The sequence below is a fragment of the Varroa jacobsoni genome, unplaced genomic scaffold, assembly GCF_002532875.2.
Source record: "Varroa jacobsoni isolate VJ856 unplaced genomic scaffold, vjacob_1.0 scaffold_693, whole genome shotgun sequence".
Taxonomy (NCBI): domain Eukaryota; kingdom Metazoa; phylum Arthropoda; class Arachnida; order Mesostigmata; family Varroidae; genus Varroa; species Varroa jacobsoni.
In genome coordinates, this window is record NW_019213595.1 from 111895 (window position 1) to 224591 (window position 112697).

General features: G+C 40.3%; 6 protein-coding genes across 20 annotated transcripts in view; 2 read left to right on the forward strand and 4 right to left on the reverse strand.

Moving 5' to 3' along the window:
• Positions 1–998, reverse strand: part of Fnta (farnesyl transferase alpha) — a 4330-nt gene extending 3332 nt beyond the window's left edge. The window contains exons 1-2 of one of the 4 annotated variants that reach the window (XM_022837104.2): positions 854–997; positions 1–90 (exon numbers count right to left, since the gene is read on the reverse strand). The exon at positions 1–90 is cut by the window's left edge and continues 170 nt beyond it. In XM_022837104.2, coding sequence (XP_022692839.1) covers positions 1–43 — 43 coding nt within the window. In that variant the 5' untranslated portion in view covers positions 44–90; positions 854–997. Of the gene's footprint in view, positions 91–853 lie in introns of all 4 variants that reach the window. The other 3 variants (XM_022837105.2, XM_022837106.2, XM_086969286.1) reach the window with 3 other exon arrangements.
• A 1074-nt stretch (positions 999–2072) lies between these two features.
• On the reverse strand, positions 2073–22388 carry LOC111262684 (bromodomain adjacent to zinc finger domain protein 1A). Of its 7 annotated transcripts, XM_022837103.2 has the most exons (17): positions 21874–22388; positions 21221–21598; positions 12274–12812; positions 11256–12034; positions 10654–10952; positions 10321–10474; positions 10036–10200; positions 9530–9788; positions 9192–9389; positions 8358–8814; positions 7585–8113; positions 6817–7023; positions 6323–6538; positions 5679–6167; positions 5222–5458; positions 4867–5037; positions 2073–4641 (listed from the first exon to the last, which is right to left on the reverse strand). In XM_022837103.2, the coding sequence occupies exons 1-17, from the start codon at positions 21885–21887 to the stop codon at positions 4240–4242; spliced, it is 5493 nt and encodes a 1830-aa protein (XP_022692838.1). In that variant the 5' UTR covers positions 21888–22388; the 3' UTR covers positions 2073–4239. The 7 variants fall into 7 exon arrangements, with proteins under 7 accessions (XP_022692838.1, XP_086825408.1, XP_086825409.1 ...); XM_086969282.1 differs by lacking the exons at positions 21221–21598; positions 21874–22388 and adding an exon at positions 19989–20323; XM_086969283.1 differs by lacking the exons at positions 21221–21598; positions 21874–22388 and adding an exon at positions 18906–19292.
• A 145-nt stretch (positions 22389–22533) lies between these two features.
• On the forward strand, positions 22534–29009 carry LOC111262689 (uncharacterized). Of its 2 annotated transcripts, none has more exons than XM_022837120.2 (6): positions 22534–22810; positions 25388–25647; positions 25763–25897; positions 26266–26687; positions 27109–27281; positions 27784–29009. In XM_022837120.2, the coding sequence occupies exons 1-6, from the start codon at positions 22759–22761 to the stop codon at positions 28236–28238; spliced, it is 1497 nt and encodes a 498-aa protein (XP_022692855.1). In that variant the 5' UTR covers positions 22534–22758; the 3' UTR covers positions 28239–29009. The 2 variants fall into 2 exon arrangements, with proteins under 2 accessions (XP_022692855.1, XP_022692856.1); XM_022837121.2 differs by having other exon boundaries at positions 22535–22840.
• A 4828-nt stretch (positions 29010–33837) lies between these two features.
• On the reverse strand, positions 33838–42406 carry TfIIS (RNA polymerase II elongation factor). 4 transcript variants are annotated; one of them, XR_002681793.2, is made up of 8 exons: positions 41922–42406; positions 41338–41475; positions 37162–37230; positions 36779–36887; positions 36179–36414; positions 35844–36007; positions 35148–35607; positions 33838–34384 (listed from the first exon to the last, which is right to left on the reverse strand). XR_002681793.2 is itself a non-coding variant. In XM_022837116.2 (7 exons), the coding sequence occupies exons 1-7, from the start codon at positions 42036–42038 to the stop codon at positions 35322–35324; spliced, it is 1119 nt and encodes a 372-aa protein (XP_022692851.1). In that variant the 5' UTR covers positions 42039–42406; the 3' UTR covers positions 33838–35321. The 4 variants fall into 4 exon arrangements, 2 of the variants coding, with proteins under 2 accessions (XP_022692851.1, XP_022692854.1); XR_002681794.2 differs by having other exon boundaries at positions 35225–35607; positions 41922–42405; XM_022837116.2 differs by having other exon boundaries at positions 33838–35607.
• Positions 42407–42910: 504 nt separating this feature from the next.
• On the forward strand, positions 42911–80414 carry hiw (MYC binding protein highwire). The gene is made up of 46 exons (XM_022837123.2): positions 42911–43424; positions 44619–44670; positions 45902–46120; positions 46438–46621; positions 47058–47245; positions 47458–47727; positions 47899–48133; positions 48241–48624; positions 48754–49069; positions 49339–49492; positions 49674–49812; positions 50261–50546; positions 50984–51248; positions 51433–51690; positions 51947–52262; positions 52917–53122; positions 53292–53473; positions 53665–53932; positions 54356–54633; positions 54800–55050; positions 55487–55798; positions 56030–56343; positions 56569–56730; positions 57020–57165; positions 57730–58286; positions 58634–58812; positions 59803–60051; positions 60225–60811; positions 61103–61438; positions 61629–62343; positions 62554–64020; positions 64412–64556; positions 64792–65097; positions 65379–65599; positions 65926–66217; positions 66586–67422; positions 67867–68102; positions 68506–68772; positions 68883–69084; positions 69347–70426; positions 70641–70835; positions 73058–73359; positions 73790–73978; positions 74677–74868; positions 75929–76217; positions 76781–80414. Exons 1-46 carry the CDS (start codon positions 43360–43362, stop codon positions 76894–76896), a joined length of 14409 nt encoding a protein of 4802 aa, XP_022692858.1. The 5' UTR covers positions 42911–43359; the 3' UTR covers positions 76897–80414.
• Positions 80415–91905: 11491 nt separating this feature from the next.
• LOC111262687 (uncharacterized) lies at positions 91906–96611 on the reverse strand. Of its 2 annotated transcripts, none has more exons than XM_086969287.1 (5): positions 96409–96611; positions 95818–96020; positions 93084–93356; positions 92657–92780; positions 91906–92128 (listed from the first exon to the last, which is right to left on the reverse strand). In XM_086969287.1, exons 1-5 carry the CDS (start codon positions 96427–96429, stop codon positions 92036–92038), a joined length of 714 nt encoding a protein of 237 aa, XP_086825413.1. In that variant the 5' UTR covers positions 96430–96611; the 3' UTR covers positions 91906–92035. The 2 variants fall into 2 exon arrangements, with proteins under 2 accessions (XP_086825413.1, XP_022692850.1); XM_022837115.2 differs by having other exon boundaries at positions 93084–93371.
• Between the last annotated feature and the right edge of the window lie 16086 nt (positions 96612–112697).

Below are 112697 nucleotides of genomic sequence, written 5' to 3' on the forward strand. Positions count from 1 at the left end.
CGGAAGTTTCCGTTGAAACTGAACTTTCCGATCTTTCAGACATGTTGACCCAACCATCAACTGTGATTGTTCTTCAGTTAGAATCGCTATCTAGCGAGGGAAAAGGCAGAACTTAAAAACTTGTTCCAATAGATGAATTTTATTGTAATATTAGGTATGTGTTCTTAAAGAATAGGTAGCCTCCGTTTCCGAAGCATCCCAAAACCGACATATCAACGCGTCAATATAATAAAAGTTCACCAGTAAATGATACATTAGAATCTTTATGAATTTCTGCATATTAAATATTTTAGTACAATTTTTTTTAGTGTGGTTATCGAAGACCAAATATTTTAGATCTGGAAATTGTTGCAGTAAACGAAGTCTATAAATTTGTAATGGATGCTATAGACACATATATTGCTGTTGTGTTTTTCCAAAATATTGCCGAACAGTTTTCGAAAGAAAAGAGGGCAATTTACTACGCAGGTTTCTTTCGTTGAGACATTTCACACTTCTGGTGTAAACAATTATTCAGAAAGGTTTGTATATTCTCTCTTTAACATAACAACCGGATAAGATTTATAATATAATAATAATATAAGCATCAATATAAATGAATCCGTTGGGCAAATTATTTTAAATTGTTGTCAATATCTATAGCACACATTGGAAGAACTGACGTAAGAGAATAATAAATTTATCAGGCTACCATGATTCATTTTCACTCGAATAAAATTAGTAAAAATATTTTTTTGTCGGTGACCGGTACATAATAACTCGGTCTTTAAGATAAACCGCTATACAATCTCGATTGATAAAAAATAACCATGTACTCTCACATACAAGCAGCTACTTCGTTGTTGAAATTTACCTTTACTCGCTAGTAAGAAAGTCGGTAATTTAGATTTCAACTAATTTCCACTTCCTCTGTTGTTTACGTCATTCGTGCGCAATGTGAGGCGGGTCTGTTGCACAGTCGCTCGCTTGTTCTAAAGTCGAATACCAGACAGTGCATAAATCACAGAAGTGTCGATATAGGTGGTGGCAGCAGTTAAGGCAAACTTACTTAACACCAAGAACGTGCGGCCACTTTTTTCACTGTAGTAACAGAGGAAATATTGACGCGTGAAAATACAATATTATTGTTATGCCTAAAACGTGAGAAGTGCATTACTGCGAAATGGTGTCCAGGCTAAATGCAAACCCAGGCATCTTGAAACTTTTTCTAAATGAATTGTTACGATTATTTTAAATGATATAGTTCTCAATCGATTAGATGCAATTTTGGCTTAATAATAAACTAAGCAGACTCTCAACTATTTCAGGATTTCAACTGTAAGCCTATTTTTCGTAAGGGTGTAGCTTCTTTTGTCTTCTCCGTTTTCTTCTACATTATACCCTGAATTCTAATCTAAATGTAAACTGTTTTCCTTAGAAAAAATCAGTTGAAAAATATTTCAGACAATTTACGGATTCAACGTACTGTTTCGAGGTTAAAATTCGCCGCTTCGATTTTAATGTTTTTATTACCAATTACTTCTAAAAAGCTTGTCGTGACCATTTCTTTACGAACTGTGTATTATTCATAAAATTGATTACCTAAGAATATTATACACGTCTAACTTTGCACTCTCGTTAACAAAATGGAGCTGGTTTAGTTCAATTATTCGAAAACCTTTCTTTATAAGAACGGGTTCTACCCAAGGTGATTACTGTGAAGCTCTTATGCTTAATGCAATGCAATATTTAGAATGCTTAAGAAATGCAATATTTAGAAAAAGGATGTAAATTGTCTGAGGCAAACGAAATACTATTGAAAAACTTGGGGTTATTCTATTGATCCAAACTTCTTTGAACTACTTGCTTGATATCCACGTTTGTTTCCCAGATATTTAACATGGCAGAAAGTTTTGCTTCAAAGTCCCATTAATTGTTCCTATTTGGAACAGTTCGCTATGACGCTAACTCTATGTCAATCCAAATAATTTCTATGCTTGTGCCGTAATGAGGCGCGCAGTGGCTAACGTGGAACCTACGCACCTACAACTATGCAACTAGTGAAGACAAATAACAATGCAAAACACGCCATGTTGCTTTATAATATTAACCAATGATAAATACATGTTTATTAAGTAGCCTAGATATCGTGGTTGTTTCTTCCTGTTGTCAATATACAGTTACATAGTGATAATATTGTTAATACTATTACTTATAATATGTTATTGGTTGTAGTTTTATTTTCATTCATATATATATATATATATATATATATATATATATATATATATATATATATAGTTTTCGGGGCAGCGAAGAGCTGAAATAAATGGGTGAAGTTGTTGAGTTTCATCCTTCGTCTCCACTGAGAGTAGCGATATGATATATTTTGTGTTGTTCTAGAAAATAGAAAGAAGCTTTGGATGTTTTTATGATGGTTAGCGTCATTATCATTATTAACATAGTCATTATAGGACAATCAGTTTTCAATAGTTCCTACCGTTGTTGCGGGTACGCATTCTGCATTCGTTATTTATTTTTCATATTATAATGTTTTTATTGTCATCGTCGTGTTTATTCGTACATTCGCACAAACAGAAAACGGCACCCGCTTTGTGGAGATCCCAGGTATCCTCGGAATTATCCGGTTTATGGTCATTTGCTGCTCACGTTCACTTTATCATGATCACCATTATTATTATCGTCTAACTTAATAAACTTAATTAATTACACGTCATGCGTCCTTTCTTGTTCCCGTAACCGTAGCCGGTATTATGACTACTTGGGAAGAGCCGCTTGTATAATCAAATACAAACAATCATTTAGGGCATAATAAGAAATGTCGAATAGAGCTCGTTTACGACAGATAAATCGAGCCGATACAACAGGGGAGTCCCCTGAAATATGCTTAGATGCAGTACTGTTTGACAATCCAATTTGTTACCTCTGAATATATAAATTCTTGCTTGGTTGCGAGTTAAATCTCTAAAAAAGCGATCAGGAACCTTGTGTCGTGAACTACGATTCCTCACAAGAGGTGATTTTCTCAATCAACGTAAATGTTGCATTTGTTCTCTGGTCAAATTCGTTTTAAATTTTGACCACACAATATGCAAAGTGCACCATATTGCGTGCTAGCATTGCTCTCTTACGCTCGGTCTTACTATATTAGTTGTAATTATTAGTTTGTTAACTGTGACCATATAGACAGCGTTTACATTGTATAGCCAATTACATGTTGTCAGGCCGAACTTCGGGGAAGACCACAGTTAACCAATAAGATACAATAAAACAAACGTATCAAGATTTGCCTCCGTAACATAATCAAAATTCTAATAGCGACTACACTTCAATAATTGTATAGGTAATTGTGATAGCAATAGTAGTATTAGTCAAAAAGTATTCTCAGTTCGCATTCAGCAATGATTCGCATTCATTCGCGATTATTATTACTACTATTATTGTTAGCCATTATATTATCCTATATATCCTATATATTTATATACAGGGCGGGCCAAAAGTAGGCTTACAGCAGGGTATGTCGTAAGTTGACAATTGAGGAAAAATGGGCTTCCAATTATGAAAAAGTAGCTTTTTCGCTTTAATTAGATACTACTTCAATTGCAAGCAGCATACTTTTTTCACTATTAAAAACCTATTTTTTCTTAACTTTAACCTCACGTCGTGCCCAACTTTAAGTCAACCTTTACCCCACTCTGTAAATATACGATTAGTACTATTGTTTCCTTTTCTTCAGCTACCGCACAGGTCATTCTGTTCTCATCTATTTCTGTTCACGCACGGTTGCTACTGCTACAGTCCGTTAATTTCATAAAATTCGTCCGTATGCGAAGGATTCAAGTATTAGTATCGTTATCATCACCACGATTACTTCATTATTGTTGCTGTCGCCATCATTAATAATAATAATAATAATAATAATAATAATAATAATAGTAATAATTCTCATTGTCGATAATAATGTCATTGTGTGCGCATAATTGTAAAATTCTAAGCGGCACCCCGTCGTTTGTGTCCGTTTTTGTCGAGTTTTGTTTGTTGTTGCTTGTTGCTTTCTTTTCTGCTGCTAATTTTTTCTATTCTTATTGCCCAGAATTCGATTCCTATTCGTCACAGAGTTTTTTTCCAAACTCCATTTCTGAAGCCGGACTAGCAAGCAGATTACGTTCCAGTAGGCTGTTTTCATCAATAAGAATAACCAAGAAGATAAGGAGTTTTAGTAATAGTATCGAAAATGATTTAACTGTTAGATTTCGATCGACGGGCCCCCTTGGTGATCTTCCAATCGGGCGTTTTTTCCAGGAGAACCTCTAGCCCTCGTCGCGTCAACCACCGCAGTAACTTCTCCCAGAGGGCATATGCATCGGCGTATATATCGCTTGCCTCATGATTATAGCGTTCACAGTTATCGAACATAAGGACAATGTCGAAGATAACATCTCGATTCGACTTGTAGCCCATGTTGTTTAGGGAGTTCTGTATCGTCGACAGGTCCATCGGCTGAGCGATTATTTCAAAGTAATCGGGCGCGTCTTTCTTTGTCACCGGCTTGCGGAACGCAAAAGAGAGGCTATCCTTTAAAAGGTAGTTGAGCAGATCCGTGCACGCCTTATAGTCAAACCCGTGTACGTCAATGGGTTCCTGAAATGCGCCAGGAAAATGGGAAATTGAGCAATACGTTAAGCAAGCATGTGATTAAAACAATTAATCTAATAAATAATATTCCTTCAAAAAGTGATCGTTATTCGAACCACCCGGCGGAGGCTACTTGAACACTTGAAATATAATAAAAATGGGCCGCAGTTATTTGTAGATTAAATTTAGTTAGACGTTTATAATGTTATCGATCGTGCCAATTGAGCCTACCGGGTTGTCTTCCTCCATTTGCTGCTCATCCTCTTCACAGACTGTCTTTTCGGCAGGTTCCTCTTCATTTTCAACCATTTGTGTACAATTAGAGCATGTCCACTTTGCCGTGCTTCCTTTCACGCCCGCACATTTAGGATGGAAAGTCGACGAACACCCTTTGCAAGTGACCTACATGAGAACCAGCAGAGGATACATTTCTGTTGTCAAAAAAACGAATCAGCGACATACACCGGATTATATTAACGGATTCAGTATGGTTAGGTACATAAAAACTTGAATAAATTCTCTTATAGTCCTCATGAATTTTTAAGCAAATGCTATTCTAAGTTATGCTCTTATTCTAGATTCGTACCGTCTTAGCTCCATCAGCGAATTCTTGTTGACACTTGGGGCATCGATTGTTGATGTAATCATCCAACCATTTAAATTGTTGTGTGTCGAGCAAAGGTGCCATGGAGTAATTATCGAGTAGGTCGACAAAGAGTTCAAGTAGCTGTTTACCTTCTCGATAAACCTCTGCTTCCTCCATATTGTACTGTTCGCAGTTGATGAATACTTGCATAACGTCGGATACAAACTCCGAGTTACGCTGCAAAAACATACAACAATAAGAGTGTAAATTTCATTGACACTAGGCGAGCGCAGTATTCTCAACACATTTTGATGCCGAGAGATCTTAGTGTATACTATCTCTTATAAATAGTACAACAAAAAAATGAAGCTGGCAGAATGCGAGATTCCTTTTTTATTGGATATAGATGTGTGTGTATATATATTCGTTCGAACTGGCGACTGTCTCGTTAACCTACCGTATACTTAGAGTCGTTCAGCTTGGTCTGGACTGTGCCAAAGTCCATGGGTTTCTTAATAATCCTGTGATAGTCGGGTGCATCCTTCTTGGTCACAGGCGTGAGAAATGGCCAGGCGTGATCTGACTTCTTGAGAACATCAAGGATATCGGAGCACGCCTTGTAGTCGTACGCGTCAGCTTCGGCGAATGATTTCTCCGCGTCTACGACTTCTTCCTCCTCCATCGCCTCGACCACTTCCTCTTCCTCAGCAACGCTTTCCTTTTCGTCCATCGATTCGTCATCGAGAAGTAGTATTTGACTCAGTGATTCATTCGGCACATATCCTGGTTCACATTTCTTGCGGCAGTACCAATCACCTTTAGGCCGTTTCGGTAGATCAGCACAAATCAGGTGGAATTTACGAGCGCATCCTTTGCAATCAATATGACCTCGACTTAGTAGTTCACCGCACTTCGCGCACTGATTTAGGTCAAGCTGTACATCAACCTGGTAGGAATACAAAAAAAATAAAGTAAGGAGGTTAAAAAACAAAGGTATATGTTGCATTTATCATATCGTACTATCATATCGTATAATTATCGATAAATTATAGTAAATATTTCTTCTCTGGGAATATTTTCGGAAGGCTCAATAAGATGTACCTCAGCTGCTTCTTTGTCCAGTACTCGCTTACGGAGTTCTTTGAGTTCTTGGCGGTATTTTTTCGGCTCAAGGCAACAGGCAATGCAACGCCAGTCTCCTCTCGGTGCACGTTTTATATCGAGACACTCCAGGTGGAAAGACCGTGGACAAAAATCGCACAATAATAACTTCTCGTCTCTTCGGCAAACGTCGCAGTATTCATTATTCTCAATGACCTGTTGAATAAACAATATTATTATAATAAAGAGTGCAGATCGTATTTAAGAGTTCACTGGGGCAACCTTCTACTTAAATTACTAATAAATAACAAAACTTAGCCGATTACAAAGAAAGCATTGCTGTGTATGACGTGCACCAATAACTTAATGAACTGCTACCATATTATTGCAGACATGATTATCCCCTTATTATAAAATATGTCAAATCCCATGTTCTTATTCGAGCACGAGATTGCGGACATTGTGATATGGGCTGTACTGTGGTTGTAACTTACCGGTTTTTCAGCCGGGGGTGCGGCCTCCGGCTCGGCAGATGCCGCCGTTCCGTTGGTGCGCTGTTTTTTAAGAGGGGACTCAAGCACGGTATCTGGCTCGCAATTCTTGCAAAACCAGGTTTCTTCAGGCACATCACGCAGAGCTGGTTTTAAGCATGATAGATGGAAAATTTGATCGCAACGATCGCAGCGTACCATTCGCTCAGGCTGAAAAATTATAAATTAAGGATTTAGAACTTATATATATAAGTTCTAAATCCTTAATTTATGAACGAAACTTATATATATAAGTTTCGTTCATAAATCCTCCATATATATATATATATATATATATAACCATATATATATATATATAAATCCATATATATATAACTTATATAACACACAGTAAACTACTGTCTTACAAAAAAAAAGAAACATTTTGTAACCAAAATTATATAGATAACTAACATATAATATTGGAAGTATTTAGTGGGTGATCATTGTTATGACTGCGTGCAGTTTTTGCATATCTTTGGCTAAACAATACGTGATATTTTTTTCTACTAAGAACAATATTTCTCAACGGTAATAATTACGCAAAACAAATTGTTTTCAACGGTGTGAGGAAAAATTAAAAAAATAACTTACAGAGAGCACAAATATATTTACACTGAGTGCAGAAAATCAAATTGATTGCTAAAAGTTTCAGTATCATAATAGATAGCTTATTCATTATAAAAACACTCTACTTGAAAACATAAGATATTTAAATTATCATTTACTCACTGTGGGCTTTCCTCGACAAACTTTACATCTCGCTTGAATAAGACCCTTCTGCCATTGAATCGATGCTTCGAGCGCCGAATAGAAGAGGAACAGCTGGGAAAAGTTGGTGCAGTTGGGTAATGCTGCTTTCCAGTTTTCCATTTTAGCAGGTGTATTTTCGTCAACTTGTTCTCCAAGTGGGCCATTCAGAAATCTCGCTGGTACTGTTTCAGCAAACTCCAGCAACCGTTCGGCCATCCTCTTCACTTCGTGCTCATCTACTTTCATAATTTTGTTGGTTTGTTCTGGTGTCAGTTTCTGCATCCGGATCAGTGGCTCATCTAGTTCTGCCCGCCAGGACTGGCGACGACCACTTTCGGCCTTGAATCCACCAAGCGATGCTTGAACGGCCTTATCTTCAATATCCAACAGCAGTTCGCGAAACGTAAGATCCAGAGCCACATTGGCTTCAAGACCCAAAACATTCGAAGATTTCAGAGCTTCAGAGGGATATTTGCGACGATAGGTGTCGCGCATTGTGCGGTTCAATCTGAAATTAACAAACATTTGAGTCATTGTTATCAAGAATCAAGTTGGGGATCTACAATCACACCAGCAGCGCCAGGAATATAAACAAGGAACAAAATGTGAACATAAACACGTTTACATTACTAGACCTCATCATGTACACGGTAGACTAACTGTTTTATACAAGAAAAGTAAATCTTTATTCAGCATATCTATCTACTTTCGAACCTCTATCAACTACCGTACCCTCTTTGTAGATAACTTACTTGGATATGGGTGTTCTTTTAATAACATTTCGGAGATAGTCCATTTCGTTGGTGATCGTTTCCTTAAGGACGGTCTCGCGTAAGCCTTTCGGAGCGAGAGCATTAACTAGAGCCTCTAATTGTTGGTGATTCTGGATGAAATAATAGCGAGGTTGCTGATCTGCGTGCACTCGACAAGTTTCCATGTTCCCACTGCAGACTAGGGTATCATCGACTGGTACCTCAATCTTCTTCTCTTCGGCATCTGCACCGCTTTCTGTCTTGACAGTGGATTTTTGTGGTGAACCAGAAACAGATTTTGTTGGTGAGGAGGACGCACTACCTTTAATCTCATTGATCTCTGGTTTTGCGTTTACACTCTTCGCAATCCCGTTCTCCGTTGGATGCGAACCATGGGCCGCAGACGTTGGTCCGTTCTCAACTACAGACTCTTTTGATGAGGGTGCTGGCGTTCCTCCTAAAATAGGATGAAATCAATGCTTCCTATCAGTGAGGTTTTTGTTTCTAACAGCAAAAATACTACTTTCAAAAAAACTGCTGCAGCGTATTTGAAAAAGAGGTATCTGACTGTTTGGAACTTCACATCCTACACCTTTTATTGACCTTCTTAATTGTGAATTTACAGCATTTCAGATTTTTGAGAGGTTGCCAAAGTGCTTAAGTTAGTCTCTCAAAAACTTGTTCATTAGTAACTTTGGACAAGTATCCTATAAGGAATGTCACTGTTACAGGAGCCATTCGTTTCTTTAATATGTTGGCGTATTACCGCGAATCTAAACAATGTACTCACTCTTAATAGTTTATCACACACATTATGACTACTGCGCCACTTACCTTCTATGCAGGGGGCTTCAACACAAGCGAGCGTCTCGACTACGATAGCAGGCACCGAGTGCATCACATTATAGATTCGATGAGCACGATCCTCCCCAAGACACGATAAGCCAAACCGATACCACACTTTGTTGATTTGAGTTTCCGTTGTAGTGATCCTCTGTTCCAGCTCGCGCCGTGGCATCTCCGGGAGATCATCTATAATATAGTACACACAATTACATTCACTTGTATCATAATATTTGTTTGCACATATACAGAATAAAGAAAAACTATCTCTGTCTATGCTTTATCAAGTCATTCGAAACAAAAGAGGGCGTTTCAAAAAGAAAACTTACATCTCCAGTTTTTCCGTTTCTTCTCATCCTCATTTGTTTTTCGCACCTCTTCGGTATTTTTACTGTCTTCTCCCTCTTCGGTGGGGTTATTCCCCCCCTTTTCTTTCTTGATGCCCTTTTCTTCGTCCTCCAACAATTTCTTTCTCCATAAAAGCTTCTTCAGTTGGACTTTGAGTTCGACACAGCGATCGAGGCCATCCTCGATTGTCTCTCGGAATAACTCTAATGTGAGTAGCTGGTCTACAAGACACCGTACAACCTGCAATGAAGTAAACAAGTTTTTGTGACCCTGTTACTACAAGTTTTTACGTGAAGATATTATGTCGCCTAATTTACCAGTTTGGTTGTTACATTCAAATTGTTGCATGAATCAGTAATTAAAGAAAAAAAAAGAGTATTTCCAGTAAAAGCTTGTTGTTTCAGAAGTTTATGTGTAGTAAAAAGGTGTGAAAGATATGAAAATAAGTACACACGTTGATATCTGTAAAAAGTAACTTGGTACAAACCTTGATTTTTTCAAGAACATTGAGACCTGCAATTGAGCCCCGCTCTAACTTCTCCATCACGTCGGGGTTTTCGCAAACAAATTTGAAGCCCGGATCTTCTTTGGGTGTGAATCCTTGATGACAATGTATCCGGTCCCGAAGGTCCACTCCTGGAGCTCCGCTTGCCTGCACATGCAGCAACGTACGCCAATATTAGACCTACTGTATTAAAGTTAAGCAACTCTATTCCGCGTTGTAAATGAATCTTCATTGAAGTTTAAATTTTGGCCTTTGAAACTCTTCTACCTTAAGATGCCATCGAAGCATATCACTGTACGTGAAGGAATCCAGAGGAGCTGTATGGAACATGAACCCAAATGTGTCTCTAAACTCCCTCCCGGCTGCAGCTGCTTTTTCTTGAGCCTGAATGACCGATTTATCGCTCTCATCGTTGTCATGCCTGAAAAAAAGACAAATCCGAACCCGTTGAGCGAACCCCCTAAATCACTCATTACGCACTGGAATTAAATACTTCGTATGAATATGAAGCTATGTTTGGCTATAATTATGTGTGAAAACCGTGCTGCTTTAAAATAGCGTAATACTTGATCAAAATACAGGGATGTGTGTTTGACTTACTTAACATTGTAGTCAATGGTCCAATCCTTATCTTGCAACCGTACGATGCACCCGAGAAGGATCTGAACAACATTGACAAGCAGGCCCATTGGGTCATTTTCTGTAAAGGCCCGTTCAAGGATGTCGAAGGAAACACCTTGTGGAAAGTAGTCTTTCACACCTAACTCCGAGGAATAGGCACTCATAAATTCGAGGATGCACATAAGATCACCCAAACCCTCGGATGGGATCTTGCAGTTGAATTCGGGTAGCGTGGGCAGTGCCTTTAGGTTAGGAATTGAAAGATCATCATGCAAAGCCTATAAACAGAAAATAACCGACGTGAATACGTAATCTCTGCATACAAGTCAAGTGAATAGATTTTACTGTTTAAAATGTGCTCTGTTAAACATTGCTGAAACCCTCCAGAAATGATAAGCCCTACACGACATTAGCTATATAGGCCAGTTCACGTGGCACGCAGTGTAAACCGTTTCGAATATATTAAGGATCGGTTTATAATGGTATTCACCTCACGGTTGCCTAAATGTTCAATATTAATAGAAATTCACAAACAAAAAAAACCTCTTCTTCTGTAAGTCATTTTACAGACATATTTTTACCTTGGCCTGTTCTTTAGCTTCGCGTTCGAGTCGCCGCTTTTCTTTGAGCTTCTCCGCGAGTTTTCGCTTGTATGCCTGTTTGCGGGCCTCTCGTTCCTCTTCGGTCAATATGACCGGCTTCCGTCCTCGCCGTTTAGGAGTAAGACCAGCTCCGGGTTGCAAACCATCGCCAATTCTTGGTGCTTGTGGGCCACTTGGTGGTACCAAATGACTAACTGCGTTGGTCGGAAAAAGCGATGCAAACGGATTCGCTTGAAAGAAGGGATGATTTGCTGCAGGAATAAATTGATGCGGTGGTAAGGGGTTGTGGTTTGATGAAGTAGGATTGCTTGGCACTACGCTAATACTTAGTGCGCTAGCAATCGAAGGGGGTAACGAGATACCAAGGGCAGCGGCAAGTCCATTTTGTTGCAGCTGAAAGAGACTGTTGAGCTGCTCCATAGAAGGACGGGGATATTTGGGTTTTGGTCCCCTTTTCTTCGGTTCTCTCGGTGGCTTTGGCTCTTTCGGTTCTTTTGGCTGCTTTGGTTCCTTTGCTGGCTTTGCTTCTTTTTGTGGTCTAGGAAGTACTTCGACAGCATCAGGTTTCGTCTTGGAGCGTTCAGCAGCAGCCTTGAAAAACTCTTTGAATTTTTCGAGGCTCCGATTTTTAGCTGTTTTAGGCCTGCGCTCCTCATAGAGACTGGAATCAACCTCTTTGTATGACTTCGCAGGCGTACTGCGAGCCGACTTTCGGGGCGAACGCCCCGATGATGCAGGATCCACAATAATCACGTCATCTGAAGTAAGAAAAGCGTTGTTATATTTGAATTTCTATTTAAGGACCGCATCATTCCCAAAAAACAGGTATAAATAGGACTGACGTCTCAATGTATGAGATATGTTTCCGTCAAGTGTTAAGCTGATGGCTTTGATTTTAATATAGAAAACGTTATTACAAAGTCAGTATTTACTCTCTGCAAACAAATTTTTACACGATTCTTTCTCTTTAACACCAAACCAATGAATTATTAATTACCATCGTTGTCATCATCGAGAACTACGACTCCATCATCCATTCGCATTTTTTTGCTGTCAATGAGTTCCGTAACGGCCGGTTCTATATTGTTGTCTAGCGCCGCCCGCTTCTTGAGCTCGTTATTAATGAGTTTTTCTTCGCGTTTCGTCTGGTTGAGTCGAACTGCCGTATTGTTTGCGGCACTCTTTCGTTGTGGTTTGACAGCCTTGATGACGGGTGGATCCTGCACTTCGCGGGCCTTCACTGTCGGCGGTGGTTCGTAGTCGTCTTCGCCGTCATTGCTATCATTGACTAAGCTAATTGTCACCTTGTCTGTGCCATTGGTAATGATCGCGCATTCGGAACCCCCGCCGTTCATGTGCTTCACCGGTGGCTCGTTGACGTTAGTCCCGTTGTCTCGATTGTACGCCACGGTTGGTGTCGTTGATAGCCCGTTGTTCGTACGGTCAGAACAGGGTGACTTACTGCTGCAAAGCGGCTGAACTGGTAAATTTTCCTCGTCAGAATCCTTTCGAGCCGATGATGATGTGGGAGATTTCCTATAGATCGTGTTTATCGGCGCGGAAAGTCAAAAAAAGAGTAGAATATGAAGGCCCAGGTTCATTATTACTTCTGTACACTTTAAGCTTCAGGTTTGCATGCACTTAAAAATATAGAATAATAGGTCACAAGGCTACTTAACTAGTGAAAGAGACTGAGGCAGCAAAAAATGAATATTCGGCTTACGTTGAACCTACGACGTGGCCTAAATGTGGCTTGAAATGGGTCTAAAAATATATTAATCTAGTACTCCATTCGTTATTTTGAATTTTTTGGAGTTGGAAGCACAACCCACACTGAAAAATATATTTTTGTGATCAAGCTCTTGTTTACTAACTTTATATTCTCTAGAACGGCTCTTTTTTATAATGTCTCTAAAGCCGGTAGATTCATGCCGGCTATGGAGTCATTATACGAAAAACCGAGAGTTATCTAGAAAAAAAAAATATAATTATTTCTCATCAATTATCCTTTCTCATAGAGCTAAAAATAGATTGATGTAAGTAACTCATTAAAACTGTATTGCCAAAACGTACACGTAAGCTAAAAAATGGTAACTATTTTGATAAATACTATTTTTGTTTACGATTTAATTTTTTGAAAACTCCCGAGCATGAATTATTTTGGTGCCATATTTGCTTTAGCATAACAAATGATACCGACATCACCTCAGAAATATAAGCATTTTTTTTATTACTGCTAGTCTCGGGTAATCGTATTACCGTTTCAATGCATCGAAAGTTATAACTTGGTTTTGATATCCTGAAGTCATTTTTTTGCTGTACGGTCGTTGATTACCTTTGATTTGGTTTTTAGAAGTGGGTTATTACAGATATAGCTAACTTGAAGCGAAGCTCGCTTCCAATCGTTATCGATTTATCGATCATGCGTATGCATAGCTGGTATTTCCCTTTTTAGGATAACGGTTTCCCACCTTAACAAACTCTGACACATGCCGATAGACAACACAGAGTTAATTTAGTCTGACACCCACTAAAATTTGAAGGGCAACAAACCGGAGATTACTGTGCTCACCATTAAAGTAGTCACATTCCAACCGCATCGATAATTATTATATCATATATTATCAAACATTGAAAAAGTCTCCCCTTTAGAATTAACTCTGCTGTGCACATGTATATAATCACTATGCAGCTAATAGAATCCCACTTCAACCAAACTTCGATCGTACCTAAATCCTTCATCGTCAACTGCTGCACAACGCAGAGTCAAAGTTTCAGTCGTTGTTAGTATGGCCACAACCAGCGACTCAAAGGCAGAGCGCACGCCAGTTGGGGGATAATATGTTCAACAGACATAACCAGATTTTTTTGTGTGTGTATATGCTTTTCTCTGTAACGATTGTCTGTCTGTTTGGCGATGTGTGCCGGTCTGTATGTCTGACTCAGAGCAAAACAAGAACGCTGAAGCATCGAAATGCCAGCTGGCTCCGCCTGCTATCAAAGAGTCCCTAGCGCAAAAGCGATGACTGACTACCAGCACAGTGCTTGTGGTAAAGTCCTGATGCACCATAAACGCAGCCGTTACCGCCCTCGCTGCCGCTGGCAACAAGTCGGCGGGTTTAAAAGGACGCCAGCATTTGCCAACCATTAAAAGTAGATAGATTGAAAGGAAGGGCGAGGAGCCGCTATAGGCGCACCTTCACACATACACTCTGACATAGAGTCTACAGAGACCGGCAAAGACAAACCCATCGCATACTACAGACAATAAATAGCATTGCGAAGTTCAGCAAGAGAAGAAACTGCCAAGAGTTGTTGTAGGAAAGCTGTGCACGGAGATTCGGGAATAATCCATCCACTTTGAACTAACCTATGGAAGAGGCGGGAAAGGGGATAGAATTGAGTACCAGTCACGACTCCCAGTACCGACCATGCACAGACACTGTAGATATTTTTAGTAGAAGAAGAAAGACAATGCTTTTATTATAAAAAGCGTTTTTTAGCTCAAACGCGAAATAACTAAGCGAAACGGCGTGTCTGTATATATTTAAGCCTGGTTACATGTCAATAAAAAACGACTGCTATGTAAACTGGGACTAAGTCCCAGTTTACATGGTGACTAGACCAAATAGTGACTTTGGGAAGCACAAACAGGCTCAGATGAGTCCATGGAATACATCTATCTAGCAATTCTCTAAATGCTAAATAACGTCAACAGACATGCGTCCTGTTACACACTAGATGATTGCTTCGTCCATATAAAGGCAACCAGCTATTACTTTATAATGCGGTCTAAATGTTCTAACACCGGTTAGGTATACCCCCTCATCTTGTTTTGCAAATATATAAGATTATTGCAAATAGCTAACGAGAGTCGTCTAGAAGATATTGAAATGAATGTGTGAAGAACTAGGTAAAACGATCGGGCAACCCGAACATATTAACACTCTTCGTTACCAACGAACCATTCCGGTGTCTTTTGGCAGTTTCGACCGCCGATATGTGCACCATATGTGAATTCCGTCAGACAATTATGATCCGTAAAATACATATCGTTTATTGAACCGAACGTTAACCATCAATTGGTTATTTCCTTGCTGCGTGCCATTTACACAAATCAGACTGAAAGTCACACACAGTAGGACAAGCCGAGTTGCGTCTCCTTGTGTTGTGCGAAACCACAGTACAACGCGCGAGTGTCCGCGATGCCTCAATCACATTGGGGGATGCTCTTGTTTCTCTATATGTTTGTGTGAACATTGCCCTATTCTTGTCTGACCCAGCACACGATTTTCCCATTTATATCAAATGCTTTACATCATGGCATTTGATATTTAGCATGATTTTATCATGCTTCTATTCTTTTTCTTCATCACAGCCTATACAGCCACACATACACATACTAAAGTGTTATTTTAACTCCGCAATTACGCACTTTCCTGAGAGAAAGCTCAGCGTTGCTAGCATAAACAACTTATGAACCAAACCTCAGCGAACGAAGATGGGAATTCAGTGGATCAATGGCTGCTCGAATGAATCAACGGGCGTCATTTTCCTCCGTAATCAGGATTTCCCGATAAGTATAGAGGGTACACGAATCCGTGAGAATTCACAGCTACAGCAAGAGACACCGATAAAAATAAACAAACCAACTAATAAACACACTTATACACAAAGCACTTCTGCTATTACTAGTAGCAGTAGTTGAAGTAATAATCAGAGTTTTTTGCGAGTGTTGTCATGTGGACGACAACCACCTCTTGATCAACTATAAACACTACGTCATTTTTCTACTAATGCTATCATTTCTAGTATGCGCTCCATGAATCGTACTGTGCTCCTGTTTCCGTCGTTTTGGTAGTATAATAAGGGTAGTGTAACAATACACTGACGACGCTCCGAAAACGCTACTGTTTCGCTGGTTGCCGCCACTCAGTTGATCTTAGCAGTGGTGGCTAGCGACGTCTGCGTTAGCGCGATGCTTAGAGCAGTCGTGGCTAAAGCGCGTTGCCCACGGCAGCAGCACAAGCATCAATGATGACGGCGGCCACAGCAGCAGCAACAAAAATAGCAAAAGCAAAATCGGCTCTTCGTTTGCGGCTGCTCGTGCTACTGCTGCAACTGCCGCAAACACAACAACAGCTCTTCACCGTTGCGTCCATACAGACACATTAAGCAAGCGTCAACAGCGTCGTCGGCGTTGTCGTACCCTCGACGGTGCGGCGTTTCTCTATTCCATTTGCTCTACCAGCTGCTGGCTTGTCGCCTGCTGCGCCGTTGTTTTCTCCTTTAGCGAAACAAAGGAGGCAACAACATTAACAATAACAAAGATAACAGCATCAAGAATTGTGTGTTTGGTCTTCTCTCTTTCGTTCACTCGCTGCATTCATACAAACAAAGGCGCAGTACAGACATATACGCATAACGATACACATAGAAACGACCGAACAGACATCCACGGACGCAGCAAACACATGACGGCCAAGCGTACTTACATACTCTCGTTTGCCCACGAACACACACACACACACAAACACACATACGCACACATACATACACAGGCACTTGCACACACAAACACACGCAGCCACAAGAATACCGAGACAGACAAGTCTTATATATGGCTAGAGATAGATACACAGAATACGCTCAACGCTCACTATTGCTGCCCTGAATGGTAAAGCTGCCCAGAAAAGTAGTAAGACCATCAGCTATTATAAATAGAAGATCAATATGAACGCCTACCGACCTTCCCAGAGCACACCTTACTAATGATAGCAATCATATGGACTAACTACAATACAGAACAAGTTAATACAGCATAAGTTCTATATTTTGCGAGGATATAACGACGACAATGAACGGCAAAAACAACGAATTCAGCAGCAGCAGCAGCAGCAGCAGCAGCAGCAGCAACAACAACAACAACAACAACAACAACAACAACAACAACAAGCAGCGACAACGAATTTAGCTCGTACTGCCCCCACCCCACCCCCCTTTGCTCTTACAATTGCAGACTTCACTCAACTCAAGCACATGAGGTATGATGACACGCTATATCTAACTCGCATATACACGAGCACAGGAATACACAATACACAGGAGAGGACTTACTGAAGGTGAATGTCGTGGTGGCGATAATATGCCGCAATCAGAAAACCCACGGTGCCTTATTTGATATACTGTTGGCTCAGAACGGCTAATACTGCTAAACGTTTACCGATCTAATAAAAACAGACGCATTCAAATCGTTTACGCATAATAATAATAATAGCAGCAATAGCAATAACAAACGAACTGCAGTGATCTGTTCTTGCTGCTTCTGCTCAGGCATAAGCCGTATAGACACGGACCTATGTACGAGAACTGCGTGTGTGAGGCGTTCGACGTCAACCGCTCGATGCTCATACATTTACAAATGGCGATTACACAACAGTTCATGCACGATGTATATACGCGATTATGCAACGATAGCTATAGGCAACCGCGACGCTTGTCGTGAGCTTATTTGAACTATAAATGTTGTTGTTGTTGTCGTTTCTTCCTGATGTTTCCACTGTTTTTAGAACTACTGTTGTAACAGCTGTCGTCGGCGTTGCGATTTTTTTAGGCCTTCTGTTTTCACTTTTGTTACCGTTATAGTTGTCATTGTTAATGAGCGAGCTTTACTTTAACATATAGAAGGATCGACACCGGATCAGACTCCTAACTCTGCGTCCTGGGCAGTCGCTGACGAAGAGACAATCCGTACTTTTAAATTCCCTAATTTTTTTAAAGCTTTAACGACTGGAGTATCCCTATCCGATTGGTTGGGTGTCATTACAACTCATATAAAGCACGAGTACGTCACAACTTACTGGCTAAACCCAACAAAATTTTAATGAGCTGAGTGTTATGCTCGCGATATTCTTCCCCGTCAAACACTTTGAAGTTTCTGCTGGCACCACGTATCACCTCAGCAGTCCTTAAAATGTTTGCGTACGTTATTAGACCTAAGCGTTTTATAATGTAAGACAGACAGGGTCCACGATGCGCCAAAACACCGTGATGCCTCCACCGTCGACTGTCCCAACGCGTGCAGTAGTGCAGCCGTCGCAGAAATAGCCGCCCGGGTGTCGTTCGGCAGTTTGCCAGTGATCGGCAGCTGCCGTACTGGAACTAGTCGCTGTCTCGGGCAGTAACGTGCGTCCTCTTCGGTCGCCGCGAGCGTTGCCGCCGCTACTCCATCCGACGAATAGATGAGTAACTGCTTCTTGACTCTTCCCCACGCTGTTCTAGTCTGCTGCAGCTGCTGTTGCTGCCACAGCGATTGATGCTATAGACAGAGACAGTAGCGACAACAGTCTGCAAACGACAGCTATAGCGCTGACGGCGGAACTAACGAAACGATGGTAACAGTAGTAGTCGGCACATCACGGCTGTGAAGCAGCCGACTGAGAGTTTACTGCACCCCACCAAAGCCTCAGAAGTAAGTATATAGTAACGAATGAACGAATGACCGAAAAAAATGAACCTTCACGCACTCAAACATACACACAGGCAACAGCTAGAACTGATCGAAGATGTGTCCACACTTCTGTGCCTTCAAAACAGACTATAATCAAGGAAGATCAAACGAAAACTAACCCTTACTAGAAACTTCGGTCGAACAACTGCTTCCACCGAAATCTCTAGTACTAGTGAATAGTCTGCTGCAATCGTCGCTGGCAAAGCAGCACCTAAAGTACAGTCACTACAACATTGTACGATAGCTTGATAATCGGTTTAGATACGATATATACAGGCAACGCGCACCCTATTGCGATACGATTAGTCGCTAGTTTGAGGTGACGCTCACAGAGGGACTCGCTTGCTCGTTCGCTCATTCACTCACAACGACATCGTCGGAGACACACTGCGGCGGCTAGAAACGACGCACGCGTTCATTCATAACGACTGCTCTGGCCGCTTACGGCCTCATATATATCTATACGACGAAACAGAAAATGGCGTGTGTATATCTCGATGTCTGGCTTTCTATGTGTATGGGTGTACGCATGTACAAACAGAACCTCCCCGCCGAATCGTTGACCCGGCGAGCAAACGAAGGAACTAAACACCAGAGTACGCTACAGCACAAACGTCCTGCGCTGCCTATTCAATTAGGGTAAAATCACGAATGTAGAGAGATAGCACACTGCAGCTGTCTAACTTTAGATGCAGGGATACACACATCTCTATATACGGTTGATTATTTGCTAACAGATTAATGTACACGTTTAACAAACGCAGGAGATTTACGAAAAGCAATCTTTTTTTTGCCTGATTTACTACCCCTACTAGGGAATATCTGCAGCACAACAACAAGGCGCTGCGAAGACGACAGAAACTGCTGCGCAAAGAGATGAACGGTGACAAATGATGCGTTAGGGGAGACAGAGACAATACAGTATTATTAGTGGGAGAGATCGAAAGTTTCGATCGATGCGGGATGAGTAAACGCTTCGCTCAGGTTCGCTCGGGAAAAGTTACACTTAGTTCTTCCACTCAGTTACTGATCACACGAAAACCTATTCCACATGCACCAATACTATAACTATCACTAGTCGACCGCACAGATTAAATCTAGCGAAGAGCCTATCCAACGAAGCGACGGCCTCGTTGTCAATAATGGCGTTAGCCATTGCTATCCTACGGCAAAACCCATTGACTTAACATGTATGTATGTACCAAAGGCGAAGCGCGGTAGAGCAGAAGCGTATCAAAATGCCGCCGCAACACGACTGTTGTCTAGACTACGCTGGGACCAGTTACCGACTAGCAACAGTCAGGAGCAGTAGCAGCAGCATCCGAGTTTTAGCTGCTGGACCAGGTTGCTGTTCGTAAAACCACGAAACAATGAACAGCAGCAGCCCAAGTAGCAACGAGAGCCCGACGAACGACCCACTCACAAGTCACCAGACCACTGCCTCACTATTGCATAGGTTCAGTGTGCAATTACGAGATGGATAGGGACTAAAGGCAGGCCGTCTGGCCGTTTACTGGTTGGCTACTTGTACGTTTCACTGCTGTTGCTGCTGCTGCTCGCTATTGAGAGTTGACGGCAGCGGAGCTAGCGCCACTCCGCGAGTAAAGAGAACGCCGGGCCAGGACAGAGAAACGAAGCTGAGAGGTGGTGGGCCAGCGAGCAGAGCGGGCTAAACTGCCTCATCTTCGATCATCGCCAAAACTCCGGCCATTGCTACCGCTCACAGCAGTAGAGGGAGAAGGTAAATCGTCGTATTGTCACGAGCTTCGGCCGGGCAATGGCAGCTGGTGATGGTGATGATCATAATGATGAATGCAGAGTTTATTAATTGCAATCTGTATCTGTTTTAAATAGCGACAGAACAGAACTACGAAGGTTCTAATGGAGTTTGAGTCACCGATCTGGTTATGTCTTAATAGCTACTATTATTGTAGCTCGTTAGAATAGATCAGTTTCTAAGACTTCTGATACCGAAATTCTGGGAGAAACAGATGCGTAAAGGAGCTGTGCTCTATTTTTTTCTGATCAAAGTACGTGGATAGTTCTTTGCGGATGTCATTAGAAATTTAAATTAAAAAAATTAAAAAGTACCGTTTTTTCCTTTTTGGGTTCTTTCTTAATCATCGTGGGCCTACGGCGATCAATTGTCATTGAAGGGCTCTTATAGCTTTCCAATACGGGATATTATCCAGATTGAACTTCAATTGAGCATGCATATTTTGGACAGACACAGGTTACGACGATGGAGGTCGTAATAACGGTTTAGTAACGGTTTCAATGCGCGCGCTTTCGTCTATGTCATCTGCATAAATTAAAAAGCAATGAATAAGGAATGATATATATATCAACCCTGAAAAATACAGACACCGATAGCCCTGGTATCCATAGATAAATGTGTAACCAACGTTTGCGCTGTTAATCCAATTTTACTTACCAAAAGTCTGTAATTTTGGCACATCCTTTCACTGCCGAACTGGACGATAGCCCGTTCGATCTTCGTTTTGGGGTGGTTGTTGCCTTGGGATTAGCACCAGCTGTAGTAATTCCACTACTTGCACTTTCGGAAACAATTGTGCTAGAAGAAATCAGCTCCAGACCGAGACACTCGTCCTCCATGATAATATATATATAATATATGTCTGTTGCAATTTGTTTCGAGTTGAATCGACAATCAACTCTTTCGCCGAGTTGCCCGAGGACACGCAAACATTCGCCCCCCAAAATCTTCCTGTCTAGTGTCGCGCTCAGTTGTTCCGCGATAAGCACGAACCACAAACAGGAGCTTTCACAAGCACAATACACTGCTGTGCGTCTGTAACACAAAAACGATATACACCAGAATTGAACTTAACTGTCAAACGACTATGCACGCTTTCAACTATTGCGAACGGCGCAGCAGCCGCAGTCAGCCGGTCAATATAGTTCATCTATAATACATAATCTAGAACACGTAAACATTCGTCGTCTGGAACAATTTTGTTGGATTTCGTCGTCATTTATTTGAGAGGTTACAGACCACACCAAAGCAACACAAATGTTGCCGCACTATTAAAGCAATAAAGAATATACAAACATACAGTTACATACAGGTCAACGCGCATTCGTTTCTTGAGCCGATTTACCGTTCATAAAGTTCGCTGCTCCCACTTTAGCGCGCCAGTCTCAAGTAGGCTATAACGACAACTAACAGAGATTTCCGCACTGCCATGGACAATCAGAAATGAGGCGATTGGCTTTTTCAGTTGTAGAATTTTGCAGATTCCGGCCGAGCTTTTGTTGCAGAGTTGCGTCTGAGAACACTGACTCACACACACATACACACGCGAGTAGAAGCCAAACTTTAGAAGTCTACAAATTAAACGTGAAGAGTAACAGCAGCAACTGTAGCGAAAAGTGGTGTTATTTGCGACCACTTATGTTGTATTAACGGGGTACCACCGTACATTAAGTTGTAAACGTAGCCTAAAACACTGCATCTATTGATCCATTTCACCGGCGTTTTATGATATACGTGGTAATATCGTTGAAATGAATGGGTTTTGGTAGCGTTTTTTCACTGTACGGCCAGGCAGCTGCTAAGGTTTGTGATGTGCCTGTGTGTGTGTGTGTTTATATCCATATTTCATGACAGTCTGATGATGGTCGAAGAGGCTGCACGCGGCGCTGGCGACCAAATTCTGGCGCCAAAACAGCCGGTTGACTTTCCCAGCGCGCACCAATTTTCGGCTGCTTTTGTTGACCAACGAATAACATCTTTCTTTCATACACCAGGGATCACAAACGGAACTGGGCGAAAATACGAACGTCTTGTTAACGTAAAACTGCAAAACACTAGATATCCTTATGAATCTCATGTGGCGTGTCATGAATTACTAGCGACGATTTGTTTTTTAAAATGGATGCATAATGCAAGTATTTCGCACAGCAAAGGGTTATGACATACCAGGCGAATCGTAGCTCGGTGGTTGCACAATGATCGCTCAAGATGGCGTCGCCCATGAACTCACCGACACTTCTTCTAAAGGTTAATCACCCTTGCTTCGATCCGCTTTGAGTATGTGTTGTAGTGATAATCTGCGTTGCCTTCAAATCTAGCATTTCGTTGATCTTTAAATCTATTTTTTTTTTTTACTTCACTATAATTAGTGTCTCACTTATGTGCTACTCAAAACAATTTTGCTATTTGTCCTTATCGCGCTTTTTTACGAAAATTTAAAGAGTACATATTAATCGTCTAAAACCTTTCTTTATAAACAAAACTGGGATGTTCTTCTATGCACTGATTTGTCTAGTGCTCAGTCGCACTGATCACCCGGACTACTCATATTCAAGCTTGATTAACCGAGTGATCACATTGCTATATTGATGAACTTCAGTCAGTCTTGTATTTACCATAACTTTATGAACACCACGTATCCTCTTTAAATATCATTAAGGGACGGATACTACAATATAAAAAGGCAACTTTTTCGCAGTTTTTGTACACCAGAATACTTGTGCTTCTTTAATAAGATTGACCTCCCGAAAGTGTTTATAAAGAGCTTCTGCATTAGTAATAGCGAAATACCGGGACTGACATGCATGTCTCTCTCTCTGGCATGTTGTGCATGCTTTGACATGAACTGCTCAATTGCCATATATTGTTTGTACTTTAGCGTGCGTACAAAGCGCACGAATATCTTTGTCTAGAAGAAGACTGCGTGAGCTTACAAGGCGCATCAACATCTCTGTAGTGTCTACTACAGCTTGTCGCAGACATTAGTTTGACGTATATACGTCTTCCAGTCAGGCAAGCCTATTTGTCAACAATCATGTATATATATATACATATATACACTCGTTTTCTATAGAGAAAGATCGACGGAATGGCCGCTGTAGGTTTAGCATTAAGGTTTCCTGGAATAACTGAAACAAGCGTTTTTTACGGACATGAAAATCATCTCTCAAAGAACTTCAGATAGCCGTTTATGCTACATGAAGCTATGTAACTAGTCTGATAGTGAACAAAGTTTGATAAGTAATTTTCTTGATTTACTCTGATTAGGTAGTATGTGCCTACACAAAATATAAGTGCGTTTTGTGCACCTGAATATACCGTAATGAGCGGAACTGGGCTTGCGTGTTACGTTAGTTTATAAATTATAAAGTGATCAAACACAAGAGATATATGGAAGAGGGTTCCATTCAAAAGTTAATTCAATTTTTTTGCTTGTATGTCTCATTGCGAGGATTCTTTTTAATGACGAAGTTTAACTACCCGTTCTATTTCTGCTGTAAAGTCATTTTAGTACTATAGTTGCTAGAATCGACCATCTTCTAAGCTGACAGTTCAGTGGCCATTACAAGATCGAATCGTATAAAGAAGTTATATATTTACAGCTTCAATGCATATGTTGTTTACACTAGCTAATACGTCCTGTATCAAAGCCTGCCGAGTGTCTCGCCCAAGAAAAAAGTGAAACAAGGACAAATCAGCTTTTATTTATGTGACGTACGTACTTACCAAACTTGATTAGACAACATCTAGTTCGATGTTTCTGTATTGCTTTTGACAAAAATTACTAGAGTGGTAGAGTCGATCTTGTGGATACGATTAAAGAAAGACAAAGATACTGCAAGCAAACGAGGCAAAATGTATAAATTGTTTTGGTAAATCAGAAGAAAACGAGACGTCTATTTGTTTCTGTATCGGCTAAGGTTCGAAACAACAATAATCGTAGTAATTAGCAATGATAACACGGATATCACGAATCGTAAAATATAATCGTTGTTGGCACGTCACCCTACTACGACTATGAATCAACACTGTTACGTTACAACAAATGAAAGTTTTATTCGTTAGTAATTTCGTCGTAGAAGGAAGACATTTTTTATCACAAGGCAGCTGTGGTAACATGCTGATGATTAGACCGACCTTAGTTAAAAAAAATATTTTTACTAATTGTTCTCGACAGCGAGCCGCCTGCGCTAAAATAGGGTAAATAGAGATTCATTCATCCGTTGCAAACGAAAAAGAGAGAGCGAAAATAAAATTAATGACTACAAATCTTTTCTACATGTATTTTTTTTACCAAACAATGAAACCATCTGGATTTATGATTGCAAAATGCAGGACTCAGTACGGGTTTCGAACAGGAATAATTTTGCACGTGCAAAATTCTGGCAAAAACTGGCCTTCCAAACTACTCGAAGATGTGTGACATTAAAATATTCGACCATGTACGCTCAGTCAGCGCGATGGAGTAGCTAGGTGTGAAAAATTGAAATTATTTGATCCTGAATATCAGAACTTGGAGAATTTTAGCCACGGCGATAAGTATGTCATAATGTGTTGGCGTACCTCCAAAAAAAATGGATGAATCGCGCCAAAATAGTATATTGTAATTTATTTTAACATAATGTAATTAAAATGTTATACCGATTTTTTGGAAACGTGCAACTATAAGTAACAGATTTTCATTAATTCTGTAGCATTACCCATATATGTGTGCTTCCCTCTTAAATGACTGACACCGTCAACGCTTGGTCTCCCTGTTCGTTAGGATGATAACCATTAGAACTACGTGAAGTTTAATTTTCTTTTTATATGTGTTCACTTTAGGCAGTGAAATTGTAGCAATACCTCAAGTTAACGCTGCCGGCGTTGGTGTGACTCACATGGCGTCTCGGACGCGGTTGCTTCCACAGTCGAATACGCCCACGGGTATTTGCGGCGGGAACCCATCATTTAAAGATTCAACGGCCTCATTTCCCTGCCCACACTGTCCTACCCGCGTGTATCGCAGCCAAGCGGCGCTTAACGTGCATCGAAGGACCATCCATGGTGTCTCCGACAATTCCACTCAATCTGTACCATGTCAGGCAAGTGAAATTTGAGCCATATTTACTCATGTATAACATTTGAGATTTTTAAACGTGGCCTTAGTAATAATAATGAAACTTGACATTTCGGTGTACGTACTTATGACTTTTGCAGGAGCCGTCTTGTTCAAAGACAATGCAAACTATCTCAGAATTGCGGTCTCACCTAACGAAGGATCACGGTTTGCAATTGAAAAAAGTTGATTCGGAGTTCCCCAATATGAAAGCATTCGCTCGTTGGAAAGAACAGGTTGGTTGAAACGGTTTTTCAATCGACACATGGTTTTTTAGCTGCATTTAATACACTTATTTTCTTTTTTATACGACGTAGTGCTCTGCATTTCAAGATCTAATTTAGTAATTATTTTACGATTCCATATAATTTGCAAGTAAATTTAGCTTGATTTCCTTTACATATTTCAAATTAAGAGTTGAATAAACGGCTGTACATTGTTTATTAAATACATTTGGAAATTGTACTTAATGTGCGTTTATGTTGAATACACGATTTGGTGGATGTTACATGCGTTCCGTAATTTTCACCTTAAAGCAGTATAGCGATTACGTACGGAGAGACACCATGTACTGACGTTTATGTTATACCTCCTTTGTCTGCAGGTTGAGCAATGTGAATGTGTGTGTTTTATCGCGAAAAGGTCGAAAAACTTGCCGACAGAACGGCAGCACTATTATTACTGCCAGCGAAGTTGGGCATGCAGAAATAGCGCAAACGTCAAAAACGGCCGTTTGACACCAATGGCGCCGAAATCCGAGGAAACTGATTGTTTTCAGGACGAGCCGCCCGCAAAGCGGAAGAACAGTGGCGTGAGCGTCACGGACATAGCTAACTTAAACAAGGGCAACCCGGCTAGCGCAATCCGTCAGCTGTTGTGTGATAAACCCAGGAGCTACGTGCATTGTACAGCTCATTTAACTGTGAGGGAGGACCTTCGGACGGGCCGGATATCGGTGACAGGATGCCTCACACACTACGCACACTCGATGACTAGTCGACACTTTGTCGAAGCTATGTGCCGAAGGTAATGAATGCATGGACACAGTACCGAATGCTATGTTCCAACGACATGATCAATTAAAAATAGTTTTTGAGAAAAAAACAGCTGGCGGGCGTACGTACGTTCTTATTTTCAGCGGTACATCTACTTTGCAAAGCATAGCTCCTGTACATATGCTTTTCGTCTCTAGCTTTGCATACAGCAGGATTATTCGAAGCTGAGGCAAATTGTTTTTAGTTGGCAAAATTCGTTGGCTTTGAAAAACATTTCAGCCAAGTGAACATCTGTCGTTAGCTGTGGTATAAAGGAGCCAATTATTTCCGGTAATTTAACGAGTAATTTAGAGTTCAAATTTAAGAAACCAAACACAAATTATTTATACGAAAACAAAGTTGAACAATTTTTCTCACTTTAATAAACTGGCCGCGGTGTATAATTGTTTTAGATCAAGGGTAGGACGTTTAAAGGAGGGAGGTGTTGCAGGTTCGGAGCCGGTGGATATCTCATCTGTCGAAGACCGTCTACTAGCGATCTATGAGTTAGCCGCCACAAAAAAAAAGCAAAAGTCTGTTGATAAGATACGAGCCGCTTTGCAGGATCTTTTCGACTGCCTCAAGGGTAAGCGGAGGAAAAAACTAGTTCGATTGAATCACCCCCCTATAAGAAGTAGCCTAGACATGTACTCTACAAAATATCCATAATTCTAGTAGTTTTGTAAAACTCTTTAAACCCATTGTTACCTCTCAATCGCATCCCACAAGTTCGATAGCTTAAGTGTTATCACGCTTCATATCCGCAATGTGTTCCAAATGGTCTTGCTTATAAGTGTCCTTTAGTGTATGCGTCGGCGTTAATGAAGTTCAGTCACTGCAAAAATAAGTGATGTGCTGAACACAAAAAAAGATGAATACAAATTTACATCTCTTGCCCATACTAGACAGTTAACTAGATTCAAGCACTGAGTTTCCGATCCCAGATGATGGCTTTAAATAGTTGAAATACTCTGCTAGGCTGGATATGTTATGTAGTATATTTTTAAGTTAGGTTGCCAGTAACGGCGAACGTTGCAGAAGTTTAAATCGCGCTGATTTCTATTTTCTTCAATGAACTGTTTTTTCAGATTATGATGAAGATGATGAGACGCTTCCCGGCCTCGAGGAAACGCGCGCATGGCGACAAAGTGCCGCACAGGAGGAAGCCGAGCGAAAAAGGACAAACGGATGCCAAAACAGTACTACTGGAAACTGTACGGCTTCCTCCTCGGCAGGTGCAGGCAGCACTGACACAACTAATTCAAGCAATCATATCAGGCTTGCTTCAGTTTCGACGCAACGTTCTTCGGATACTTCTCAGATGAATTCCGCGCCATCATCGGTATCGCAGACCTCGGTTGCCACCAGGGTTGCAAATAATCCACCTTTGCCGTCGATTTCGTTGGGACAAACTACGGAATCAACAGAACGTGTTACCAATGTGGCATCGAGAGACCGAGGGTCATCTACAGAAACAAATGACACACATTTGTGGGGATTTCAAAGAGAGAGTGTTGTTGTCACGACGATCGCGCATGGGTAATGCTCTGAATGGGAGATAGAAAAGGAAAATTCAATGACACAATCCATAATCTATGATTGCGCAACCCTGAGTAGGTTTCGTGAAATCGATGGTCTCGACAAATTAAATGTTTATAGCTTTAGTTAAATGAAACTGTGTTTTACAATAAAATGTTGGCCTCATTAAAAATTGTATTTCATTGTTATAGGATCGATGCGCCTTACTTGTTGAATATATTACGGCTATTTGCTTATTGGAAATGAGTATATGAGAAAAACAGTATAAACGCGTGTCAACAGTATTATATTTATCTAAACAAATAAAGCATGTTGTTGTAACACTTCTTACTTTGACCGAAGTAAAATGTCTGTATGTTTGATACACATGTTTAAATGCTACAGAAACCGATGCAGTGACTATCTTCGGTGACAAGATGTACATAATTTATATGAATAAATCTTTGTAGTTTTGTATTAAAAATTTGTTGTATAAAGATAATTATCCAGAAATATGGCTGTAGTGTGAAGTATCGGAGCGACTTATATCAACGCAAAGCGTAACCATGTGTAGTTAGGACAAACGTGGTTACGCTTTACTATTGCATACGAACTAAACCGCTCGCGGTTGTATTGGCTCTGAAAGTTTTCAGCTTCATGCCAGAGAAAGACGTGAATCTCATTGAAACTGTACCGCTGAGCTTGAACTTATCTATAGCTATTTGTTTTTGGTGAAGCTAAAAATTTTAATTTCTGTAAGTCACGTGTTGAATAAATTTTTTGAGATTAAGATATATCTCGTCTGTGTATCTATATTGTAAAGTGCTGTAGGTCCAATCGTGCTATTGTTCCGTGTCGCTTAACTTGCAAGATGAAGGAACTTGTGTGGTGTACTTGCAACGACGTAAAACGTGTTCAATAGTGCAGTTGAGCAGTGCAACTTTTAAGACAATAGTATACCAGCGTCGCTAATACAAGATCACACAAAAGCAATTATCATCTGCAGTTAATAAATGATCGGCTCTGGTATAGGATGATTGTAGAGCGCTTCTTATTAGAGAGAAAGCTTTAGTTGTTAAGAAACGATCTCTAGACAACCAGTTAGGAACGTCGACCAACGGAGCTGTCTAAAAAGTGACGCAGTCTCCTGATAATAGTAAACAAATAAGTGACAAACTCGTGTACAAAGACAGTTTCAAAGCACATATCGTGCTATAGAGGGCACGTGATAGCAAAAACAACTTCTAGAACCAATCCTTTTTAAATATTATAATCTTAATGAAAGGAGACTCCAAGTGGATCCCAGAAGTTCGCAATGTGCAGTTCAAAAGTTCAAACCGCTTCCCCCCTATTCTATTTAGTTTCGTTGCTTACCTCTACGCTCATTACAAGAAGCGAATGAGGAAAAAGGCAACCAATTGGACTTACTAGATGCACTAAAATATTTAGCATCTTTCTTTTTATCTTCAGTTGTTTGTAATCGTATAAACCCTAGCGACATAAGAGGTTTTTCTAACCCAGTACGCTAAGTAAGAAATGTACCCTAAAAAATTCTGAAAGTGAGAATGGTAGCTTGCGTGCCTCATATTATTTGCATAAACACGTACTGACACTAGCAAAAAAAAATATTATCTATCTTGTTTAAGGTTTTATCCTGTTCATGGACGCGATTAATTGAGGGCAACTTGGTACGCACAAACATATTAGTTAAAACTAAATTAAGTTCAGGAAACGATGCATTAATCTATGAGCACCAAGCTCTGTCCATGCAAAAATATGTACTATACCACAATATAGTTATACATTTTTTGCATCATGATTAACTATTTTAGCCACCACTGTTGTGAGAAACGACGTCTAACGATTGGCGACGCCGGTCATATGCAGAATATTTAATAACAGTACTTTACTACTATTGAATTATTGAAATATGCCAACGTGCGATTTTGCGAACTATCATATATTATCCCAGCTTTTCCTTCGATTTTGCAATCTCATACGTCGCTGATAGATGCTCCTGCTTTGAGCTAATTGAAACTAAATCAATTTTGCGTATATAATAGCGCCTACTGTACCGGGAGTTAGTTTGAGCAAATGCAAAGCACAGAAAAATCTTTGATTTATACTGATCCTAACTAAAGCTAACTGTGTAAGCATTTGCCCTACATGAATGCTAACGGATCCCATTCATCTACCATCCGGCGAAGTGTTGAGATTCACCACAATAGAAGGCCGTCTGAAATCTCGTTCACTTTTAGAAGCGTGATAATTATATAGTGGCCTTTGAATCTTCCCGATAGAACAAAATCACTTCAGGCAAATATTTTGCTCTAAGTTGTTCCGTCATCGATTTGCTAACATGTAGCTGTCTTGTATTTACGCTGTGTGCTACAATGCATTGATGCTTTGGGATAGCGTTTTTAAAATGTGTAAAATGTAGTACTGAATTTTTGACGAAGTCAACATGCGCCTTTGTGGTAGAATTCACCTACTTAAGAATAAGAGCCTAGAATAATGCTTTTGCTCTTGTTTACTACCGACCATGAATGCTGCTTTTAATATTGTAGCACAGGATTCGCAGCTCGTTTTAAAACGGTTGTTGCAGTACCTATATCGGTTTTTCTTTCCGCAGGACTCTTTCCAAAAAAAGGATCTATTTGTTTATAAGTATAGGCGGCACTGCCACTTAAGGTGGCATGCCATAGGTGGAGTCGCGCGCATTGGCCACTGTCTACGTAAACAAAGTCACCATGTTAGCGGGCGGGGTGTTAGTCGTCTCCAACGCACCAACTTGCGCCCAAGAGTAAAACCTCGTTCAGAAGTGTCGTTCACGGCAAACTATGTCATCTTGAAATATCCTTTTAATAATGCATCTGATATGTTGATATCGGTACTTATCTGACAGTCACCCGATCATGCAACCTTCAAGTTTGGCACACCACGCAAATTATTATGGTAGTTACCTTTGCAAAAAGGCTTTACACACAAGCGCTTTTTTAAAAGTAATAGTAGGTTGGAAGTGGAATATGTATCTGCTAACAATGGTAACTTGAACATTATTGTCATGAAAATTTCAAAAGACGCTCGCAACGAAAGTTTGTAATCTTCGAATAGGGAAATACTGATGTCTCAGCTTGTCACGAGCGACACACTGTCCAGAAACCGACCTTACCCTACGAGGAATAAAGGAGCACAAATTATTATTAGTGTTTCAACACTAATAAGAACTAGTTTGTCATCTTCAGTAGACCTACTAATTTTGCAATCTCTTTCCTGCTTAATTTCTGATTTTAATCTTGGCTAATTTTCCGCACAGTATCTTCTGAAAACTTTAGAGTTGCTAGAGGTTTCGATCATTTCCACTGTACTACGAAGCAACTCCATAATTAATGTCTCTATTTTAATAGTGTCTAATCTATCATACGTCCGCTTCCCAAGGAGTTTCCGCCGCCGTGCTAGAATAATTGTACTCTCTGAAGAGATCTCTGAAGACGTCTTCATATATCTTATACAGTCTGAGTACAGTTTTGTACTCGACAAGAACTTCACATTGAATGCTACAGAAGCGGTTTCGATTTTCACTGGAATGTATTTGTCGACCATTAGAGCAGCATTATTTGCCAAAGCTTTGCGTGCCATGATAAATAACTGAAGTGAAGTCGGCAAACTACTTGCCAACTCAGAGATAGAAACAATGTATGTTAAGTAGAGTCCAAATTAATGTCAACCTTCGCATAGACCGAACACGTAAGACACGAAACACAACAAGCAACGGAAACAGTGCCTATTATAGGAGACAAGGATTCTCTGACAACTACGGAAACATATTCTTGTCCACCTGCCAATAAACAGTTTCGTGTTTCCAGGCCTTCTTGTCTCCGTCATCCTGACAGGCCCCGGAAACAAACTTAACCCAAAACTTCGAAAAAGCTTCGAGCGAAAAAAATTTTTTTTAATGAAGGCACGTAGCCCAGCGGTCTAACCTGTCATGCAGGCTACGACGGATGTATGGATGAATGTTGTCAATGTGGAATAAAGGGAAAGCCAACTATACTCAAACGTTAGGATTGATCAACAAGAGTAAACCCGAACGATTGCGTTTTATGGGGTCAAGGGAATTTCGGTTTGCGGACTCACCCTAAAATAACAACTCTTGTCGGCCCAATCGGAGCCTCCCTAACTGACTTACTGGCCACAGACATTAACAAGGAAAACATGCAGGCAAGCGAAAACCTCTTAAGAACCGGCTGGGATTGAAGTAACTAATAATCTAAAGAAAACTTACCATTCCGCAAGCGACAAGTTGAAAGCAGAAAGTTAGATACCATTACACCTTAAAGAGCGCCCACCCCTATTTTTCCTTACAGGAAAGGCCTGGAGGTCGTTACGTGCTACAAACTTTTAATCACAAAATTGAGTACATTTCCCTTAAACGGTTTTCATACGCCAGGCCTTGATTGAATATAGAATGCTCGATGGTAAGATATATCTCATTTCGAGCTAGAGAACGGCACAGACTTTACTCATGCCTCTAACCACGATCAAGTGGTAATAAAGCAACTTCCTTAAAAATGGAAAACATAAGAAACAAAGCGCAAAATGAAATTTCTGGAAAAAGCTGTCTTGTATCCACGAGTATGGCTTCCAAATTCCAAAGCTGTGTGACCCCTTGTCCTGTCAACTTGGAAAAACTCCAAGCGCACTGCCGCAATATCTTAAGTTCGGGTAATACAATTCCGGCCAGGATAACTCTGCAGGTGAATTTACTAACTATATAGCCGATGGGATTTTCAATGAGCATATCAAAGACGCCAAGGCGTTTACACCCGGTTAAACAAATACGTTCAGTTCATAACCGGAGACAGGAAAAATCTTAGGAACTTAGGGGGAACGGATGATAATTGTCACCCTCAAAGGCAAGGAAAACCTGATCTGAAGTCTTGGGTAGGGATTGTACAAAAAAGAACTGCATTAACGGACTCCTCTAAAGCACTCTCGAAAAATGCCTAACCTTCTACCTAGACCGTTATTTATCCCAGTGGGTCCACGATGGCAGCCTCAGGATACCAATCGAAGATACTGGAGAATATTTAAAGTGCTGAAGACATTTTCTTTACGCTATTTTAATCGAATTTAAGGTTGCATTTGAGTCTTCACAGAGGAATAGCGCTAACAAAGCTGGTAGGCCAAAGGTGTTGCTCCACGTGTTAGCACTGATGTTAGGCTTACTGCCGACAAAGTAGGTAGTCATTGACGATATGTCAGTCTAGAGGAACGGGGTAGTGCAGACAACCGGATTTGCCCAGAAAAAACAATCTGAATCCTCTGCCCTTCTTGCTTATGATCAATCACTTGCCCCCGCACATCAAGCATTGCATTCCTTCGGGGAATTGTTTTTGCATGCTGACGACCTCGTGAGAGCCGATTCAACCTGCAGCAGACATTAATAACCCCTAAGAGCTACGTGGCGGACATTGAACTTAATAATCGTAAAACAAGACAATTCTCATAAAATTCACGAGGAGGAAAACCGTGGTTGTAACTTCAAACTTAGCCAACCCTAAAAGTGACACGATAGGCGTGTGCGATCCTCATAAATGACAAAGAATGATAAAACCTCAAAATATTGTATCGCCACATAGTTTTTATTTTTCGCCATTTCACATTTTGGATGATATCATACCATGCCGGTTATCTCGTTTTGTGCTCATTTACTATTCGTTACTTCTAAAGAACTAAGTAACTTCTAATCTTAATAATATTATGAAGAAGAGCTGATTATATATACAAATGTGTGATGTTGCTTCCCCCTGGTGGCTAGCCACCAAGTTATTGAGTCTTACTTATGCCCGTCTATTCTCTTACTTTCTGATAATGCTCGTTTGTACCTCGAATGAAGATGCCAACACCAAGGTATCACTAATTTTTCAAAACTTGGTCAAAACCTAGATGCTGGTCCACCTTCTGTGTAGTTTTCAGTTACTCTCATCGTCCATACCAATCACCGTGATCCTTTACTCAAGCTGCATTCAATAACACCAGTCTCCCATAGTTACTTCAATCTGCGTTACGTCAGTCCAAATTACATTTTGTAAGCGGTCTTATCGCGCTTCACTTTTTCTTATGCCTTTGTTTTTTTTTCATACTTCCAATTGTGCAATTCCTTAAATCCTAAAGAAACAAAAATAAAACAAAAAATATTGTAGTAGCATATCTGTACCGCAAACCCAAGGCGTTTACGAGACCCTTAAGACCCGATCACAGTAAATCGTTACTAAAACGAACAGCTCAGATCGAATACAATTATTTTGTTTCATTTCAGACAACGAAGGCACATCATCGATGGCTGTGCTCGAATAACGGAACGTTTTTTAGAAAGAAAAACGATCACGTCCTGTACAGCTCTTTCTGTCGAAATTTCTATATTGCATTAATTGTTGTAAGCGCCATAATTTACCAGTATTCGATCTATTATGGTGTTAACATACAGCATTACACTCTGTAGCCATAAACACATTTCTAAATATAGCTCAATTTCTTATTGAAACTTCTTAATGGTAGGCTACTGTGGCAAGTTTCTGTTACACCAAGAGAACATAAGGTTAATAGTGGTAAAGCTAACGAATGTAAATGCGATAATAGTAAGCCATGGTCACTACTACTACTACTGGTACTACCTTGCGTTAATTCCAACAATTTCCGTCCAAGCAATTGTTGCCAAAGCAAACTTTTACCGTGGTAGACGTTCTTTGCTGCATGCTATTAAATACCTCGGTTATTCCTAGTTTTTACGCTATTTAAACCACTTCTTATCAACGCCCAACTACTCGTAAATGTTTCAAAATATCAAGGATGACATTTCCCTTTCACGCTGCTCTGGTATTGGCATGCCAACACTAATCAACACATCTTCATCGTATGATCTGAAACGCACCAAAATATCATCCTACTATAATCTTCCGCCATAGCTTTCCAGCAACTACTGCCTGGTGAATGAGACAAATACAGTACCGTACGATACGACCGTTCAGCGGACTCATCCCTTCGTTAACGCCGCGAAGTGTCCCATGTATTAATTTTTTTCTATGTCGTACGGTGCCTTCTGCGTTCAACAGAACTTCCACCTATGCCCACACTCGTTACAGAACACGAACGTGGTCATTGGTTCATCAGCGCTTCGTGTCTGCACTTGGTTGTATGTACAGTTCGACTTTCTGCATTTGCCACACTTCAGCAAATCTGTCTTCGTTCCACCGGTGACAGCCATCTGATGGTCATCAATGGCCTCTTTGGTTAACTTCTGTCGTAACTGTTTTAACTCGTCCGATGCCATCTCTTCGGCTGACATCTTAGCGAGGCGGTCGGGACTAATCTGCCCGATCAAAACAGCCAACCTGAATCAGCAAATAATATAAAATATGAAAGTCAAATAAAAATGTATTATATCAGAGAGCGCGTGCACTTATACTTGTAACAAAGCATGTTGGCTAAAATAAGAGAGGAAGAATGAAATGAAGGAAATGTTCAAAAATTCTATTTCAGAAGCAGATTTAAAAAAAAAACTTGCACAGCTTCGATTTAGGTCACTTTTTTCTTACTAATCGGAAAAACAGAAGTTCATTAAGCGTACCTTAAATTAGGGTTTTTCGGATCCTTGAGATTGGCAACACGACTGCGAATACGATTTTTATACTTCATGTCAGTGTTATTAAACTCATCGTAGCAGGAGCTTTCAATGTGACGAGCCAGGTCATCAGGATCGACTTCGTCGCAACCTTCTGGCAGGCCAGAGCCCTGCAATTTTGTAAGGCAAACCTTGCTAACAGGATTATTGTAATACATATATATATATCCTACACTGTGACTATAATATATATGCAATATCCTTGCGGTTCAAGGTTTTGAGGCGCGCTTTTCAGAAAAATAAACACAAACGGACGCTTATGAAGAATAGGATTTAAATACCTTTAGCGCAGCAGAAAGCAGTTCTCGACATTTGAGACGAACTGCGTCTGTTGTATTAGCAGCAGCAGGAAAACTCGTTTGCCGGGGTGGATTCTGAGCGCTCGGAGGTGCCTTAGTCTGATTATTTTGTTGCCCATCTTGTGACTGGTTTTTGTTTTTGTTCTTAGACGATGCATCCCCACTGCCTCGATTATTGCCGGTACCGCTGGAAGGTTCGTCATTCCTTGATGGTGTACCTGCCACCACGTAAACCGCGTATAAGTATTGAAAAGGTCGTTTTGAATTGGTAATTACTCAACAGTTTGAACAATTTCTCCACAGTATTTGATACTAAATTTTACTACATGATTATTGTATAAATTATAGAAACTCCATAGCCTGAATTATACAACAACGTCTACCAAAGTTGTGCTGTGAACGAATGTCTTAAATTGAATAAATTGCATAAGCTAAAGTTGCATTGGTAGTTAATTAACAAGTAGATGCATTGCAAATAAATAAAACATTCGCCGAATCTATGAAATGAAAAACAAATAATTTGCGCACTTCGTAATAAGTAGAGGCTCCATAGACTAGTACAAATGTGGTTAGCATACTTACTTCCGAGTAGCTTTTTCCAGTTTTTTATAAGAGTCTTTGCAAGCGATATAACATCGTCGTCATTGCTACTTTTTCGAAGCGCGTTGACAGCCATACCGATCCGTGTTTTCTGAGAAAAAAGCAAAACGTATACGCAGTAGTTCATTAACTTAGTGCAGGTTAATCCTGTTGAGGCGTTTAAAGGGAAGTATTTGAATAATTGGTTCTAGATTTCATGTCCGGAGCTATCATCAGGTTTATTACATCAGACGGAGAGTGGTATTTATTACTTTATAGAGCAAACACAGATACGTCGCACATCATAGAAAATCCCTCGCTTTAAGGTAATCATTATATGGTATGAAAAATAAATTACAGCCACATGAATCGTAGTTTTTACCTACCGTGAGAATTTCGAGAGTAATGGGGAGCGACTGCAACTGCCGGAGCATATCCAGCGCTTGAACTTGTTCCTGTAATTCGAAAAACAAACTATTATATCGTTTTGACACTATTATATTACCAGTTTCAACATCATTCATCACAAGAAAACCGACAACTTCCCCTTCTCGGAAAGTTGTGGATCACTTTGAATTAAGGTATTATGAACGGACTGTCCAAAAATGAAGAGCCCTATTTTATAAGCTCACGCTTTTCTTTTTCCACGTTCTATGCAAACAAGAAATGATTTTACATCTCACTTAACGAATCAGCTTCAATACATTACTTTCAATAATGCACTGAAGTTGAGTAACTACGACGCTTTAATTCATTACTGTGAATGTCGAGAAAAGAAAAATAGTGTGTGTAATAGAGCACCACTAGCGGGCTTCGCCCCGGGCCTGTTTTGTTTTTAAGCATACTATTTCACATCTGTAGAAATAAAAAACTAATTGCATCTGAAACACAAATAACATCAAATAGTGGCGCTATTCCCTGATAGCTTTTGCAGGGCATACTTTAAATGCAACTCTTCATGCAGCGCACATTGAGCACACTCGTTCACATACAACTTTCACAGGATCATACATTTGTGCATTTGATGATATATCAACGCGGATGATTCTAGTTGCTAACTTGGTGTTTCTAAATCATCGTTTTGAAAACAATGATAAAAAGAAAAGATGAGACACCGTGAAAAATGAGAAGCCCAAGTACATTGACATTACGCTCTACAAAGAGAAGCAAGCTTCTTCCCTTGGTGGCAGAAATATTCGTTCAATTTGGTCCAAATCCATTGCTGCGCTTCCCGTGATGCATTTCTAGCTCTCTATAAAAAAAAGTAATTCTAATAGGGCTGCGTTTAGAGGTTGGAGACACTTCTTTCTAAACTCTTTAGCAAGTAACATAACATAAGGATAATAAATAGACGAACCTGCAGGCTTGACCCAGCTCCTGCTTTGCCGTTAATTTAACCAATCTGATTAATTGATGTTGCCCCCAACCTAGCTCAGGGTACAAAACATACTAACAACTATTCCGTTGTAATTAAGCTGCCTCGCCTAACCCGTTACCCTTTTGCAAATGTTTCGTCAGTGTCGTAATACGAGCGAATCTCATTCACGTTACATCTGGTGCAACATAAACTATAGCACGATTGCAAGTTTATATCTTTGCTCTATATACTACTTGATAGTTCACCGATACGTCCACAGGTGTACATTTTTAATAACAACATCCTGTTGCCCTGTGCCAGGCGTAATTTGTTACTACTAATAACACTGTAGATAATATCTTTTGCTTGCTTCGTCGATTTATTGACTGATGCAATAAACAACCCGCTATACAAAACACCATATTAAACCTTTACTTTAGAACTAAAATTTAGGTATAGGAACGTAAACTATATTTTAATTCAATTTTAATTAATTAGTAATAATTTAATTTATATAGAGCTTTGGTTTGGTACAAAAATACACGCCTATATAGATCTCTATATAAAACATTTTCATCCTAAAGTCACAGTAACCAAATAGTTACGATATATATACATATATATCAGTTTTTGGCCCTTTTTATGCTGAAGTACTCTTTTCGGGTATAAGCACATGTGGGCTGATCTATAGATTGATAGGTCCTCGCCTTTTACATAGACATAGCAAATTTTTTTAATCCTCTTAAAATGTAAGTAAAAAGGCTCAACGACCATTTCAAGAGCGGGCTTCGTAGTTGGATATGTGTTACCAACGAAAAAAAAATAAGTAGCGTTACACTTCAACACAAACTATAGTTTGATTGCAGAATCCATACCTCTATGGTTATCCTATTCGATTGCATTTAAGATTTTGCTGTACTAATTGTGATCGGTCGCCGCAGCTATTTCGTTTCAGTAATTCGATTTTCCTGATTCAGTCGGTCTACTAAAAACCTTTATTCTGTTGCAGTTACCTTGCTCTACGTACTCCATTCTCAAATTGAGAGGCTCTAACAGCCCTGCTGTAGTTATCTGATCATCCTGTTCTGCTGTTTAATTTGGGTTGCACTTACGGCTTAACACTGCCATACTGTATTAGTAGCATATATACTTCAACGAACGTCCGGTTGCAGTTTTCGTAAAGTCCAATTATATTAAGTCTATTAGTCGGACTCTTTCTTCTGTCGAAGCAATCATACTTCTTTGATCAAGGCAATTTCTCACATGATCAGTAACCCCATTTGTCTGGTGCAGTTATTCTATTGCCTTGTCCCAGCAGTAATTGACTGCTTTGCTGCAATGATCTTACAGTCGTACCAGAGCATCCTAGTAACCTATTTACTCATCCGTTGGTACTTTACATGTATATAGTTTGAGGAAACAACTGAATTCCATTTCATAATTACTAATATAAAACCACGTACATTTACTCGACTTGTATGCGTAAAGTTAACCTATAGCACTGTACGTGTTGAGACCTTACCTAATCCACGTTCCGTGTCCTTCTGCAGATAGTTATTCCCGCTTTTCAGCTGGAATGGCATTTATGCTGTTTTTCCATTTCAATAAATTCAACCACCCGGAAAAGTATTCATTCAATTGAAGAATATGGTTCATATTTAATCAAATGCTTTAGGAGGTAGCCAAATTGGCACTGACAGTTCTGATTGGGGAATGAAACTGTCCCCAGAAAAAAAAGTATTTGCACACTTGAAAAAATTGACTGTGATGGCTCATATTTCATTAATTATAAACCACTTTGGCAAAAATCGAAATTTTACTGCTAAATCAAAAATTTCTTCACGAAATTCAATCGTGCATCCATTTTATAGAGCTTGAATATTTTCCAGTAAAAACATTTGTGAAGCGTCGACGGTTATCGCGTAATCGCAAAAAAAAATCAATTTGCCAAAATTGATATTCTATGAAATATATGAAATATATATATGAGATATTCTATGAAATAAAACAAACCCTTTTAGAAAAATATATTCATCAAGTCCATTAATTTTTGTTATTTTGGAAATGAAGACAAGGTCAAAGCTTGGGACGCCAATGAAACGCGCATAATTTGGCGCCAAATTATCGTAGATCTAATAGCTCCGGTGGCGCCACTTGGCGTTCGAACGAAATATCTACTTGGGCTATTTGCAGTCATTTTTGAGTAAGTCATATGTAATGCCCCCACTACCTCTTTGTACGGAGACACCGCCTACATCGGCACAAATGGGTAAAATGTCGAGGCATCGAGGGCCTGCCAAGAAATTAATAAAGAATTATCATCTGGATGGGCAAACTCAAATGTCCTTTTTAGCCGGTTGCCTACATCATACACAGCGAGGAGCTAGATTGTTTCTTTGGAAGTGGGAATGATTAGCTGTAAAAACAAAATAATTATTCGAATAGAATCACTCTGTAGAGGTTAGGTTTACTTATCTTTTCTCGGACAACTTCTATAATTTAGCCACGAGAGCTTCGATGACGAAGTTTTCCCTAGTGTCGGATTCGTGTATCTGTTCCAATTCTATCCAATTCTATAGTTTGCCTATCATATCGGACAAGATTTTTTTTAAAACGTATTTGCGACGAATAATATTTATGGACAAAAAAGGTTTTTTACATTGTATTGTTCGATTTCGGTTAAATACAGCATGACCAATTGAGCTACATGGTAATCCATTTCCCAACCCCTTAAACTTCAATAGTACTGCGCCTTTGTTTGGAGAAAGACACACTGCTGTAACATGCGTATAATGCTTGAAGTAATATTACAATCAGTTCCGAACCAAGGCTCAAAGGAACGAAATACAGGATTTAGCGGGTAAAAACCTGCTACTTTATCAGTGAAATCTAGTCTAAACAACGTATTAGTTCCTATAATCTTTTAAAAATACGTGCATATATAGTGCTCAACTTGATGTAACTATCTTTATTGGAGTTCCTTCTTCACAGCACTTTGGCTGTACTTTACGCTTTATAAAATTTCAAGTGAATAAATCAGAGCTAAACGAAAAGCAGCTGTTCTTACAACTAGAAGAGATTTTTTGCTTCCACTATTCGCTGAACGTAAATGTCTGCGTCGTAGGCCAGGAACCCTTGCGATTACCCTTTCTTTGAGCAATCGGCCCCTTCTCGTTAACGCCATGCGTACCTTCTATTACCGTACCTCATCTCCGGCAAACTTTTTCGCCAGCCGATGGAGTCCAATTCTATCCGGCGCCAAATACTCCTCCCTCACGTAATCGGCGCACGGACAGCCCTCAATGCTCCGTAACAGGAAATCGTGAAACGGCGCCAGGTGCTTCTGAACCCGCAAAAACACGGATTTGAGAATTTTTTTTATGTTTACCCATAAGGGATAAACATTCGCAGCCCCCAGCAAATAGCGCGTTAGTTACTATTACGTACAGTCGAACCCACATTAAACTACTGTGCACGAAAGTTCCCTATAACTTTTGTGCCAATCACACGATCAAGCATAGACCGAAACACCATCATCCGAGCATCTATTTATCCATCCCTTATCCATTTTCTACAAGCGTCGATTCAGTTACTTAGATTGCAGAAACCCGCATCGGAAAAAACACTCAACGCTGCTGCTGCTGCGGTAGCAACACCGAACGCGCAAGCTTAGATCGGTTACTAGCTAGAGTTACATGTCAATAAAATGAATTGCGTTTATGTATATACGTATGTAAAAATATGATGCGTCCACATACACGTATAAATGTTCCGCGTGCCCTAACTTACCGAAGGACCGGCAGTCACCATTTTATCAAGGCCTTTGCTTATCTTGAGCACCTCTTCTTCGCAGCCCATCGCGATCACGCCAATCACTAGCACTATCGAGAAGCAAAAAGTGTACATACAATTTAGCCGGCTGAAAATGGTACAGCACGGAACGACAGTCGACAACGAAACACAAAAATCCACGTTTCACCAATACTATTGTTGCTTCTATGGGCTCAGTAACGTCCGTTGTGTTTTTATTACATCAGAGCAGAGACCCCGAGATGGGAGAAGGCGGACGGGCGGCCGACTGCTGTTTATATTAGTAAAAATTAACCCGCTCAATGTTGCTGTTATATCAGCGGTTATCCTTGTTGCTTTCGGCCTTTCATCTAATTACTGATTGGCTTCACCGCTTCGTGTGTTGTGGTTGGTTTCGTGTGGCCCGGTCCATAACGCAGCGCTAGCTGGCTGGTAAGCAGATTAGCGGAGTGCAAACACCGAAGCATGGATACGCCCGCCACCATAAGCGATGGGCTCGCCGCCGGAATCAAATGGCGCTTCAATTTGAATTTGTCACTGAGTCAGTCTATCGATAAGGCCCAGCGAGTTGAGAAATAAATCCTGTGGATCACATATATACAGACGGAGCGTCTCCGTTTAGGCTAAAGATCGGTTTAGTGAGCTCTCCATGTCGCACAACAGCGAACTCTTGTCCCGTTTCAGTGTAGAATTTTATGTGATGCGCTCGAATGTGAGGATCAGCGCGCAGAATATCGGAGCGTGTCGCGCGCACACACATTGTCAAAATATTGACTGTGGCTTCTGGTCTTCAGATAAAATTTCGAGAATGTTGTCTGCTCAGGCAGAACTTGATAGATTGTGGCATAAGTAAAGGTTATGCAATGTAAAAGAACGCAATGTCCGTCCGAGTTTCCTTTCAGGCTGGTTGGATGGCCGATGTTAAATACGCTTCCCTCACTATATAGCAAAGCGAATGTGTGGGTTTTACTACGTAGTGTATCCCTTGCCTCTGCGGTGTGCTAATACCATGTAAACAAATGAAGCCCATTTGCTTGTATAGTACAGCGAATCATCACAACGGAGTGGAGGAGCAGTATAACTTCATTCACAATTTTTCGTAGATAGAAATTGTTCATGAGATGTTCATTGGACATCTCTAGCCTGTTCTTGATTTTCGAATATTACCAAGAGCTGCAGCGGAACTGCGGAAACGCATTTGAAATTGCTCGAAGTGAGGTTGCATCGCGTGAAGGTTTCTGTATCTTGCCTTCAGTGGTTTCTATCTTAAAGCGGTGGACCTGGGTGCGTGTATTCCTAGTGCGTGTGGCGGTAGTCGTTCCAACAGTCCTATAAGGTGTATGAGGCCGAAGGACCTTAAATATGTGATACGCGTGCATATTGTTACCAACAGCTTGGAACGGAGCTGGTGCTCACAATGACCAAGACTTTAGAAAAGGAGTTTCATGCCCTGTTCAGGCCACCACCAGCATCAACTGAGAGGTTAGAAGACGATACAGATATTTTTTTCGTAGATGATTAGCGATGCCGGCACAACAATTGACGACAGCCCAGTACAGAAGCATTTTGTTCTGCGTATAATTACTTATAGCATTCCCGTAAAATCATGTTGTTGTTAACAAAAATGCAAGTTACTTTCAAGTTCTTAAAAAGTCTGGTTTTTGCTACGATTATTGAAGATGTCCGTTACCTGAACCGGTTAATAACTAGGTGTCAGTTTCCAAGGGATAGATTGGCAAAAGTAAATGGGCAAATATTCGCGTATGTGTTTAGCAGATGGTATCATCGCTGAGGCAGTGATTAGCTCGTGGAAATATAGGCAGTTTTTAATCAATCGCTGTTATATTAATATCGTTTGTGTAAAATCAGAGAGAGTTTGTTGCGCGGGTGCTCCGCTGGTCTGGTGTCATTGGTCACTCATCAGACAACGTCAAGTCTCTTCTGCTTGTGGCACGTCGTATGTAGGCATTTTATCAATATATAGAACATCTCATCTATACAGACGCCGGTGTCGAACCCCTAATAGTTTGCAGGAAAATACATATACACAGCATTTATGAGCGGCTCAAACGTGCGGGAAATAACGACGAATATTAATTGCGTTACTGTTTGCATGTAATGACAAACAAATACCTCGATGACCGATGCCGCAAATTTAAGGTGAGATGAATAGGCGTGAAGCAGATCTTATCATTTCTGAAGATTTCAGACAGATGTCGGCAAGCTGAAGCTGATATGAAAACCTGAAGGCAATAGTATCAATGATGTAGCGTTGTGTACCATGTTCCGTATTGACATAGGGTATATGATAATGATGTAGTTGTATAGAAATGTAGACTGCCGTGTTCCCCTTGAACGTGTAGGGGATAAACTGTAGGATACGCGATATCGCGTCTTATTGTAAATACACGAAAAGCGATTGGCTTGACAACCCACTACTGAGACTAACAGAGAAACCATGCAGTTGGTAATATGATCAAAAGTTAGCATTATTTTTTTTGTGTAGGCGAAACTGAGACATGAAACATATCAATACATCTAGTCGAGCACATGTCACACCATGAGTGATATTATTGGCACTGATGTACTCATTTAAGTAATATACACAAATACAGATAAATAACAACGTTAATAGAGCAGTGATATTATGTATTTACCTTGGTTGCATTATTTCAGGCGAAAAGATGCACGAAACCGGATCGGCAAACCCCCTAAGGGGCTTGCAGAGGTGAGTCAAGTCGTGAACATGCACATGCTAACTCGTTTGGCGTAGTTTCTTACTGGAATATTTCGGTAAAGTTGATCGTTAGTTAATGCTATCTTGTTGTGGTCGCATTCGTTGGTTCCATGTATATATATATATATATATATATATATAACTTTGGATATAACAAGTTCGCTTCTGTTTTGTGTTCTACAGTAAGAAGGAAATCTATGCTGTGAACGCGAATAAAATAGAGCGTACAGCAAATTAGACGGCAAGATATTATATATATATATATATATATATATCTAACTCATCGTTAGGCAAGAAGTAAATTTATTTACAGAGTCCTTTCTCAATACTTGGATCTGATTTTAAAATTATTTGGTTAATGGTGGAACTTTGATGTAAAGTTCCACCATTAACTAACTTGTTAATTCCGAGCTACAGAAGTCGTAGGGTAACATAGTCCGAAGACCACAACTTGAGCTCTCTAAGAGTAATAATAATTCTTAACTACTACAGAAAAAAACTGTTTAATATAATTTAAGAGCTACTGCTGAATATAAAAATATTTGTGAGGTTCGGCCTGGTATATTGGCCTCTGTAGGTTTAGTTTTTTAGAGCACGAGTTTTCAAAACTTAGTTTAACGGCCTTACCACATGCTTAGAAAACTGCCTTCAGCAGGTAGGGCAACATTTTATGCCTGCAATGGAATGGACTTAATAAGTGTGAATGCTAACATTGTCTCTGCTATTGAGGACATGCGATTAGATTTCTTAATCAAAGCAGAACGTAGTCCGGATTGTTATTAGTTATAGTCAATTTTGACTAACAGTCTATGATCCTTTTCTTGGAGCCTACACTCGATAAATACGGTAAGATTTGTATAATGATGCATATACTTGTGATATGCATCTACTTGTGTGATGCACCTATGCTAGGTGAAGTATTCAAGCGAGTTCTTAGTTGTATTACAATGAGTTGTGAAAGCTTATTTTGAAGAAGCCAGCACAAAATTTGGGGTGTTTGTATAGCCCCTTCTTAACTAATTTTATTACTTACAGACGCTTGCCAACGACCAACCGCATTATTTTTTCTAATTAATTTTAAAAACCTGGGTATATAAAAACTACATAAATCGTTTCACAATAACACTTATCAGAGTATTTAATTATCCATTGCGTCGTATACACTTCTTGGGCGGCCAAACTATGACAGCCGAAGCTGATTGTGACGAAAACGTTATTACAGAAAGGCGGTGTGTTGGCGAGTAGTTCGGAACAGGGTTTCCATCCCCTCGACCATCGGGCCTTTCTCGAGCTCCGGCCAAACCCATCACCGTTTGCCATATTTGCTGCGATTCGAGCTTGCATTCAGGCTGCGGAAAGGCGGTCCGGAATTTCCGACAAAGTCGCCCACCAAAAAGCGGACGGGGATTCGTCTGTGGCAGACATTTCCGATGACAAAAAAGTAAGGGAGAAGTCTTGTAGTCTTCGATTATATTATATGTTACACTTTATTTCGGATCGTGAATCTAGTATCCTGTCTCCCTGATAGTCCTTTTTTAACCCTGACCCAATATGTTCGCTATTATATGGTTTGGCATTTAGCATGGTTCTGGCGTTTGTAAACATCTAGGATCTTTAGAATGACGGTTCTGGTTAGTGTTTCACTTCGTACTGTACAGCTAGGCCAATTAGTTAGATTGATTAAGAAGGCGGCTAACATCTTATCGATACGTTATAATTATCACCAGGTACCGTTCTGTTTGTGGTTTTGATTTACAGACGACGCAAGGCGTTCTCCCGTTACCGCGCCTAGTTGTGATGGGCATCCACGGAATGCTGGATGTAATTCGGGACAGTTGTCAGGAACATCCTGATCTATGTGCTCGTGCTCTACGGGGCTTGTTTGACACTTTGCAGGGTCTGGCTCCTGAGGTGATGAGAAATGAGCCTCGCGAGGCGATAGGTATGTATTCCAGATGAAACCTGTTGTTTCAAGAACACCGCGGAGTATTACGCCAAATCTGATCGTCAGTATTTAGTTCCTTCATCGTACAGGTACAATGGAAGAACCATGGGATAGTACCCTTTATCACATGTCCAATCAAGCGAAATTTTAACCTACTTGCTAACTTTGTTGTGTGAAATGGGTACTGGGTATAACTTCATCAACACAAATTGCCAGGCTTTTGATTATGAAACATATTGAGAGAATATGAAAATCGAAAAACAAACGTGTTTGGTATCGGACCTTTTATATAAGGGTCCTATCATGTGTTATTAAGGAGTTTGCGGCGCTTCAGAGGAAAAACTAAAGTTCTTGTTAATTCTTTAATATCTTTATACATGCGTTGTGCTGATGTTTGTACCTCCACACCTCTTTGCTTTTGTCTGGTTCACAGATAAATTATTTTCGTTGATGCTGGAACTGTCATCTATGGATGAAGTGTCTCCGGAGTTGAGCTCGATCTCATCGGGATGTCTCATATCATTGGCTATTGCATCAGGAGAGACGGCCAAACTTCTAGCAGCTGCTAACTGTCTGCTGTTAACATTACCTGACAACTCCGCTCAAACGCGTGTACTGCCGGTACATGAATCATTCAAAATTAGATTATTTTAATGCAACAACAACAAGCAATGCTATAAAAAAAAAAAAAGTCGTTGTATTCTTATCATTATCCAATTTTCGAAATGTGCGCGAAATTAGATTTTCGGTGACCTTAAGACATTGCCTAACGTCTAACCCTCACATGTGTGATTGTTTGTTTAAAACTGTGCTAAACATTCATTTTGATACAGACTCCACTGATTTTAGTAGGATTGCAGCGTTCCCTTCATTCAATGCTAACTGGTGCCCCGGGTCGTCCTTTGCCTCGGTGGTTTCATCTTGGGATACCCCCGCTACCAACTGACTCATTTCAAATAAATCTTCCATTAGAGCTAGATTCTGGTAAAGACTCGAGCCGAAGGGAATCACCGTGTTCCCTTGCATCAGACGGTCGATTCATTTACCTTTTGCAGTCCGGAGCTCTTTACAAAATTAGTAATGGATTCGGAGATTCCATTGAGGTGAGTCCCAATAGAAACCATACTTTAGAGAAAATCACAAGTTGATGTCATTCGGAAAAAGGACTTATTTTTAGCACGAGCATTCTCCTCTATTTTGAATTATTTATTTTTCACAGCCATCGTTTTTTGTAGTTGGTTGTCATATTACATTAATAATTTTCAACTCTTTAGGGCAACGTATTAGTGATGAACCGTCATCTGGGACGCTCTGAAGGCGTCGTGTGGGTTGGTGTTGTGGCTGATGATTTGGTGGGTGTAGCCATGGAATCGGAAATTAACGGCGTGAGTGCTAACAAAGGCTCGATGCGAAAAGGGACATACTCGATTGTTTTCCTGGATAAAGATACTCTCCAAGTTTCGCGTCGGATGTCGCTTGCCAGCGGAATGACGATTCCACTAGTAAACAGTACGTAGACATTTTTGTCTAAGTTATTTTTGCATCTAACCAATAAGTAACTTGCTGTTCGAGATTGCAGGCTCTGATGAGTGCTTGTTTCATGTTTATCTTGATAGCTCTGTTCAGCGACGGCCAGTCGGTGTGCAGTATTTTGCCCCATGAAGAAGCATTTTCGATTCAGACGATATTTCGGCCACTCACGGCCGCCGAAGACAGTGATGAGCCGATACGAGCGACGGCAGCTCCGATGTCAGCTGCAACTGCGTCAGAAGCTTCCCGAACCGCTGAAATGCTGCTCAAACTAACAAAAAAGTCGATGCTCGTTTACGGCCACGGTATCATTGCCGACATCAGTAGGAGCGATATAGCAAGCAAACAACTTCAAGCTCAGGTGGGAGCTGGATGTGGCGGGCAACCACCGCAGTCCAAACAGCATCAATTCGCGTCGAAGCAAGCTTCGGCACTTCAGCAGGATGACAGTAAAATGCCAATCGTTCTTTGTAAGTTGTATATTCAGAATGACTGCAATTTAAATCTTGAGTACATCAGTTACTAAGTTTGCCATTCACTATTAAGAGGTAAAGTCAAACTAACACTCATTCCCTCCAATAATTGCACTGTGTTCTCAGCTGCTGTATTAGGCGCTGGTTCAGAATCAGAGGAAGCTGACATTGTGGCTTGTGGAAAGGATTTCGCTCTGGTGCGTGGAGCTGCTGGAACTATGTGGGCAGCTGGTCGTGTAGCAGCTCTTGGAATAAAGCAAGGGTCGGATCGATGGCCTAGCATGAATTTATCCGCCCGAAGGGTTGCCGTAGGTCACGATGGAAGTCATGCGGTTTTTCTCGCTCCTGATGGAGCCGTCTGGTTCGCTGGAACAGCACGTCGAGGCGAAGATGGTGATCCTGTCAAAGGAAAACGACAGCCCAAAACCACCAAACCAAGGAAGTAAGTTAAATGTCGTAACTCCTAGAGTTACTGCATTAAAAGTCTGCCTGTTAACATATGTTCATCCCGTAATTTTGGTTAAAGTAGTAATTTACATATTGTTAATGAAATATCACTTTTAAGAATTTTTTTTTTTGACTGGGTTTAAGTAATCCAAAAGCGTTAGTTGTAATAAGGATAATAATAACGTATATGAAGAAAGCAAAATTGATGTTTTCTGTCTATTATTTTATGGGCATATTCTTTGGGACACGATATTTCCTTTCTAGAATCACAAAGCTTGAAGGTGTTGAGGCAGTGGACGTCGCTTGCAATAATGGGACAACGGCTGTGGTAACGTCAGCTGGCGATTTGTTGATGTTCGGAAAGGACGCAGCAGGTCATACGGAGCCGAACACGGGTCTCGTTGCAGGAGTTAAAGACGTTAGTACTATAGTGTGATATTTATTACACAGTTTCAGTAGCTTGCTCTTACAAATGTTGTTAGCATAGTGGCTTATTGTTAGTTAATGAAGTTTAAAGGGGCCTTCCGGATATTATCTCTGTTGTCGATCGGACTAACTGTAATCTTTAGTTGTTAATCTACTCATGTCATTGTTAATAGGTGATGCAAGTATGTCTGGGAAAGGCCCATGTAGTGGCCGTAACTCACTCGGGAGCTGTGTACACATTTGGTGTGAACCATAAAGGGCAGTGCGCGAGGGAGCTGGCTGCGGGGTGTTCTATCTCTGCTACTGGATCCGGTATATTTTAGCCATTTAATTAATTATAATCTTTAAATAGTTTAAGGAATACTTGATATACGCATACCTTCTTAGATCTTGTAATAAAATCAGAAAAGTTTGCTACTCTAGTAATATAATGAATCCATTGCATCACCACTTATTACAGGAAAATGCACGTCAACTAAATATAACAATCCGCAGAAAAAAACTATTCTCAAATACATCTCTGGAATGAAGTACGTGTAACAAATATTATGTAATTTTAAATACGGTGACAGCTTAGAATTACTATTGCCGTCTATTGAGTATCACCAGTACGCGTGGCTGACTTTTCATGTCTAATATTACAAGTTTATGGTAAATGCGCTTACTACTTTGTAAATATAATAGAGAGTTGTTGGAGCATGCTAGTCGCTGTTCTCGTCGGGGGTCTCTTATTGTTGATGGTATTCATTATTTTTTGTAGCGGATATTTCAGAGGTGTCCATTACTACGGCGAGCAGTGCTGATTCGTTAGTTGATGTCGAAGGTGCAGCAGCGACTATAGGATCCGGAGACGAGCAGGGCCCGTCTGGGGGTGTTTCCGATGGTTCACTCAGAGAAGTTCAGCCAGTTCTTGGCGGCTGTCCGCCCCACCAGTTTGTATCTCAAAATTGCCGCATCTGCACCGGGTGCTTTCAATGCACGGGTTATGGATCACATTGTATAGCCTCGATGAGCTTACCCCCCGGCGCTCAGAGACTACCCGGCGGGTAAGTGCTTCTCAAACTGTCGCACTGCGAAGCAGTTCTTCTGTAATACTGGGAGAACGCAAATGAAATAAAAGTAAATACATGAAAATATTGTTTGTTAATTACTTTAGGCAGGCATTTAAGAAAATTCGCATATAGTTTGGTTATTGTTAATTAACCAGGCGTATTATACAAATACGTAATATCAACTACAGCAATCAATGTCGATTGTTTTTTATTTGTTTGATAAACGTTTTCAAGGGTGTTCAAAAGAATACAGGAAAGTTTCTCTATGAATGTTTTGACGATTAGTTGAAAAGTGCTCACTTGAATATTTAATAAGGCTTACGAATTGTTATTACTATTATAGCAGCTAAATAGAGTTAGTTAAATAGACCCGATTTCAACGTTGTGCGGTGTTAAATGTGTTGTATTCATCTCGTGAATTGTCGTTGCAGCCAATGCGGTTGCGGCGTGGGTGATGGGGGATGTATTCATTGCGGACTTTGTCAAGTTTGTTGCACCCCACGCGAGGACGGCGCCCCTTCCGCTGTGGTTCTTTTGCCATCCCCAGCGTCCGGGCAAGCCGATGCGCCGCCATCGGCTGCAACCGCGACAGCTGGACAAGTGACCGAATCGATAGTATCTGGGCCACCTGCCCAGGCTGCAGCTCCGTTTGTCGCTACTGCTTCCTGTGAACAAAACCAAAGACTGGCCGCAGCTGTAAGTAGAGGCTTGATACTAGCGCCTTCTGTGCCGTATCATCATCCAAAAGTAATAATGGAAATCGATTAGTTAGTGGAAATCGATTAGGGTCTTTACTCCACATTGCCAATACACAATTGCCATACAATTAGTAATGAAGCTCTGTTTTTTGAACCCCTATTTCTCTCTGTTGTATGTTTAGATGAATACGTTAGCCGGTAGCGGAGTAAATGCTCTTGGATATCCTCCTGGGGAAATTGCAGCAATTTATCGAAAAAATCAGGAACGAATGCGTCGACGCGAAGAGTACTCTCCATCATATTCACGGCTGGTGAGGGAACGAGAACGTGAACGGGCCGTCGGAGGCGAAGATGGTGGTCTGGTTTGCGGGGGCCGGAGACATCACGTGATGAAGCTTCTCAATAAGGTTGCCCGAGATACGCCTCTGCATAAAGTTATGGTAATAAAAATAAAGCTTATGATAATATAATAACTTCCAGAAAATTAGGACAAACAGAAGCAGCCAAGCCTTTATGTAAATTAGCTTTTAATATTTAGCGCCATACAAAATAAAATTGTATCAGATACACACATATACATATGTGTATCTGATACAATTTTATTTTATATATATATATATATATATATATGTATATATATATATGTGAGAGGGAAGGAGGGAGGATTTTATTCCCATATTTATCGTAACTGTTTAGGTTGGAAACGATGCTCGCCTGGCTAGCGGAGCGATTTTAGGGAATGGCTCTTCATGCCTACTTGGAGCTGCAGCTGGATTACGGGGGGCTTCCGGCTGCGACTCACGTCAAGATCTGCCTTCGCTCTGTGGTGCTGCGGGTAATGGCCCGAACCATTCGAGTTCTGGAAATGGGGCGCAGTACATTGGAGGGCCTTCCGGACATGCGGTAATGGGTGGAGGTGACTTAGACGGGGGGAAGCTTGCGTCGCTACCCCCTGTTAAACTGAACATCGCTAACAAAGTGATCCAAGCGGCCACCGGCGTACATCATACGGGTAAATGTATCTCATTGTAGATATTCGGCGAATACTGATTTGGTAAAGTAACTAAATATCGACTAATATATAATATCGACAGAACAACCACCGATCAAGGATTCTAAAAATAAACATTCGTTTTTTGTTCCTGATATCTCTTTAGATAGAAAATCTAGACAAATAAATAGGTAAATAGTGGATTATCACTAAAAGAACGCATACAGTTATCTCTAGTAATTAGAAAGATGCAGAGGAGACTCTGTTTAGTTTTTACTCGTATCACGCGATACGTATGTACGTCCTTTTCTTCGCATTATTGCAAACATTTTTTTTCCGCTTATTGTTTATATTTTAAACGCTAAAGAGCCATATTTTTTAGCTGAACATGCATGAGGCGCATTTTCTGCCTTCCGAACAATCCCTCTTGTTTGTTTCTGTCGCCTATAAAACGGCTATAAAAAAAATGTTAGATGTTGTGAGGTTAACGACTAGTTCTCCAATAACCATTGATATTTTCTAAAGACTTGAATGGAAAAGTCTTTTATAAATAATATAACAATACAGCTACGCAACTCAAAACACTGTGGCACAGCAAATAAGAACATCTGTGAAAATAAGTAAGCAAATGACTCAGATTTCCTGTCTGTTTCTGTTTAAAACTGAAATGTTTAGTACTCCTGTTGGAAAACGGCAGCGTGTTAACATTTGGAAGTAATCAACATGGCCAGCTTGGACACGGTACTAGGTCACTGCGAGGTGCGCCTGGCCCATTACAGGGGATTCCCTCGGGAATGCGGGCCGTACAAGTTGCAGCTGGAAGTAATCACACCGTTTTATTACTCGCCAATGGTGCAGTTTATACTTGTGGAAACCCTCTGGTGAGTAATAAATGTTTTAATATTGGTTTGAAGCATGACGACAAACGTCTTGTTTATTTGAGTGGGCCAGATTAACTTAGGTTCGAAAGTAGTTCACGAAGTGACAACATCATGGTTTGTAATTATGGGAGAATGTGCTAAAAAAATCGATTACGATGCAATCTTGCAGAATGGCCAGCTATGCCGATCAGAGGAGGATTCTGGTATTACGTTATCATCGGACGTGCTGTGGCACGCGGTAGCCGGCCCTGTGCCCGGCATCGGAGCGCCACAACCACGACGCGCCACTTGGGTCGGCGCATCAGGCGATCACACTTTTATCCGAATAGACGAGAACCTGATCGATGCCAGGTATGCTGGGTGATCTCGTATGCATGGTACAGTTACTCAAGCTCTACAAAAGATAGTTTAATAACAAGTGCTAGCTTTGATTTCTAGTTCTTACTTGCCAAGGAATAGCATTCGACAGAATAAGCGTTGGCTAATGAGAAGCTAAGCTATGTTTTCTTATATTCCATTGTGCTGTTCTGTCGTTTGTGCAGGTGTCTGTCTCAGGCTCGTGTTACGGGAACACGTCACCTTATCACATTGGTGCCTGACGCCTCATCAGGTTCAGACTACAGCTCTCTGATGGTACAGCGTGCCAGTGGTCAGTGCAGAGGCCACTTTGGGTCTCACTCCGTGGGCAGTGACAACTGCCTTGTGCTTGATCACATCTATGACGTCTTATGGAGCTACAAGCATTCATCGAGGACTGTTAGCGTATACCACACTGTACCTGGCCTTCCACTGCCTGCCACTGTACCTTCGGTAACTAATCATTTTTTGAATCTTATGTAGTTAGTACTTGTAGCACTTTCTTCACCTGCCATCCTTTACGTCATCAAGCAAGTACTAGTAATTAAGCTTTTTGGTTATTTCTATTTCGTAGACAATTTGATTGGCGCGAATAACCAGTAGCTACATGTTCATAGCATAAATGTTAACAAATGGCATAAGCGAGTTCAACACAATCGAAGTTTTGCTCTTGTTGTATTATATTAACGAGTACAAATATCTTATTAAAATCATTATTAAAATCATATTACATATTTGTTTCTGTGTACAAGATTTTCTTAAAAATGCTAGCCTGCTAGTTATATGTACAGTCATGTATATTTCATATACATACGCAGCGCTTATAAGTAGTTCGAACGTTGGATTAATGGTTTATCCTTGGATTACTTTCTTTAGCAGAGTGAATTCGAAATTAGCCGCCAACACGCTGCGTTGAGTCTGGTTCGTTTCGTAGAGTTGGCTGCCTCACACTCACAAGAACAGTTGGAAAGCTCAGCTGTATTACCCGCAGCAGCAAGCTCCGCGGGTGTCGGAACTGGTAAAAGCAGTGTTGCAGGTCCTGCCGCACTGATGGCAAGGAGAACTTTTACCAATAACGATTACCTAGTTGTGAACCGCTTTGAGAACCATGGTGGTGGCTGGGGCTACTCGGGACAGTCAATTGAAGCCATTCGGTGAGAAGTTTATAATTTCATTGTGGAGTTGGATATATCAGAAGCCATCCGCTGAGACAACAACAACATAGCGTTTCTCCGTCGGCTTCAACCGCTTTGTTTTAATGCTGAAGTATGTTAGCAAGTAAGATTGTAGCACTATGGTCATTGATAATGTGTGTTTTAGATTCATGTGCGACGCGGATATCATACTTGGTGGAGTGGGCCTATTTGGCGGTCGAGGAGAATACACGGCAAAGTTGCGCGTCCTCGACCTTGGCGAAGACGGTGGAGATCAGGAAGGAGACGGTGAACTTCTGGTCGACCTTGATGATCAGGCATACGAATGCCCGGCCAGACAAAAACATCCGTTGCTTCTTGATGTACCTATCGCCTGTCAGGCTCATCGTTGGTATCTTGTATGGGCTAGAATCGCTGGTACGCATTGTAGTTAGAGTACAAGTAGTTAGCTTGCGACAGAATAACGCTGATGCAATCTGGAACCAAATTTTATTGGCGTTTAAAATTAACTCGCCATTTGTCATACTTATAATATGAAGAGTTTTCTCTTCATGCTAATAAAGAAAGTAAAGTGATGAGAATTTTTGCGTGTCATCTGAAGCGCGGATAACTGGCTTCGAAGGCAAATCTGCTCTTGTAATCGATAACCTGTCGGAACAATGAGTGTGTTTTGCATTTCGTAATGCTAAGAATTTGCAATGTTGACTTATGCCTTCTGAAAATAAATGCTCCTTGGATCGACAGCCGTTCAGGCCGTTTCGTCTGGGTACTGGATTGACGTATATGTATATATGTGTTCTCTTTCATTCTGTCTCTTTCCCCTGTAAACATTTTTTTTTATATCTGTGCGTAGGTCCCTCGTCGGACTGCGGCTCTATGGGTCAAGCAATGGTGGTGACGGAGGACCAGGTGACCTTCTATTTCAAGGGGTCCAAGCGTTCAAATAATGGAACGGATGTTACTGCGGGTCAGATACCGCAGTTGCTATATCGTCTTGCATGCCCCGAAGCCCAAAGTGGAACTGGTATTTCAGGTTTTACTGCGGGATCGGATGAGGAAGCACCCGTCTATCGCTTAAGTAAAGACTTCTCCACAAGCATTGACGCTGGATGCTTCCATTCGTTGCTTACGCTCATCGAATGGATTTGGACTGAATTACAAGAAGGCAGGTTTACGATCATCAGGCAACAAAAAGCGTAGTTTATGTTCGCATAATTGAATGAAGTTGAATTAGGTTACTGCAGGTTTGTCAAAATCAAGGTTTAAGCTTATTTGTTGAACTCAGTAAATAGCTCCGCTGTAAACATGAGTAAGGCGTCGAAGGAAGTTTCAGCGATGCCTATTTTCAGCTAATGTACAGGCTATTAACGGATGTATCCGTTTCCCTATTTGACAGGTCCATGCGTGATTGCGGAACGTCTGTCCGAGCCAGTTCTAAGCTTGCTTCGGCAGTACGTCTCGCAAGTGCATCCACATTTGGTTACGTCATCATCAGCGTCATTGGAACCTATTTGCCGAGCTCTATGGCTTTGCCGGAAAATGCTAAAGAAAGTGCTTACAACAGGTTCAAAAGGAAGGCCTGCTCTTGAACAATTCGTTAAAGAGAGCTGCGTAACCTTTTTGCACTGCTATCAAACGTTTTACCCTACAGATACAATAAAGTGGCAGGGACTTGGTGAACTTCTCCTTCAAGATCAAAAACCTTCTGAGGTAAACATTGAGACGTATAATAGAGCTGCAATTTGGGAAGTTAAGATTTTTCTTTTTCTTAGATACTCCTTTTAGCTTCCAGCAGAATAGGAATTAAATGAAAGGATCCTTCCTTATTTTACATATTTTTAATGCTTTGGCGCATATTACTGGGCATAGAAACGAATTAATATTGAAATTCAAATAATTGTAAAATTGTTACGAACTCTTTTTACTGGTGCGCAGAAGAAACACCAGACAGGTTTGTCTGCATTAGGTGGAGCAACATGTTCGTCTGGAAAACAACAGTGTCGTGATTATTCTCGGCTTCTTTCGACAATTCTCGATGCGCTCAGCAGTGCGCCGCCTGCATTACTGGCTTCGATGTTGCCAAATCAGCTTTCAAAGGTACGCAGTTTGATCAGCAAGGTTTTTGCTTTCGGCAAAAATGTAGAAAACACAAAAGCTAGAAGTTACTATGGCTAAATTTTAAGTACAATTTACCTTAACCCGTATAGCAGATACATAAATCGGTGCGGCTGGGTTATACTTTAATCAGAATTTCTCCTTGTGAAGCTGCTATCTAACGGCAAAAATGGAAAATAAAACTAAACTCGTTAGCTTTTTGGACTTCCTTATAGCTTTGAAATTGCGAAACATTATTTAATGCGCTATTTAATTTGCTGTAATTACTTAGGTTGTGCTCCATGAGCGGGCTGTTTCACTGTTGGGAAATGCAGCTAGTAGTAGCAGCCCGCCAACAAGTCCCATGTCTTCCACTTTCAATCACCAGTTACCGTCGACTCGAAGCGATAGCAGCGAAGTTCCAGTTCTATACGGAAAGTACGTAACATGATACAAAATATCTTTTGATCCCATATGTGATGTAGCTAGATTTCTCGTTCTTAGCAATAAAACGGATGGAAAAAGCCATCAAATGGAGTGCTGGAATCCATAGGTCGTCCGAGTTGTAGCTGATCTTACCGGCATATCCAAGCATATGCCGGCCCTTGAAATAAATTTGCTTTGCACTATATGACAGAAACTGTACCACACAGCAAACGTAGGTCGTCGGAACGGTTCATTGATCAAAGATGTTTTTGATATTAAAATGAGTTTAGCAGGGCGTTCGTTTTCTAGTGAGGCGCTTTCTCGTACAGGCTAAGCTTCCTCACCAAAAAAGGTCAAACAATATTCTGCTGTTTTTAAGGTTTTCCACACTAATACCTGCTAATACGAACTTCGCTCGTTTTATATAATCGGATCAGTGCAAATAAATATGACAAATTAGCACACATTTAAGTATATTTGAAACCGTCTTATCCACATGTGCACATGAGATACTTAATCTTGGCAACATCTTTGATCTCATACTTGTCTACACCTACATATACACTTTTTCGGCAGGTTACTGAACGACGCAATGTCGGTACGCGACGACGAGGACATTCGCATTCTAGGTACCCTAACGTTTGCTGACGTCGTGGACAAACTCATCAAGATCAGCGTCAATCCTTTGGGGGCTATACTTGCGGATGCAGCTAGCAATGGCAGTGCAGGCTCTAACGGTTATGCATCTCACAACGGCGCGGCAAACTCGGCTAGACCTTTGCCGGCGGATTTGGTGCACAACTCTTGCCGACTATTGACTTCCATCGTATCAGAGATGGCTGCCCGTGTAATAGCCGAACGACCTTCAATGCTGGATGCATCTGGTGGACACCATGTCACCGCACTTAATCCACTAGTTACCCCATCTCGATTTCAACGGCTTCAACCTAATCGAAGCTGGAATACCGGTAACGGAAGTCCGGACGCGATATGCTTTTCCGTTGATCGAGCCGGCATCAGTATTGCGGGTGCTGTAATTTACGGAACATCCATTGCTAGCCACGATTGGGTGTACGAACTCGATCTACAGGACTTTACTGCGGCAGGACCGGCGACAGCAAACGAGCTGCAAGGTAAGATACTCAGTCGAAACGGAATTAAAACGAACACCTACGCAACTGTACAGGGACCGCGATAAAGGTGTCAGCTTAGAGCATAGTGCAGTTAGAAAACGAGGCAAAGTACTTGAAACTAAGACCCGGCGTTTGTGAACGGGATTTATATTTAAACATAAGTTATTTAAAAGCCCGAGGTTCGTGAAAGCATGCTACTATTTCTATTGCTATACTGTTCATTTTCTTTTTGTTTGCTTGCAAAAAGCAATTTTGGTAAATTCATTCAAAAGATAATGCTGCAAACGAAGTTTATAACCGAAGTAATGTGGCCAACTAACTCAATGAGTTCTAATCGTGCTATACAGTGGAACGGTGGACGTTGTTGGAGTCAGTTAGCGGCACCTTTGGGCCAGAGGACTGCACTGGCGAAATGTTCGAAATCAAGTTCGACCGAGCGGTACCCATTAAGAAGAATATCCGCTATGCCATACGACTGCGAAACCACGGCAGTAAAACCAATAACGGGGACTCTGGTGTCACCCAGGTTTGTTAAGGATTATTCTGTCATAATATTCAACATTTGTTAAAATTTAGTTATACCCTGTTCTGTAAAGACGTTATGGTGTGATGATGGTTGCAGATGATAAACGCTATATGGCCGAAAGTCTTGTGATCATGCCCGTTAAAAACAACCTTTACTGTGGTAGAAAAAGTGCACGAGTGTTTACCATAAACTCTTCTATATCGTGGCTTGAAAGCCCCTTATAACTATCCAGTAATATTTGAAAAAATGTTACTTACTGACACCAATCTTATGAGACTACAACGGCCAAAAATGGGGCTACATAGGCCACTAATTGTTTTTATGGGCCAAAGCCCAACACTTAGCAAAGTTGAAGAAATGTCTGTCTTCTGAGAAGCAGATATGGTCCTAGTTAGAAAAAAGTATGCCGCCTAAATATTTAGCGCCAGATGATCTAGGTCCATATAGCCTTTAAGAGAGTCATCGTGAAGATTAGTTTTACAAATCGTAATCTGCTTCTATTTTATTTTGGAAATTAGTAGAGAAATATTTCAGCAAGTGATAATAAGATAGCCCAAATAGTCTTCGGCACTAAATGTCTTGGAAGAAAATCCAGTAACTCGACTTGCTGTAAAACTCTGATCCCTATGATTCTTCGAAAAAATTTTCAAGTAATTTTAAAACAAATACTTCTTGCTACAAAAATTGAACAGTTGATATAGTGTCGTGTTCATATAAACTCCGTATTTCTTTGTAGCTCTGTAGCCGCCATACCCATTATGTTATCATTCATTATGAAATATAATGTTCCCTAGCTAAAGTTAATTTTTTTTTAAACTAGCTTTTGCAGTAATAGCATTAACTGCCAGTTTGTTCAAATAATGGGCGGCAACAATATCTGTAAGCAAGTTGTAGGAAGATTATATATATATATATATATATATGAAAGGCGCAGATTATCTCAAAAGGCAGTGAAGAAAAAATAGTGTTTCTTATTGGAAACTCTTTCAGGTGAAGGGTCCGGATAACACAGTGTTCACGTTTTCTGATTGTACATTAAGTTACAATGGAACGAATCATTCCCGAGGGCAGATACCTCAAATTCTCTATTTTAATACACCACAAGCAGCAACTGCATCCAGTAATACAAATGGACCTGACATCAGTGATAGCGTGCATAATGCAGCTCGTGATGCAGCCAGCATGACACTGACTATTAGCCAAACACTTGTCAACATTGCGCACGACTATATGAATAAGGTACCAATGCTTTACAGTTTAATGTTACCTCGGGCGCTATCTTATACTTTCCTTACAACAGAAAATTTAGATTGATTTCGATGTCTCCTTTTCTGCTGAATCGTCTTGATGGTCTAAGGAAAAATGGTCCACTGTTGTGTTATTGTGCGTATGTTTTTATATTGTTTTACAAGGCTGTTCAGGTGGGGACACTACAGGACACTGAAAGGCTTACGGCACTAGAGAGTACCAGCCTTGTATCGCTGTTGTTACCAGCCGTATTTTCTCAATTGGTGAAAATCGCATCGTCCGACACTTCGGCTGCTGTTCGAGTATTAAATCTTGTAAAGAAGTTGCTTGAGAACGTTGTTAAGATAAACAAAAAGCTTGAAAAGCACCGCGAAGTCGATTGTCAGCTCGACGAACGCTATTATGCTGTGGTCGAATCAGATCACCCGTACAAGCCAGCAACCATCTCCAGGTACCGACTCCAGTTTCCTAATGATGTCCAGTGGATGTCCCTCGAGTTCGATCCTAAATGTGGTACTGCACAGGCCGAGGACTATCTTCACGTCTACTGTGAAGCCATGAAAGACACAGGGGATCGTTCGGGAGACAAAGACAAAGATTTCGATTCTTATTGGCTTGTGCTTAAACGGTTTTTCGGAAGCGATAACTGGCCGACCGGCTCGATTGTATTGCCAGGCAATTCTCTCTTGTTCTCACTTGAGAGCGCGTCCGAGTATGCCAAAGATGACAAAAACAGTAACTTTGGATTCAGGTTAGTTAATGAAGAATACTGTGCGATTTCAAGGATTTCTTTTTCTGACTTTTTTTTCAAGTATTGCTTTCACGAGGCGTCAGTGTTCTAATATATATTCTAATATCATTGCAAATATCATTTTACCATAACACCATGGCATAGAATCGTACTTATTTGCGTAAAATCAACTCAACAAATCGTCCTTAACTTGAATTAACTAAAAACAAGAAAAAAGGTAAGCAATCACTAGTAACAACTAACGTTTTTTTTTTTACTGATCCTAGTAATAAGACTATTTTTTCATTTTAGATGCCAGGTAGTGGGTCACGGTAGTTCGGCAGTTCTGCCAAACAGCCTCGCGCACCTGGAGAAGGAGCTGGCCTATCTCGCGGGGGAGTGTTGCTCTACGTTGCTCTGTCCCGAACCAGTGTTCGTGCACGGTGGCGTCAAATTTGATTCAGTGGACGTAGAGTTGTTTCGAATATTTCCTCATGTCCTTGGCAGAGGTTTACCTCTGCAAAGGTGTCCTACGATTGAAGAAGCCCTTACGAGCACTGTGCCTATCGAAGCGGATTGTTTAGAAAAAGCTTTTTTAAAAGAATTTATTTCCACTAAACCCGCATCATCCGGAGCCAAATTAGCTATGTAAGTATTAAAACTCAAACAAAAAACCTTACAAGTTTTTACAGTACATTCGTTCGGTGCAAAAAGGATCTTTAAGACAAAACATATAGTAAATGACACGTCAGAAAAATAAAGTAGTGCTTTTCGTATTATTTAATAATTGGTTCTAGTAATAATAATAATATACTCTTTATGTCGGATGAATAAACAGGTATCTCCAACCTGAATCATTCGTTGACCCCCTCAAATGTGAGCTGCTGTATAACAGGGAAGAACTTCAACGAGGAATAACGTCGTCTGTAACCGTTATCGTCAAAGATCAGTATTCTAAACTATGTACCGTTCCAAATCTAAAAGTCGAGATCTTTGCCGTTCAGCTTAGCTGTGTAACGGCCACCATAGGACCTCCGGTACGCTATAAGGGTGATTCTGCCCTCGGTGGACTGCTCCCACCAACTGATGTACCCTACGAGGCCACGATTAAAGACAAGTTTATTTATCACGCCATTACTATAATGAAGGCGTATGAGAGGTACTCGTTCGAAGAGCTGCGTTTGATGTCACCGTTAAAACGTCAGGCTACGGAGAGTTTAATGGTGAGTCAAGTCGGAGATGTGTTTACAGCACACTGGACCCCATCGTACGTAGGACGTTATGAGCTCAAAGCGCTTGTCGATGGCTATCCGGTTCGAGGGCCTATTGAAAGTGATCCAGTAATTGAGGTTCGAGAATTACCCCAAGGGGCGACGTTGTCACAGCCGGCCCCTCAAGTTCGTAACAAACTCCAAACTTCGTCATCATTATCTAAAGTCAGAAAGTTCAACACTAAGGATTCGCAAGGCCTCCGTGTCAGAAGCGCTCCAACGCTTCAGGGAAGACAGATCGGAACTGTACCTCCTGGAGGATACATCACGTTCATCGATGCGGTATGTATTTTTCTATGTACGCGAGCCCCTTTCTATTAATAGCTATCATTTCTCTGAATAGATTTTATTCGTGCTTAACTTATTACTAAATAGGCTCAATTAATTAGCTTCTTGCAGTTAACTATTCGTCCAGAAGAAATTGTTGCTTTTCGACAAGCTCATCATGCAGGGTTTATGATGTTATTTGTCTGCATTTTATTCGAATTTCAGGTAGAAAATGATGATGGTCTTTGGCTTCGTTTGACACCTGAGTCTGCGCAGCAGCACTGCCGACGGCTGTCACCCTCTCAGGCACATGAGGCGTGGTGCATGCAGTACCATAACCACCTCGGCAAAACTTTACTCATCCCTGCTGAAGACAAAAGTAGCGCCGAGGACGGCAAGAATCACCATCACCACCACATCAATGGGATAAACGGGGGCCAAGAGAGTGTCAGGGAGCAATTTGTGCGTCGAGGACCAGGTACCTACCAGGTGATAAAAAGCGGTTCGTCTGGGCACAATATTCGATCGAGGGCATCCGTGCGTTCTGGTAATCCAATCGGTATGCTTGTCTTAGGGAATTACGTGACTGTTGTCGAGGATCTCGTAAATGCCGACGGCCTATGGCTGAGATTGTCCAGGGACTCAATGCAGCATTACTGTGCCACGGCCGACGGTGAGGCGTGGACACTCGCCCAGAGTACGGCTCTTGGGGGGGGAGGCTGCACGTTTCTGGTGTTAGAAGGTGAGGGTTCAGATGAGGCGCCCAGTGAGACCGAGGAAACGACAACGACAACCCGCGCTGAAAAGAATTCCGCAAACAATAGTAAAGGATTTGACTTTTCAGCCACGTCACAGGGCTTCTTCACCTTTGGCTCTGGAACTTCGGATCATGACGCTTGCTCATCGGGCTCGGTAAGCCCGTTTGTATTCGGCAGTCTATCGTCTACCCCGTCGACGTCGTTGCATACGTTAAACACCGTTAGCGAGATGGGTGGCGGACATGAACAGTCGGAGCCGGGAGCACGGGCGCCCCAGACGACACCACAGCCTCCAGCATCATCAATTGCATTATCACAAAATCACACTCCCGACGATCACTCAAAGACAGTGCTGCAGCGCTGGCTCAAGAATAACGAAGACCACATCGCTGAAGTGAAAGCTAGAGATCCTCCAGCTGAGTTGCAAGGGGTGTCTGTTAAAGAGCTCGTAAAAGCAATAGGAGAGAGTCGGGCCAATGGGAATGGTGCCACGCCACCGGCGACGCCCCCAAAGACGTCGCCAACCCCGAGACGAAGAGCAAGCTCGCCGCGTGCTGCTAAAATGTTTTCCGAACAACCGGCTACCGCGGGGCATCGCACGCCGCAGCCTGTATCACCGCAACTGGCCAAATGTCTTCAGGAGGATCTGGGTCTGGCACCGCTGGCAATCCAGCGCACTCCATCAACGAGTCCAAATCGATCGTCGACGTCGTCAGCGCCAAGCAGTAGTAATTCATCAATCACGGTAGCAACAGCCGTACGAAGTACCTCTAAAAGGATCAGCCCTATCGAAGCCTTGGCGCCATCTGTGGCGCAAGCTGTGAGAGCTGTTTTTGCCGCAGTTTTATGGTATGAGGGCTTGACACCTGAGGCGATTCGTGTTACTTCTTACATAACTGTCAACAGCAAGTCCAACCACACGGTGTCAATAGACGTAAGTTGCACGGAAAGTAGATAAGTATGACAATGTAATATCGTGCAGAATTGTCGTAATAGAAAAAGGCGTTGAAATAAGTGATTCTGGGCTTAACATTTACGAGTCCAACGCGCAGTGCACCACGAAAAAAAGCACTAACAACTATTGCAATTTTTATTGCTCAATTCAGTCCTCTAAAGGATGATTATTTGGCCAAGTTACAGTTTAGAGATTGTTATCCTAACAGAAGTGCCAAAATAACTTTGGGGCTCTCATCATGACAAGTCCATGTTTAGAGTTGTTAGAAAATTTTAGGTATGGTTAATTGTATGTTAATATGATAAACGCCAACCATAATAATCGATTTCAAAAGCTAAAGTTCAGAGCGTGGACTGAAAATATATTACAGGCCAAGGCATCTCAAGACCCTTGTACTACTCATCTACGGACGTTATGGAATAACGTTCTATCCAACTGTATGTTGGTTTTCAACTCGAAATCGTCGTCAGATATTAAAGATTTTGGAGCATCGCCATCGGATATATACCACAAGGGTATTGTAGAACCATAAAATTTGCATTAATGAATTGAAACAGATTGTGAACCTGAAATTGAAGTGGCAGAAATTTCGACGAGCGACTGGCTAGCAAAATCGAAGAGCATCACTTTTATGACAATTTATGAAGCATAGAGAAGCACATTTATGGGCATAAGAGTTTCGAATATACACAGCAAATGATCTAAGCGCAGTTATTTAATACGTGCATTCCCCTACAATGGGCCATTTAGATCGCCGACGACGTTCAGGGAATAAAAGCCGATTGTTGGTATCGACGGCTCCAAACATGTTCGGCAACGCAGCAGTCGCAGCCTCATCAATGGCATCTTCTATTATTGGAGACGGTCTGCCTTCCAACGGCGTCTGTGGCCGTACAGGAGAGTCCAGCGGAGGCACCGTCTCTCTCGCTGGTAGTTGCGACATGTGCGATATTACTGCCCATCCCTCTGTTACGCAGCACATGAAAGCTGCGCACCCCGGCTGTGGAGGTCCGTCCGGGGGAAAAGGATACAACAGCATTGGGAACTACTGTGGAGGTATGTAACTATAACTCAAAGTACATTTTTATGTTCTTGTATGCACGTACCACTAAGATCCTTGCATCGCTATTCAGCACGCTCTTGTTCACTTACAAACATAGACGTGTGCAGACGTTCTCAAGAATCTAGCTTCCGATATTTGTTGGACTCACGCTAAACGCGCGTTTCTTTAACGTTATATGTTACCAATTAAGAAAGCTTACTAGAGTCCATATATTCATATTTGTAACGGACACATTTTCCCACGATTGTTAATCACTAAACAAAAAACATTCCAGCCTGGAGCGGTAACTGCGGAGATGGGGGAACTGAAACCTCATGTTGGTATCTGTTATGCGAAGCCTGCCGGGCTCGATACAAGGCAAATGACGCGAAGAGACGGCAGAGTCAAAACACTTTGCTCAGCCATTGCGCCGGTGGGGTCCACAGTGGTAAGGGTCTTGGAAGAGAAATTCTCTCCCCCATTGATTCTTCCGAGAAGCAAAAAGTTGTCATGCAGGTGAGCTGAACGCATAAAAATGAATAAACGGTCAACGATATTACAGGCAGATAGATGCTAGTAAATGATATCGCATGCTTTACTGTTGTTTACACTGACTGCATATGCATTCGTTAAATAGTGCATATGATTAAAGGCAAATGTCTTTCTATAATTTGGATTCGTTCATTTTAGAAAAGGATTTCCGCACTTAAACACAACCTATATTTCGGCATAATCGGACACATGACCATGTATTCCGGTACAGTAGGACTTTGATCAACAGCGATTTACCATAGAGATTCACACTAATGTGTGTTTGTGTATACATTGGTTCTCATTTGCAGAACGCTTTGTTTGTCTTAAGTCTATCTAGTCCATGGGATAACTGTGATACATCAAAGGGGACGCCAAATGTAACCGTTTCCAACACAAAAGTTGGATGCGCTCCAACAGAGGACGGCTCACCCGGTACTGCAAGCAATAACAGCGGAACAACTTCCAGTGCTACTAAGCATCCATTCAGTGTTGAAAACGAGTTTGAATTCGCTTCACTGGGGTCGTTGGGGGGAGTTGATGAAGAACAGGCGAGAGCAGATCGGACGGACAGTCAGCAGCTCATCGAACAGTTCGCCCACGGTAAATATCTACCCTAGTTCTTTAGACAACGAGCATTAATACTATTTAAGGCGACAGTGACGATTTTTATTTTCGCTGTAAAAGGGCTATATAACTATCGAATATTAATTGAGTTTGCCCACAGCGTCCTAGGTCGAGAATGGACAGAGTAATCAGCTAAGTACTCGTACTTATAAGGTATAAGATCTTTGCTCACTCGTGGTCGAAGATAAGAGAATAAATTTTTAGGATACTTCATTCTAAGGATACATTCTATATATAAATATACATTCTAAGAATGTATATTTTACACCTACACGAAATACAGGAACAGCTTAGTAAACTAACTATATTTATTATTTCTGTTGTTGCCACTTCATCTTGTTTAGACTACCTATCACAGGGCGCTGTAGCCGAACTGTTGTCGACGGAGCGTGCGCGTCATTCAATGCCACCGGTTGTAACGGCAAACAATCCATCTGCTGCCTCCACCCCTTTGGGACCGCGAACCTTTCATCGTTCTGTATCAATATCGATTTCTGACTGGCGACGGAACCGGCCCTCACCAGATTCAGGTCCCCCGCTAACCCTACTCAATGCCGAGTCACGTCTTGCTGCCCTTGCTACTGAGTCCTCAAGAATCCTGCCAATAGTCCAGTTTGTCACGATCTTCAATGCCGACCTTGATACTGTTCGATCAATTATGATCGAGGCTGTTCGCCGCCTAACGTGCCGTGTATATGCACTCCAGGCTCTTCGCTGGCTACTGCACAACGTATCACAAGCAACATGCCTGCACGATATTCTATGGTGCTTTGTTAGTTCATTAAGCACAAATAACGGTCCTTGTGCTAGCGGCGGGGCTGCCACTAGCAGTATCAGTAATTCTCTTAACGGAGGCGCTGGTGGACCCTCCGCGTCCTCTATGGCTGCGGCGGCGTCTGCTGCAGTCGTCCAAGCTGCGGCGCCTGGACAAGCAGGCCAGCAGCATTTCGTAGGCGCAAGTAGTGGCCCGATTGGTCCGGGTGTCTTGCAAATGCAGGACATTCATGGTGCAGCTGCTGCAGGATCAACTGTAGTGAAACCGGCAGCGGGGTTATTAGGACAGGCCGCCAACCGTGGACAGGACCGGGACAGGGACAAAGAAAAAGAGCGTGGCGACAGCAAGGATAAGGAAGACGAAGGAGTCTGTCTCTGCGATCATCCGCTGGAGAGTCTCGCCTTTGGTAGATGCAGAGATGTTACATTACCATAGTTGAAAGCATTCCTCTTGCTAGTTTTGTAATTGGTTCATTAAACGTTTTCCTGTAGTCCCATCATGCTTGTACTCGATCGTACTCAAATTCTCGAATATACGTCAACAATAGTGGCATATGTACAAGTATTCTTGAGGCTTACTTGAGTTCTATGGACCGACGAAAAAAGCAATTACAAATTAGAACGACTTCATGGGGCGAAACTTATGTTGATAGCCGTGTTGTCAAGTTAGCGTACAATCATGTGTCGTTCGGTCCACCTTCGGTTATATACATAGTTGAAAATATATGCATATATGAAATATGAAAATACGAGGCTTTATGACCTTCGTAAGTATTTTCTACTCATTTTCTAAGGACGTTGAATCTTCAATCTTTTTCCTTTTCTACATAAAATATGCACTGATCGAGCAGCAGTCAGCCAGCAAACTGCTCTGCCTCTGCAGACGGCATTCCACAATTTCCTCGAGTCCATTTCTCTTTTGATGGCGCATCTGCGAACACCGTCGCCCCTGCAACAAATGGCGGTTCGTTGCTGGTGCTTCCGGTTTTCCCCTCAAGATCATCTGTTCCTTCACTCGTCACAAGTTTTCTCTAACATTTCGAAGATTCTTAGCCACGCGGAAGAACAGCCCACGGCTAATCAACGGGTTAGTCTTGTTAAACAAATCAGTTCGTCAATTTGTATCATATTGCACGAATATTGATATTGCAATTGTAAAGGATTCGTTTTAATGACAGTGCTTTCGCACGGTAGCTACGAGTAGTCTCCGGACGTCGCCTTTCCAAATTATTGTTTGTTTAATCATGTACTTGGTACTACTTCTGAGGTCTATTTTCTGTGTTTTATTGTTGCTTTGCTGAAAATTAGCTAATTTCTGGATATAAGTTCAGTTGTTTAATAGCATAAACTACAATGCAAAAGTGCTTAGATTACCTGATTATTTTTAGCAGCTAAAAGCTAGTATAAACGATTTCATTGTAGTGAGACGAGTTGTCCAGAAAGCTAACGTCCTCTGCTCTAATAATTGTGTGCTTTGAGTTTGTTCGCAGAGTCAAGATGATTCTCGAGGTGTTTCTATTCAACTTCTGAGAGATATCACCTCCCAGTATGAAGTAACCACATCTTCAAGGCAGGCGATGGTCAATTCGCTTGTGGACGGTTCGACTGAAACTTTCTGGGAGTCATCGGACGAGGACCGCAATAAAACCAAATTTATACAGGTCAAAGCGCTCGGTAGTGATGACGCACATTATGTGGCTATCCATATCGATAACACGAGGGACGTCCAAAATAGGGTCGGACATGTCAGTTTCAAGGTTAGTAGAGCAGTGAATTTGAAGCTAAACGGATAGGGACTTCAAACAGCTGTCTGGATGATCTGTACGGGTGTTCCGCTAATTAAACCGCAATATGCCATTCGTTCTAGGTTGGTGACGAGTCTTCTCTAACGATCGTGCGAACTGAAGAAGTAAGCAACACTTTTGCCGGTTGGGTGGGCGTCGAAACATCGGGGAAAAATGCAGCCGGTGCTCGAGTTGTTCGTGTCGAACTTAAAGGTCTTGATCAATCGTTGAGGATTCGACAATTAAAGGTTCTCGACAAGCCAGGTCCTATACCTGATAGCAAAGGTGAGCTCCATATAGAATTTATCTTTTTTCTTTGTTGGCCACCTATAAACCTTGATCTTGTACCTGAAGTAGTGCTTTTGAAGGCATCCACTGCAAATAAACATACCTGACCTTTGTACGAATTATACTGTGCGCTTTTATTCTAATAGACTTTTTCTCCATATCTATAAGTATAATTTGAAATATTAACGTATTAATACAACTGAACATCAAAACTACCCTCTCATTGTTGCCTAACATTTGCGATACGTTTGTCTTATAGGAATAACAACGCCCGAAGTAATTCAGCACGGAAACTGCGAGGCGGAAACACTCAAGGTGTTCCGTATTTTAACGTCACAAGTATTTGGAAAGTTGATCTCTGGAGGGGCAACCACATCGTCGTCAACGGACGGCAGCACTGATCTCAAAGAGCATATGGTTGGCATACTGTTTAGTCGCAGCAATCTTACTCAGCTGCAACGACAGGTGTGCGCACATATCGTAGCTACGATCAAAAAAGAGACACAACGAGTACGTGATGACTGGGAGCTGTCCCTGTCAAGCAGCTCGGCATCCCAACTGGTCCCACAGTCGGACGCATACTGTTTCGAAATGTTATCGATGGTGCTAGCTCTTTCTGGCTCCTCTGTCGGCCGCGCATATCTAGCCCAGCAGGCTGGGCTTCTACGAGATTTGTTTTCATTGCTCCATACGGGATCAGCGCGAGTACAGCGGCAGGTGACATCCTTGCTGCGGCGAGTCCTCCCCGAGGTTTCCCCACAAGTGCTAGCTTCGATCCTTCAGGTGCCCAGTTTACCCACGGAGGACTACTCAATCATCGGCCTTGGTGGGGAAGAGGAGCAGCCGGAACCGCTCGATTTGCATCGGCCGGGCATTTTAGATGTTCTGCTAGCATGCATTGCCAAGGCAATTACAGTACAGATTAAGACAAAAGGCTCTGGTGGCCCCTCTCATATGGGGCCTGTTACATCTGGGCCTATGGATCAGGGATTAAAAAGACAAGCATCATCAGCGGTCAGTCTGGCGACGGCTATCCATCCAAAGGACAATGTAGGCAATCGCTGGTGGCTGCGTGGTTGCTCAACTAGAAAACATGCCCAGGTCATAATACAGCTAATCAGGGATATGTGCGCAGGTTTACTGACAGAGAGCTGGGCTTGCGTTGCCAAAAGCGCAATTGCTGAGAATATCATTCACTTGACGAGACTAGACAAACGCTTTCGGGCCAACCCGCAAGAGTGTATTAAGATACCCACATTGTGGTTATGTCTTGCTTCGCTCTGCGTCCTCGATAAGGAACATGTAGAACGGCTCTCATCGGGCCAATGGAATCGTAAAGGTAAGTTAAGGAGATTTTTGTTTCAATCTACCTTAGGATATCAGACGACGATGATCTTTTGAAAGCATTTCATTAATGGATAATAGGCACGCGCAGTTTTAGGGGACAACGATCATAACTGTGATGATGTCAAGTTAGGGGGATCCGTAAAGAGTGGAATTTCGACTGAAATTAAGCCATAACGCTTGGATGCTTTATTTGCTGTGTACTACAGATTCACAACAAGAAAAACCATTATGTGATAACCATGATGATGGCGAAACAACGGCTATTATCCAATGTAGTGACTGCGGGAATCTGTGCTGTGAGTGCGATCGATACCTTCATTTGAATCACCGCCGAACCCGGCATCATTCGCGGCAAGTGTTTAAGGAAGAGGAGGACGCCATCAAGGTCGACTTACATGAAGGCAAGTCTCAATACACTTGACATACATTTACAAACTTTTGTATGCACAGGAAATAAAAGTAAGGTTGAGTTTAAGACATGAAAATGTCGAAAGAAATATAAGAAAACTAAGACTGGGTCGAAAATTTCACCTCAATATGAAATCGAGCTCACCGGAAAAATGTCACTGTGGCCAGAATAAACCATCGGAAATATCTGCTAAAGTAAAATTTAAGCGCAATATAACGTTAACAATTAGTCGGTTTATAAAATACCTGGTAGTTACCTTTATCCCTCAATTCATCGTATTTTAATCGAATATTTGGAGAAGAGGGATTTAATGCAAAGATGAAAACAGTTATAAAATCACCTTGCAATTGTTTCCAAATAATGGTTAGATTTTTAGACGTTCTTAGATGTAGAATATAGATATCGGTACGGAGCATGATACTTCGGCAGTAGAAGTTCTGATTTCATATATACAAACGCATTTTCCTTTTAAGAAGCTTAGACAACTACGTCTCGTCTTCGTAGCGTAACTTCTTATATGATGCCATTGTGTTCAAAATCTTTCGATCCTTTCAAAAGGTGCTTTCCTCCAGTGCATACACTTATCTTTTGTCGTAGAAATATATTGAACATATGTTTGCTTGTATAGTTAAAGAAGTTCTGCATACTAATACAGTTAAGTAGCGACGGGTAGGCGGGGTCAGATTTCTTACTCGTTACCAAAAGCAAGCACTAAGTTCAGTGCTTTAATTGTGATTATTTTTATTTTTTTTTATGCTATTTATTATGCGTCCTACTTCCTTATTTCTATACACAAGCTTATCATAGAGTTACGTTTTTCCAATTATTAGAAACTCTTCTAAAATTTATGCAAAATTTTATGCTTTTTACTTCGGCTAAAATGATATTAAGGATTAAAAATTAGATTAAAGATTAAAAAAAGAAAAAGATTAGTTTAAAGCCAATGCTAGTAGCTTCTCTGCTGTTTCCTTTGAAGGCAACTCTGCAACAGAGAACCCTTCGTGATAGGGGCAGTGGCTATGAATATCAATCAAAGATCTCGCTTGGAGACGATATTAGGCGCGTCAATGCAGCAAGCAAAAAAGGGATCTTATAATAAAATTTTCTTGCAGCTCCCTCCAATACCCGATAAAAGTCGTGTGTACGATCCCAACTCAGCGAAGTTAGCTAGCTAATGTTGTCGTGACTGGCCGTTGGATACCACGCAGTGATAGAAAGACTGTTTCAGAAAGCCGATCTCTTCAGCATCGTTGTTCGAGGTTCGGTAAAAGGCGACAGGTACTGGGGATTACTCCAATCGGCACCATCACACCACCACTTAGCGTCCGTGTTCTTTGGATATCGCCTCTCCAAAAATGACCGGGGTGCTTCTTCCTTTTGGAAGAGTAGTTTGTCTAAAGATATAATATGAAACGACCAGCAAGCAAAAACGAGTACTAAGTCTAAAACAAGACTCCTCGCATATTAAGTCGGCTAGGCCCAAAAATGCTGGTTAAACGAGCCCCTTGAGTGAATTATTCGTGGGTTTCGAGTTTTGGCCCGAATGCGATCGAGTTGTCTAGCGTTTGGTTGCAAGAGAAAAGCTGACTGCGAGAAAGAAGTCTTTGCTGTACTGTCAAGAACAAATCTGACGTACACACGAAGTGCGACATAGTTTTGCCAAATCCGGATGGTAATTGCTTGTTATATATTCATAGTGTATAATCAGCTTCCGTCTAAAATTGAAAAAAATTGAAATTGAATTGAGGAAAGAAATATCAACGTGGTTATGGATTCGGACGGGGAAGGAAGATGAATTAAAATGGCAAAAAAGGACAGATTTTTGTTAGTGTGTATGATCTGTTTTTGTGCATCGTGAAATTGATGTGTTAGGTGGTTTAGAAAAAGGCTATTTTGGTAAACAAGTTTCAATCATGGCGCATCCGCCTAATCTATTCAATTTCTTTCAGGCTTTGCTTTTTACAAAGTATTGAGTGCAGATTAAGCGATAAAATTCTCGGACTTCTCAGTTAGTAATTATGGGGACACAAAATCGTCTAACGTAGTAATAAACTGAAATATGGCATCACCAAAAAAGAATGTCGAAATCCAGATGGGACCCCTGTGTCACACTTTTTATATGAGTTTCCTTTCTAAACAAGTCCAGCTAAGAATGAGTCCGGTGCAAACGTTATGCGGGACTTCTTGAATTAAATTTTGATGATCTTTGAGCAGGGTGTGGCCGGACGAAATTGTTTTGGCTAATCGCGTTAGCTGATTCCAACACACTGAAAGCGATGGTAGAATTCCGGGAGCAAAGTGCCGTTGGTGGAAACGCCGCAGTGGGTTCGTGCCGCTTTTGTAAAGCGCCCCTAACGTCATCGACGAACTCGGCTCTCGGAGCTCTTGGAGCATGCTCAAGTCCTGAATGTATCCAGAACGCACGGCGGGCCTGCACGAAACTTCATCCCTGTGGCCACTTCTGCGCGGGTGTTCTAAATGAGGAGAACTGTTTGCCCTGTCTTCATGGATGCCAGGTACGAAACGGAATACAAAATTAGAGAAAAGTTGATTATTTTCACTGTCATTACGAAGATCTCACTAACGCTATAGTGCTAAAGATTCTATTGTCTCGGGATTCCAAATATTACGGTTTGCAGCAAAAACTTGTTCCTTCATCAACACATGTACATATATATCAGTAAACTTAAAAAAGTAATATAGATTTCTTTTTATCCACCTTTAGCTGGTCCACTGAATGATGAACAGACCAAGCTAATGAATTTTCCGTAACTACTCGTAGAGAAATTCGTGAGGATTTGTAACCCGTATTGAATTTTGTGTATAAGTACCATGTTAACTTACACTAGCATTTACGTAAATAAAGAATTTAAGAAAAATATATGTGCATATATAAAGACGTATCGTAAGACTGACATAGAGCGAGGTATTATTTCAATATTTCAGCGAAAAGAACTTCGCCAGGACGCAGATGACATGTGCATGATCTGTTTCTCAGAGGCGCTTTGCTGCGCTCCCGTGATCATGTTAAAGTGCGGTCACATTTTCCACCGGCAGTGCACTGAAGATGTTATTGATCGCCGTTGGCCAGGACCTCGCATCACATTCAACTTTGCGCTTTGCCCAATTTGCAAGGTGAGAATTACATCTGCAACAGTTGCCCACAGTATGAAGATTCACTTTGACCCTGTCGCAAACTGAGGGAATTCTGCAAGAAACATTGTTGGCGTTAATAGAGACTTTTGCTGCGCGCTTTTTAAATAGCTGGTAGCTAAAATCGATAAAATACCGAAAATCATTAATATGATTGAATACGGTTATCACCGACTATTAGAAGGTGCGTTCTGTGGACTGAATCCTCTTCATAACACCCCTGTTTTTCAAGATAGGTTTTCCGTGAAAAATGGATATGGTTGGCTAATTGCTGATTCTCCAATTGTTAGCTACGACGCTGAACTGTAAGAACCATGACTGGAAACTTTGTCCGAAGAGAGATTTTGAAAGAGGAGTCGTATGATTCTTTCGAGTTGCCTATTAAAATTGTAACTAACGTAAAAGTTAAATGTAAAGTAATCGCATCTTATTAATATTATTGTTTTGTGAATGAAATTTTATTGCATTGAAGTTAACTAACAATAGGGAACTTCGCTGAAGATTAGACGATCGAGTTATAGAACTAGAGTCGCTAGAATTAAAAAGTGAATAGAATAGATAAAATCAATACAACTAAAAAAGGTATATAGAACAGAAGAGGTCAATGGAATTACAAAACGTTTTGGGTAGAGAGACGATCAATGGGAAAATGCTAATGTATTCAGACAATGCTTTTTTAGGCTCCTATCGAGCACACACTGCTCCGTGCGCTGCTCCAGCCCGTGTGGGAGTTGCGTGAGGACGTCCGACGAAAAGCTCTGATGCGTCTTGAATACGAGGGTCTGCAGGCCAACAAGACGCTCTCCCAACACGAGCGGGTCTCCTACGCCATGGAGCGATATGCATACTATGTTTGCTACAAATGCAAAAAGGTCAGTTAATTAGATAACAACTAACTATCATATCATTAGTTTGTGTGAGTTTTAGCGCTGCCGAGTTGTAATTTTGAGATAAACTGCAATTTACATCAAATAGTACTTAAATGTGCTTAGGAAGTTTTATAGGTGTTACATAGTAAGGTATCGTCGTCCCACGGAGTTACTGCGTATACTTATACACCTTGAGCCGTGAAAAGATTTAATCTCATCTTTGGCATTGTCCGCAATAAATATTCTAGTATGTATAGAAAGCCATACATACAGATTGCATAACATTTCGGTAAATAGCCTGCAACATCTTTAAATAGATGAGCAGGTTAAATAAAAAGACCAGCTTCTAGAATAATGTTGGAAGTAGTTCACATGAATATATTTGGTCAGATGAAAGCGTTTGAGAGTATTTCACAGGAATGCGTTTGGAATAAGAAGTTATATTTGATCACAATCTTTGATGGGTTACTTAGAGAGAAAAATTGATTGAATCTGCTTTAAATAGTGCATCAGATGTGCTTTTAGCGAAAGAGAAGCACAAAATATTTGCACAACAGTTATAGTACTCGTATTGTGGTACAAAAGGTATTGCCCTTCAAAAAGTACAGATAATTAATGAATGTCCGTGTATTATTGTAGATTACTAATATGTTTTTAAAGAACATTTATGTTTATTATTTACTAAAATGGGTACAGCAACGACGAGTCTTTTTCGATTTATATTAGATTACTCAATTTAGGGGGTACGCGTTGGTCTCCCTTATTAGTAAAAAGGACAGGGTAAGACTAAAACGAACTTTCATTGCGAGCAACCATCTGAAACATGTTTTTCCCAATTAAGAAAATATATGGTTCAGACCAAACTTTCAAGTTTCAAGTTTAATACTTAACGAGATCCCTTGTTAGCACCTTAAAATCAATAACTCTCCCTACTCGCTGCTGCCCGCCAGACTCATATGTACGATAATCAGCTAATCGAGGACGCCATCAAGTTAGCTTTTAAAAGGTCCAAATAGATAAATATGGCCGCTTTGATGTAAGCTTTGCTCTTTTTTCTTGTAAGGCCTATTTCGGTGGTGAAGTGCGCTGCGAGCTGGAGGCAGGAGGCGCCGGCGGTGGCGGCGACGACGGATATGACGCTCGTGAATTGGTGTGCGGCGCCTGTTCCGATGTTTCATCGGCGCAGATGTGCCCCAAACACGGTGCAGACTTCCTCGAGTACAAATGCCGCTACTGCTGCTCGGTAGCCGTATTTTTCTGCTTTGGCACGACACATTTTTGCAATCCGTGCCACGAAGACTTCCAGCGTGTCACCAACGTGCCCAAAATTCAACTGCCCCACTGCCCTGCAGGTTTGTTTTGACACTGTAAAACTTTAGAAATGTTTAGAAATGTTATATGTTTAGGAAATCGCTTATAAACGGTTTACGGTAAGTGACAGTTGCACATAAATTAATGATGCGTATAATAGTAAAGCTTATGCTGGGATGCTTTTCCATGAAGTATATACACAAATCAATATTAACAGACATTAAAGATAACGATTTGAAAATTATTATATGCGGATAAGAGTTAACAGCATTCCTGTAGAAAGTTCATTTATTTAGCCGTTTAACTTTTTTGCATATTTTTGGCGTTTCTCTTTATTTCCCAAGAAAACAACTCGTTATGTTACAGACTTGTAAACATGAGTTTCTTGAGAACATGCACACTAACAGTTCACTTCTCTAATATAGTTAATCTCATATGCAAGCCGCGCATTTTGTAAAAAGTTTCCACCACTCGTTAAGGTACGACTAACTAGATTAACTTGCCTTTACCGTGATGATGGGGACAAAATAGGCAACTTATTTAATAAAGTGATTTTCTAAAACCTGATTCATTTTTTCGTTTGGTTACTTCTGGTATATTTCAGGTCCGAAGCTAAAACAGTTGGAAGGCGACGAATGTCCGCTTCACGTGAAACATCCTCCAACGGGTGAAGAATATGCTCTCGGATGCGGAGTCTGCCGAAACGCACACACATTCTAGACCGCAACGCAGTAAGAACGCCGTTAACTAAATAAAAAAATACAATGCAGCTAGATCCACCGCTATGCCGCCAACAAGTTATCATCAATTTAGCATTCAGCGGAAGTACACGCGAGCGAACACCACAAAGCGACATTTAAATAGTGAAAAAAGAAAAGTGTCTAAAGCTTTCCGCCATTAGCAGGAGATTGGAATCGATTTCTGCAAAACTTATCGGTCAAGAAGACGAGATGCTAACGTGTGAGAACTTTGGTATGACACAAATCCATTAAATAGCTTGTGTTTACTAGAGCCTGCCAGCCGTGTACGCCTAGTGGACGCTTTTTGTTTGAAATCAAACTTTTTTTTTGTCGAGCTAGTTAAGGTGAAAAACAACAACAACAGTATGGAAAGCATTACTTCTTCCATATAACGGAGAGACAACGAGAAGCGAGCTAGATGCGTAATTTCTGCAAGGGTTTTCTTGGTAGCGGAAACTCGATTCATCGTCGCGCCGAGTTTTTGAGGCAGGCGCGGAGAGACAGCTAAAGAGGGTAGGGTTTACATAAACATATTAATATGATTATTATTAAAATAGGTGTGCTAGTGCTAGTCGACAGCGGAGGAACTGATGCTTGAGAGCAGCAAGTGATAAAAGAAAGCACGAGATAATCCTAAGATACGTTATGAAAAAAGGTAAACCGTACGAGATGTTTATTTATGGGTTTATAAACAGTTTTAAAATGGGGATGATGGAGTTGAGCTTTCCACGCCCACAGTCTTCTATGGAAGATAACTACTAGGGGCCAAGTGTTAGTCAGGCAAGTGACAGTCATTCGGGATAATGTGAAAAAGCAAATGAACATGTGCAACCGACAGTGCATAAATATAATATGCGATACAAATATGAGCAGTAGGCAGAGTGGTAATGATAAACGTGTGCTAAATTCATACGTGTGAATGAAAGGAACCGGGACACCATTAATAAAATGAAAATAGCCTGGGTCGATTTATGAGGCAACAGAACAAAGAGATGAAAATGTGGAAGGGTGATACCTTCGAAAAGACACCTCTAGCGCAACAACACATGCCACATAATAATGCATACAATTATATATATATATACATATATATATTTAAACACACTGAGAAACCTAGATCTAAAGGGTGTTTTGCTCAGACGCGTGGCTGCAAATGGCTTTATGGAATATAAATGCCTTTTAACAAAGGGAGTGAGAGAACGTAAAAAAGCGCCTACGTTCTGCGACTTAATACTACAAATGTCCTAAACTTTAATTTCGATCTAACTAATTAATAAATAATTAATAGTAATACAATAACAATGTGTATTCATAAAGCTACCATACATGCCGCATTACTATGCCGTAGTATAGAATTATCACTAAAAGTTCCTCTCTTGAGAGAGATAACACTAACGGAAATATTCGTATTTTTTTAAATATGGAAGCAGTTATCACTTTGTTGCACATCATCCGGTACCTTTTTCAGTTTCTTTATCTAATATGTTCCCTAAAAAGCTCAGCTAATTCTAGACTTGTCTCGCTTGTCAAACGTTGCCTTTTGGTACAACAATCGTACAACGTGATACGGAGTTTTTTAGTGTTGATAAATTGACGATATTTCTGCAATGCACGTAAACTGGGTCGCTTTCCATGGGTTTTAATGAGCGTCGCGATTGGTGTGATCGGTGAACCTATTGATCGTACATCTCGGACGTCACCAAGGCCTAAGAACATTTATATCTTTTTATATTAAGAAACTGGATGTTGGACTAAGTGAAGATTACTATAATCACTTCACCAGAATTTTACGTTTTGCTGAACGTATTGTGTTCCTGAAACGTCACCATAAAAATTTTGTTCTTTGTTTAGATTTTTCTGCGTTAGCAAATAGTTAAATATAATGAATGAGGATCCAAATGTTATGTGCCAATTAGTACATTGATTCTGTTTCTGGGATGTTACTATAACTTAAGGTTTGGTACCTTATAATAATATATTTCTTTGACATTATGACATTGTCTTCTGAAAATGAATTAGGTAAAACCATACCAGCATAATCATTTCCAAAAAATCTACTTTAAAATAACATCGGTGTCAGACACTGATCTTTCACAAGGTTTATCGGCTTTCTATTTACGTATCGTATTCCTTAAAGTAAATACGAAAAGTGAATACATTAATTTTGTTAGCGACACTTTTTCTTATTGGGAGTACGTATCAGGCTGGATAATGCTGTAACCATACCCTACAGTCCATTGTTCGTTAATTTTTATTCAGAAATCTGTGAAAAGGAATAATTCTACTTGTCTGACAGCATGTGACAAAGCTAGCAATGCTTTGTTAAAGGTGATATGAATTCTTAATATTTCTGATGCTCTTCTGATAAATCATAAAGGCGCGCGTAACTGTCAATGGACATAATACTACATTTACGACTCCATCTATAATACCATTATGTCACAACGCTTTGCAAGCTTTTTTTTTTTTAATTATTTTTAAACCATTTCATACTTCGATCACATTACTTTAATATACTAAATAGAAACTGCGTCTTCTAATAGAGGAGTCTGTAACGTTTTTAAAAGTAAAGCTATTCCTTGGGTTCATTTAGCAAATAGGTACTGTGTGTATTCAATGCAAACCTCAACTGAATACAAAAGAAAGATCATTTTCATTTAGATAAAAATGAACGGTAGTAGGAATGCGTATGATTTTTTTCAAATGCTTTGTGTCCTTTACCACACCAACGCTTATTATCTTAGAAGGACGTATGGTAAGACCATGACATAATGGTAAATGCTTAAAAACACAATAGAAGTGGTTGACAAGAATTCCGACATGGCTTAATCATATCAAATGTACGAAAATCCGCTATTACGCATAACGCAGATCATTGAAGCCGCCCTGCGATGACGAGTGGGAGATTCTCTTGCATCCGCCATATTTCCTAGTCATTTCACACCAGCGGTGACTGCCCCTTACAGGCATTCGTACACAAAACATTGGTACCGATACGTTCGTCAATAAGGAGGGTCTCAAAAACTAACCGAACGATTTCTTTAAAGTCTGATTTGAACATTTCTAAGAAAAAAGAACGAACAGATTAGTTGAAGGGTGGCAGAAGGTCACAGAGAATGGCGGCGAATACGTAGTAAATGGGATTCGTTACTACAAGTGGAAGCTCATCTTTGTTCGGTAAAAAATTCGCGGTTACCAATCAAGCATAACACATCCTTTAGTTAAATAAAGCGTTACAAAAAAATCTTTGTAAATGAACGAGAAAAGTGCGTTCGAGAACGAACTCTGAAAAATGCCGTGACCTTCGTGTTTTAGAGATTTTTGCATGAGCATGGGATTTCGCTCAGGTCAACAAGATAATATTTAAGCTTAAAGCCTGACCTAAAAAGCTAGTCAGCAACATATGAAAAGAGAGAACTGAGTGGTCTATATTGAACAATTGCTCACTTTAGGAAATTCAATAAAACAGGCACAAATTTGCATTCTTGAAAAAAATCAGACTTTTTACATGTTTCCTATTTAAGGATAAAATTGTGATTCTCTCACAATCGTAAAGTATCTGCAAAGTAGGTCTAGGTGGATGTTAAAAGAATAACTAATTCTAAGCGGAAATCGTGCAGTAGCATATCTAAAGTGTAATAAAGTAGATAGCGATTTTGTTTCCGGCATATTTCGACAGATCTGCTGGTTGAGGATAACATGCAGACAAAACTACCTTTGTATGCCGGAATTAGAATATAAAATGTTCTTCTCACCCTTCAAGAGACGCTGTATATCGAAACAACTAAAATCGGAGAATACCTAAAATCGTTTCGCTGGCGTGAGGTATACATTCAACTATTTAAGAATTAGATCTCGCCAAATAGTGACATCACCAGTGTAGCAGGTTATGAAACAAGGAAAATTCCTGCGGCAAATTTTAGTCAGGGGTCGACATATGAACAATTTTAGAAATGTTTGATGCTATACATAAGGATCCAGGAGTATTTTTTGAATCGTACCATGCACGACTAATAGCAGCAACGCAAAACCATCTGTGGACAAATGTCAGGCACTGGAAAAAAAATCCGATCAATTGCTTCGATCCGAAAACGAGGACAAAGTTGCGTGTATTCCGTGTGGTATTCGATATTATTTCATGCAACACTGAATGACTCCCAAAAAAAATGCTAGTAAAATACGTAAGCTTAGATCAAGTAAGTCGATGTAAAAGTTTGTACAGCCGGCGATCCGTACTAGAGTAGCGGTCTGCGACATCGATCGAACTTCACGCTAATCGTACCTATTTAATGAAGAAACTTCTTACGGTGAGACAGAATAACGTTCGAAAGCGACTTGAGACGGATAAAATCTCAGGCACTGTTTCTCGCATCGTTAGAAGCTACTCGCTCCTTCCGCTTAGGCTAGAAAATAGAAATAATGTCAAAAATGTGTCCGACAAATAATCATGTAGAAATGTAAGCTGTTATCAGTAGTTCGAGTCAGAATAACATAACGATTAATCTGAAAAAGTGAATTTATATGTAAAGAAACTGATTTCTATTGGGTAATGATATACAAAGTAAAGCAAATTTCACCACCTCAATGGGTACGTTTAAGAATATGCACCTAACGCAATAGTTTTTTAAACTTGTAGCATTTATACTGTATGGTGCTATCCAATTAAAAAGTTGTACGAATGTTTGGCGCAAAAGCGCATGAATTGATAGGTGACATGCTCAATCTAACCGTCAATTTCGATACTGCAGATAGACAAGGTAGCAGAAATGATCGACCAAACAATCAACCGTTTCTGTTACTGGACCGCAAAAATGGCCTTTGTAATAGTTCACCAATTCACAGCATAGCTAGTCAACCATGCTAAGACATTTTCATAATATCAGATCACTTCGAGGTTCAGTCTATAAAAACATTTAGAACATGGAACGAATTAGATGCAGTTACCCGAAAAGAAAAAATACATAACGTGCTCTAAGAATCGTTATTTTGTTTGGTGTTATGCATGTATATATACATATGAGAGAAAAAGCTAAATTTTGTATGTAATCCCGTTAAAGAACTTCCAAATACACAAGTAAGACGCTGGAAACATACGAAGTAATATATCTTTTTACAGAAACAACACTTCTTTACAAGAAAGCTCTATATATGTATGTATGCGCTGCATTAGAAGCATATTTAAAATACTTGGGATGTAAGTAATACTGAAGTTCGACGACGACGACGATCTTAATACCTCATGCAAAATTCAATCCGTGTTGCTTAAGACAATTCTTCGCATCGGTCGGCCAGCTTCATTCTCCCAGTGATTACTTTAGCTATAAGCATATGTTGTAATCTAGTTCAGTTTGACACCAATGGTAAAGTTGGCCGAAGACCCCTTCAGAAACCTTCTCATACGGAATTGTCACACCTCTTAAAGGTATAAAACTTGTAAGCATTATAAATATTATATAAAATAAGCAGATACCTTATTCGAGCGTACTTATCTCGCAGTGCAATACGTAAGCTGAGGCTTATGAATCATACGATTTGCTGGACAGTGCGTCCAACAACATGATTATGTAACAGTTACCCAAAACATTTTTCATCTCAAGCACAATTTGTGCAATAATAATTATAAAAAAATATCTATGCTACATGTGTTATATATACATATCACATCCTAGAAAATTTATCATTTGAGTTGCTGCTACTATGCGCTATAGTATTGATGATCTGACTTCAAATAATATATAAAGTGAAATCATAGGAAAAACTTGATTTTTTTCTACATACGCGTATCGTTTTAACGTTCTCAAAAGAGCCAATAGTTCTTACACAGCGTCGCGACACCTGTCGAATTTGTTTTGCTACCATTTCAACGTTAGCGGGAAATCAGATATCGGTATTTGATAGTTCCATCGCATTTTTCAAGCTTCGGCAATCAAACGCCCTCTATATGCCATGTATATATTAAAATCTATTGCTATGCTGATTAAAGTTTAGTGAGATTACGAAATATAGTCATCATACCATATGCAAAGGCGTGCCTATACCAAATATATGGATATATCCATATGCATGGATACAGTTCAGAATTGACCGGCGATACTGCGAAATTCGCGTACGAATATTTCCTAATTTGAGTTTAACCATGCGTATTGAAAGCCGAAGCAAGCAATTCGAAAAGGTTCCTGGCGTTCTGATGATAATCACCTGATGTTCGGGGGAGAAGACCCTCGATGTTCAAAAAATTATTGTGGTAAGATGTAAAGGACCATTTATAGAGAGAGCTGGCGAGACCCAATTATCCAAGTTATTTACTAACGTTAGTGATCCTCTTTCACCGCAGGTACCACCTAGTGCATGTTTTTATATTTATTACATTTATATGTATTATGGCTTGTATTATGAGTTAATTCATTAGTTCAATGAGTTGTATAGATATTCTCTTTCTATATATGTAGTTAGCAAACAGCCGGATATTATGTGTATGTGGCCTGTACATCTGCGCTTTAAATACCCGATCACACTTGGCAGGAAGAAGTTTTAAAGTACTGATAGGCAGGCAGCAAAAGATAGCTACGTGACTGTATATCGGAAACAAGCAAATCCGAAATTCTCTATCGATCCGTACTGGCATTTTACAAAGGTCAAGAATGTCTTCTTAAATATTTTTCATAGATGTATAATCGAAAAGTCCTATTATAAAACCATCTAGTGTCAGTCATTGTAGTTGATTCAGTCGCAGGTCATTGACATTTGTCTTCTCGTAAATGGACGGAGGGAGCTGACGTTTCCTTCCGAAGCCTTACAGAATGATAAGATTTTATCTTTGCTGGATGATACATCTACTGGACTGCTGAATCAATACAAGATTTGAACTTAAATCAAGCTCAACTGTATGTATGCTTGCCAAACCTATTATTCCGGCTTTTCTACATGGTTCATGTCGAGAGGTTAATCGTGTTAGATGCTCGTACGAATAAACTGCAGCGTAAAATAGGTCTAAACAGAGGATATTTCTCTACGGAAAAGGGTTAAACCTACTCCTGGCTTAAACGATCCTTTTTCTTTAGATTTTTCTGGCCGTAAAGAGATCATTCTCATTCTAGATATTTCTCGGGCTATGGGAAATGCAAGAAGTTAGGGGTATGCCATATCAGGTGATTACGGGCCTTGATACAGCACATGTATTGAATTTCTCTGAACAAATGCGAAATAAGTAGCGACATCTGAGCCGATACATTATCGTAGCAAATAATTTAGAGCTCAGATTTACGCCTTAAGCATTACGCTGTTTTCTTAATATATTTTGGTAACACACCTTATTGGTAGAAGAACCGCTCAGCAGGGAATCGTAATAACAAACAGCTGGTTGTGGAGTACGGTACGAAGAAACTTGGTCTTTGACTCGTACCTCGCCGCTTTTTTTTGCCTGGTCTCGGATTTTGCGCAAGCGATTTATGCTTGTTCATTCAAATCTTGTGACCTGAACTACACGGCTTCCCTCTCAAAAAATCTTTGGGTTTCTCCGAGAGAGTTGTTCATGAGTTTGTACCGGTTAGGAATTCAGATTTTTTAACACGGTCCTTTATGCAACCCCTATGCTCCGAGGCGTCTGCCCTGCCTGTCGCGAAACTGGCGATAGCATTAGTTTAGATGGCATTGACTCCCCGAAAGCCTTTTATGTTTTGTTAAGGGGCACCCCTTTGGATAATGACACCTTAATAAGGATCTTGATTCTGCAAACTGGTTAAAAGATCATAGACGAACTGACAAAATTATTATTGATATCCAAACTCAATTAAAAGCGACCTTAATTAAGAAATGAAGACTGTAAAAAGAAATTCGCTTCACGGACATCTGAGGTACCAGTGAAGAAACCATTAATAGAAAATTGAGAATTTCGTTATAACATTATCTTTTGGAAGCTTCATACGGAGATGGGCTTTGCTGATCCACCTGAATCTGTGTTCATCTACTAGATTTTTTAACGAGTTTATCTGGAACTATAGGCAGACTTAACAGTAGCATCTATCAATCTACGTCAAATCTAAGGGAATTCTGCAACAGACTTTCGGCTCTGTTATAATTAATTAATACTAATTAATTATATTAATTAATATTAGTTAATTATAATACTCTGACAATAAATAAAAAAGAAAGTATTACAGAGTCTCGGGTGCGATTAGTAATTTTTCTCAGTGCCCATATTAATCATATTCCTAACACCCAATTTCACGGCATAGAAATACCACACCGTTCTTGCGAATAAAAAATGATTATTTGTGATTTTCCGTCTTAGTGTTTCTTTCACCGAATAATTTTGCTCACCTACATTGTAAGTAATTCCTCTTTATTTTTAGAAATTAAATTAATAAGCCTATAAAAATATATGCGTTCATCTATACTCCATGGAGAGTAAAAGATAATTTTAACCACCTTAGTTAAATCCTATATAGTTACCCAATTTGTGGAATTTCTTGGAACCGTATTTGGATCATTCTTGAAACATTTTTGTCTGTGCAATTGAGTTTAAAGGGAAGAAGGCTTACGATTTATTGAAATGAGCAAATCCAAACCATAAAGAGGTAAGAAATATATTTTACAGGTCACAATTGCTTAACGGATTTTACCACACTAAATTTGCGTGACTCCTAAAATGTTATGCAGCAACTCTATTGTTAGCCCGAACTACACTCAGTGCTCATTTTTTGGGGAATTGTATTATTTAACTATCTGGACAGAAAAACAAGATTTGGGCCTTTAAGTTAACTTCAGCTAAATAGAATAAAGTTACTCGATGACAACCATTCGTTTCGAAAACGAAGTTATTATAGGGCTCACACCATGATAGCCATTCAAGTCGTTCTGCGTTCAAGACTTTCTTCAACACAAAAAAAAACGCTCCTACGACGTCCCAATCCCAAAACTCTCCTCATCTGTGCGTATGTAGCGATTCCGACGCCCGACTACGTTGACGTTGAAATTTACTTGTAACAGCTAATCTACATCCTTAACTCCTCTATCAGTCTACTAAACTCTAGCCGCCTAATTCGACCATAATTCGTTAAACTTTGACTAATGCGTATTTCCCGATCTCCTCCCCCCTCAGTCACCCTCAAGACCACTTAGTGGAAAATTACTGAAGGGTTATTTCGAAGAAACATATATTGTAGAAGAGACGGAGTACCTCTCTTGTCACGTATAACCAACTCATTTGATCACCTGATGACATCTGATACTACTCCATAGAGCTTAATAGAGCACTTTATGGGTGCATCCGCAATAACTATTCCTAAAGAGACGTCCCCTGACTACGCCAGCCTACGATAACAACTTACAAACGAAGAAAAGCTTTAGGGAATGAAATCTTGGTATGAAATGTTGTCCAGGCACTCACTATCAATATTGTCCTTTAGGAAGGTAGCGGAACCTAAGCCAAGATATGGGAGTTCCCCGCTCGCTAAACTTTCATACCTCAATCTATTAACTTCCAAAAGCAGTTACTTTATCCCTCACAGTAGCGAAAGATAGACGAGAAGGAGCGGTGGGGCTAAATCGGAACAGTGGCTTACTTACTATTTTACCACAGACATTTTGAGCTGCGGTCGTTAAAGCCATTATGCGAAGAACATTTGTGCCTAACGTATATATCTATATGACATACCTAGTTGGCAGTGATAATGAAATTATCACCGTGAGGAGGCACGTCGACGCGTGTTTCGAGTATCGCGAGAGCTATGCGTATTGCGTCATCCGCCTACCTATTCAAGTAGAAACCAGGATAAAGGCTGCTAGTTTCTATCAACATTTGCACGCTGGTTACGGTCTTGATGTTACAAAAACTTAAAATATACGTCCACATCTGATTTGACAACGATTGTGGCATATCCATTAGTTTGAGTGATCCTTTTTTTAATATTTTTGTGAGTGACATTACTATTCATATTCAAACATATTCCACGTTGGCAAACTGTGAGGCAAAACTGAGATTACTTGGTTAATAAGTGTACTTATCTGTTGATAATTTATGTACTACATAAACAACCATTGGTCAATCGAGTATGGTTACCTTTGAAGATATCTTCACGCCGCAGAAAGCTGCCTCCCTTTGTGTTCTGATAATAGCATGTGATGACACTGTTGCTTGAGGAGCATTTTTGCGAGGTACGAAAATTGCGTGTATTGGCTATCCATCGCAACGCTCGAGCGATTACACGCAATTTTCGTGCCAGAGTTCGTTTTTTAAAGACATACATGACTCGAAATGGGGTATAGCTAATGGCGTTACCCTCGTCCATTACGTTGTCGTGATCATAGGTTATTTTGAAGTCCCACCGGCGACAAACACAGCTAGCTACACAGCCTGTGCGACTAGAATCGTTATTATTGTTATCCTGAAGTCGATTGCAAGTATTTCCATTGACTGATTTGAGTGCTTTTGTTACCGATAATAATGGGATTGGGAAAATGTCTCACGGAACAGCAGCAGACTCTATCGCCAAACCCACAAAGGAAAAGCGGGTCGAAGTGTACAGCCGGCAATTTAGCTTAGGGGATAAAAAAAAAAATAAGGCATTTCTGGCATCACTAAAAATGGGAACCCAAACTAAGTGGTGCGCAACGGGGTCAGAAGATAGGATCAGAGCTGAAAAAACCGATTTGTAGTAGTTACATTAGAAGGTGGTGGGGCGTCGGGTTGCTGCCTTCACAAACATCCTACGACGTCGTATCCAAATTAAAGGTTTCGACTGCCACCAGCCAGCCACCGAAAAAAACTGTGCAGAGGGTACGCGTGTTAAACCACTCTAAAGATTGGAAGGGATTTGCATTTCAGATGAATTGTATTTTAAGAATTTTGGTGCTAACGTGCCCCACACGTCTACAAGTGTTCTAGCAACAGATTGTATGAGTCCTACTTAGTTTAGCAAATCAAGCATTCAAGCAAAATAATGATATTTACAGCGAGAGCTCTATAGTTCGTCAATTGGATTATGGAACAGTGAGGTAACATAAAATTCTGCCTTAGGTTCGATAAGCCACTATGTCAAAATGTGTCTCTTAGAGTGTTTGTCACTAACAGTGTTGAGATTCTGGCTTGGGAAGTCACCCGGTTCGAATCTGATCGAAAACGTGTTGCATTATGTCAAAGGGCGAGTCAAGATTGAACAGGTGGTTATAAACATCTCGCAGCTCAAACTACACTGCTCCTACTACATAGCAGATATTGTGAGTAGGTTTTAAACACATATGTGGAGGAATGGACAACTTCCACGCTTGTGGCTTGTACTGTTCATTTATGCTGGCTAAAGAACTACGTTTCACAATTTTACCAGTGTCGTCAAATCAAGGTCTTGATGACTTTTAGGGGTCCATTCTTCAATGAAGACAGCACCTTCTTAAACGTTGGCGCATACTTTTTTTTTACAAGTTGCATTGGGAACTGCGAAGAAAAGAGATTCGAACGTGGCGACGAGGTTTGGAAATTCCGACGGTTCCAAGCCTGAGCTGCACTCCTACAAAATATCCGTTTAAATTTACCGCCTCTATGAGTTCTCTCTATTCTCTATAGAAAGCACAACTCAACTTGCTGATGGACCTGGAATGGACAAGTATAACAGAACTGCTCATCCGGCGCTGCTAAATGAGCTCTATTCCTGAAAAATTGGAAGTGAAGCTAGCCTATTTGGATTGTCCTGCTTGTTAAGCCCTCTATTTAAATTGTCAGTTAGTATACTATGAATTTATCGATGTAGTAACTAGAGTTATCCGCAAATGTTCTCCACGGAGGTCGGATGCATATATCAGACGTGTATGTTTAACCGGGAGGTTGTGACCATAATTGGGTCACCGTGTAAAAAAGTCTCATTCGCTTCAATATCTATCGGAAGAGTACAGTGACCCCATGGCTGGGGCGGCCGGACCCCATGCTACAGAGACCAGAGGCGTGGGCCCTTTTGAATCCACTTCATTCAAAAGAGTACTACTTACAATACACTAGCTTGAATAAAAGCGGACTTCAGCGAAAGCCCCAAGCGTGACGCATTTTCACAATTGCAAGACGTTTACTGCTTCATGCAATGACCGGGATACCACTGGTAGTAGTTATTACAGCCACCGTCTGTATCCGTGTTGTCTGGTTGGTCTTGTACTGCGGCTTTGAGTTCGTGGAAACAGCCCTTTGGACATGTGCAATATCTGTTCACGCCATGCTTTGGTTGTGCCGAGCGGGTCGCCGTCCTTTATTTGCTCGTTGAGTGCTGCTCTGCGCCAGCTACACTATGTAACTACATTCATGATTTTTCAATACCAGGGGAAATACTTAACGTTAGCCAATCTTTAGGAAAGATTTACTATATATCTGTAGTTTCGGGTTCCAAATGCTTCTCTAAGTAGCAGGCGCTTCCTCGGGTCTGATCCTAATCATTTTATCAGACAGCATGTATCTTCTAGACGAGGCCTAATGATATAGTCAAAGGTAGATAACATTTTAGTTCACACGGTTATTACGATCAGCAGTTGTAGTATATTTCTACGAGCCTCCGTTAGTGTGACGCAGCGTTTGAAGCGGTTTCAACCACAGAAGCTTTCGAAGAACTTCACAATTTGATTAGAATGTGGCTGGCTCATACTTGATAGCAAACCTCCAGTAAAGTTAGTGGTACATGAGAAGCAAAAAATGATCAGTTTAATCACATGCCCAAAATGCCGTTTCCATGTACCCATAGCAAGATTAGGCAATTAAGAGTTAGTTCTAGACGCATAACAGTAAAGGCATACTTGTGTGACTAGACTTAGCATCCATATAGCTAAGAGCAAATTATAGCATCAATGCTGGTCAATGAAAAAATTCATTAAATGCTTACCATGTAAATTCCTCCATGTGGGTGAGAGTCCCACAGTACCAGACAAAGCACAATTCTGGTCTGCGTAACCTCCAATACAAAAAAAACTCTGTCGAAGCGAGTAACATGTCTGAGAAACATGTATTTATACACTCGTGAGTAAACATGAACTTGAATTTCTGCTTACTATACCAGTAAAAAACTGGAGATCTGATGGTTATCTATTCTCGTGCAATGCGCAACAAAAAGAGGTTAGAATTATATTTTGATAAAAATGTTTTTATACTCCTTATTGGTGCATGAAATTGCAAAGGCGTTAAAATTGACAGATCAATAAAGACGGCTGTTTTATTTGTGAGATAGCCAGGATAATTGAAATCGGTTATGATGATATACCTATGGTTAATGATACGTCCGTGCCTTTCATATAAATATTATATCTCTCCTTACCCGAGACTAGAATCAGATAGAATCAGAAAAACAGGAACTCATCTGAAGTCTAGCTCCTAGCGAGGCAAGATAGGCCAAAAAACCTTTACGTATAATAAATGGTTGTTTTGACTGCCAGTTTTTTGTGCCTATCCAGTGAGGTACAGATCTAATTAATGTGCCGTGCACGCATGCATCGTTAGTGCCTGTCGCGAATGCGGAAACATCCATAAAGCGATCGATACCCGTGACAACTGAAGAAATTGTTCAAGCAATGGCATAAGAGAAAACAGTGAGCCACTGAACCTTTCGTCGTTATGAAATGTAAAAAAGAATGGAACGATTCAACTGATTTCATGACTATAGCTGATCAGTTTTTACTATTAATTCAAGGCATCTATGCTCTATAGATGTACACCAAAAATTTGGGTACAGACATCGTATTAGGTGCTGAACTGGGTTGCAGACATGAAATGGGATAAATACAGCTGAACTAACAATCCTCTAGACATCAAACTTTGTTATTTTTTTTTTTACATGCATATACGACGCCTTGAAGCTTTCGCAAGTATTCGGAAGGCCTGTGATATAGCTATATATATATATATATATATATATATAAAGAGAATATTAAAGACCAATATTATTTATTATTAATTATGTCAAGTACGTTACGCGTATTGTAATGCACCGATCGTAGCTTCGCTTTTTCGCGGGCGAGGCCGGCTCTGTTAAGTTTTGAGCTATGCCCTAAAGACCGTGTATTATTCAATAAAGTATCACTCCGTTTCCATATTGCAAAATTTGAAACGATTCTCTAAAATAGCTTTTTCTGTAGAACTGCTGGAAGCCTCTGACACATGGCCTATGGAGAAGTTATGAACGATTCGTGTAGTCTAAGGATCTTCAATCTATTATCAAGCCAGAAAGCGATCTCCATTAGCAACAGACAGGCGTTTTCATTAAATTAGCTTTTATTCAGTAACTTAATAGTATCACTGCATTGTGTGCGCGATTTGGAACCGGTAATCCGCGACAATGTTGCCAATGTCTTTGTAATACTTATATTCTATATAGATTACTTCTAGATTCACTAAATTAGATCCAAGTTACTGGTGAGATATCCTAGAGCAATTACAAGCTTTCAACGCTTCGTAACTTAACAAGTATTAAGTAAACAAAATACAATTCCTTCATTTTTCAAAAAAAAAAATGTATGCGAACCTTGAAAACACAGAAGTAGGTGATGGAGTTCGTTGGCCAAATGTGTCTATTTTGAAAAGCTGTAAATAACAAACACTAGCAACATGTAATAAACAAGTATTCTTTAATACGAATTTCAGTAATGTAAACTTGTTTCAAGTTTACATTACTGTACAAGTTGTTTCAACTTACGCTTATCATACTAATGTTGGACTTGAAGAAACATCATTCGGTTACCTAATTTATTGAAAAATAGTATATTTCTGAGAAATCCACTGGAAAGAAAGATTGGATATTGCAACGACTTTTGTCAGCGAACACAGACCGTCGTTGGTATACGACCGCCATTTTAGCACGACCTCCGTATTAGGTGAGACAGATTTTCTTTTTCTTTCGAAAAATGTGGTATTATATTAAACACACTAAGCTTCAGCTGTGATATTTAGTAACACGAAAGGCAATTATAGTTAAAATACTTAAATATAGAGAATTAGATAAATAAGAATGCAATAATAAAAGCGTAATAACAGATCTAGACCAAAGCACACACTTTGTGTAACTACGTTTAATAGTAGAATTGCGTTTCATTAATTAATGAAACCTGAATAATGTCTATATCCATTTGTCAACTGGCAGAAGAACGTGTCAGATTGCCTAACGTCTCTGGGCTACACGAGCTCCCAATGCAAGCATGTAAAGTACACAGCCAAGGATTACGTCCGGATAGAAGACAGCCGGCAATCTCACCTGCAAGAAGTAAATTGAACACTAAAACTAACACTTACCAGCTTCAAAGCAGACGTTTTTCGTTGATACAATGTAATGAAGAAGATTCAATTTTTTAACACTCAAGTTTGCTTGACGCTTATTTGAATTTACTTATTTCAGAACAATCTTAGAGGGAGTATACGCTTATTACTTTAGCTGTATAATATATTATATGAGATATGTGTACTTTATTTAAAGTTAGATTTAGGATTTGTTAATTCGTGAACGAGTTTTTCAGTTACCCCAAATAGGAATAGTGGAAGGTAATCTAATGCGAAAAACTCTTGGCTAAATAATCGGGGAGCCATAAGTTCGGAGCTTTCGTCCGAGATTTTCGCTTAAAAAATGCGCAGTTTACATGTGCACTTTACGCTGTTAATGTCCTCTTCGTAGACAGTAATTTTATTAATGGAGGTCTACAGTGACTATTGCTGTTTGATGAAGCAGATTCCATCTAACATTCGATTTAAAAAAATTGGTGTTCGCCAAAATTTCCAGTATAGCTACCTGTATGGCATTCATAAGAGCCGGATAACAGCCTTTTGTGCGAAACTTTGTACAACGGCCTGCCCTCTCATGGGCGCAGCATGACCGAGGTACATACGCACGCGTTGCCTCCACCGGGTTGTCACTGCTCAGACAGAACGTATGTGGTCAACTTACTTCACTGAAATGCTGCTTTAGGTTAGTATTCTCATTAGTTAACTTAGAAATGTTCAACTTGTAGCTAACAACTTTTCATAGCAATCTTCGGCAGAGAAGAACTACCGTGGTAATGACGAAATATTAAAGTTAAAAAAAGAAACGCAAGCTCTAGTATCCCGAGTTGCAGGTTAAATACGGTAACACCTAACCGTCTCCTATCATCTATATCTAGTAGCCTATATACACAACCCGGATGCGATAAAGATAATCGATAAAAGCTCATACGAACAACATTTGCGCTCCAATGGTCATAGATGACCAGTCGCTGACATTATTAACTCCACAACAGTTCATCTCAGAATGAAGTGAGTCTACAGAAGGCCTCGTCTCATCGTCGATCATGTATTGGTACATCGCAAATTTCAGATCCTCTGGAAGCGCTATGCGCGCATCGCGACTAGATCGGATCTCGACGTAAGCATCAACTGATAACGCAACAATAGCGAGAACACAGTGGATGGAGAAAACCGTCAGCGCAGAAATTAGGCGTGGAGTTAATCTCCTGCAAACATATGCACTAAGTTTTTGGGTATAAATTTTCAATCATAATCCAGTTAGACAAGCAGCCGTACGCAAACATATCTATGCAGAGTACAGTTGCAAACGCGTACTCGGTAATCTTCCTTATATACACACACTAAGCGACGAAACGCTTTGTATTTGTCTGATTCGGTAAAAACTTAAATTATTATTTTTCGAATACGGCAGTTTACCTTGGATACATCATCTTGACACAGTGCCTCGTCCAGGCAAGAGAAACATTATCTTCATGAGGGCATCATATGTTAAAGAGCGTATGTAACGATAATCGGTCTTGTTAAACTGCTTGATCAACTTAATGATTTGCATCAATCTGGATCTCGTCAAATGGTTCGAACGCACGTCACTATACGATTCCCACTGACCCAGCCCGCAATGGCGGCAGTCTAAGTATCTAGTCCTTTCAGTACATTTGAATATTTACTGTGAATTAACTTAAAAAAGAGCGTCCGATCAAACACGTTCTTTTATTCAACCAACCTATAGAATAGAAAAGTTACTGATGCGCATCCTGCATTTTAGGAGCACGCGAAAATACAAAGTGTTAATAATAACTAAACGACAGCTTTACCTTATGATAAAGTCGTTTGCGCATCTTAAATAAATCCATACCAGATATTACGTAATGACTAACATTTTCTTTAAGGAAATTGATATACAGGCATGTTAACGTAGATAAGCGGAGGCTCTATAGGCCCATCTAGGCATAACGAGTTTAGTATTCACAAATTTTGACTACAACTTGACATGATGAGCGCTGAAACCGTCATAGGAAGTCCCTTGAAACTCCCGCCTAGCATTACGACACTTCTGAGAACCAACCCACGTAGCACCAATGTGGTAGTAATGGATATGGCTTCCCCCAGGAGGCTCAGCGTTAAGTGCGGATCATTTACTCTTATTTTTATGTTCAATCAGAGCGTCATACTGTGATTCTATATTAAGTTACATTGTAACATTTGTTCTAATGAGAGCATTAACTTGTAGTACATTTGCATTCATTGTTGAGAGGCAAGTTTGCCGTAAGACTTGTTTTTATTCGGCAGAATGCATCAACTCAATCATTATCACTTAAACAAAGAAAAATGATGGAAATCTTATTAACACAGTTGTGAATATTTTTTTATATAAAGAAATATAATTTTATATGTGAAAAAAAAACCACTCAGGATGTTGACAATGGATTCAAACGCATTTCAAGAGGATAGTTCGAAAAATTATAGACACAAAGGCGTTTTGAAAAATAGAAAAAAAAACTATTCGTAATAATGTCACAAATGCGTACTATTGCCCTGGCTAAAAATGTGGCCGTTTGGATATTTTAGATACGCCCAATAAAGCCGCTCTAACGTGGTAAGAATTTCAAATTCATATTTATTGCTTTTTTTAAATCATTGCTGTTGAGAGCGCTGCTAGTCGGACATGGCCGCTTAGCACTCTGGTATATCGGATTATCACCCTGATACTGGCAGAAGGGAATATTTGATGCCAAATTGCTCTCAGCTAATGTATACATTTGCCTTGTGTAATACTTGGTATCTATTCCAACTTACTTTTAAGTTACTTAAAAAAATGATGATTAATTATTAAATTAAAAAGTTACTTCTAAAAATAGCATGCATTCTTGTGAAATAAGTTGTTTTCCTCATTTTGAATAAATACATTATATGATGAAGCTCATCGCAGTACCATGGCAGATGTCAATATATTTTCAGGTTCTATGAAGAGGTTATGTCCGTGTGCTGACGTGACAATTCAGCTCCTCGAATTAGTTTAACATGGTTTGTTCTAGTATTTAGGCCACAGGATGATCTGAAATAAACTTCCTGCTTTGAATCGAATAACTTTCGACCTAAATGGCCATAGATAGGTTGAAAAATTATCAAAGCCAATAGTGGCAGTTTAATACTTCTTTCCAGCGGCCTGATCTACTGCCTGACTCAGATCAACCACCGCAGGGATACAACAAGAAAATACTGTGGGTTACGTTGGATGAACTAAACATCGACACAAATTAAGATACCTCAGCATTGCTTTCGCATTTGAAGATGACAAGAGCGTTAGAAGTTATCAACAACAAACAAAGCTACACAAGTTATATTACTCTTTAAAACCTAAATGAATATGAGACAAAAAAAAAATTGAAGTGACAGTTTTTGTCTAGCACTCGCCCAAGACCTGAGCGCACCGTACAAATAGCCTCGATTAAGAAAGTTCAATTAGTAAATCTTCTCAAATATTTTATACGGTGCCTGTCATCCGAAGCATTCTAATTCAGTTCAGATCCCAAAGTAGACTTGAAATACACCTACAACTGTTTTTATTGGACTATAAAGATCTCTCTTCCACTTTACTGATTAAGTCCAAAATTATGAATAGTAGATAATTCATAAAGTTAAACGTTTCTGATCGTAGTTCCTTACCTGTTCTGTTTAATTTGTAGAGCGATGCTTCCACCAAAAAGTCCAAGCACAGCGATAAATCCATAAAGGGCGAATCTGCATAATTCCACAACTCTCCAACTGGAATTGGTTGGCTGAGCCCATCGAACAGGAGACGGCGCGTACACGATCGATAGGAGCATGATACTCGTTGTGGCTAGTGTCAATCCGGTTGTCCCTAATATCTGTTTAATGTCCCGGATTGGGGTTAAATTCGTACGTTAGACCCGGCAAAGCATCAACTCGAAATCTAAAAGTAACGTTTTTCTGGTCGTAAATCAAATACGGTTTGTTCGTGATTTTTGTCAGTGATTTAGATCATGTTTTTGTGTCTTGCGCTTTTTCGTGACATCTTATGTAACATGTATTGTTGCATGAAGCTACTGAGGTTCAATGGCAAACTCTGCCCAGGTAGATCACTGTCATGGAAGTTCCGATTCGATGCTCTATTTTCTTTTCCGAGTCGTATATGTGCGATATGATTTGAAACGGTATATTCGAGAAAAATTATTAGTCGTTTGTTATACTTGTGTAGGGTGAAGACCATAAGAAGATGCAATCTGTTGGACTCACCAAGTTCGAAAGATTCGCCATCTCTTCAGGACCACAGACGGGGTCCGTTATTAATTACAAAAATAGAATATTGGGAGTCTTTTGATACTTATCACGCATATAATACCACTCGTGTCAAAGAAAAGTCCTACGTTCTTAAGGAAAGAGTCGCTTCGTTTTTGCAATACTATGCGAAATCATTCTCAATGTAATTCTAAAGTAAATTGTATACTAGTTTCTAATAGGAGCCCGATAAGATGAAGAACTAAATTAACCAAAAATGATGCACTATTTCAATAATTAGCAGCGATGTTGAATGGGTTCTGGTCAACTTTCAACAGTAAACAGGCCTGGAATGGGTTTTATTGGCTCGACTTCGGTTCAATTTTTTCGAAAAGGCCATTGTCTGTTTTTATAATTGTCGCGTTCCTGGTGTGTAGCACAAAGTCGATCCAATGCAGAGCCAACTGCAAGGTCATTCAACCAAAGACAACCTGCAAGCTATCTTGGGGTTAGAAAAAGACCCCCAAGAAAAGCGTTTCCTTTTATAACAATCTTGACTCGCGAAGTTTGCTTCTGGTGGCCTACCGACTGGCATAAGAGAGCTCTGTGAAGAGCTCCTTCATCGCTCAAGGACATTGGATAGGCAGCTGGTGCGGTATCTGCGTTGTGAGAAGATAGGTCAGGAAAAGAAGGTAAACAGTTTAGACTGAACGGAAGTACTCGCTTCGGAATCAGCCATCCGAATGATTGGGGAGATCGTATTGGGACGGCAAAAGCAATATACAACCCCGGCCGTAGCTAACTCACTCCGTTCATCTCCAAGTGGCCTCGCCGTTGGCGCATCACCTGCGGATTGCGCTGGCCGACCGAATGGGTCGCTTAGTCTGGTTCCCATCAGCATCAGGAATGAAGTCTACGACGGACGCATCGGACTAAAATCGAGGCAGTGGCGTGGGGACCTAGGGAATTCCTGACGGCGTAAGCAATTAGGTACTAAAAGATCCGAGAGGGTTTGAGAGGAGGGCCTTACGGGTGGCAGCGCCTTTAGATTTTTAATAGTGCTTTTACTTCGGTTCCGCACGACCAAAGATTACCGCTCATACACTGTTATAGCTAGCGCACACAGATAGAGCGTGGACTAACAGAAATCTTATATTGAAAAACGGTAACCATTAGTGGGTTGGTGAACTTCGTCCCATCAATTTAAGCTGTCTCAGCATTTTTTCTTTCATTTTTCAATTGCCAATCAAATATCGTGTGAACGTTCAGCTTCGGTACTATCACTTAAATAGAAATCGACGAAGCAGAGGTTTACACTCGTCGAGGCTATAGACGCATGGTAACGTTAGAAACTGAATCCCTATGGGCGGCAACAAAATCATTGATTTTCTCAAACTAAGCAGGGTATAGTGTGCGGTAGCCCACATACCCAAATGGGTTGCATTTGACGAGCAGCAGCGATTTCGATGCCGCTACGATATCTCTCTAACAGTTTTTCTACTTGATCTCAAAACTGTCGTAAGCGACTGATTTTGTTAAAAGACTGGCCGCCAAACATCATTTTTCGACTCATGATATCAACTATACAATGTAGTGGAAGTTGTTGGGTCTGACCTTGATACTGTTATGATTGTAATTACCTATTCTAATCAGGGTTCTTTGATTCGAAAGAACGCCGGTTCAGTAGGAGAAGTGCGCCGAACTATACGAAGTTGCTCACTACTAACTATTCGGTCAAAGCCGTCGAAATAATTCACAAGCTTTATCTTGATTTCTCTTGTATTTCTAGAAATGGTTGCTTTGTTGCTAGAAATCACTCGCCTAAACTGCTCACTTAGAAGCTCAAAATGCTTACCTATGGGATCCTATAGAGTACTCGTTTAGGTTTATTCTATACATAATATTATACTAAAGCGATCATATAATACAGTGTAAAACACATCGTATCTTTTTACACAAATGAGCATTATATCTATATATCGAGTGGAGTAGCTATTAAATGGAATTTATACGATGAGAATTAGTAAACTAAATAGAGAACAATATGATGTTGTATAAGAGCTTATTATGTTATATGCTTGAAAATAAAACCACTAATCTACATAATGATACATCCAACGATGCTCTAGAAGAAGTTTTATTTGAATTACAAGTATTGAAGTTAACCTAAGCTGTACAAATCTTGTACCCATTATGCTAGTGGGCCAATAGTGGATACCAGTGTCTTGTTATAGTCTATTTGATGAGACAGTTAGTGCCATTGAATTTCAAGGCAAGAAAACACCTAACAATCTGTTAAAGAACAATTGTATTAAATCTACTTTTTAAATTAGCTGTTTTCTTTCGTTAAGTCACAAAAACGTATTTTCGTACGTCTGTTTTGTGGGCACCATACTAACAAACAATGATATTTCGTAGTCCACCGACGAAGCCGGAAGTGTTCGATCGCCAGCGTTTGAAGATTGTCAATGCCCATCTCAAAAGTTCATATCAGACATCAGCCGCTCACACAGCGCATGGTTCCCTCGTATCACACACTATTTGGTGTGTATCTAACTCTGGGGCACTTTATTGCGTCACTGCGGTTATTTCGGGGACTTGCCGTCTGTCTATCTACATGTATATGAATGGCTGGTCTAACCATGGCTGGAACTAGGGTGTTTATCAATATGTTAAAGATGCGATCCGTACAGCTTCTGTATAGGTATATTCGTTGGCATTGCTTATTAGCAGGGCTGTCAATATCAAATAATGCTTGAAAGTTCGATTGGCGGCACCCTCAGCGCTGACTAGATCCGTCCAGCTTCTCCTAGAATATCCTCATTTTTAAATTTATCCTTATTACGAGAGGGGTTGTATGTAGTACATTTGAAGGTAAGCACGAAGGGAACTGTCCACCTCTACAAAAAAGCTGTCCAAGCCAAAAGGTCACAAAGCGGAGCGATTTCCTATCATTTCTCCAACAAGATGGATTCGGAACGAGCTGATAATAATATGAAGCAGCTAATGGCTTTAGTTTTTAAAATGGGCGCAATAGATGCCGAAAAAAATGTGCATTTCGGATACATACATTTCGAAAAGATAGGCTGAGGGATGGTAGGCACTGCGTATGAGATCAGCGCATTCGATCTTGCTTTCGTACTTTGATTCGGACGCTCCCCGTGCATACACATTACTTACAAGTTCAGTTCACATCGTTGCTTTCGGCTGTATGAAGTAACGACTTTAAAAGTTACTTGATCTATTATTAAAAAACTGGGTCTGTGAAAAGGACACAGGTTCCTCATCTCGCAGCCTCAAGAGTGACGCAGTGAAGAACCAGCGTATTTTATGTCTTTCAAGCGCACAACGCCGGCAAAGTCTGTAACGAAAGATATTTCAAGTATCTGGATGGCTGGATGTGGCGGCAGAAAGAGGCATACTACCATGGACTTCAACATGATAAAAAGCTTTATTTTCTTAAAGAACGTACCCCCCTAGGTGAAACTTTGTTGTTCCTGCAGCGCCACTAGATGACACAGTCTGCAGCCGATTATCACATTTCATATGAATGATGATCCACAATTGAACAATCCATTTTCAGATGCGTCAATATTTGAGGCGTTTTGGATTTTTCGGTGAACTGCGTAGTACACAACAATGGAGATGGTTTTTCGAAGGCATGCCGGCGATAACCTGGTTTTATGATTATTAGTGGTGATCCTATAGGGGTAGATGACCTTCTATGAGTAAACTGCTCTATGAGCTATGAAGAAACTGCTTCTAATGTCATGAATACCTTAATAATTAGAAGAACTCACGTACTAGCCGAATCCTAACACAGCTCTAACGGTTAAAGTCTCATTTAAACAAATAAACTATCTAGCTGACATAAGTCTAATGCCTTCTAATGTCAGATGTTAATTATGAATGCAATCTTAATTAGTTTACTTAACCATACATATGCATGTAATACAAAACAGTGAACACCGTACGTTGCAACTGAAGTAGCATGCAAAAGCACTTAAGACGGAGGTGACTACCAAAGTTCTACGTTTAACTTGATTTAGTCCATGTCGGGTGTTTTTGGATGATTATTAATGCAAACATTATAGAGGACTCCATTTGACCACAGACGACATCATCCTAAGAGAAATGCCCCCATGCTGATTTCTTCCTGTGGAACTACAATTCTGAGCAACAGACCCAGTTACGCAAGGGGTACCGTAAAAAAATGTTATATATATATTTGCTAGCTGAGCGATGTTTCGTACGCGATTCAGCTCCCGCATCGCAGAAGCGGCGAGTAAAATGCGATAATAGTGATGAAACCAGACGTCAACAAAGTAAGTTATGAATTTTAATATTATCCTTTGTAGATTTGACTCAACCAAAATGGCTTGATAGGCGCGTGTTCATGCCCCGTTACGCGATGGATGCCTCGACTGTGTGATTCTGTTTCTGGTTATCAATTGGCTTTCCTTGAGCCAAATTTGCCGGTGCAAAGCACGAGCTAGTTCTGTATTTCTCTGTATTACCATTGGGGAGTAAGTAGTATTGGCAATAACGGATCTGTCGCGAATTGTGGGGACTGGCCAGACGTTTTTGTCCTTCGCGATACAGAATACGTTCGGAGCGAAGAATGAAACAGTCCATTTTTTCATCTTATCTCCGTCACAAGAAAAGTCAGCGTTACTTTGCTCACGGATAAAGTTATTTAAAGAGACGATCGTAACATGACAACATTTAGTTTGAATAAATGGTATTTCCGCTGCAAATGGCGATTGGACGTAAATTGCAATAGGTTATTCTCTAATAATAAATAGGACCACTGGAATTACTCTATCTGAAAAAAGAAACATGCGATAGTTCCGCTAATAATAACATCTATGAAAATTATCTATTTTATTGTTGCACAAAATATCGTTTTGACAGGGCCACAGTCAAATGTGCAACATTTTAGATTAGGCCTCCAAGGTAGATGCACGCTAATTCGATAAGGACCGATACGAAGGTTTCTGTACTCCTCATTCGTGTGAATGACAGATGGGAATTATTCTAATCTGTGAAAAAAACTTATATTGTAACCGCAGTGATCATACCTGTATTTTTTGACGTCCGTCGAGTAATGCGTCTCAAAAAGGATAACCCAAAGGCGTAAAACTCGTTTCCGGTAGCATGTGTATTATAAGACGTCGATCTTTAGAGAGAATTAAATCTTGCCCGATGACTAGATACCACAAACGAACCAGCTGCATGCCTTGAACGGCCGCACAAATCATCTCAATACCAATTAACACAAAGCTGAAGTTGTCTGAAAAAACATTCATTTCGAGTCGAACTAAATCCGTGAAATAGTATATGGTAATATGTCAATAGCCGATGGATCTATAAAATTATACTTTATTTAATTTAATTTTTTTTTAATTGTTTTCTTGATGTAATCCAAACCAAATCCAACCTCAAGTCCGTACCGAATTTATATATATATGTTATCATACATACATACAACGTTGCATTCTGAACCAGATATTTGAGCAGTTCTAATAGTTAGTTTTCAACACGGTAGCCTTCGGGGTGTTCAAGTTGTGTCCTTTTTATGTTTTTTTCTCCCTTCCAGTACGCTCGTCGATGCCGTTTGTAACAAGCAAGTTCTTGTGTTATTCGGGTTGGTCCTTGTGATTTATTTCGCTGGACAGGGATTGTCAGTAATACAGGACTTGCAATCGGTAACGAGGTTCATGTTTAGAATTCAAGGACGAACACGGGGTGGCTATGTAGTGAAGGCAATCCAATGCCAGCCAGGGCACGGGCAGGCTATCCCCTGCGTATGTTTACATTATTAAAAAAAACGGCGAAGCGAATAGAATTAGGACGATGCACACGATGCACATCCTGTGTTCGTCTTGAAGGCAAGCAGCAAGAGACAATCCTCAAAGTTGGCCTCGGCCTCGGCCAGGTCCGAGAAGGAAATAGCTTCTAGCAGACGTAAAGAAAGGGTCTCTATCATCAGGTCTCTTCTTCGTATACGTAGCATTGGAGGGTAGAAAAGGCACACCAATATGGACAGCCAATTGGCCAGATTGGCAAGCTACCACGGCAGACCCATTCACTGCTTGTCGCAGCTATAAAGGGCTAAGGGCAAGACCACGTCCCATCTTTCTTTTATTTTACGCGAGGTGCGTCGAGACAAATGCACACAGTGCGACAAGGTTTCTTTGTAAAATATGTACAAGGCGTGCAAGATCAGAAGGGATAAAGTAATGGTTCTGGCCTACATTTAGCGAATGCGCTCCAGTTACCATTTTATAACAGGATGGCAGAACTGGCCAACGAAGTCGAACAGAGCTCATTGTTGTATAGTTATTTATAAGCGGCTTGGCAGCGATAAAGACGTGTTTCAGCTACGTTTGTTTTCAAAGTTCGCCGAATTTTCTCGAGATAGATCTTTAAAGGGGTAGACCTAAAACAGCGATTAACAAGCAATATGGAAAACGTATTATAAAGGAAGTACGCTGGAGCAAAGCTAGAGCACGAATTATTTATCTGATAATTTATTTCCAAATAAACGGCTAAGACGCTGTCTGTGTGAGGGGTTTTAATGAAGTTTTGGTATGTTAAAAGAAAATCAAGGTCAGATTGCTTTGAACACTTTGCCAACGCAGAAATATCGAAGGGAAGTAAAATACTCTCGTCAGACAGCCTTTTGGCTAGCCATAAACGGATGCTCAAAAGCAAAATGGGTGAAAACTTACCCAAGTTAAATTATTAGTATAAACTAATTTCGGTGGCATGAAACACGTAACCAGGTAGTTCAACTTAGGGTGATTTGAAACACGAAAAGCTAGGGAAGGGCGTAGTAAACTTAATACGCCGTCAGTGCAAATCTATGGATAAGAGCCGTATATAAAAGGTGCGGCCAATACTAAGTTTCTCAAACGAGTAAAAAATCCGCGATAATACGACTAACTCACTATTAATATTGTTCTTCAATTATGAAGAAAACTAATTCGATTTCTACAAAAAAAAAAAAAAGGATTTTTAAATATTTTAATATTTAGAATCAACGGGCGGCCTTTACTAGACACTGTAAATCTGTTTAAAAAATTACACAGTCAACCGATAATTGGAGCCTTAATTCAATTATAGCCTTGTATAGAGTTAAAATTCGGTTCTCAGAAAGAATCTTCAACTCAAGGCCCTTAATGTCACCTACGTGAATAATATCCTCAGCGTTTGCCGGCGATCTATAACTTTCATTCTATGCCGAAAGGAATTTGCTAAAGAATATTCGGTAGTGAATATGGGAAACTTACAAATCAGTGTTGCCGTTATGTTTGGTCACATGGCTTAAATATATGCCATCTATTGGGCCAAAATATAGCGAGAACCACACCGCAGGCTACACAGACGTCTGCTGGCTGGCTTTAGAAGGCTGGTTCCCAATAGAAAACGAAGTATGTCACGCCGTGTTTAAACCTAGACCAGCCGGCATGTCCTTAGTATTAGTAGACCAACGCGTTAGCACTGTAGCAAGATAGACAAGATAACATTAAATTCGCTTTTTCCTATGGCTGCAATCCTACCATTTCAGCTAGCTACAGATATGTACGTAACCTTTATTTGACATACGCAATAATCTATGGGGCTAGCAAGAGAAGTTCGCTTAGCAGGATCAAACATATGTTGAGATAGAGACCGAAGGAAACAAGCTCTGCCTAAGAATTTTCCACTAGGCTAAAAACTGTATATGCTGTGACTTGTGTAGTCTTCTTCTGTACGATGTGAATACGGAAGCTGATATTTAAGCGAATCCAAAATATCGTTCCAAAAAGTATTCGAAGCAGTACATCGTTAAATGGAAAACCTCGCCAAATATTTCAATAAAAGCAGACGGAGTTTGTACAAAAATATGTCATTGTCGTAACTTGGCGTTGCAATAGAGCGGAAAGCTGCCAAAATGTACGTGGTACGTAAATAAATTCCGTCCTTGCAATTCGCTTGAGGGAATGCTAGTTTCCCTCCCTTAGATTAGCTCCCTTAGAATAGCCAGTATCACGCGTTTTGCATTTATAATTCTTGGTGGAACTGGCAGCCAGTAGGGTCCCTCGCGTGTTACTTGTTTATTTAGAAATAATTTTCGGGAAAACTGCTGCGTATTTTTGAAGCTCGTCGCTTGCGACGTTTTTTTTTTCTGTATCTAGAAAAAACTACATTCGATGAGGAATGTTTAAAGTTGCTGGCATACATAATGGTTAAGATCCTCTAAAGGTTCTATGTTGATGAATTGACCAGTAATCAGATCGAAGATGCCACATTCGGATAATACACGTTCTTGAGCAGTATAAATAGCTAGATAAAGAAAATTACATTTGTCTTTTAATGAGATGTATTGAATGAGTTAAGGCACGTCAGGCAGAATATAGGTCTATTTTCGTGGCATGTTCATACGAGTCCATTATCTACGGTAAGTTGATGCCTTTAATTTCTCTGATAAAATTTATACAAGATATATTATTGCTGTTTAACATCATGTGCCTTAGACATTTGCAATCCTGTTTCAGTTTCGAAAATGTTCCGAGTCGTACTCTGTCCAAAATACTGGTATTTTACTTTCGTTTAAACGTGTACTCTGGTAAACAGGCGAACAAAGCATTTTGTTACCACAGACGCCATCTATCTGAATTAAGCGTAATGGTTTGACGATTGTGAAAGCAAAATTAAGAAGACTGTAGTGCGTTTTTCGATTTATATTAAAACCTCTAGTATCATTTTAAGTAACACAGAGATCCGTTTAGCATCATAAGAGTCACGAAAATCGTTTAGCCAATATGTTCTTATCCATCTGTGGTACTACTATATCATATACTTGTTCTAGGGGATTGGATAACTCCGCGGGCATAGTTCTACTACACAATGTCCTGTATTGATTTCTGCAAAGACACTATATATCTTAGTCTACTTGGTCCACAAAACGAACGTGACAGACCATATACAACTGGTTTTGGAGCGTGAAGCATATTCTCCCAAACGAAGTCGAAACTTTATTGATTTTTACTCTAGCTTGATCAGTGCTAGCCTTTGAATTGGCCTGTTCTTTAGCCCAAAAGCTCTAACCGAAAATGGCGCCGAAAAATATCGAACTTCATTGAGCGTCCAATTAGCTGGTTGGTGAAGCCAGTACGCCGTTCGAATTGTTCTTCCATCTTACTGTTGGAGTACCAGAAATGCGCATAGAACGCGATAAAAAAAATTAAATCGAACTGCCCCGCAGCAATGTCGGGGAAGGCGTTCGTCTAAAGAGATACAATTTTGATGGCAAAGGCCCGTGCATCCTCTAAGGATGAAATACTTTATCCTTTCCTTTAAGGTTGGTCATATCAAGGATTTATTTATATATTATACTTTGTGCTACACTGGGATATTCTGATGAACTCATCATCTCAGAGTATTTAAGCATATCATATTCATACATTAATATACCCATACGTCCGCTCAAAAATTGGGTATACGTGTCCCGTTCGCTAAGAAACGTAGAATCAATCCACCCACAAGCCCACAACTATAATTAGTATGGTAGTTTTTTCAAGAACGGTACGCGTACTTTTATCTTCTATAAACGTTTCATTAGAAAATTAGATCTGACGCTGCACTCGTGCGCATTTGTTTTAGATACTAATGCTATACCATAATCTGTCATATATTGTTTCATATTTTGATTCACCACCAAATCAATTTCTCCTAGACAAAGAGCGAACCACTTTGTGTGATATTCTGTATAGGCTACGTACATTCTGTATATATTATACAATTTTTATGTATTTTTCAAAGCCACAGAATGAATTCACTAGGCGGTTGTTTATACGCCTCACGTCGTGTACACAAGAATCCTGGGTCACACCGAATCCTCCAGCAGCGATTTCCACGAACGGATCCGTAGAAGCAGCTTTTGCCCACCAAAGAAATCTCAGGAGAGAATGGCGCCTGTGGTTCTTGTCGTTTTTAGTTGTAAAGATGCTGTTCCTGATCCGCACTACCGTCGGATGTCACGAGAGAGACGCTGCAATATCCGATAAATTTTGCAGCAAGCAGAGGAAAATACTGCAATAGAGCAGTATAGAGAGAAACACCATAATGTCTTTGCTGCTGCGTTCAGCGAGGACGCTATTGTTTCAAATAGGAAAAACAGACTGCGGAAAAAGCTACTTCATTTATAAAGCATCACACAACATAGATAAATATTTTTGTCTTAGACTGCTTTGTTCTTTTACTGTACGTAAAAGTCAACCTGGCAGATCTCCATCGGTGCTCGAATCGCTATTTACAAGCTTAATTGTTGTACCGTTTACGGGAAATTTGGTCTCCAGGTGGGAAATAACAGCGGCATTAATAGGAAAAGCCTACCAGCTCTAATGCTAAATGGAAAAGCCTAATGCTCTAATTTAACTGATCAGAATTGAATGGGGATAAGAAATCTCAAGCGACAAGAATAGACTTGCGAGTTCCTAGTTATCTAGATACTGATATTTTACGTTTAGTAATTACGATAATTTCTTATTATACTTTTTAAAACAGGGCCCCATATATAATTATGGCTTTTTAGTATAATTATTAGATGTCATGTACCTCGGTGAGGGTCGTCCACTAGCATCAAAAACGTATTGGTCTCCGAGAAAAGTGGGTTTTTTTTGCCGTTATTGCATCTATGGATGTCTGATAGGAAAGCATTGCCGGCCGCTTAACGATTTCCATATATATATATATATATATATTACACTCAAGTTGAGGGTATAAATTCTCTGCAAAACGTCTTTAAATAACATCGTCGATAAAAGAACGTTTTTTCAATAAAGAGCTATGTTTCTTCAGTGCTAATGGATAGCCATTTCAGTGCTGAATATTTTACTAGACGTCTATCATTAGATATTCTGACTATAAACATCTATGGGATTTAACAAAGTTTAAAGATGCATATTTTCAAAGCATTTCCGGCACTTACGCTGATATTCTAAGGCAGCTAACGATATTAACTCTTTAACCGGCCAACTTGGAACGTTTAAGATTTCAAAATCTCCCTTGAAGTTCAAACGGTCATTGTAAGTGTTTTATACAATGACGAAACAGAAAACTCTTAAGGATTCAGACAACTTTTTGCGTGTCTTATAAAATCAAAGGCACGCGCCAGCATCGAGACGCTCTGTGCCTAACTACCTCTCTTCAAATAGCGTTGGATTTATGTATCGACTATTCATCTTTGAAACGCCAAGGCGACTTGAAGCACAACTTACTTTCTGCTCAAGCTTGAGCTGGGAAGTAGTGCTCTTGACGGAATAGAGTGCGTCCGTCGGCGAAAGTCCCGCACTCGTAAACAACATTCCTTAAACCATCTTAATAAACTTCATCGAAAATGCCGCTTCTGTCCGGATATGTAGGAACAGATCAACTAGTCTGAGCAGTGGTTACCTTAGCAATGTGAGAAGGCACCAGACGCGAAAATATATTAACTAATAAATTTGAAATAAATAGATTTGATCAACTTTGAATGTGCGGCCATTCTTGAAAATCATGTAAAGAATAATCTACAGGTGCCTTTTCCGAACCATTCAACACTCCCCATATTTGCACGAAACAGCTATTGACAGCAATTCTTTAGAAAGTCAATAGAAAAGTATACTTGTTTCAGCTAATACGCGATCCCTAGCCCAGGCAACGAAGGTCACATTTTTCAAAAGTTTGTGAGAAGTCTGAGAACATGCTTGTTTGATTGATTCACGGAAAGCGGAATCTGATATTAGTGGAGATAAATTGAAAGCAAATATGGTTACGTTGGATAACGTTACGGATGGACAGTTAGCTTCTCTATGAACAATTGACCTGTTTATAGAAGCAAGCCTGTGTCAATAACAGAACAGGAGAAAGCGCATCTGAAGGTCGCCTGCAATTATGAGTGCGAGCTAAGTTCGTCCGTGAGCCTTGGGGACAGGAGCACATCTGACGCAAATGAACGAGTAAAACAATGGAAGACAAAGTAACATTGGTGACGTCATTTGTTTTCGAAATAAATTGCACTCTGCTTTATTTTAACCGCTGTTCTTATGGGTATGGTGCCTAAGCTACTTGTCAACATGTGATAATACGTTACTCACACGCTAACGTTCCGCTGAAATTTCTTGACTTTTGTTAGGCAAATATCCGTAGATAGCATTCAGGAAACGTGTTGCGAACGTTTCTAGTTTAGTCCTAAAAACTCGGAACCAATCCACAGCAACAAATTTTCTGTTAGAGACTAAACAAAAAAAATTAAGTTACGCAGAATTGAAATAATAACAAGAGTAAGATATTTGCTACAGTATAATAAATCACGTGCAAATTTGCGATCTATATTCTATATAGATATGATAGGATGGATTGTTCAAATCTCTAGGTAAAAAGGTGTCACCGTTCCTAATACTATGCGGGTAGGCCCTGGAGCATATTGCTGATTTATATAAAGTTAGGCGGGACATTTTTGAAACTAAATAAAGGCTAATAAGATAAAGAATAAACAAAGTATTTACCTTTTTCGTCTGTAAAAGGTCTTAGTGGAACAGATTAGATAAAGCTGTATCGGAACCTATATATTTGACGTCTGTCACAGCAGAGTAGGGTTGAGGTGGCGTGTACGTCATGAGAAGTCTCAATACGTCAAATCATGCCAGTGAGAAATGGAAAAGCTACACTGGCCTACCCACGGTGAGATTTTACCTAGCAGTAGGGGTTTGAACCTAGTAAGTTGGCCTGTGCTAAAAGATAGCGCGGCGTTTCGTCTCTTTTCACAGTATTCCCGCTGCTCCGAAAAAGTGAAGTTAACATTACGCAATAACCAAAACTGGCATCAAGATTGTATGCGACACAATAAATATAGGTACATAAGAGGTTTACTATAGATTTGTGGCGACTTTTACCATTAAATAATAGATTTGATGCTTTGTAAAGAAAAACACGTTATAGCAACCACGCAATTGCCTACCAACACGACGATTCTTGATTTCGAACGGTGTGAACTCTTCCAAATACGCAGAATGGTCTAATAGAACAACTAAGCTGTTTTTTGGCGCATAAGATTGCCATTGCCGAATCTCAACTGTGAAGCATATCGTTTGGTAGAACTACAACTTAGATTAAAACTTCGGGGCCCCTTAGGAACGTTTCAAGACATTGTATCTATAGAACGCAATGTAAATTAAATACACCATAGTTGTATTCGCGATTTTACAAAAAGACAGATCTGAAATGCTTGTTAAAAGATACAGTTGATGCGCAGGTCTGTCTTGTGACGCAGCTAAAAGATGCCCGGCTGGCGGCCATTTTTTTCACTGAGGCTTTGGTAAAGTTGGTCGCTATCAAAGAACCACCCGCGAAATGGAGCAGTAGCAAAAACAGGGCAATATGAGAAGCAGATGCCCAATCCAGCCGTAAAAACAATTTCAATGTCGTTAACTACGCGCTCGCCAAACGGGCTAATATACACCGCATGTCACTGCCGACTGAATTTGATATTCTCGTTTGTGAAAAAGGAGGGACTATTTCAGTACAAAAAGCTGTCGCGACGACTGTTGCAAACAGTCAGCTGTATACAAGAAATTTGCCAACTTCCATTTCGAGAACGATCTATAATTCGTTGTCCGCACTTTAACTTGTTGATAAATGACACACGCACACCGACGGTTGCTATCCCACCCATCTGCGGCTACAGCCCTCTGCTGTAGGCCAGATTTACAAGTGCTCGGAAAATGAGTAACAAAAACACACTCACAGTCAATTTTACCGCCCCATAGGGCCAAATATTTGATACTATTTTATTTGTTTCAAAGATTCAGTCCACTTGAATCGAGCCAAGCAACTCTTAAATTGTTGCTTCTTTCGACGCCCCTAGAAAAAGCCTCTGTTGCCTCTTTATAATTGAAGCATGTTATGATTAAAGGCCTGTCAGGGAATTCAGTGCGTGTTGACTTTAGCCGCTTGCTGTTTTTTTTGCGGAACAGAAAACATCGTATCGCCAGCAAGTAGGGCCTGTACTATTTGTACGTACTTTTAGCCCTATAATTTCCAAATCCTTTTGGTGCATGTATTTTCATTAGGCCCTTTTTCCTAACCAATCCTACAGAAACCGAGCTTATTTGGCGATTTTTTTCATTTAATTGGTTAACCCTTTTGCTGCGGTCATACAACTTCGAATGCTTGGATATGATATCCAATTACTTGAAAATGTTAGTTCAGCATCCAACAGGGGACATAATTTGTTCGGTATCTCAGAGTATTAACCAGTCAAGATAAATATTATACGTTGGTAAAACAATTTGGACACTCAATAAATCACAATCTCTCTCGGTATGTATTCCTGGACTTGATTGTTCTGGCTATATTTAGACTATCCGTATCATGGAATTCGCTACTTGCTAGCTAGATGTCAGTCTGGCCAAGACAGGAGTAATTAAAATATATCACCTAAATCTAGGTAATAGTCTCAAAAATATTCTTAAACTCTTCTCTTGTACCCATGTGTCGTGTCGACAGTGTTGATCTCAAAACCACTTTTTGGTAGCTGAGGTTTAACGACTTTTCAAATTACTTGAGCTCCTTATGTCAGCCATTTTGTGCAATCGGCGCGAGTATCGCCATATTTTTTGCCTGTATTATATTTAACATGGTCACCGTCACGCGACGCTTAATGGCCCCCTAGCGAGATCAACGATACCTAGGGGGAAGGGGAGGGTCACGTTCCGTCAAAAAAGATAATTTGGATAAATGTATTTTTAAGTTATGTTCATATCTGAGCCTCGAATTTCTACGACATTACTTAAGCTTTAATTACCTCAGCTCGTACATTACACTTAAATAAATCCAAGAATTGCTCAATGACAGCTGCACCGTCATCGTAGAGACTTAGAGAGGTTAGTTTGTTAAACTAACCTGAAATTTCGTAAACAACGCATGTACTTCCATTTTTAGCTACCGGTTACAGTGGTTATTACTATAGTTCAAAGACACGTTCCCTATAAAACTGTAACTAATTTGCTAGTCGGTTCTCTGTATATATGTTAGAATTATATGTAATTCAGAATATATTTTCCATATAGCGGTAGATCTAGCATAATTACAATTCTGATATTATATTTATGTTATAGAGAGAGAGAGAGAGAGAGAGTAATTATCTTCCATATTTGCGCTTAAAACTAGAGGATGCTGAAATAGGAGTCCGACAGTCTGATTGCGATTTAACGGCGGCTTTCCGATAGAGGCGGTTGTTATTATGCCCTTGATTTCGCGGCAACACAATCAAGTTAGAATTTCATTTGAGAGTCGCTTAACACTAAAGCTGTATCAGATAAGGCCTCATTTATAATAGTCGTTACTATATATATATATATATGTATATATTTTTTTGACCTATATTGCATTAATTTACAGCCTTAATTAGCACTGTTCCTTGTAATTTCTACGATGACCCGGGTCGCTTTGCGGGTTTTACAATATCCATCCTGACCAAGGTCGAATGTCGTAGCAACAACCATCGTCAGGGGAGCAGAGTATGCAGAAAAGTTTTCCATTGCGCTATTGTCATTTGCTATCATCTGTGTAGCAAGTCAAGATGTATCGTAGACGTTATAACAGATAGACGATTTACCGTACAGTTACATGATACAATCCGAAACAGATCAACTTCAGCCAGGTCTTTTCTCTGAGTTTTGGCTTTGTAACTTTAGCTCAACATTTATTAGGTTATATAGTATCTAACCCACTTGAAAGAAAGCCATTGTAGCAATTTCAACGTATAGCTAACAGTTGATGTATGACGCCTATTATTATGGCTTATGTTTTTTAGTCGTCTATAGGTTTCTGGAAACTTTCTGGATCGATTCGGCGAAAGTAAGGCCTGTGAGAGGTACAAGCAATACAGAAACAAGAAAACCAAAAATACCGCGTTCGCAGTAACCAATGACGTTCGAAATTGACAATTAATTCGGTAACTAGCTTCTCAAAATTAACATTAGACGCACGTTATTGGTAGAACACGTGCAGTCTCGATAAAAGACCAAAAATATGCACACCTCAAAGCTTCCTACGACTGTAAGAATGAGGTAACCCGGCACCTGAGAAAAATCGAAGTCAACGAACTCTAGAGACGGAACTATATTTGAAGAATGCGAGGCAGATGCTTTAAAAGGATTTAGGTAAGACTAAAGGCTGGGCAGTTTGACAAAAGCTGCTAGATTAGGTAGTATTCACCCATAAGCTGAAAGCGTTTGTTTCTAAAAGAAAACTCTTAATGTGCGAAACTTATAAGC

What these genes read in the sequence shown, in the direction of transcription:
- LOC111262684 (XM_022837103.2), bottom strand. An exon ending in GCCAAAATTACAGACTTTTG is followed by an intron (nt 12,813 to 21,220) that starts GTAAGTAAAATT and finishes CACGATCTATAG; the next exon opens with GAAATCTCCCACATCATCAT. An exon ending in ATGTTCTTGAAAAAATCAAG is followed by an intron (nt 9,789 to 10,035) that starts GTTTGTACCAAG and finishes ACTTCATTGCAG; the next exon opens with GTTGTACGGTGTCTTGTAGA.
- LOC111262689 (XM_022837120.2), top strand. Translation starts at nt 22,759, where the DNA reads ATGATCGCTCAAGATGGCGTCGCCCATGAACTCACCGACACTTCTTCT. An exon ending in GTCGAAGCTATGTGCCGAAG is followed by an intron (nt 26,688 to 27,108) that starts GTAATGAATGCA and finishes TAATTGTTTTAG; the next exon opens with ATCAAGGGTAGGACGTTTAA. An exon ending in TCTTTTCGACTGCCTCAAGG is followed by an intron (nt 27,282 to 27,783) that starts GTAAGCGGAGGA and finishes CTGTTTTTTCAG; the next exon opens with ATTATGATGAAGATGATGAG.
- TfIIS (XM_022837116.2), bottom strand. Translation starts at nt 42,038, where the DNA reads ATGTACACTTTTTGCTTCTCGATAGTGCTAGTGATTGGCGTGATCGCG. An exon ending in TGGTGACTGCCGGTCCTTCG is followed by an intron (nt 41,476 to 41,921) that starts GTAAGTTAGGGC and finishes TTGCGGGTTCAG; the next exon opens with AAGCACCTGGCGCCGTTTCA. An exon ending in CTGGAAAAAGCTACTCGGAA is followed by an intron (nt 36,415 to 36,778) that starts GTAAGTATGCTA and finishes ACGTGGTGGCAG; the next exon opens with GTACACCATCAAGGAATGAC.
- hiw (XM_022837123.2), top strand. Translation starts at nt 43,360, where the DNA reads ATGACCAAGACTTTAGAAAAGGAGTTTCATGCCCTGTTCAGGCCACCA. An exon ending in CAGTCAATTGAAGCCATTCG is followed by an intron (nt 54,634 to 54,799) that starts GTGAGAAGTTTA and finishes TGTGTGTTTTAG; the next exon opens with ATTCATGTGCGACGCGGATA. An exon ending in CATCGAACAGTTCGCCCACG is followed by an intron (nt 66,218 to 66,585) that starts GTAAATATCTAC and finishes CATCTTGTTTAG; the next exon opens with ACTACCTATCACAGGGCGCT.
- LOC111262687 (XM_022837115.2), bottom strand. Translation starts at nt 96,429, where the DNA reads ATGGCGAATCTTTCGAACTTG. An exon ending in CTACAAATTAAACAGAACAG is followed by an intron (nt 93,372 to 95,817) that starts GTAAGGAACTAC and finishes CCAAAAACTTAG; the next exon opens with TGCATATGTTTGCAGGAGAT. An exon ending in CTCTTATGAATGCCATACAG is followed by an intron (nt 92,129 to 92,656) that starts GTAGCTATACTG and finishes TACTTCTTGCAG; the next exon opens with GTGAGATTGCCGGCTGTCTT.